The sequence below is a fragment of the Lethenteron reissneri genome, chromosome 55 (genome assembly GCF_015708825.2).
Source record: "Lethenteron reissneri isolate LAM-NWPU_2019-01 chromosome 55, ASM1570882v1, whole genome shotgun sequence".
Lineage (NCBI taxonomy): Eukaryota > Metazoa > Chordata > Hyperoartia > Petromyzontiformes > Petromyzontidae > Lethenteron > Lethenteron reissneri.
The window spans coordinates 8,048,340-8,190,246 of record NC_083833.1 but is presented as its reverse complement, the minus strand read 5'-3'; the positions used below and the strand labels follow the sequence as shown (position 1 = coordinate 8,190,246).

At 53.8% G+C, this 141,907-nt stretch overlaps 5 protein-coding genes across 5 annotated transcripts; 3 read left to right on the top strand and 2 right to left on the bottom strand.

The window, feature by feature from the left end:
* Positions 1 to 3,204: 3,204 nt before the first annotated feature.
* Positions 3,205 to 18,264, top strand: ORC5 (origin recognition complex subunit 5). Its single transcript, XM_061574345.1, has 15 exons — positions 3,205 to 3,385; positions 6,277 to 6,453; positions 6,929 to 7,021; positions 7,707 to 7,910; positions 8,306 to 8,380; positions 9,840 to 9,951; positions 10,163 to 10,293; positions 10,763 to 10,811; positions 11,676 to 11,766; positions 12,984 to 13,036; positions 13,343 to 13,455; positions 14,798 to 14,839; positions 15,535 to 15,645; positions 17,099 to 17,211; positions 17,732 to 18,264. The coding sequence occupies exons 2-15, from the start codon at positions 6,361 to 6,363 to the stop codon at positions 17,775 to 17,777; spliced, it is 1,326 nt and encodes a 441-aa protein (XP_061430329.1). The 5' UTR covers positions 3,205 to 3,385; positions 6,277 to 6,360; the 3' UTR covers positions 17,778 to 18,264.
* A 974-nt stretch (positions 18,265 to 19,238) lies between these two features.
* On the bottom strand, positions 19,239 to 33,508 carry LOC133356735 (T-kininogen 1-like). Its single transcript, XM_061574391.1, has 10 exons — positions 33,135 to 33,508; positions 31,727 to 31,843; positions 30,106 to 30,205; positions 27,672 to 27,832; positions 25,584 to 25,697; positions 25,281 to 25,386; positions 22,637 to 22,803; positions 21,626 to 21,736; positions 20,556 to 20,669; positions 19,239 to 19,594 (listed from the first exon to the last, which is right to left on the bottom strand). Exons 1-10 carry the CDS (start codon positions 33,393 to 33,395, stop codon positions 19,385 to 19,387), a joined length of 1,461 nt encoding a protein of 486 aa, XP_061430375.1. The 5' UTR covers positions 33,396 to 33,508; the 3' UTR covers positions 19,239 to 19,384.
* A 3,284-nt stretch (positions 33,509 to 36,792) lies between these two features.
* LOC133356810 (uncharacterized) lies at positions 36,793 to 54,455 on the bottom strand. Its single transcript, XM_061574506.1, has 7 exons — positions 54,401 to 54,455; positions 49,487 to 49,580; positions 46,618 to 46,796; positions 43,563 to 43,761; positions 41,809 to 42,170; positions 41,186 to 41,365; positions 36,793 to 38,467 (listed from the first exon to the last, which is right to left on the bottom strand). Exons 3-7 carry the CDS (start codon positions 46,753 to 46,755, stop codon positions 38,369 to 38,371), a joined length of 978 nt encoding a protein of 325 aa, XP_061430490.1. The 5' UTR covers positions 46,756 to 46,796; positions 49,487 to 49,580; positions 54,401 to 54,455; the 3' UTR covers positions 36,793 to 38,368.
* On the top strand, positions 47,572 to 110,476 carry LOC133356809 (voltage-dependent L-type calcium channel subunit alpha-1D-like). The gene is made up of 42 exons (XM_061574505.1): positions 47,572 to 48,146; positions 58,400 to 58,616; positions 61,548 to 61,653; positions 64,878 to 65,017; positions 65,406 to 65,548; positions 66,547 to 66,699; positions 67,012 to 67,214; positions 67,322 to 67,425; positions 68,898 to 69,049; positions 69,399 to 69,483; positions 69,693 to 69,719; positions 70,125 to 70,285; positions 71,466 to 71,691; positions 72,505 to 72,712; positions 74,310 to 74,430; positions 75,138 to 75,252; positions 76,404 to 76,491; positions 77,856 to 77,925; positions 78,394 to 78,550; positions 79,086 to 79,215; positions 80,390 to 80,449; positions 82,362 to 82,468; positions 82,742 to 82,829; positions 83,846 to 83,953; positions 85,046 to 85,098; positions 87,285 to 87,425; positions 88,011 to 88,212; positions 88,864 to 89,022; positions 89,352 to 89,462; positions 90,180 to 90,263; positions 91,234 to 91,284; positions 95,498 to 95,644; positions 96,533 to 96,598; positions 97,070 to 97,161; positions 97,880 to 98,039; positions 100,195 to 100,322; positions 101,704 to 101,800; positions 102,695 to 102,797; positions 103,862 to 103,963; positions 106,213 to 106,325; positions 107,798 to 107,941; positions 108,954 to 110,476. The coding sequence occupies exons 1-42, from the start codon at positions 47,999 to 48,001 to the stop codon at positions 109,341 to 109,343; spliced, it is 5,460 nt and encodes a 1,819-aa protein (XP_061430489.1). The 5' UTR covers positions 47,572 to 47,998; the 3' UTR covers positions 109,344 to 110,476.
* Positions 110,477 to 115,513: 5,037 nt separating this feature from the next.
* LOC133356727 (uncharacterized) lies at positions 115,514 to 137,025 on the top strand. The gene is made up of 15 exons (XM_061574372.1): positions 115,514 to 115,949; positions 117,902 to 117,926; positions 119,025 to 119,150; positions 120,283 to 120,401; positions 121,823 to 121,931; positions 122,474 to 122,515; positions 124,253 to 124,392; positions 126,169 to 126,243; positions 127,308 to 127,362; positions 128,112 to 128,275; positions 129,454 to 129,525; positions 130,081 to 130,123; positions 131,131 to 131,232; positions 133,344 to 133,376; positions 134,799 to 137,025. The coding sequence occupies exons 1-15, from the start codon at positions 115,812 to 115,814 to the stop codon at positions 135,704 to 135,706; spliced, it is 2,151 nt and encodes a 716-aa protein (XP_061430356.1). The 5' UTR covers positions 115,514 to 115,811; the 3' UTR covers positions 135,707 to 137,025.
* Positions 137,026 to 141,907: the final 4,882 nt, after the last annotated feature.

Genomic DNA, 141,907 nt, shown 5'->3' with positions numbered 1-141,907 from the left:
ATCACAGTCAGTTAAGACTTTACCTGGTTAATAACATCCTTACAATGATTGCTCAGTTTGTACCCATCTTCTCGGTTGAAGTTGTGTCTGTGTTTATATATCTGGATGGCTTCATGAACAAATCTCTGAAGGTAGCCAGTAGGTTTGCAGATTATCTCCATCTTGGAAAAATCAATTTCCTGTGAGCCCACAGCGTTAAAACAATGATCAGCAACGGCAGAGGTATTGGTCCTACCGTGTTTCAATCTGCCTTGTGTTCACGAACGCGGTCTGAGACATGTCGTTTCGTTTCCCCAATGTAACTGCTGCCGCATCCACAACTCAGTTTGTAGACACCAGGGTATTGCATTTCAGGAATCACATCCTTTAAATCACGGATTTTGTGTACTGTGTTGAAACTAACCTGGATCTTGTGTTTGTTTAAGGTTTTGGAAATATTTTTGGTAACCCCTGCTATGTATGGTAAAGTGATTGTTTTGGTTGGATCCTCAAAAAGTTGTCTCCATGGCTGGTGAGACAGCTTTGTGGATTGTACGGTCCGAGTATCTGTTCATCCTAAGGGCTTGGTGTACATGCTCCAACTCACTGGCTAGGTGGTGCTGGTCGGAGATGCAACAGGCCCTATGGTGTAGTGTTTTGATGAGGGAATTCTTCTGGGCTGGATGGTAGTGGGAGTTAGGCTTTAGATAGGTATCCGTGTGGGTGGCTTTCCTGTAGACCGAGTGTCCCAACAAGCCATCAAGTCTCTTCTCGATCAAAACATCCAGGAATGGTAGCTTGCCATCCTTTTCCACTTCCATGGTGAATTTGATAGACGGGTGTCTGGAATTGATGTGGTTGAGAAATTGGTTCAGTGCTGGCAGGCCATGTGGCCAGATGGCGACCCTGTCATCTATGTATCTCTTCCACAAGGAAGGATGTAGGGTGGATGTCTGGATGGCATTTGTCTCAAATTTCTCCATGCAAACATTCGCTACCACTGGCGATAAGAGAGAACCCATTGGGGTACCCTCATTTTGTTTGTAGATGTACCATTCTAGGTGAAGTATGTGTGGATAAGGCAGTGCCTTACCAAAGTTGGTACATCAGTCCTTGTTGGACCTAGTCTTCAATGATTGCAATGGTGTCCGGTACAGGTACATTGGTGAACAGAGAGACTACATCGAAACCGACAAGCAAATCATCTGGAGAAAGTGAGATGTCCTTGATTAGAGAAACCAAGTGAGCTGAGTTAAGTACAGCTGAGGTGGACTTGCCCGTGAAAGGAAGCAGGGCCTCAGACAGAAATCGGGCCAGTTTGTAGATGGGTGAGTTAATGGTGGAGACGATAGGACGGTGGTGTACTATCGACGAATTGGCACGTTCTGTTTACGTGACAACCCTTACTAGTAGTTGGCTGTGTCGGGTGGTGGCGGGTTTTAACGACACACCATTTATATATTTACACGATCTAACCCAACAAAACCTCTATTATGAACCTATGTCACTGTTAACCGAAGGACGACTCTGTGCGTTGAACTTCTATCACGCTGTACGTAGCCCACCGTGCTAATCGGAGGTGCGGGCGAAGGACGAGAAACACAAAACACTCAGATGTCGCTGTGAGACTTCCTTCCCGCGGGGTGGGCACCACGGAGTAGCCGTACACCAGAGGTCGCAAACGGGTTTTGATTCCTTACCCGTACCCAGCCGCACCAGGGTCGCAAACGGGTACCCGTACCCAGCTGGGTACGGGTACGCTACCCGTACCCGTACCCAATGAGTGACAAACGGTTACTCACCGGTGACTCACGGCCTACCCGTACCCGTACCCGGCCACACCAGGGTCGCAAACAGGTACCCGTACTCGTACCCGGCCGGGTACAGGTAGCCGGGTATCGGGTAGGGTACGGGTATCGGGTACCCGGTTGCGACCTCTGCCGTACACCTCGGCTCGCCAGTAAAAGGCAGTGTAGCAAGCCGAGAGTGCAGGCAGATCTCCATCTGTTGCATCTCCCTTCCCATGGCTTTGAGGAGGGTGCCATCCTGTAACCTTGGCTCGTCAGGGGGGTGGTCGAGTGAACTCATCTCCATCTGTTGACATCTTTACGGGGATCGAGTGTTGCCCCCTCGCACGCGTGAGTTTTCTCCGGGTGCTCCGGTTAACCACCCCCCCCTCCCACCTCCCACATCCACACACCTCGAAGCAATGATTCGTTGGCCGATAATACCTCGACACCAGGGACGTGCGGTCAGGGGAGGCAGGGGAGGCAGAGCCTCACCTGTCATATACTCCAATGAAAATAGCTGTTACGAAAAGTAAAAAAAAAGAATAATCAATTAAAATAAATATTACGATTTTTCCCCTGATGTGTGTTATAAATGTCATTTCTATACGATTTATATCGTCAAAATCGCCAAATTTGCGGCGCTCCACTGCAAATACAGGAAGAGACGAGAGGTGAGGCAGCGACGAGCTCAGCCTCCCCTCTGACTGCGCAACCCCTCAGTAACTGGATGGATCGCGGGCAATAAGCGCGTGCCTGTTACTATCTCAGTATGTCACCAATGTAATGTTTGTAGACCCCTTCATTTCATGTCCTCGCCTTCCACACTCCAGGTAACTTATTTCACGTATGTGTATAAATATATTTAGGCTCGCTGGTCTCGTCATGAAACTGCAATGAAAAAGCACCAGGGGAGGCAGCCATCACATCTGCCTCACTGAGGGGGGCGTGTCTAACACGCCGAAGCCTAAGAATCCCACCGGCGCGATGACGTCACGCCTGGGAACGTCCCTCTTTCCCCTCGCGATGACGTCACGACGTCCGGTTTTACGTGATGACGTCACGACATCCGGTTTTACGCGATGACATCACGACGTCCGGTTTACGCGATGACGTCACGCCTGGGAACGTCCTTCTTTTCCCGCGTACCGTGACGTCACGACGTCCGGTTTTACGCGATGACGTCACGACGTCCGGTTTTACGCGATGACATCATGACGTCCGGTTTTACGCGAAGACATCACGACGACCGGTTTTACGCGATGACATCACGACGTCCGGTTTACGCGATGACATCACGACGTCCGGTTTACGCGATGACGTCACGACGTCCGGTTTTACGCGATGACGTCACGACGTCCGGTTTTACGCGATGACATCACGACGTCCGGTTTTACGCGATGACGTCACGACGTCCGGTTTTACGCGATGACGTCACCCCCCACCAGTTTGTCGGCGGTATCGTTGCAGAAATGTGACCGTGCCGTAGCGTCACAGCTAATTTACTTTCGGTAAGAATAATAAACGTGAGTGATATTAACGTTATCGCGATAATAGCAACTCTGACCACCACCCACCCCCCACGGCGAGAAAGGCTGCGGGGAGAGGCGACCGCCGTGGTAAGTTTTGTTCAAACAAAGTTTTGGGCGACTTCTGCAGCCGCGCACATGGTGTTACGAGGGTTCGCTCCCGCCATAGGAACGTGGAATGCACACTCCTGCGGTGTGTTGGTTGTCGGGCACGGGGGTAGGAAATGCGAAGAGGTCCTCGCGAGCATCACCCGGGGCGCAGCGGTTTCATTGATATCGACCCTCGGCCACCCGAGGCCTGGTCCGTATCCGAGACTTTGATCCCCGTGTGAGTCCCTTGGTGTCGATACGAGTCTGTAGGGTTCTGTGCGAGTCTATGGGTCCCTCTGTGAGTCTATGGGTCCCTCTGTGAGTCTATGGGTCCCTTTGTGAGTCTATGGGTCCCTCTGTGAGTCTATGGGTCCCTTTGTGAGTCTATGGGTCCCTTTGTGAGTCTATGGGTCCCTCTGTGAGTCTATGGGTCACTTTGTGAGTCTATGGGTCCCTATGTGAGTCTAGGGGTCCTCTGTGAGTCTATGGGTCCCTCTGTGAGTCTATGGGTCACTTTGTGAGTCTATGGGTCCCTCTGTGAGTCTATGGGTCCCTCTGTGAGTCTATGGGTCCCTCTGTGAGTCTATGGGTCCCTCTGTGAGTCTATGGGTCCCTCTGTGGGTCTATGGGTTCCTCTGTGAGTCTATGGGTTCCTCTGTGAGTCTATGGGTCCCTCTGTGAGTCTATGGGTTCCTCTGTGAGTCTATGTGTCCCTTTGTGAGTCTATGGGTCCCTCTGTGAGTCTATGGGTCCCTCTGTGAGTCTATGGGTTCCTCTGTGAGTCTATGGGTCCTTCTGTGAGTCTATGGGTCCCTTTGTGAGTCTATGGGTCCTTCTGTGAGTCTATGGGTCCCTTTGTGAGTCTATGGGTCCCTCTGTGAGTCTGGGTCCCTATGTGAGTCTATGGGTCCCTGTGTGAGTCTATGGGTCCCTCTGTGAGTCTATGGGTCCCTTTGTGAGTCTATGGGTCCCTATGTGAGTCTAGGGGTCCTCTGTGAGTCTATGGGTCCCTCTGTGAGTCTATGTGTCCCTTTGTGAGTCTATGGGTCCCTCAGTGAGTCTATGGGTCCCTCTGTGAGTCTATGGGTTCCTCTGTGAGTCTATGGGTCCCTCTGTGAGTCTATGGGTTCCTCTGTGAGTTTATGTGTCCCTTTGTGAGTCTATGGGTCCCTTTGTGAGTCTATGTGTCCCTCTGTGAGTCTATGGGTCCCTCTGTGAGTCTGGGTTCTTCTGTGAGTCTATGGGTCCCTTTGTGAGTCTATGGGTCCCAATTTGAATCGGGATCCATGTGATTCTGTTGGTCGGAATTTGAGTCTATGGGTCCCTCTGTGAGTCTGGTTCCCTATGTGAGTCTGTGGGTCTCTATGTGAGTCTATGGAACCCAATGTGAGACTATGGGTCTTTATGCGAGTCTGTGAGTCCCAATGTGAGTCTATGGAACCCAATGTGAGTATGGAACCCAATGTGCCTGGCCCACCAAGCCCTATTTCAATGCCCTATTTGGCCCTCTGTAACGGAATAACTTCAACAGATGAATACATAATATCGTGGCCTTCAAGGAAACAATAGGAGACGTTTCAGGCAACGGCCCTTCATGGAACATGTTAGGCCATACAGCGAAATGGAAAGATGTATGCATCCCTGGTTTCGGGGGTTACGGTGTTAGGTTTGGGGGTACGCGTTTGGCGTTAAGGGGTGTAAGGTGTCAGGGATAGGGAGTTAGAATTAGGGGTCAGATGTTGTGATTGGGTCTTTGGGTTACGGTGTGGGATTGGAAGTTGGGGTTGGGGGGTTAAGGGTTTAAGTTGTCAGGGATAGGGATTTTGGGGTAATGGGTTCGACATCAGAGGTAGGGGTCTGATGTGCATGGTCAACTCATACGGTTTACCATATACTTGTACAGGGAAATTGAGTTTTCAGGTCCATACGGTGTACAGCCGTTTCAATACGGGCAAAATATTTTTTAAACAATTTCTATTTTTTTTGTGTTTCTCCCTTGTGATGGGAATTTGCTGGATGAACGTTATCGCTTTATAAGGGTTACAAGGTGATAAATAAGGTCTGAATTGGTCTGTAATAAGGTAGGCACTGATAAGGGGTTGACAGATATGTAAATTACTCAATTGGACATTGTGAACAAGAGCTGCATAGCTCATCGGATTGCTCCAGTCTAAGTAAAGATTCTGATTCTGAATAGTATCACCGGAACTCACATAATAATGATGAATTCCACAGACTTCGACTAAAACTCCACAGGTTGCCATCGACTAAGACTGACTAAAATATAAAACGCTGACCAAATGAAAACTGAATGGGTGAGCCGGTGAGTGGGTGTGTTGAGTGATTGGATGAGTGTGTGAGTGAATGTGCGAGCGAGTTATTCAGTGGGCAAGTGGGAATTTTAGTGAAGGAGAGAGTGAGTGAGATGGTGAGTGACTAAGTGGGTGGGTGTGTGAGTGATTGAGTGGGTGAGTGGTTGCGCAAGTGAATAGGTGTTTTAGTGAGGGAGAGAATAGGTTAGTGGATGGGTGAAGAATAACAATAATGAAAATGTATAATGCTCATTCCACCATAGGATCCCAATGCGCATGAAAGCAGGAAACAGAACCAGGGGCAACCGACCAAACTAAATAGGGAAGGCCACTTTAAAGAGATGGGTTTTCAAATATCTACCGACTCTTGATTTTCTAATTTCAAGTGGCAAAGCGTTCCATAGTTTGGGTGCCACACTAAATGAGTGATTAAGTTGGGCGAGTGAGTGGACGGATTCATGAGAAGAGGGGGGCGGGCGAGTGAGTGGGTAAAATTTGCGCAGGTTGTCATCAGCCCCACAAACACTTTCGCCGACCCTAAAGCACGCCGGCTCTATTAACGCCGCTCACTGTCTTGAGGCTCAGGAGCCGGCGCCCAGCCTGCGCTTGCGGTTTTGGCGGGCGGACACTGCCCTCGAGTGGCTGGTGCTGCCACGTGCGAGGATGGAGGAGGAGGAGGAGACGCTGGCGCGGCTTGGAGCGCTTGTGCCGGGCCGGGAGGCGGTGCTACGCACCCTGCTGCAGCTCTTCGGACAGGTGTCTCTGCGTCCCGTCGCTCACCCCGCTCGCGATCCGCTGAGCAGATCACTGGGGGGAACTGGCGTCTGTGCCGCGCGCCTGTAATCCTGCACTGGAGGTAGCGAGGATTGGTGGATCGCGCAAATCGCGGAACTCCCCCATCCCTGGGCTTGCGTGGCCAGGACGGCAAGTGGGTTAATATCCACCTGTACGGGGAGCGAGTGTTGCACGCGTGGATTTTCACCGTGCAGTCTGGTGTCTTCTCATGTGTATGAACACTCGTTCGTGGAGTTGGCCAAGATATCTCGGTGTAGGACCCACAGAGCTTGGGCAATAGACGGTGTCAGTTCTGACTGACTTCCACGTTTGGCAACGATTAAATCAAAACGGGGGCTTAAGATGCAAATTGTATGAAATTATGTTGCATAAAAAAAATGCTTCTATTATTATTATTATTGCTGTTTGATGCTCATAATTTTTTCTATAATTGCAGCCTGAACACTACTCATACCCCTCCATATTTATTTATGGCAACACGTCGACCGGGAAGACCCATGTCATGCAGACGCTTTTGAGAGAACTTCAGGTATGGTTCCGACTGATCACGGCAGAAGCCGGCTCGGTTTATCGACTCGTGATCTGAAGGACCGCGAGTTCGAATCCCCGGTCAGGGTTTCGACTTTATGATTCTGCACAGAAACGTCCTTCTGCTACCTTGGTGTTCCTTAGTGATTCTACCACATCTATAAACTAAAACTATTTTAAATTTCACCAGGTAAGGCCCACTGAGCTATGTAGTTCTTTTTCAAAGGCGACCTGGCCACAAATGATAGCTCAACGAAGTGGCTTATCATGTGGACATTTATAGCAGCCAAATACTCTAAACGCATTTTGATTCTAAATGTGGAGGGAAAATCCGAAGGACCCAGAGAAAAATCCACGCGACCTCGGGGAGAGAGAGACACGCAAACTCCAAATATACAGCAAGTGTAAGGGTCGGTATCAAACCCACAACATCCTGTATACCAGGCGAGTTAGTTAACATCTCGTCATCATGGTGCGTTTTTCCCTTTTGGTAATCTGGCTGAACCATGGCCGCATGACTTCATATTTCCTGACTAAAATGCAGACGAATTCCACATTACCACATCAAAAGCAATATGTATGATTCCACTGCTCCACAACCACAGGTACGGTACAAATTCCGGTCTGCGTTCCGTGTTTAACCGAACGCCGCTGCCACCGCTCTATTTCTCTCTCTGTGCCGCCAGCTGCCGCACGCGTGGGTGAGCTGCGTGGAGTGCGTGTCGCCGCGCCTGCTTTTCGAGCACGTGCTGGACCAGCTGGTGGGGCTGTGCCCCGACAGAGCCAACTCCGCCCACCAGCGCTGCGACAACCTCAGCATCTTCACCAGGGCCTTCCGCACCGCCGCCACGGCCGCCCAGCACCGCCTGCGCGGGCGCACGGTCTACGTGGTGCGTGGACGAAGCTCGCATCTCATGATGGCGTGTGTTCGGTGTCATGTTCGTCGTCATAAGCATCGTCAGCAGCAGCAGCCTCACTGTCGGCAGCAGTACCGAACACAGGGGCAGTTGGTCTTTGTCGTACGTGGCCATAGTTTGCTTCTTACCCGCACTTGCCAGCAATGTCTATCATGGTCATCATCATTGTCTATCATTGTCGTCATCATCACTACCAATGTATATCATGGTCATCATCATCACCAATGTCTATCACGGTCACCATCATCATCGTCATCATCAATATCATCATCATCATCATCGCCAATGTCAGCTGCAGCAGCTCGTGCTGCCGCTATGAAAAAGGGACGACGCACGTTGACTCGCCGGCGCGATTCCTTCCTGTGCAGGTGCTGGACAAGGCTGAGTACGTACGGGACATGGACTACAGTCTGCTTGGTGCGTTCCTCAGGCTGCAGGAGCTGGTGAGTCCGCCGCACTCGTCACCGCCGACGTCATCGCCGCCGCGTTGGTACGCTCCGCACGTCGCCAACCCTTGTGAATTGTGCGCGAGGGCACGGGGTCGGAAACCTGCGGCTACGGAACCGCACGCGGCTCTTTAAGGACTGCTGGTTTCGTGACGTCATTTAACGAGGACGCCACCGTCTCTCGTATTCACCGCACGGTGCATTGCGGCTCTTTGATATATTGAGTTTCTTTACGAATTGGGAAAAAAATGGCTCTCCTCGTTTATTTTTGTTGCCAACCCCAGCGCTCTGTTATGGCCAAGTATCTAAACCCTTTTACAGCTCGCGACGGTGGCTAGGAGATGTTACCTACCTCGCCTGGTATGTATACAGGAGAACGTGGGTTCGATCCCAACGCTGTTCGTCTGCTGTATATTTGGAGTTTGCGTGTCTCTCTCCCCGTGGTCGCATGCATGGAGTTTTCTCCGAGACCTCCGGTTTTCCCCTCCAAATTTCGGTCTCGAGGGCAGTGCACACATCTTCCAAGCATGTTGGCATTTGTTTTCCACAAGTGTGTGTGTGGTTACTGTAAACTGTCATCCTCTACGATACCAGAGAGGGTGCTTTTTAAAAAAATCGCACCTCTGATTGGCACGGTTGGCTACGTGCGGTTAGAAAGAAGTTTAACATACAGTCATGGGGCATACATCAAAAGCCTAGCGCTTACATCGGTAGCGTTGGCAAAGGCGATGCTAATGGAGCGCTTTCAGGCTTCTAAACTAAACTATAAACTATTTAACATTTTTTTTATTCTACCAGGTAAGACCCCACTGAGCTATGTAGCTCTTTTTCCGAAGCGACCTGGCCACAAATAACTCAAAGAAGTGGCTTATCACGTGGAGATTTATAGCAGCAAAATCCTCTTAAATGTGTGATGTTGATTCTAAATGTGGAGGGACCCGGAGAAAAGTCCATGCAACCACGGGGAGAGAGAGAGACACCCAAACAGCAAGCATCAGGGTCGGGGGATTGAACCCAAGACCTCCTGTATACCAGGTGAGGTAGTTAACATCTTGCCACCACAACCCCCCAATGACTGCACAGGGCTTCTAGCCAACCATGGCAATAGGAGGTGCGGGCCTCTAGCCCTGCGCAGTCACAGGGCTTCTGTGCGGTCAGAGGTCACCAGGCTGTGCGGTCAGAGGTCACAGCGCTGCTGTGTGGTCATAGGTCGCCAGGCTGTGCGGTCAGAGGTCACGGCTTCTGTGCGGTGAGAGGTCACAGGGCTTCTGTGTGGTCAGAGGTCACAGGGCTTGTGCGGTCACAGGTCACGGCTTCTGTGCGGTGAGAGGTCACAGGACCTCTGTGCGGTCAGAGGTCACAGGGCTTCTAGCTTCTAGCTCTGTGCCGACGTGCCACGACCAGGACGGCGTAACCACGTCACCCCTCCACCGTCCCGCCGATCCGTGCCGCGCAGACCGAGTGCAACGTGACGGTGGTGCTGCTCAGCGAGCTCGTGTGGGAGAATTTCCGCGGGGATACTGGTTTCTACGAGCCCATCACCCTGCACTTCCCCGTCTACACCAAAGGTGTCGCCCCACCAATAGACGTCTTCACGATTGCCGTGCCGCAGTACGTTTGTCTCGTTTGTGCAGTGCCTCGGTCGCACCGTCTGATTTGTACCGTCCCGTTTGTAGCGTGTCGTCGTGTCTCACCCCACACTTGTATCTCACCACGCGATCGTCGTGTCTCACCTCGCGATCGTCGTGTATCGCCCCACGCTCATCTCCTTGCCTTCAGGGGAGCTGCAGCAGATCCTGTGCAGAGACCAGCCCCCGGAGGTGACCTCTGACCTGTACACCACCTACGTGAACATCCTGCTGGGCGTGTTCCACACAGTGTGCCGCGACCTGCGCGAGCTGAAGCACCTCGTGAGCAATGCATCTCCTGCACACAGCCAAACGCCAAACACCAGCGGCAAACACCACCAAACAACGGCAAACACCACCAAACTACGGCAAACACCACCAAACAACGGCAAACACCACAAAACAACGGCAAACACCACCAAACAACGGCAAACACCACCAAACAACGGCAAACACCACCAAACAACGGCAAACACCACCAAACAACGGCAAACACCACCAAACAACGGCAAACACCACCAAACAACGGCAAACACCACCAAACAACGGCAAACACCGCCACTGTCGTCGTCGTCATCATCGTCATTGTCGTCATCGTCGTCGTTGTCGTCATCATTGTCATCGTCGTCATCGTCGTCATTGTCGTCATTGTCGTCATCGTCGTCATTGTCGTCATTGTCGTCATCGTCATCATCATCGTTATCGTAGTAATAGTCACGAGCGTAACAACTACTCTCTATCCTTGCCACAGGCCGCCTTAAACTTCCAGAAGTTCTGCGAGCCCCTGCAGAAGGGTGAAGGTGAGAGAGCCCCGAGTGCACGAGAGCCAGGTGCATGAGCCCTGCCCCCCCACCCCACCCCCCACCCACTCTTCCCGCACCGGGGTACGGTAGGTACCAACGCCGGTCTGCTCCTCCGTTCTGCGGTTAACCGGACACCACGGCCGCTGACGCATGCTCCCATTGGCGGGCGAGTGGGCTGGCGAGCGGGTGAGCGGGCAAGCTGCTCACGTGACGGAACGTTTTATGTAACGCTCGCCGTTTGTGAAATGCTGGAGGATTTGGAAGGAAGGAAATAGTGAGGCGATATCTGCGGCCGCCTGGAACGCCCTTCCGATATTAGGAAGCCACTGGGAGCTATGCACTTTTAAATCATACAGATTGAAAAGCGATTTATTTAGAACTGATTTTTGTGTTTAGTTTGTTGTTATCCTTCCCGTGCACCTCCGATTAGCGTGGTTGGCTACGTACTGTGCGAAAGAAGTTTGACATATGTACGTACCTAACCAGCCCCCCCAAACCCCCCTGGGGATAAGTGGATGGATTTGCCGCACGCCTCTTTCGCGGATAACGGGGATGCCGTTCCGCAAAAGACTTATCTGAAGTCACCAATAATAATAATAATGGGTTTTCCCGGAGCCCTCCAGCTGCCGCCAATAGGAGTCGCGGATAATGTGGCGCGGTGGATAAGAGGGGGGAAAGCCGTGGCGATCATCGCATGTCAGCGTCGCACGTGCCGGCCATTGTCGTCACCGAATTGCGTCCGCCCCCCCTCGCCCCCCCCCCCCCCCGCGCCACCCGCCCCCCCCCCCGCGCCACCCGCCCCCCCCGCCCCCCCTCGCCCCCCCCCCCCCCCCCCCCCGCCTCCCCCGGGCGTCGTTGCAGCCACGGCGACGGACGTGCACAAGCTGTGGCGGAACATCGAGCCGCACCTCAAGAAAGCCATGCAGACCGTGCACCTGCGGGAGGTCTCCAGGTGCGGCAGCCAACGCAGGGGAGGGGGGGGGGGTCCCGGCTGTGGGCTGGCCCACAGCCGGGACCCCCCCCCCCTCCCCCGCACGCAGGCGGGCAGCAACCGACTGCCTACCTGTGGATGTGAAACGCTCGTTGACTGGCTGAAAACATCTTGATATGTGGGGCACCGCAGAGCTTGGGCAGTTGTTGGCAGCGCCGGCTCGCCCCCACCGCCACGGCGGGCGCGGAGTTACGAGCTGAGAGATTGCCTTCACTTTTCGCAACTTCCCGTGCCCGTCCAACGCTCTCGCTCATCGTTAACCACCCACCGCCGCTTTCGCCGTCGTTTATTTGACCCATCGTCATATTGGTGAAGGCGCTGAACACGTTTTTTGTTGTTGTTACGGCGGAATAGCTGTGATGAGACGAGTTGATGAGAAGCACGGCCCGTGCTATGTACGAATTAAAATAAGATCAGAAGGTGATTGCTTTGCAGCTCGAAATGAGCATCGAGACATCCGGAGCTCCTCTCCTGTTGTACAGCCCTGCAGAGGCAGCGGTGGAAATTCCACATTCCTGCGGTTGAGTCTCGTCTCTCCACAGGAGAACTGCTGTTGACTTTCCCCACAAAGTGGTGCGCTCTGTTTTATTGACCCCGGAGGCACGATGGGTTTGGTGGAGTCAGCCTCCAGCCACAATTTGAACTCCCGACCTTCCCATGAGCTTCGCGTGTCGAGTTTTACCGAACCAATGATAATTGCCGCGTCAAACCCTCGCACACACGTGGCTATGTAATTTAGTTTGGCTGTGTTGGGTGGTGGAGGCTCTTGCGAGAGTTAGCCGCGTCATTTCTTGTCCTTAACCCAAATATCATGAAGCTTCCTATCGTGAGCCTTCCTATCGTAAACCTTACTCACTCGTGCGAGCCTACCGATTGTGACCCTTACTATGGGTGAGCCCGCTCTAGGGACCCCTTGACTTGTCTACAAACCCACACAGGGTTCCCTGGATAGACCTCTTTCCGTGAGCCCATGGCCTAACTACACTCACCTAAGAGGCCTTTATATTTGCCCACACACATATATATATAAACACAACACACACACACTCGTGGACCCAACCTCTGAATTGTCAGAGGGCTGGTGAACCTAGCATGAGATGCTGCATGCTCAATTTCTCGTGTGATTGCTCGCTAACGCTGTCGCTTGCACGCCGCCGTGTGTACCCTGTTGTGATCAGCGCACAGTGGGAGAAGATACAGCAGCAGCAGGAGGATGCGACGCAGATCAAGGGTACGTATTGCGCTCGCACCTCCCGGCTACCACGCGGTTGGCTACGTACGGCGCGAAAGACGTTCAACGTACACGCATGCACACGCGCATCCCCTGGCGACGCCGGTCGTTTGCAATCGCCAGCGAAACGTCAAACTCAAATCGTGCAACGGCGCGGCTTGGCTCTCTTAAACGCCTCCGGCGTGCTGAAGCGGCAACCCGTTTGGCACGTTCTGCTCGCGTGACAAACCTTTGCCAGTTGGCGGGGGGGAGGAGGAGGTGGGTTTAATGGCGGCGGCGGTGGCGGTGGTTGCTCTCCGCGCTCAGGCCCGTCGGCGCACGCTCACGTGGAGCTGCCGTTCTACTCCAAGTTCCTGCTGATCGCCGCGTACCTGGCCTCCTACAACCCGGCCCGGACAGACCGACGGTTCTTCGTGAAGGTGCGGCTCACAATCAGAGTCTTTATTTATCGTGGAGAAATCCGGTGAGCTGCGAGGGTGCCACGGTGGCTAGGAGATGTCAGCTACCTCGCCCGGTATGCAGGAGGTCGTGGGTTCGATCCCAACCCTGACCCCGGTATATTTGGAGTTTGCGTGTCTCTCTCCCCGTGGTCGAGTGGATGTTTCTCCGTGTCCTCCGGTTTTTCCCCTCCACATTTATATTCAACATCGCGTGTTTAGAGTATTGCCTGCTATATATTACCACGTGATAAGCCACTTCGTTGAGCTATCATTTGTGGCCAGGTCGCCTCTGATAAAGAGCCATGTAGCTCAGTATGCCTTTCCTGGTAAAATAGAAATAGGAAATAGCAGGTAGGGCTCACTGGGCTATGTAGCCCTTTTTCAAAAGTGACCTGGCTATCGCAAATTATAGTTAAATTAAGTGGCTTACCATTGTGGAAATTTCTAGCAGCCAAATACTCTAAATGCACGTCGATTCTAAATGTGGAGGGAAAAGCCGGAACACCCGGAGAAAAATCCTCGCGAGAACAGGAAGAGAGACACGCAAACTCCAAATATACAGCAGGCGTCAGGGTGGTGATCGAACCCACGACTTCTCGCACACGAGGCGAGGTAGTTAACATCTCCTAGCCACCGCGGGGTGTGGATGCGTCACAGGAGACCTGATATCCACGACCGCACCTCACGGCTGTCGAGCCGCTATGTCCCATCATCAAGCCGGTGCTGTCCGATTGCCCTGCCACGAGAATTTACCGTAAATTTACCGTGAAGGTTGGTGAAGCGGTGGAGAGGGAGGAGTGGACATTCCCAGTTTTGATATCAAACTCGGATCGCCGGGTTCGGGTGCTTAGTGCGGCGCTTTAACCACTTGATCACGTTGACGATGTTGACGATGTTGACTGTTGACTACTTTGACGATGCCTTCTTTTAGCCCCGCCCCCCTCCCTCCCGATACGTTCCATTCATTGGCTACCACATTCTGATAAGCTCTCCCCCCCCACTCTCCTCCCCCCCCCCAACTTGTATTTAAGGGCTTGCATCTTGAATCCTTGCCTCACTTGATGCAGCAAATCTGGCTGTGACGGTCCCACCTGATGACGGAGACTTGTGTTGCCTCCAAAAAGTCGTGATTTTATTGTTTTATTTTTATTAATTTTAATTTCATTTTTTACCTACGTGACTTTACCGAAAGAACTAAGAGTATGAATCCTTGCAGTCACGAAAGCTTCAAATCTAGAATTGATGTTGACTACGTTGACGATGTTGACGATGTTGACTGTTGACTACGTTGACGATGTTGCTGCTGCTGCTGCTGTTTCAGTTCTCCGAGAAGAAGAAGAAGACGTTTGTGAGGCGTGAGAAGGTGAGGGCTCTTCGTGTCGTCCCGTACCCTCCTCGCCTCCTCCGCACATCACACGTTGCAGCCCGGGAAGTTCAAGCGTCGGGGAGACGATGAGCCGGCACCTGGGTTCGAAATAGCGGGTTTCAGCCGCCCGTCATTGAACCGGGTTTTCGGGGTTTATAGCGGCGAGTCCATGCTCTCCACGGATCGCTCGCCCAAGTGACTGCTGCGCAAAATAAAAAAGAACCCGCGAGCACGTTCAGTTTGGTCGCGCGCTTATTTGGCTGAAGTGCTGAATCGTCGGATTGGCACCGCACGTATCTCCCGAAAATCTCTCCCATCGCACGGTGGCATGTCGCTTGCACGTAGTGCCAGGTCGCGCCGACGACGTCACGCCTACGTCACGCCTACGTCACGCCTACGTCACGCCTCCCCCCACCCCCCCACCCAGGACTTGTACCCCGCGCGGGGAAGTGCTCGCGAAGCCAAAATAGAGTGTGCAACGTTAACTGGCATTAGCCAACACATCCCAATGCTGCACGTCGTGGCAACGTCACCCCTCCCACCCGTCCCACCCGCCCCCGAATAACTTGGCAGGACCCTCCTGAAAACTAGGTTTTGAAACTCGCAAAACAAACGCGACGTGGACTATCGCCGCCCCAACCGCTAACCGCCCTACCACCACCACCAACCATGTCCTCCTTCCTACCTCCCAGACCAGCAACCACCTCATTGGGCCCAAGGCCTTCCCGATGGACCGCATGATGGCCATCTTCTACAGCATCGTGGACGGACGTGTGGCGCCCACCGCCAGCATCTTCTCCCAGGTACGGCGTCCCTGCGGTTCCGTACCGGGGGGTGCGTACGGCACAGCTGGCAGGCCAGTCCACTCAGGGAGCCTTCCATTTAGACGGTGGGGAGATGGGGAGGGGGATTCCTCAGAAATCATCGTCGTTTTCATCGTCATCACCTGTCAGATTAAGGTATCCCAAAGCGGTCGCCCCCCCCCCATATCTCTGATTAGCACAGTTTGCTACGTTTGGTGCGAAAGAAGTTCCAAAGACAAAGATCCCCCATATAAAGCTTTCGTGACTGCAGGAATTCATATTCTTTGGGTCTTTCGGTAAAGTGACGTAGAACAAAAATAATTAACAAATTAATAAAAATCCAATAAAATAAACTACGGCGTTTCTGATGACGATTGCTTGTGTTGCGATGATCAAAACGTCGTAGTTGTTAATTTTTTTGTTCTACGTGACTTTACCGAAAGACCCAAAGAATATGAATCCCCCATATACCTTGAACACACTGTTGGGGCAAGTGCTGTTAGCGAGCACCTATGAAGGCCGACACGGTACACGAGGGGTTGGTTGGACAGCACCACGCCCGACCGCATTTGTCTCCCCAGTGGCGATGTTTACACACCGCACCAGGTACTCATTTGAGGCTCAGTCGACCTTGGGGAGGAGGCCCAGGACCGGTTCAGATAATCGTCACTGGTGTTGGCCGTGAGAATCGAACTTGGCTTGCCGGGTTCGTAGCGCAGCGCGCTAATCACTGCTGCACCCCTCCCCACATACACACATATACAGAGTGCTGATGGGACTATCGTTTTTAATGGAAAAAGAACGGATAATATACCGTAACATGATAACAAATGCAATGTTAATAGCTTAAAAAAGTCAGTGTCCACTTGTTCGCCATCATTGTCAACGTGTGGTCTGGAATCTTCTCCAGGTGGTCTCCAGAGCCCGGAGGCACATTTCTTGTGGCATTGTTGCAAATTCTTAGAAGTGTTCGCATTTTTTGCTAGCATCCTGTACATACATTTCTCGGGGTCTCGAGATGCAGTGATCCCGTCTAGCTCCCGCGTACGGGCCGAGTTAATCGCTCCATCTCTGTGGCGGACGTCGCCCCACGGGCGTCTCGTCTCCTTTGGCTGACGCTCTGTCCTCATCCGTTGTCGTGAAGTGGGCGGGGTGGGCAGGACAAAGGGGCAGTTGCTCTACGCTCCGAATGGATGTCCTCACCCCGTGGCGCGACACCGATAGCACAAATCGGCGTACAAACAACTTCTCGCGCTCACGATGGACGCGTCGGTTTTTATTTTAAGAATTGCCACTTTTGGACCGTCGCCTCTGCGGGAGGGCTCGTGCGAGTGAGAGCGCCGCTTGAGGGGTTCTCGGGAGTAGTTCTGCGACGTCCAGTTCTGCGGGCGGCTCGTTCTCTGCGAGAGAGTTTTTTTTTTCCGTCCGTGCGCGCCCCTCCCTCCTCCCCCAGATCTCGTCGCTGGTGAGCCTGCAGCTGCTGACGCTCGTGCGTCACAGCGACCAGATCGACAGCCCCAAGTACAAGTGCACCGCGTCGCTCGACTTCATCCGCGCCATTGCCAGGTACAGCGCCCGCCGGCGACCGCGACGGACGCAGCTCTCTCGCGCCCACGCACGTGCGCAGCCGTTCCCCCGCGCTTTGTCGGGCGCGCATAGCATTCGTCAACGAGCCATTGGTCGTCGTTATTTGGACGGCAGGGTGGCGCGGCGGCATCACTTGTCGCCCCCAGCAGGAAGGAGGCCTGGGTTTGATCCCGGGCTCGGGCGCCTCTCTGCGTGGAGTGTTTGTCTTCTCCCCCTGTTTTGCATGTGTTTCCTCCGGGTTGTCCCGGATTCCTCCCGTAGCTAAAAAAGAAAGGCGCACATCGTTGTAACTGGTATTGGGCCAAAACATCGCAATGCTAAACCATGTACCTCCAAAATATTCGATTGGGATTTCACACGGCAGCAGCAGCAGCAGCAGCAGCAGCGTCGCCCCCCTACTGTGAAAGCTTGGCAAGTAGAATCATAACGGTAATAATAATGAGTTTGAGGGAGATGTCTTGATGGCACGCACGTTTGTCAAATTGTTCCCCCTTTCCAGGACGGTGAACTTCGACGTGGTGCGGTACCTCTTCGACTTCGTGTGAGGACGACGGCGGGCGGGGCGAAGGGGAGCCGCCGTCGGACACAGCACGGTGGGGGGGGCGGGGGCGGAGAAGTCAAGCTCGACCGATCTCGCTCACTCGCTCCGGGGAGTCCGCCGACAGACCGACCACAATGCGGCATCTCTCCCTCGCCGCGTCCGTCCGTCCTGACGGTGTTGCAGCGCGCGGTCGCAATGTGTGCGTGCGTGCGAATGCATCCGCTCTATAAACTGTTTGGGGGGGACGAGAACCTCCGGTCGCGCTGCGTCGACGCCGCGGTGCTGGCTCGCCTCGCACGGCCGTCGTGCGGGTCGGGTGTAAAGGAGCGGGAGCTGGAGGACGAGGAGGGTGCAGACCAAACAATAGGAGGCTCTTATCTTGTTGCCGTGTACACCTGGGCCCTGTGCTCCAGGCTCGTCCGACGCCAGTTTGAAGTCATACTCTTAGTTCTTTGGGTAAAGTCACGTAGGTAAAAAATGAAATTAAAATTAATAAAAATAAAATAATAAATCACGACGTTTCGGAGGCAACACAAGTCTCCGTCATCAGATGGTACCGTCACAGCCAGATTTGCTGCCGCTTGATGCAGCAAATCTGGCTATGACGGTTCCACCTGATGATGGAGACTTGTGTTGCCTCCGAAACGTCGTGATTTTTTATTTTATTAATTTTAATTTCATTTTTTACCTACGTGACTTTACCCAAAGAACTAAGAGTATGAATCTTTGCAGTCACGAAAGCTTCAAATCTAGAATTAAGTTTGAAGTCACTTTGGCGGAGAGGTCTCGCGACGCACCTGACCGCAACGTCACGCGCTTGGTCTCGCGTCGGAAGCTTCCGACTTGCGCCTGGCAGCCATGGGACATAGCATGAGTGTAGCGACAAGATGCGAGCTGGGGGGGGGTCTCTTTTTTGTTTGGTTTTACTGCGCCGTTTTTTTTAACAATCGCCTGCGCGTTGGTATCGCATTTCGTAATAAACGACCATTTTGCAGAATTTTTCTCCACGAGCCGCTTTTATTTCAGACGGTGATGTACGTTCAGAAATTCCACATTTTTTTAATGTTATTTTGATATCGGTTTTTTTTATTACCATCATCGGCCGGGGCGTGATGACAGCTGCATCCTCTGGCCACCGCACCCACTTCAAGCGGTCAGCTGCCGGGAAAACGATTTCAACCGTGGGCGGCTTACCCCTGGAGTCTGTACGGTCGGCGGGTATTGCAGTTGGGGGGAGGTGTGTGGGGGGGGGGGAGGTGCGTGGGGGGGGGAGGTGCGTGGGGGGGGGAGGTGCGTGGGGGGGGGAGGTGCGTGGGGGGGGGAGGTGCGTGGGGGGGAGGTGCGTGGGGGGCGGTGCGTGGGGGGGAGGTGCGTGGGGGGGGGGAGGTCCGTGGGGGGGGGGGGGGAGGTGCGTGGGGGGGGAGATGCGTGGAGGGGGGGGGAGGTCCGTGGGGGGGGGGGAGATGCGTGGGAGGGGGAGGTGCGTGGGGGGAGAGGTGCGTGGGGGGGGGGGGATGTGCGTGGGAGGGGAGGTGCGTGGAGGGGGAATGTGCGTGGGAGGGGTGACCGCCGCTCGTTTTTCTCGTAACTTCTCGGCCGCCCCCGCCGCTCTTATCCCAGAGCGTCCAGGAGGTCGAAGTCCGTGAGCGTGGGGTCAGAGGGCGCGGGAGACAGCACGTGCGAAATGTCCGTCACGTCCAGCCCCAGGTGCTCGGTGATTTTGCCGTTCCGGTCGGCGGCCGCCGCGGCGTCCCCACCGCCGGGGCTTGAGACGGAACCGCCCGTTGAGGCGCCCTCGGTGCTGGCGGTGGAGACCGCCTCCTGCCGACAGCGCCACCGGTTAGCGCGGTGGGCTACGCGCGGTGCGAAAGAAGTTCTACGTACGTACGGCGGCGGTGGCGGCATCTCATGGTCACGCCCTGCGACAGCCGCCATCCACCCAACCCTCCCCCTGCCGCCTCAAGGATCGCAGGTGAAAGGTCAGGTTAAAGGGGGAGGGGGGGGTCATCACGAGGATGCAGGGTGGCTCGGAGGTCACAGTGCTGAGCCCGCACTGCCGAGAGCCTGGGATCAAATACGGGTTTTGCCCGCCGCCCACGACTGAACCGAGGTTTATCAAGCGCAGTGAGTTGATGATGGGCTTAACCAGGTCACCAATGACTTAAACTAAACTATTTTTATTTTACCAGGCAAGGGCCCACTCTTTTTCAGAAGCAACCTGGCTATCACAAATGATAGCTCAATGAAGTACATTTATTGCAGCCAAATACTCTAAAAGCACATCGATTTTAAATGTGGAGGGGAAAAACCGCAGGACCTGGAGAAAAATCCACACGACGACCACAGGGAGAACTTACAAACTCCAAATATGCAGCAGGCGTCCAGATCGGGATCGAGCCCACGACCTCCTGTATATCAGGCGAGGTAGTTAACATCCCGCCACGAGCATCCAAAATAGAGAACCCATTGATTTTGTACTGAGTTGTGACTCATATAGAGACCCATAGACTCACACAGAGACCCATAGATTCGCACAGAGATCCATCGACTCAGGCAGATCCAAAGACTCACACAGAGACCCACACAGAGACCCATAGACTTACGACGAGACCCAGAGAACTGCATGGAAACCGAGAGACTCGCACGCGCACTGTGTCGTGGTCAAACTTTGTTCCCGAGTGCGCTATAAGAATGGCGCCGATGTGTATTCAATTAGGGTTATTGTCCTAAAGCCCCCACCGGCTGTGCTGAACGACCGTGTGAACACTGGCTGCGCTCGTACCGATCTGCTGATGAGCTGCGTCTCGTTGTCTCTTGACACGTTGCAGGCGATGGCGATCTGAGACAGCCGACGCTGAGCGTTGCGCTTCTGTTGCACCGTGCAGATTCCGGAAGTCTGGAACACAATGTGCCCTGTTTTACTGGATCCACAACCCCCAGGTTGGCCACTCGGGGGGGGAGGGGGGGGGAAGCACAATGACCCGGCCAGCACACTTCTACACTGACACCCACATCGAGAGTTCGGAACCGGCTCTGTGATATCCGGTTCCACGACACTGCAGCGTCTCGGCGGCGATCCCCGCTGCGCGAGGGTTCCGAGCGGATCCTTCGTATCGTCAACGCCGACGCCGTCGGCTGTGGCAAAACGCCGCGGTCAAATTCGTGGCGGAGCTGTTAGCTCGTTGCTCGCGGTACTCGCAGTCCGACATTTGGGCTATGCTGCGAGATCGCATCTGGAACTCTACGCGACTGCTGCGTCGAGAGAGAAGGAGAGCGATGAGATAAAGCGGCGAGGGGGAATGCGATGCGAGAAGGTGATGAGATAAAGGGATGAGATATTTTCATATTTATTTCTATTCTGTAATATTTTCTATTTACCAATAAAAAAACATGCGCGTGTTATAATGTTCACGTATTTAATATCTTATTTCCGTATTTAGTTTAGGTAATTCATTTAATGAGAGGTTTTTTTTCGTAGGACGATTATTATCCGCAAAATTTGCTCTCCACGAGTATCTCCGGCACGAGGGAACGCTGCAAAAAAAACCATCCCAACAAAAAAAAACATCCCAACAAAAAATAAACATCCCAACAAAAAAAAACATCCCAACACAAAAAAACATCCCAACAAAAAAAAAAACATCCCAACAAAAAAAAAACATCCCAAAAAAAAAAAACATCCCAACAAAAAAAAACATCCCAACAAAAAAAAACCATCCCAACTACAAAAAACAAAAAACATCCCAATAAAAAAAACATCCCAACAAAAAAAAAAACATCCCAACAAAAAAAAAAAACATCCCAACAATTTTTTTTTTTTATAAAAAGTCCCAGCCAGAGAGACCTCCTTACCAGGTGTTCTCCCGTGCTGAACTCGCACGCGGGCTTCACGCTGTCCTGCGGCGTCTCGCACCTCCCCTGCAGCACCGTGAACCTCACGTGTGTCACGTCTCCCACGGCCGTCTAGACGCGCACGCAACAAGCAAGCAACAAAAATCCTCCTCCGACCGCGTGGTCTTCGCAGGCTGCTGGGGGCAAGTGCCGTTAGCGCGCAGCACCGCCTACGAAGGCCGCCATGGCATCTTCTTGGTTCTTTCGGTAAAGTCACGTAAAAGGGAAATAATAAAATAATAAAAATTTTTACATAATAAAATTATTCTCACGACGTTTCGGCCACAACGCAAGCAGCCGTCCTCAGGTGAAGAACAGGTCTGTCGGGAAGACAGCGTCTGAATGGGCACCACCAGGCTTGGCAGCGTATATTTAAAATAGAGAGCCATTGATTTTATACTGAGTTGTGACTCATATAGAGACCCATAGATTCGCACAGAGACCCATCGACTCAGGCAATCACCTTTGAATCGTCACGCGTACAGGTGTCTGACGTGCCACTTGTACAAACAACAACTAACAATAAGTGAAACGATGACAATTGGCACGTCATAAACGCTCGTACAAGCGACGGTATAATTTGTTGCACTAATGACTTAAGTGGTGGGTTTCACGACGTAAATTTTGGAAATTTGTTTGACGTCACCGCTGCTTTGCCAGTGGTGCGCAAGCACAAATAACTACACTGTGCGTGGGAGTGGGGGTGACGTTTCGGGCAATGGGCCTTCTTCATAGCACACAATTTTTAGTTGGGTCATAACGACATCTAACCCCAAAAAATCTCGTCAGTCGCCTTGTGCAAACGGTTAAAAAAATTCAGAAAAACGATGTCAAATCGTCTTTGAAGATCCCGGCATCCCAAACATTTTCTATCCGGATCTCATCCCTGAATCGTAGCGCCGTACTCCGCCTGGTCCACGTCCTACCCCCCCCCACTTGTGCCCTTTGTTCGCGGGCGGCCGCGTGTCGTACATGCCGCTCGGCTGACAGGACGACCGCGGGCGCCAGCGGAGGGAGGCTGGCGTTGGCGGCGGTGGCGTTGAGGACGGGCAGCGCGGTGCGGATGACGAGCCACGCGGCCGGGTCGTCGTGGTGGATCGGCACGGGGCAGCCCGTGCACGGGGCGCTCGCTGCGGGCACTGCGCAAGAGCGGAACACGCGGGCGGGAGGGGTGCGGTGAGACGCACTCGTCAGCCGGTCGCCTCCGCGTCACTCCGCTACGGCCGCTGTGATGGTTGCTGTCCGCGTGAACTTCACTCGCTCGCCCATCGTCCTACTGTGTACGCAAAGGTTAATTTCTTTCACGCCGTACATAAGCAAACCGTGTTGCCATCCACTCGTCCATCCGTCCAACCGAATCGCCCAACTTATATTCTGGTCGCTGCTCCCGTAGCAACCGTTCGTGTGAACTCCACATGCACGCACGCCCACTCTCTCGCCCGATCGCTCACCCACTCACCCGTCCATCCAGTCACTCACTAACCCATTCACCTACTCACTCACCCACCCACCCGTCCATCCAGTCACTCACTAACCCACTCACCTACTCACTCACCCACCCACCCCTCCATCCAGTCACTCGCTAACCCACTCACCTACTCACTCACCCATCCATCCAGTCAATCACTAACCCACTCACCTACTCACTCACCCATCCATCCAGTCAATCACTAACCCACTGACCTACTAACTCACCCACCCACCCGTCCATCCAGTCACTCACTAACCCACTCACCTACTCACTCACTCACCCACCGGTCCATCCAGTCACTCATTAACCCACTCACCTACTCACCCACCCACCCGTCCATCCAGTCACTAACCCACTCACCTACTCACTCGCCCACCCGTCCATCCAGTCACTCACTAACCCACTCACCTACTCACTCACCCACCCACCGGTCCATCCAGTCACTCATTAACCCACTCACCTACTCACTCACCCACCCACCCACCCGTCCATCCAGTCACTCACTATCCCACTCACCTACTCACTCACCCACCCAGTCACTTACCCACCCATCCACTCGTCACCTGCGGGGACCAGTGGTCATGATTGGGTGGGTGGGGGTGGTCTCCATTCCACTGCACGAACTGAAACTCGCTCAACCCCACCTGGAACCCTCACCAAGCCCCAACCAGACCTGACCCTCACTCCATCCCTCCACCTTCGCCCCAATGCAACGCTGACTGCCCCCTCATCCACCGGTTCCCTACCTCCGCCAACCACCGCTGGTCTACGCACGGCCGTGGGACATTGTGCCGTTGCAGATTTAGTTCCTTTCATAATCCCCCCATATTTTCCACTGCGTTGCAGTCCGAGAATCCAGGCGCTCCTCGCTTTTACTTCACGCCAAAGCGTTTCCGAGAAACCCAGTCGTACGCGGGATCCCGGCGTTCTCACCCTCGACGGTGGAAGCATCGCTCGCCGATGTGTTTGTGTGCGTGTCTTTTTTTACACGATTTTATTTAACTCACTTCGTCTGTTGTATCCTCAAAAAATAAATCTTGTAACTCAATTTTTACACACTTCCCAATGTGCTATCGACTGCAAACTTCGTATAGGTTTGTCATACTGATGACAACACGATATTCTATCATAAACAATCCAAAACATATATTTTAAAACTTTTTACACGCTTGTATTTAACTTGCTGTATGTGTCGTATCCAAAAATATTGTAACTCTATTTCAACCGTATTCCCAATGTCGTATCGACTGCAAACTTGGTATAGGTATGTCATACTGATGACAATACTATGTTTTATCATTGAAAATAAAAAAATATATATTTTTACGGCTCGAATTTTCCACGCTCAACTCACGTTGCCTGTAAATCACCACGGCCCCTTATGTCACGGCAAGCCTCGGGGAGCCACGCCCAGGGGCGGGGGATGTGGAAGGAGGGGAGGGGCGATGGGGGAAGGGGGCAGGGGGAGAGGTAGCTCGTACAGTACATTTCATTAAAGCATGTTTTAAAAAAAAGTATTTTTACATATTTTTTATTATTATCTACCTTCCATCAGCGCCATTGAACGGGGTTTATAATAGGTCGACATCGTCCATGACAGAAGGGGGCAAATGGCCACATCGCGCAAACCAGACGGGCTCTGTTCGAGCGCGTTCGGAGTCGTGCCGGAAGATGCGCCGCGAGTCAGGTTTTCTGCGCCGTATCATCATCGACCCGTGGCGGCGTCAGAGAGACGTCGTGAACGTGGACCGGCGTAGATCGGACCGCCGTAAACCAGAGATCGCCAGGAATGTGGCGAGGGTTGGCGTAGGGGTCTGTGGACCTCCGAGAGGCTGGGAATCCCTGTCTCACTTTGCCCGTCGCAACGTAGGCTGTCGTCTCTGGCGCAGGCCAATGGGCCTCAAAGACGATGCGTACGTTATCAGAAGCGCGTTTAGTTTGCATGTTTTTGCGCAAAGTACGTGTGGTTAATGCAGGCCTGATGCCTTGCAAAAAGTTATCCATTTGGTGTTTGAACATGCGAACGCTTCCTTGTTTTTTTTGCCGGTGAGGGTTAAAAGCTCTTCTTCATTTCATCGGCGTAACCGCTAACCCCCCCACCGCGTCGTGCGGAGCGTCGAGCGCGTCGCCGTGTGGAGGAGTTACCGCTCTCCTGGACGGGCGAGGTGAGCTGGCACGCGGGGAAGCCCCTCACTCGCCCCTCCGACTCCCCGACCCCAAACGCGACCTCCGCTCGGCACTTCCCCAGGGTCTGCGCTCGCGACGGTGCGGACGGGAGAGGACGGGGAAGAGCATCGTGACCGCTCAGGGCGGGGAATTGTGGCCGGAGTGTTGTGGGTGTGGCCAGAGTGTTGTGGAAGTGGTCAGAGTGTTGTGGGTGTGGCCAGAGTGTGGGGAGTGCAGGTCGTGTGTGTGAATATGCAGGCAAGCGGGGCGGGGGAGACTCACGGCCACGCCCAGGGCCTCTAGGGAACAGCGCCCCCGCTGGCCGGAGCTGCCGTTGTTGGAGCACGACGTCTCCTGCACCGAGAACTCCACGTGGAACCTCAGCCCCACCACCACCTGGGGGAGGGGGGGGGGGGACAGGAGGCGAGCGGCATCGCAACCCGTGACACAGCACGCTTTGGGCACCACGCGGCCACAACATCCATCGGCAGGTTAGGAAAATTTGGTCTTGCACACTCTCATGCGTCCGGTCCACCACCAATGCGCACCGATCACACGCTGAAGTAGGCTCTCTGAAACAACAACAACAGCAGCAATGCTTTTCAGTCCGTTGCGGGACTGGCTGAGGACTCGGGGATGGATCACGAACGTCAGCTTGGTAGCCGTGTTCCAGGTCTTTGGGCCATGGTGGCTAGGAGATGTTAACTAGCTCGCCTGGTATACAGGAGGTCGTGGGTTTTATCCCGACCTTGGCGCCTGCTGTATATTTGGAGTTTGTGTGTGTCTCTCTTAGTACCACGATGGCTAGGAGATGTTAACTACCTCGCCTGGTATACAGGAGGTCGTGGATATCTATTCCGACCCTGGCGCCTGCTGTATATTTGAAGTTTTCGTGTCTCTCTCTTATTACCACGGTGGCTAGGAGATGTTAACTACCTCGCCTGGTATACAGGAGGTCGTGGATGCTATCCCGACCCTGGCGCCTGCTGTATATGTGGAGTTTGCATGTCTCTCTCTTATTACCACGGTGGCTAGGAGATGTTAACTACCTCGCCTGGTATACAGGAGGTCGTGGATGCTATCCCGACCCTGGCGCCTGCTGTATATTTGGAGTTTGCGTGTCTCTTTTTCCCCGTGGTCGTGTGGATTTTTCTCCAGGTCCTCCGGTTTTTACCCTCAACATTTAGAATCGACGCGCGTTACTTAAAGAGTATTTGGCCGCTATAAATTTCCGGCTGATGATAAGCCGCTTCGTTGAGCTCTCATTGTGATAGCCAGGCCGCCTCTGCGAAACATAACTGATGACGTAATAAAATATTAAAAAATACTTTTTTTAAACACGCTTTAATGAAATGTACTGTCCGAGCTGCCCCTGCCCCCTTCCCCCATCGCCCCTCCCCTCCTTCCACATCCCCCACCCCTGGGCGTGGCTCCCCGAGGTTTGCCGTGACGTAAGGGACCGTGGTGATTTACAGGCAACGCGAGTTGAGTGTGAACAATTAGAGCCGTAAAAAATATTGTTTCAAAATATTTATTTTTAATTTTCAATGATAGAATATAGTATTATCATCAGCATGGCCTACCTATACAAAGTTTGCAGTCGATACGACATTGGGAATACGGTTGAAATTGAGTTACAAGATTTTTGGATACAACAACACATACTGTAAGTTAAATAAAAGCGTGTAAAAAGTTTGAAAATACATGTTTTGGATTTTTTTATAATAGAATATCGTGTTGTCATCAGTATCACATACCTATACGAAGTTTGCAGTCGATAGCACATTGGGAAAGTGTGTAAAAATTGAGTTACAAGATTTCTCTTTTGAGGCTACAACAGACGAAGTGAGTTAAATAAAAGCGTGTCAAAAAAAAAATTACATGAAGACGGTCAACGCATCCCCTGAAGATGCCCTGGACCAAGCCAAACGGAGAAGACAATGCCGAAAAGCGGACCCTGTGCCACAGCGGGAACAACGCTAGGAAGAAAAAGTGTAACAAGTATAACCTGTAAAAACAAAGTTTTTCACTATAAACCATTTATATGCGTGGCGGCTAGAGTCCTCTCGTCCTCTGGCTTGAGATGGCTGCCACCTATGGGTCAGATGATTGTCTGCCACCATTAAGCAATTGGTAATTAAATTAAAAAATTTCGGAAAAAATTTTTCACGAACATTAATTGTCATGCACAACGAGTCTGTGTGCAAAATGTCTGCTCGATTGGATCACGGGAAGTGGGTTAAAAAACGACTGAAAGATTTGCACGGTCGTAAGCGCGCAAGCAAGCAAGCAAGTGAACTTAATATAAAGGATTTAAAAAAGAAAATAGTTCAGACAGTTTTTTTGTCTCGACACCGCGCTGCATGTTACCTCCTTGGTCGCCCTGTCGACGCTCTTCAGCGCGAACTGCTTGTGCTGCGCGTTTGCCGAGTTGAAGACTCTGAGCGCCGCATCGACCGCGGTTTGGGCCTCCTCCCTGGAAACCGGCACGGCACATCCGGAGCAGCCGGATCCCCAGGTGACCAGCGTCTCTGCGCGGTGGAGTCGAGAGCACGGTGAGACTGGCACGGTGAGACTGGCACGGTGAGACTGCTAAGTTGACACGGGCAAAGTGATACAGGAATTCTAGATTTGAAGCTTTCGTGACTGCAAGGATGCATACTCTTAGTTCTTTCGGTAAAGTCACGTAGGTAAAAAATGAAATTAAAATAAAAAATAAAAAAACAATAAAATCACGACGTTTCGGAGGCAACACAAGCTTCCGTCTTCAGGTGAAACTGTCACAGCAAAATATTTGTATCAAGTGAAGAGAAGTCCCAAGGTCGTACCTCTTGGGAGGCAACACAAGCTTCCGTCTTCAGGTGAAACTGTCACAGCAAAATATCTGTATCAAGTGAAGAGAAGTCCCAAGGTCGTACCAAGGTCGTACCTCTTGGGACTTCTCTTCACTTGATACAGATATTTTGCTGTGAGTTTCACCTGAAGACGGAAGCTTGTGTTGCCTCCGAAACGTCGTGATTTTATTGTTTTTGCTTTTTATTTTTATTAATTTTTATTTCATTTTTTACCTTCGTGACTTTACCGAAAGAACTAAGAGTATGATACAGGAATGTTGAGACGAAGATCCCCCCCCCGTGTAGCCTCAACAGACTGTTGGGGCAAGTGCTGTTAGCGAGCACCTGTGAAGGCCGACACGGCACGCGAGGGGGTGGGTGGCCAGCACTGTGCCCTGCCCGTCCGCCTTTGTCTCTCCAGTGGTGATGTTTACACACCGCTACGTACGGTACGAAAGAAGTTCTACATACATACATATCTGACTACGTACATATATCCCTATAGGTGATGAGTGGATGGGTGGGTAAGTTATTAGTGAGTGAGTGGGTGGGTAAGTGACTGGGTGGATGGGTGAGTGATTGGGTGGGTGAGTGAGTGGGTTAGTGAGTGACTGGATGGATGGGTGAGTGATTGGGTGGGTGAGTGAGTGGGTTAGTGAGTGACTGGATGGATGGGTGGGTGAGTGAGTGGGTTAGTGAATGACTGGATGGATGGGTGAGTGAGTGAGTGAGTGATTGGGTGGGTGAGTGAGTGGGTGGGTGAGTGAGTGGGTTAGTGAATGACTGGATGGATGGGTGAGTGAGTGATTGGGTGGGTGAGTGAGTGGGTTAGTGAGTGACTGGATGGATGGGTGAGTGAGTGATTGGGTGGGTGAGTGAGTGGGTTAGTGAGTGACTGGGTGGATGGGTGAGTGATTGGGTGGGTGAGTGAGTGGGTTAGCGAGTGACTGGATGGATGGGTGAGTGATTGGGTGGGTGAGTGAGTGGGTTAGTGAGTGACTGGGTGGATGGGTGAGTGATTGGGTGGGTGAGTGAGTGGGTTAGCGAGTGACTGGATGGGTGAGTGATTGGGTGGGTGAGTGAGTGGGTTAGCAAGTGACTGGATGGATGGGTGAGTGATTGGGTGGGTGAGTGAGTGGGTTAGTGAGTGACTGGATGGATGGGTGAGTGATTGGGTGGGTGAGTGAGTGGGTTAGTGAGTGACTGGATGGATGGGTGAGTGATTGGGCGAGTGAGAGAGTGGGCGTGCGAGTGAAGTTCACGCAAACGCTTACCACGGTAGCAGCGACAGAACATAAATTGGGTGATTTAAGGTGGGCAGATGGGCGAGCGAGTGGCACGGTTGGCTACGTACAGTGCGAAAGAAGTTTAACATACATGCATACATCCAGCGCGCTTGGAACTCGGTGTAACGCGACATGGCCTTCACCCCCGGGGGTGGGCGGCACGCCGTGGCCCCCGGCTTTCGCAAACAGCCGCTGTGCCACGGTGCAGAGGACCGCGGGGTCCTCTCTCTTGTTGTCATGTCCACATGCGCTTATCGGACGGGCGAGCGCTCGGCTCTTTGATGTTACGGCGGCCGCCCCCCCCCCCTTCCGCCATCGCACGGCAAATCATTACCCAGGCCTCGTCTGGCAACTGGGTTTGAGTTGGTGCAGGTGCAGGTGCGCTGGCCAGCCCGAGTCCAATGAGGAGTCACTGACACGGTGGCGATGGAATAATCAAATCGTCGTGGTCGTGCGGGATGGCGTGGGGTCCGTGCCGTTCTTGGAAGCACGACATCCAACAGGAAGGCACACGCCGCGTTGCGCAGACGCAGCCTGCGCGAGTTTCGCAGCTGGGTTGCGATGCTGCGGCGCGCTTTCCCGGCCACTGCGATGACGACAACTAGAATGCGCGCGATGGATTTCGACGATGTTGACGACGACGGCGATGACGGCGGCGTGCGAGTAAGGGAGCGAGCGAGTTACCTTCGAGGATTGGCTTCTTCATCTGGCACGTGGGGTGTCCCACAGCCATGGCCTCCTTGCCCGGAAGGAAGTCAACGTCCCCGTAACAGACACCCAGCATCTGCACGTGGGGACACGGGGGGGGGGCACGTGGAGACACGGGGTGACACGGGGGGGGGGGGGGGGGACATGGGGGGGGACACGGGGGGACACGGGGGGAGACACGACACATGGGAACAAGGGGACAAATAGAGATGAGGTGACTTAAGGATATAGAGACATGGCGACACATGGAAAGTGGGGATAGAAATTTAGCCAAATTAAGTGCACAACCAAATGTGTATGTGGCGGTTCCCAATTGAGTCGTACGCGAGTTAATGGGTTTTCTACATAAGTCCTCTGGGGTCTCGTCAGCGACTGGGCTCGGAGTATGAACTCGTGGCTTAATCAAAGATCTCAGCGGCGCCGGCTCCCGTGCCGCTGAGTGCAGCTACCCTCATGCCGATTGCCGATTCTTCTTACCTGTGTCGAGGACTTGGTCTCACCAAACCGACCATTTTGTTTCATTCACCCCCCCCCCCCCCCATAGCCTGAAACAACTGTTGGGGTAAGTGCTGTGAAGCGAGTAGCACCTCTGAAGGCCGCCACGGCACACGAGACGGCGGGTGGCCAGCACCACGCCCGGCCGCCTTTGCCTCCCTTAGTGGCGACGTTTACACACCGCACCAGGTACTCATTCGAAGGCCGAGTCGGCCTAGGATAGGCCCAGGACCGGGGCAGAAAATCGTCACCCGTGTTGGCCCGTGAGCGGGAATGGAACTCGGGACCGCCGGGTTCGTAGCGCAGCGCGCGCTGAACCCCATGCGCGACCGCTTTCCCAGCGCCACCGCCACACTGCAGGTTCCGTTTCTGTTCTCGCGCACGGTGGCAGTCCGGGAGCTAGATGCCACCGTCGAGGTCTATTGCTGCTGGTCACGACGAGAGGGCTTCAGCAGAGAGAGAGAGAGAGTTCGTGTCGTTTTGCTTTTTTCCTTCATTGGGCCATACTAGTTTGGGTTGCACGGCCACAGTCGCGCTGCCACCACTGTGGATCGCGTCTTTAATTTCCCATTCACGAAGGGGAAGTTGCGCATCGGCCTGCTGTTGGTGTTCTGACGCGGTCGTCGATGGTTCCACCACCAGGGCCTTCGAGCGGGAGAAATGTCACAGCCAGGAGGTGTGCTATGATTGGGTCTCGAAAGAGGCGGTGTTTATTCTGGATACTGCAGGTCACAACAACACACTAACTCGATCGGTCAATCATGCACTCACCCACTTACTCACCCACTGACTCGCTTACCCCACCCACCCACTCACTGCACCGCAGGTCACCTCACTGCTCTCTCTGCTTCTCCCCTCCTCCTCCTCCCATCATCATCGTCGTCGTCATCGCTTTTCTCCGAAAGCTTTTACAACAACAACAACCTTGCCCCAATGCGAGGAACGTGTTACACTCTCACTATATATTCCAGCTTTAACAGTGCTGCTTGTGGCTGGCTGCTTGACATTTTGAAGCCTTTAGGCACCGTGCTCAACAAAAGTGATTCAAAAAAAAAATGTGTTTTTGTGTTGTTGTTGTGGCAATGCCGGTGCCAGCGCTCACTGCAGTGTTGTCGGACTTGAAGAGACACTCGGACAGCCTGGAGCCGCTCTTCTGCTCGCACTCCGTCTCCTTGATGTCGAACACCAGGTGGTAGCGCTTCAGCTCCCCAGGGAGGTCCTGGTAGGGAGACGCGGACGCGCACGCCGGCACACGCAGACACACACGCACACAAACGTAGACACACAAACGTAGACACGCACACGCACACAAACGTAGACACGTAGTGCAAAGACAATGATAACCCCCCCCCCCCCATGTAGCCTGTAACAGACTGTTTGGGGCAAGCGCTGTTAGCGAGTAGCACCTATGAGAGAGTGGGGTGGCCGGCACCACGCCCCGCCGCCTTTGTCTCCCCGGTGGCGATGTTTACTACACACCGCACCAGGTACTCATTTGAGGCTGAGTCAACATAGGAGAAGTCCACGACCGGTTCGGACAATCATCACCGGTGTTGGCCGCGAGCGGGATTCGAACTCGGGCCGTCGGAGGGTTCCGAGCGCAGCGCGCTAACCGCGACCACGCGACCGCTCCCCACACACACAGTGACACACACAGTGAGACAGGCATGGACACACGCGGACGGATGCACAAGCACGTGCAGACACGTGCGCAGACGCACAAGCACACGCGCAGATACCGCATTTGCGTAGAGCGATACGAGAAGAAGATTGAGAAACCCGCCTTCAAGTTTCCTCCCATCCTGCTCCCTCTTTATCCAGCGTCACTGCCGCTACCATCGCTGCTGCTGCTGCTGCCGCCAACGCCGTAACGAAATCGGGTCACGTTTGTTCGTCACGTGACAACTTTATTAAATCGGCCGTGTCGGGTGGAGGAGGCTGCACGACACAACATATTACTTACGCGGCCATCTGGCCGAAAAAAACGTGTCAATTACGGAGGATTCTGGGCTATGTTGAGCAATAAGTTGATACAAATGCCAATATCACCATCGTCATAATCATCACGATCCATGGGCAGGTAGCCCATAGGTGTCCACTGCACATTTCGTCATTTGTTGTTTCCACTTTCCTCTGGTCTTGTGCCAATGTGCTCAAGTAGTGGCCACATCTTTCTGGCAGCGATCTCTTATGATGTCGTCGTCAAGCCGTTCTCTTTGAGGTCTTCCTCTCTTTACTGTTCCTTCTATTTTCCCCAAACAATACACTTTTAATTTGTCTGTTGTCCATCGTGCATAGCTACTTAAAATAAGATTAATGGGTAAATTGCACCTTAATAAAAGACAAATCGCCAAATTGGTACCGCCGGTTAGTTACATTGTACGTGTGCGTTGAACTTCTTTAGTACCGTACGTAGCCGACCGCGCTAATCTGAGATGCGACCGCGCCGTCGGCGGCACTCGCGTCGCCCGGACGCACACTCCCCGCTCGGCAAAAAAGCCTCGCCGCACCTTGCGCCAGGCCATCTTGACTCGCGCCAGTCGGTAGAGGTGCCCTCCGGACGCGCCGTTGAAGCTCCCCACTGCCGTCTCGGCTGCCAGCCGCACCTGCGCGTCCGTCACGGGCAAGCGGCTCCCCAGCTCCTCCTGCGCCTGCGGTGCCGTCGGTGCCCCCATCCCGCCGCGGCCGAAGAAGAACAAGCAGCAGCAGCAGAGCAGCAGCAGCGGTGACGGCGACGACGGCCGGGGACGACGGGGCGGCGGCGGCAGCATGGTGGCGAGCGCCGGGCGTAGAGAGACGACGGGAGAGAGGAGTGGAAACGATGCCGCCAGCGGGATGTGGTGCCGCGCGGAGGCGACCGCCACCCCGCCCGCTTATTCCCCCCCCCCCCCCCGACCACTCCGCCGTCCGGTGCCATGTGTTTGACCCCGGGTCGGCCGTTGGGGCTGATGTCCAAAAAGCAGGGGGGGGAGAGGGGAGATGTGGAGGCGCGATAGCAGGCGCGGGCTGCGGCGACTGTGCAGTAAACACGCGGCGCCACTCGGTAAACACGGGGAGGTGGGCGACGCACGGAGGCGGGTTGCGGCGATGGGCAGCCTGCGCGGCGAGGGGTCCCGCGGGGGTCTCTTGCCACAGGCCGCCACGTCGACCGATTGAGCGGCGATCCATCGGGGTGCTTCGAGTTTATTTCATTCGTTACACGGACCCGTTTTAGCCGGGTGCTTGGGTTATTTTACGCGGGAGATCGTTGGTGCCACTCGCCACCTCAACCCTCCACGTGGTACGGAGGGTTGATGTGCAACATTTGCGCGCTCTAGCGAGCTGGCCGGTGGATGTCTTCAGGAGTAGCCTCGTGGTGAATATGTACGTTGGACTTCCTTCGCACCGTTCGTAGCCAACCGTGCTATTCAGAGGTGCGGGGGGGGGGACAACAAACTAAACACAAAAAATCAGTTCATAAGAAATGAGTTTTTAATCTGCATTTAAAAGTGCCAAGCTCCAGTGGCTTCCTAATATCGGAAGAGTGTTCCAGACGGCCGCAGAAAGCGCGCGACGCAAGTGTCCGTCTTTGTTTGACGGCTAGCCGAAAGCCGCTGCGAAGATGGCCGGTGTTTGCGCGACGGTTTGTGCTCCCATTCCGCAATTCAGGCCGGCGAATGAAGTAATTGGCGCTGGGAGATTACAACACGGTGCGAGGCGTCGACTCGCGGAGAGGAAACTTCATTAGACTCGCACGAGAGACCCACGGACTCGCATAGACGCCGCCGCAGAGTCACGTGGGAGATTCGCAGACCCATGGACGTTTAAGCGGCGACGGTGATAATAATGCAATTCATAACGCGCGCAAATTTGCGGACGTAACGGCCGCAACTCAGAGGCGTGGAGCCAAGCTCAGAGTCACTCGAAAGCACGTGGTTGTAGAGGTGAGTTTTTAAGTGTCTCTTGAAGGAGACGATTGAGATGATGCTGCGAATGTGCAGAGGGATTGCGTTCCAGACTGTTGTTTGTGGGTTTTTTTGTGCGAAAGTCGCGGCTCGATGTTCTCGGCCGCGGGGCCGCCCTTAAGCATCCGTCGGTGCTCAGGAGCAACTTGGCCCCCAACATCCACCGTGCGATGTTCCCGACGCAAGTCTCCGTACGGAATCGTCGCATTTGGCTCGGCGAATCGAAACCCCGGGGGTTACAAGCTGGTCGCGACACGAGAAGAGGATGGAAGAAGGGCAAATCGGAGAGAATTGGATACGGGAGGGGTGGCGGGGAGGAATTGCCGAGAGATCTGGATGAGAGGCAAGGTGGCGGCGTTCATATGGGGCCTCATGGCAGCACAAGATTGCACACGAAACCCAACCATCTGGCATTTTTTTTGTAACCTCGAGGACGGAAAAAAAAAGCGATGGCCTTGACAGGCTTTTACATTAACCAAGCAGCATTCGCTTTCAACACACAACCTCTGCAACGGTTTCGCCCCCCCCTAGGACTCATCAGCAAGAGCCGGGCACGCTCCACAAATACCGCTGCTCTCTCTGCGAATCTACACGCTGGTATTCTTCGTTTTGTAAAACAGTTGCCGAGCACAGTGTGTCCAACTACCCCCACTGGCAACCAAACAGCGGCCCGTCAGTGTCGTAGTGGAAAAGAGTGTGGCGCGTTCCTTGAACAGAGTGGGGTTACTGTCGTTGTTGTTGTTGTAAGAGCTTGGAGAGGAAGAGACGGTGATGGTGGTGGTGATGATGATGGGAGTAGGGAATTCCAGAGCAGTGCAAGAGAAGAACCAGGAAGAGAAGCGAGGTGACCTGCAGTGTGGCGAGTGGGCGAGCGAGTGCGTTATAAGTGTGTGGGTGGAAGGATGGCTGAGTGGGTAAGTGTGGTGTTCTAACCCGCAGTGTGGTGAATGGGTTGTCGAGTAAGTGGGTAGGGGTGGTGCTGTGAGCCGCACTGTGGTGGATGGGTGGGTGAGTGTGGCACATTAGTAATGGACCACTATTTTAATTATTTCCTTGTGCAGCAAGGGAGTAAAGTGTGGTTTTGTGAAAGTCCTTATGTGCTGTGCTGTTCATGAATGCACGTGTGCACACCAGCATGCAGTAACGGAGTTGGGCCTGTGGGTGGCTGTCAGGGTTATTGATTAACCAGACTAGTACACCAGTCACGTGGTTAATGGCGGCTCGGTTGAGGATTGCTGTGTGACACCACGTGCTGTTCCATTTTGTTTTTTATCGTTATAGAATGTTCTAGACTTGTTCAAGACTTCAAGCTTGGCTTCGAATTGTTAGTTTGTGATGTATTCAATAGGAGGGATTTTATCACTGTGACCTGTAAAAGATGACATACTGTAGTTAATGCTTGTATTTCTCTAACCATAATACTATAACCTAATACTATAACCGTCATTATACATTACACTCGAGCACAGATGGACTCGTCTGTCTGAACAACGCTCGCCGCTTTCCGTGGTGCTAACGTTAAGAAAAAAAGGCCCACACAATGCACGAGCTTGATACGCGGTGGTTTGGCTGCTGCAGCTCTTTACTATAAAAATGTCCCTCCCTTTATTACTGCTAATCCTACATAATACACTAGCATAATGACTTTGAGATCCCCCACCACCGACACATTCCACAAGTAGTGACTAATCCCATATCTGCATTTGTCATCAATATGCTAAATTCCTCTGTTGATATGTAAACTCCTTTGTCAAGGCTCTCTCCTCCTCTGACCCAGCTTAAAAATACGCTGCCAAGCTTAGCAGTGTTCATTAGGACGCTGTCTTTCCGACAGCCCTGTTCTTCAGCTGAGGACAGCTGCTTGCGTTGTGGCCGAAACGTCGTGAGAATTTTATCTTATTATGTTAATTTTTATTATTTTATTATTTCCCTTCTATGTGACTTTACCGAAGGAACCAAGAATATTAACCGGACTTGTACACCAGTCACGTGGTTAATGGCGGCTCGGTTCTGGATTGCTGTGTGACACGTGCTGTTCCATTTTACAGATTAACCACAATAAATGTGTTTGCCCTCGATTTGGAGCACCTGCCCACGTCCTTCATTTCGAGTATGCAAACATGAGTGAGTGGGTAAGTGTGGTAGCTACAGAAACGTTACAAGGAGGCGACTGACCGCTGGTGAGCGAGCGGGCGAGCAAGCAGGAGCTGAAAGTGTGGATTTTTCCAAAATTCTTTATTCGTTTACGTCCAGCGCAGGCAAACGAACGTCAACTACAAATACATCACCAAAGTGCAACTCCCAAACCAGCGACACCTTATACTTTGCCACGAAGCACTCCGTTCCGTCTCCACAAACAAAATATGCACTGCGTTTTAAGGTCGACTGGGCCCGGCGCCGCTCCAGGCCAATCCCGCAAGTGCTTTCCGTGCGAGCGTTTGCCTAAGCGAGCAAAATCCGGGCTGATTTCGACCTTGCGCATTTCATCGGCCGACTCGGGGCTTGTTAAACAAACGCGAGACGTCCAAGGCAAGGGCACTCCAACGATGAATTAGGGGGTGCCGATCGACACGGAAAGAAACTGCTAAGTAACTGCCGTGTACAAACACACACACAACGGCACACACACACAACGGCGCACACACAACAGCCGACCGGCCTCTACCTTTGCAAGCGTCTAAACAGATATCTGGCCAAACATTACCAACGCAGAAAATAATTACCTGTATATATATATTTTTTACTCAATTTTGATGAAGCACAGTAAGTAGCATCATCGCCCTCCCACCCACCAAACCCCCAACCCCGTGACAGTGAAAGCTTGGGCCGGAACCCTCTCCTAAAAAACGAAACCCGGATAGACGCGCATAATCGCCGCTAGACAAAGTGGGAAGAGGGGTCTAAAGAAATCCAAATCGGCCAGGTCTCTCTTTATCCGCTCATGATGGGGCCACATTTTTTTTTTTTACTTACACAGACCTTGCCAAAAAAAAAAAGTCCCAAAAAATCCTTACGTTTTCAAGTCTCTCAAGCGGCTGGGCTGAGCCCCACGTAAAAAAAATGGGTGGACGCAATTTAACGCGAGAAGGATTTTTCGCGTAGTCTTTGGTGACCGCGCTGAAGACAGTCAACTCACCCACTGCACTTGAGAATTCCGGTCGAATCACCGGCTGAAACCCGGATTCAAACCCAGGATTGTCAGCGGTGCCGGCTCGGCGTTTCCCCCCGACGTTTCCTCCCGACGCCGCCAGAACCCGAACGTGGCTGTGATGGTTATTTCGCTCAAACTTTGGCACACAACAAATAACATAAACCATCCCTGGACACCCAATCAACAACGCGGCTGGACCCAGGTGAGCCGGCACAGGTGAAGGGTGCATGCCCCCCCCCCCCCCGTGCCCCCCCCTGCATTCAAGGCACTTTGGATCCCGCCTGGGGACTCTTTGGCGAGTGGGTGGGTGCCAGCGAAGCCTGGGGCGCGTAGGTGCTGCCCTGGCTACCCTGGCTGCCCTGACGGTCACTTTGGCTCATTGTCGTTGGTGCTTGGGGCCGTGTTTGTATCGTCCTGGGCTGGTGCCCCGTGTTCCCCTGGCCTGACCTCGCTGCCGCTTCTACCGCAACGTAGTCCTGTGGCACGCAGCTGCGTTGAGATGCTATTCAAATTGAAAATCGCCGCCCCCGCTGCTGCTGGTGGTGGTAAGGCCGCACGGTTCGGTCGTTGCGCAACGCTGGAGCCGTCACGACCACCACCTCCGGGTTGGTTTTGCGTTGTCGTCGCCGTGGAGCCTCGAGGGTGCTGCTCAACGTGGACGGCACTGGGGGTGGGCGGCTCGCGACTCGGCGCCAGAGGAGCGGTGCAGGTAAGCGCGGTGGATTCTGTCCACAAATTCGTCGTCGTTCTGCAACACAGCGCGAGCACGCGTCATCTCTACCGCAGCGGTCTTCATTGCAGGGCCCCCCGCGGGCCACTGGCGGCCCCTAGAGGCCTTTAGTGCGGCCCCCGACAATACACAAATGTTCTAGATTTGAAGTTATGACTGCGAGGATCCATACTCTTGGTTCTTTCGGTAAAGTCACGTAGGTAAAGAAAATAATAAATAAAATAAAAGATAAAAATAAAAATGGTGAAAACACCCCCACCCATCGTCGTGCTGCTGTCAAACCCCAATGGTTTAAAATGTGTGGCGGCCCTCACAATGGTGAGGTCTCATCGGCAAAAGTGGGGCCCCCCCCCCCTCCCCCCCCCCCCCCCCCCCCCACCCCCCCTCTGAAAATGAGTGAAGATGACCGCTCTACCGGCTCCAAACCTCTCACGGCCAGTCTCGTCCATTTCTTATGACCTGGTGGATCCCCTTCTCCTCCTTCTCTGGCCGTCCCGATGTTTCACGTGAGCAAATGTAGAGTTCATTTACGAGACACACACAAAGGCACAGGCAAAGATCCCCCCCCCCCCCCCCCGTATAATCTTCACCGACTGTTGGGGCAAGTGCTGTAACAGAACATCTATGAAGGCCGGCACGGCACAACGGTTGGTGGGTGGCCAGCACCACGCCCGGCCGCCTTTGTCTCCTTAGTAGTGTTTACACACTACACCAGGTGCTCATTTGAGGCCGAGTCGACCTAGGGGAGGCCCAGGACCGGTTCAGATAATCGTCACTGGTGTTGACCGTGAGCAGGAATCAAGGCCGGGTGGCCGGGTTCGTAGCGCAGCGCTAACCGCCGCTGCACTGTCGCTTCCCATCGAAGGAAGAGGTCGCAATCGGGTACCCGGCCGGGTACGGGTACCCGTTTGCGATCCTGGTGCGGCCGGGTACGGGTACGGGTAGGCCGTGAGTCACTGGTGAGTAACCGTTTGTCACTCATTTCCCAACGTCTTGTCTCTTCCTTAATTTTGAAGCTTTCGTGACTGCAGGAATTATTCTTTGGTTCTTTCGGTTAAGTCACGTCTAAAGATAAAATAATAAATTAAAATAATAGCATATTACGACGTTTCGATTGCAACACAAGCAATCATCATCAGGTATAAAAGAAATAGCAACAAAAATCTAACTAGAAAACTATAGACAGACATACAAGCAGACAGACATCACAAGGACACACAGAGAAAGGACACATATCGGCACAAAGAGAGGGGTCGTTTCTGTGACGGTCCCTTAAATATAGAGAGCCTGCAACATGGCTTCATCCCAGAGGTCGCAATCGGGTACCCGTACCCTACCCGATACCCGGCCGGGTACGGGTAGCCGGGTATCGGGTAGGGTACGGGTACCCGTTTGCGACCCTGGTGCGGCCGGGTACGGGTACGGGTAAGGAATCAAAACCCGTTTGCGACCTCTGATCGAAGGCCAACGCACACGCACGCCTACGGTGTCTGCTGCCATCTGGTGGCAACATCTATAAAAAATAAAGATTGTGCGAGGACCCCAGGGTCATGCCCACTCCCCTCCCCGCCCCGGTTCATTCTATTTTGCAGATTTTACCCAGGGAAGCCTCGCCGAGTCTCAAGATTCTTTCTTCAGGGAGGGTCCTGCCAAGGTTTCTGAGCGAGGGAAGCGATGTTGTTGTCGCCGCCACGTGGAAATCCCAGCCGAGTGATTCGCGTGTTTTTATTGTTGCAGCATTGTGGCACGTTTCGCCAATACCCTGGCATTTGGCGAAGCGTGCCAATTTGTCCGTATTGTTTTTAGCTACGGGAGGAAAGCAGAGAAGCCAAAGGAAAACCCCACGCACAACAGGGGGAGGGGAGATACAAATGCCACACAGAGAGGTGCCCGAGTCGTGAATCTAATCCAGGCCCTTCTTGCTCCGGAGCCACGAGTGTTACCAATTTGCTTAAGGTTTCTTATTTAACCAAAAATAAAATAAGGAGTTTGCCGATGAGATGCGGAGTTTGCTCGCTTAGACAAACGCTCGCACGGAAAGCACTTACGTGATTGGCCTGGGGAGGCGCCGGGCCCAGTCGACCTAAAAACGCAGTGTTTATTTTGTCTATGGAGACGGAACGGAGTGCTCCAAGGCAAGGTGTAAGGTGTCGCTGGTTTGGGAGTTGCACTTTGGTGATGTATTTGTGGTCGGCGTTCTGTATACGGTGTTAAAAAATGCACGGCTGTGAAACGATCGAAGCTATGACCGCATCTTCTTGGTTCTTTCGGTAAAGTCACGTAGAAGGGAAGTAATAAAATAATAAAAATAAAACATAATAAAATAATTCTCACGACGTTTCGGCCACAACGCAAGCAGCCGTCAGCCGTCCTCAGGTCTGTCGGGGAGACAGCGTCTGAATGATGCTGTCTCCCCGACAGACCTGGTCTTCACCTGAGGACGGCTGCTTGCGTTGTGGCCGAAACGTCGTGAGAATTATTTTATTTTATTATGTTTTATTTTTATTATTTTATTACTTCCCTTCTACGTGACTTTACCGAAATAACCAAGAAGATGAATCCCTGCAGTCACGAAAGCTTTAAATCTAAATATGACCGCATGTACGGGAAGTTCGGCTGCCAGATTGTGCGTGTAACGGCGAGAGAGTGGAGTGGTGGGGAGGAGAGTGGAGTGGTGGGGAGGAGAGGGGAGGGGAGGAGAGGGGAGCGGTGTAGAATCGGAGGGGCCCCGTGCACCTGCAGCAGGTAGAGCAGTGTGTCCTGCAGCTGGGATTGAGTCAACACAGACGGCAGTGGCGGCGGGGTGGGCGGGATGACGGGTCGAGTGGGCGCGCGTGGCCCCAGCTCAAAATCCCACGGCGTGAGGAGGGTCGGCGGGGTCACCGGCCTCGGCTCGCAAGGCACGGCGGGGCGCAGCTGCGGCAAAGTACAGTCGATGGCGTCGTCGTTAGCGTCGGCAGCGAGAGCAACGTCGTCATTACCACCACCATCGTTGACGTCCGAAGCAAGAGTGATAATTCGCCATCGTTATCATAGGTGCCAGCACCGTCAGGAGCGTCGTCATTATCATCTGCACCATCGTTATCGTCCACAGCAAAAGCATTACGGTCGTCAGCAGCGCCAGCAAAGAGTATCGTTAGCGTTAACGCATCATTGGCATTGACAAGAGCGTCAAAATCGGCCACAACGGAGCCGTGAACGTTATTGGATGGCAGCCGTGGCAGCCGCACCGGGATCTTTGTCGGCATCGCCAAAAAATCTGAATGGTGGCGGCCCGTCTAGTTGCCGTAGGCCGCTCGTTGGGCCGGGGATGGCCGTCAGTCAACGAGGAGAGAGTCGCTCGCTGCCCATCGGTTTACCTCCTCCCGGCTCATGTCGCGGCTCATGTCCCGGCCCATATCCCCCGTGCCTCCACCCAGCGCCGACGGCCGTCGCGGCAGACGACAAAAACCCCCAACGGTCGACCACGAGGAGCAGGAAGAAGAAGAGAACTCGACGAAGGGCGGCGTCGGCAGCTCCACCGTCAGCTGATGCGGCATCAGCAGCAGCGGCGGCGTCTCGCGGTCACGGCTCGAGTCCGACGCCGATGCGCCGCTCGCCCTCCGTGGGTCGGCTGCCTGGAAAACGGTTGTCAGCGCCGCAGGAGGCTGGGGCCCGAGCCGGGCCTCACCGCGGCATGACGCCGAGGTGGCGGCTCTGGACAGCCCCGCCTCGTTTGGTTCTGCCGGGGGACGGCGCGGCGGCCACGGGGAAGAAATATTTTTTTATCAAAACTTAAATTGGAAAAGTGGACGGACAATCACGGCAGCATCGCGGAAACCCCAAGGTTGTACGCATACGGTGCAGTCACAGTGCAGACACACGATATACACAGTACAAACAGTATAAACATACACATTACAGGGCCGAGATCATCAACTCGCGACACTTGAGAAGCCGGTTTAAATCACAACTCGGCGTATGTCGAATCTATGGGTTGCTATGTCAGTCTCGGGGGCTCTGTGCACGACTCGGGGCCGCGGTGTAAGTCACCGAGGACTGGACTGACACCATCATCTTCGCCACACTTGAGAAACCGGATTCGAACCCAGGCTCTCAGCGAAGCTGGCTCAGCGCTCAGAGCCACCCGGTTTCCTCCTCTTGGCTCTGTTGGTGAACACCGTAAGCTACACAACCAACCGAACTAAATTGTACACCGCAGTGCCCGGCGCTTGCTCAGTTCCCGCTGGCTCTGCCTGCCCCCCCGCCTGCCCCCCCGCCTGCCCCCCCGCCTGCCCCCCCGCCTGCCCCCCCGCCTGCCCCCCCGCCTGCCCCCCCGCCTGCCCCCCCCGTCTGCCCCCCCCGCCTGCCCACCCGCCCCTAGGAGCTCTCATCCTGACCCCCAATCGCCGAGGCCGGAGGCGGAGGAGGAGCAAGAAGAGGAGAGAAAGTCCGGCGAGCGCCGGGATCCTGCTGCGGACCGGCACCAGCGTGCGGCCGGGCACCGGCAATCCACGCGGGGACGGGCCGGCCAGTGGGCGCGGGCTCCAGCTGCGGGCCGATCAGCGCCGCCAGGCTCAGCCACTCGGCGGCGCCACCGCCGCGCCGGACGTGTGGCGCGCTCATTTGTACGGCAAACTTTTTTCAAATTTTCTTGCTGTGGTTTTCACACATAATGATGACGATTGCTTGTTGTGCAATCGAAACATCGTGAGAATTTTATTGTTTTATTTTTATTATTTTATTATTTCCCTTCTACGTGACTTTACCGAAAGAACCAAGAATATGAATCCCTGCAGTCACGAAAGCTTTAAATCAAAATCTTTACACCTGTTTTAGTGGCGGAAAGGGTAAACCCTATTCTTATGAAGCTCTTTTTTTTTTTTACAAATGTCCAGTCAGGGCGGGTAAGAACGTTACAACAAACAGTACAAAAACACGACAGCAGTGCAAAGTACAAGAAAATCAGGCAAATCACCGAAACAATACACAACGCAAACTAAACCATCCCCATCCTTACCAGACAAAGCCCACCTCAGACATCAACTTATTTTTTCAAAAGCGACCTGGCCACGAAACGAAAGCTCAACACAAAGCGGCGCCATCATTTGACGAGCAGGGAGACAACTTTGACCTTGAGCTTTGGAGCGCGTCGACTGCCGCGGAGAGGCGATCGGCCTGGCGCCGGACGCGAGGTGCTCGTCGCCGGGCCTGTCGTCGCAATCGGGGTGGGAGGGCCATGACAGCTTGATGGCCACAGGCCTTGCCAAGTCCGGCTTGTTGTGCGTGGTCAAAGAGCTCACCATCGGCTTGGGCTCGGAGACGTGGAACCCCTGGGAAACGGTCGGTGGGGGGGGTAGACAGGGGATTCCGAAACACTTACACAAAGATCCCCCGTATAGCCTCAACAGACTGTTGGGGCAAGTGCTGTTAGCGAGCACCCGTGAAGGCCAGCACGGCGTACGACGGGGTGGGTGGCCAACACCACGCCCGGCCGCCTTTGTCTCCCCAGTGGCAATGTTTCCGCACCGTACCGGGTACTCATTTGGAGGCCGAGTAGACCTAGGGGAGGCCCAGGACCGGTTTGGATAATCGTCACTGGTGTCGTCTGTCAGCGGGAATTGGACTCGCGTTGCCAGGTTCGTAGTGCAGCGTAGCGCTCACCGCTATTACACTACCGCTCACCCCGGGTATGGGGACACGCGGGAGACAGAGGGACAACCGCTTTAATATAAATCACTCTGTTGTCGTATCCTCAAATCTTGTAACTCAATTTTAACCCACTTTCCAATGTGGTATCGACTGCAAACTTTCTATCAAAAAAAAAATATTTGTAAACATTCTTTTTATATGTTATGTTTTCGGCTTGGGTCTAATTGTCCACGCTCAACTCACATTGGCTGTAAATCACTACGGCCCCTTACGTTATGGCAAGCTTTGCGGCCACATCCTGGAGTCGTGGAGTTCTGCTATTACGAGTATGGTACATTTCATTAAAGCGTGTTTTAAAAAAAGTATTTTTAAATATTACTTATTTGTTGTTTTAATTTGCATTCTTCCACGATGTCACCTCGATCGTTAGCTATCCGCCGGTTGTCTCACGGGACGAAGGTGCAGCGCAATGCTTCGTGTTGGGCAGAGAATGGCTCGCGGAAGCAGAGGTCACTCGGAGCTGCCTCTTGAGATGTCTGCGAGCGACCCCTGGCCCACACGGTGGGTGGGGGGGGTGTCAAGCACTCGCCCACCCGCACTGTTACGGAAAGTGCTGTTCGTCACATCACAGTCAAACCGATCATATTTCTAATTCTCAGAGACGGAAGTTTGCGATATTAAGTGCCGTGACCCCAATGGGTTCCCGCTTTCACCCCCCCCCCTTAAAGTTCTCCTCTTCTCCTTAGCCCACCCTGCTACTGCTACTCCAGAGGTCGCAACCGGGTACCCGATACCCGTACCCTACCCGATACCCGTACCCGGTTGGGTATGGGTACCCGTTTGCGACCCTGGTGCGGCCGGGTACAGGTAAGGAATCAAAACTCGTTTGCGACCTCTGTGCTACTCCCTACCCCCAACCCACCAGCTACGACCAGGCCTACCTCAACACCTATTCACCACCTCAACCCCCATCACTATCCCTAGCCCTATCACTACCCCTACTCCCATCACTAGCCCTATCACTACCCCTACCCTCACCACTGTCCCTGCTACTCCCTGCCCCCGTCCACTAGCTACGACAAGGCCTACCCCCAACCCCTATCACTACCCCTATCACAACCCCTCCCACTACCCCTACCTTAACCACCCCCCACCTCTTCTCGCAAAAGTCACCGTAACTACACCGCCGCTCTATTTCATCCACCATTACCTTATGCACAAAAGTGTATAATAATTGTGTTGAAAAGGCACCTCGTATTAATGTGCTACTATTTAAATCTACACAAGATAAGGAGACCGGGCACCTTTGTGCGAATGTGCGACCCGACCGGAGGCGACCGAGTGCCTTAAACAGGGCGGGGAACTGACGGGCGCCTGGCAGTCGGCAGGAGCACAGCAATCTAATTGGGGCACGGTGGGAATATCCGTGACCGAGTATGGAATTGGAATCCCACCAACTCGATAAGAGCTCCCGCGCAAAGCCGTTCTTGCCTTGACAACCACAGCCGCCTTCACTCCTTCAGCAAGCCACTCTCCTCCCTCCCGACAAGGAGAGGTAGAGGGGAAAGTGAATTACAAACTCCCGTCGCGGGGAACTTTCAAGGAGGTACGCTCGATGACACCGAAGCCAGCTTGTCAATGAGAAGAGCGAGTGGCTCAGAGGTCAGAGTGCTGAGAGCCGAGTTCGAATCCAGGTGTCCACTGCCCTCAATTAAACCGGATTCACGAGTGAAGCGAGTTCATGGTTTCAGCCAAGTGAATGACTTGCATAGACACCCACAGATTTACATTAAGAACCACAGGCTCACATAGAGACTCGTAGACTCGCATCATAATGACAAGAGTTGTGATGAAGCCGGGTTCTCAAGTGCAGCGAGTTTTGATTGCGATGACGGTGGTGATAATTTTATGGATAAGATTATAATTGTGATGGTGGCAAAAGTGGTATTTATTTATGGGGAGCGGTTAGCTTTGTGGTTAGCGCGCTGCGCTACGAACCCAGCGACCAACAACAGTGCCGAATATTTTAACTGCTTGGCTCAGCCTCAAATGGGGTACCTGGTAGTGTAAACATCAGCACGGAGGAGACAAAAGGTGGTCGGGTGTGGTGCTGACCACCCACCCCCTCTCGTGTACCGTGCCAGCCTTCATTAGGTGCTCGCTAACTGCGCTTACCCCAGAAGTCTGTTAAGGCCACACGGGGCGATCTTTGTGCCTTCGCAGTGTGAAACACCAGACAGCAATGATGTCAATCGCTAGCCACAGCCAAACGATAGAGTGTTCGCCACTTGTTTTGCGCTTCGAACCCGGTGGGCGCCCTGGTTAATACTGCGGTTGTGTTGACCAACACGCAATGGTGCTGTCTTGCTTCCCAGCGGGCGTTTTGAGATCTTGCGACGTCGTTGGCAGACAAATGTTGTGGCCTGCAGCGGTTTTAGCACACTGCGTGCCAGCTTCGAAAATGATGATGAAAATGACAACCGTGAAGACAACAGCAGTGACAGGTGCCCCCAACGAGCACGGCTACCCTCGCTCACCTGGCCATACTCGGGCCGAGCGGCGGTGGCGACGATCTGTACGGTGCCCGTGGCCCTGTACTCCGAAGGGGCCCTCAGCGACACGGTGGCATCGGCGAGGACCCACGGCGGGGCCCGCGGGAAGCGCACGGAGCTCATGCACGGAGCGCGTCGCCGCCTCCTCCTCCGCCGGTGCCGGCCTGGGCGCCCGCACAGACGGGAGACGCCGCCGTCCGACGATTTCAAGCGAGAGTAGAGGCTTGTGGGTACGCGGGGAGACCCGTGTGACCCCGAGCACGTGCGCATCACCCCAACACGACCTCGGCCATGCACGTTCGTTGAACTTATTTCGAAATTGTACATAGCCAAACCGTGGCTAACCAAGGGGCCCATGTTGGGAGTACAGTAATGTACAAGCACCAACCAAGGCCCGTAAACCTACAGAGATCCGTAGACTCTCACTGAGATTCATCAACTTACACCGAGGGTGGGGGGGGGGGTATCCATTGAGTGTGTACTGGGGCCCACGGGCCAGAGGGGCCCCAAGTGCCAGGCTATGAAGAGGGGGAGGGCCCCCCCCCCCATTTCATTAGTTGCACCAGAGCTCATGCCAACCGTTTGTGAGCAGCACCCAATAAATGCCAACCCGAAGCCACGCTCCCGCTACGCCGCCGCCCACAGCGAGACTTCACGCACCTCTGAACGCCGCCCTGCACCCCGTGCGAATCCTCAACTAAAAACGGGCCCAATACTTCCACGCTATCTCGAGCAGACGGGCGCCACGTGCCCTTCAAGCGAGCGCCAACGCCACATTCCCGTCGGCCGTTTGCCGCCCCGGTCTGGAACACATCTCCGGCCACCGCCGAGTCCGTCCCGCGGGCGTGAGTGACGGGCCCTCCTTGGCCCCCCCCCACACCCCCCCACACCCCCCCCCACCACCCGCCCACCGCCCTCGAGCAGCAGCTACGGCGCCAATCGGCGAGCCTCCCTCGACACGACGGCAGCCCGCGCTCCGGTCTCCTGTCGGTAAAGCGGCTCGATCGAAGCGCACGCGCGGTTCGAGAGCTGGAACGGCGAAGTGGTCTCCATGTCCGCCGGCGCATTCGGATGACGCTTCTGGACAAGAAGAGAGTGGAAGAGTAGGCCAAAGCAACACTCTCGAGAGTGTGGAGACCCTTCCCGCCGGGCAGTGGCGCGAGCGAGCAATTGCAGGGCTGCGCCTTTACCTCTTAACTGGACAAGAGCAACCACCAAGGAAAGGAAGGAATTGACTGTTGAAAGCTGACGACAACAACAAAGACGACAACACACAGCACCGACCAAGAGCACACGCAAGGCAGACACCGCACGCACGAGCGCGGCTTCGCGTTGCACCACGGGGAGTGCGTTCCGCTAGCTGGCCATGGCCAACAAGCTCCTGGGCTTCGTCCAGCGAATGAGGGGGAAGAAGGTGGCGTCGGCGGCGAAGGAGGACGACTCGGACGCCGCCTTCCACGGGAAGGTGGTCAGCATTGGGCTCCTAAAGAGCAAGTACCTGCAGAGCTCCCCACGTGAGTTACCCATGCGCAGCACATGCAGTGCAGAGACGGCGGCCGGTTAACGAGAGTTCAAGTTACGTGTGCGCCGTGCCCAGATTCTGGGAGGATTCGGGAGTTACCCATGCGCAGCACACGCAGTGCAGAGACGGCTGGTTAAGGCGAGTTCAAGTTACGTGTGCGCCATGCCCAGATTCTGGGAGGATTCGGGAGGCGCGGGAAACCGGTCGATAAAACTAAGACTAAAAAAATGTACCCGTAAAAACAAAGTTTTTCACTATAAATCCTTTATATGCGTGGCGGCTAGAGTCCTCTTGTCCTCTGGCTTGAGATGGCTGCCACCTATGGGTCAGATGATTGTCTGCCAGCATTACGCAATTGGTAATTAAATATAATTTTTTTTTTCCCTAAACAGTGTAACATTTTGGAAAAAAAATTTCACGAAAATTAATTGTCACGCACAACGAGTCTGTGTGGAAAATGTCAGCTCGATTGGATCACGGGAAGTGGGTTAAAAACGACCGAAAGATTTGCACGGTCGTAAGCAAGCAAGCAAGCACGCAAGCACGCAAGCACGCAAGCAAGCGAACTTAATATAAAGAATTTAAAACGGTAGCAGAAACTGGCTCCAGCATCGGGCCCTGTTTGGGGAAGTTTGACAAACTCGGTTACTGAGTACTCTTAGGTTTTTCGGTAAAGTCACGTAGGTAAAAATAAATAATAAATAATAGAAATAATAATAGAAATAAAATAATAAATCACGACGTTTCGGAGGCAACACAAGTCTCCATCATCAGGGGGACCGTCACAGCCAGATTTACTGTCTCAAGTGAGGCAAAATTCCAAGAGACAAGCTCTTAAATACAAGTGTTGCCTCTGAAACGCCAAGCTCTTAAATACAAGTTTAAGAGCTTGACTCTTGGAATTTTGCCTCACTTGATACAGTAAATCTGGCTGTGACGGTCCCCCTGATGATGGAGACTTGTGTTGCCTCCGAAACGTCGTGATTTATTATTTTATTTCTATTATTATTTCTATTATTTATTATTTATTTTACCTACGTGACCTAAGAGTATGAATCCTTGCAGTCACGAAAACTTCTAATCTAGAATCGGTAACTGAGTGTTCATGGGAGTAGCCGGAGAGGGGTGGGGGGGGGGGGGCAACGCTCAATCTCCGCACAGATGGAAATGGGAGATTAATCCACTTGCTGTACTGCCATCTCCTGGCGAGCAAGGGTATGTCAACTCAACCACTCACAGGAAGGGAGCACCGCTAAACATTTGTGCGATACACCAAGCCTCGCTGCCCCCTCCGCAGTGCTGGATAACGGGCACGGGGCATCAAAAACGTACCAACGTAGGACCACAGAGCTTGGGCAACTGTTGGTGCCGGTTCCGGCTGCCTTCCCGCTCGCTCGTGGTTTCTGGCGCCTCCTTGTGCGAAAATCTGCGCGCGTTACAAATTCTGTAGCGTTGAGAGAGATACAATTTGCGAGACTGACGCCCCCATCACCACCACATACAAATAAGACATTGCAACGGCCTCGGGCAACACCAGGCACGAATTAAAAAAGTAATAAGTTTGTGTCGTAATCCCTCCTCCACCCGACACAACGAATTAACGAAGTTGTCACGTGAACATCAAACGTGCTGCCGAATCGGTAATTACATTGGCCGCGCTTGTTCAATCACGTGACAACTTAATTAAGTGGCTGTGTCGGGTGGAGGAGGGATTTACGGCACACACATTTTACTTACGCGCTCCGACTCGAAAATAATAAAATGTGAAAATCAGAACATTGCGACGCAAAAGCGTACACAATCACATCCACAGTACAAAGTACAGATACGCAGCACGCACACACAGTACAGTTAACACAGTACACGCAGTACAGATACACAAAGACAAAGATCCCCAAGTATAGCCTTAACAGACTGTAGGGGCAAGTGCTGTTAGCAAGCACCTATGTGGGCCGACACGGCACACAAGGGGGTAGGTGGCCAACACCACGCCCGACCACCTTTGTCGCCCTAGTGGCGATGTTTACACATCACACCAGGTACTCATTTGAGGCCGAGTCGACCTAGGGGAGGCCCAGGACCGGTTCAGATAATCGTCACCGGTGTTGGCCGTGAGCGGGAATCGAACTCGGGTTCGTAGCGCAGCGCGCTAACCGCTACACTATGTGGTACATAGCACATATACACAAGTACACATAGTGCGTGCATACACACAAAGTACCTCCGATTAGCACGGTTGGCTACATCTGGTGCAAAAGAAGTTCAACATACCGTACATACATACACGCAGTACACACGGCTATAGTATTCGCTCGTGAATGTTGTTACCTAGATTCTCCATAACGACGCGAACGATAATGATTGTAAATGTTGTGGCTTGGCACGTTCTGTTTACGTGACAACCCTTACCGATTGGCTGTGTCGGGTGGTGGCGGGTTTAACGACACATTCATATTAACGTGATCAAACCCAAAAAAAACTACTATGGATCAAAGATGGAATTTGTGCAACGGAGGTTAGTTAGTAAGTGCATACCATCAAGACAATTACAGAAAGTAAGCAGCCCAAATATATGCACGACCAATCAAGGCGTTTCTGAAGTTCACCAAGGTTTTAACCCTTTTATGGCAATAAAACAGGAGGTGAAGATGTTCATACTCCGCATTGAAACCTTTTTGCAAGGCCTCAAGACTGAATTGACCACACCTACTTGTGGAAAAACATGCAACACCCTCTGATAATATATGTACAGTGGTACCCCGGAGATCGAACTTAATTCGTTCCAGAAGGCCATTCGAACACCGATTTGTTCGAACACCGAATTAATTTTCCCCGTAAGAATTAATGTAAATGACATTAATTGGTTCCAGACACAAGAAATCTGTCATTATAAAGCATTTTTACACGAAGTTTACAGTAATTACATGCATAAAATCATGCAAAAAACAAGAAACACAATAGATAAATGAATAAATATATGGAATAAATGAAATAAATGAACATAGAACTTCACTTTAGCTGTAGTAAGGAGAGTTGATGGCTTGAGTGGAAGGTGGTGAGGAGGAGGAGGAGGAGGTGATGGTGTTATTGTTTGGAAGGGAAGCCCCCTTTGTCTGGGCAAGAGTCACACACGCTGGCCATACGCGTCTCAGCCGTACAGGTTCTTTCAAGTCGCGATTGGCCGTTCGACCTCCGAATTTCGTTCGGTTTCCGGGGCAAAAAATGTTCGGAAACATCGATTGAACACCGATTTGTTCGAGTTCTGGTGCGTTCGATCTCCGAGGTTCTACTGTATTGTCTTTGAAACTGCTTGGCCTACACCAGAGACATCCTTCTTTAAGTTCTACCCGAGCTATACGCGTTTCCATAGTTGCATTGCCTTTGTAGTGTTCGCCTCTTGGTGTTCTCTGGTCTAACACTGGTGGGGACAAGGCCACAAAAGAAGGCCGTCTCTGGCGTGCAGGCCAATCTTAGGTCCCAGCGAGATATGGTGCCTGCTTGTTTATATAAAACAGGAGGGAACTAAGGCAGGGTGAGTTGGGGCAGAGGAAGAAGAGAAATGTGCAGATTTGGAGTTTCCATGTCTCTCTCTCTCCATGGCCGTGTGGATTGTTCTCAAGCTCCTTCGTTTTTTCCCCCCCCTCCACATGAAGAATCAACATCACGCGTTTAGAGTATTTGGCTACTATAAATTTCCACAGATGATAAGCCACTTCGTTGGGCTATCACATGCGGCCAGGTCGCTTCTGAAAAAAAACATTCCTGCGGAGGGAGCTGGTAGGAACGTTGGGTTGCTCGGTCAATGGCCAGGGTCAACGGCGGCGTGGTCTATTCCGCAAATATGGCAGACTGAGGGCGGGCACAAGCCAGCATGAGTATGTTAAACGTTGAGTTTTATAAGGGCACCACGGGGTGACCAGCGCCTCCCCACCCAGCCCCACCCACCCCCCACCCAGCCCCCACCCAGCCCCCAACCAGCCCCCAACCAGCCCCTCCCCAACCAGCCCCTCCCCGCACGACGGACGGACACAATAATCCCCTGTGGGCTGGTGTAACCAGAGGTTCCTACCAGTAACTCTGGCTGGTGGGTCTCATGGGCAGTTGCACCGCCTGCATACTTGATAGCTACGCCACTTGCTGGAGTCTCTGGTGAAGCAGCTACTGTGTGAGATAGAGAATGAATCCCCTACATAATGTAATCGTGTCTGTATCGGGTAAAAGTAGAAAGGAGATGCCGATTATTTTATGTACTGTACGTTGAACTTCTTTCGCACCGTGCATAGCCAACTGTGCTAATTGTAGGTGGGTGGGGAAAATTTTTTATCGGGAGGTGCGCGATTCTTACAGCGATTAAAAGATGAATTCCAAAACTCGGGGTCACTTGCGTGAAATCGTCGTATGGAAGAATGTAACCGTGCGATGTATTCAAGTTGGATGACATTTGATATGCTAACGTTACATTTAGGCCAAAGGAAACTCCAAATTCTCGGGAACAAACCCCCAGAAAACAAGACAAAGGAAAAGAGAGACAATGGGATTCTTGAATTGTGACCCCCCCCCCACCCCCGAATCGTGCCCATTCATAGAATCGCCGGCCGCAAATTGCCAACGATGGAAGTACGTTGAAACTTACTCTTAGGTTTTTTCGGTAAAGTCACGTAGGTAAAAAATAAAATTAAAAGTTAATAATAGTAATAATGGAAATAAAATTAAATAATAAATCACGACGTTTCGGAGGCAACACAAGTCTCCGTCATCAGGTGGGACCGTCACAGCTAAAATTATTGCATCACCTGATGACGGAGACTTGTGTTGCCTCCGAAACGTCGTGATTTATTGTTTTATTTTATTTCCATTATTACTTTTATTAACTTTAAATTTTATTTTTTACCTACGTGACTTTACCGAAAAAACCTAGGAGTATGAATCCTTGCAGTCACGAAAGCTTCAAATCTAGAATTAATACGTTGAAACTCTTCCGACTTGAGAGGAGGACTTCATCCAGCAGAAGTGGGGGATGTTTACCAATGGGAAGACGACACACACCGTTGTTTTCATTCACACCTCGTTGAGAACAAGGGGGCGGTCGTTCTTTCCTTGAAGAGAGTTGGATGTCTGTTGAGTCAGATCAGTGCCGGATTATCCCAGTAGCACAAGTAGCTACACATGTAGTAGCTACGGGCCCCGCACTTTCAAGGGCCCCGCGCTAAATGCTTTCAAGCTATCAATTCCGGTTCAGTGATTCTGCACTTGCTCTATTACTATAGTACTATACCGCCTTCAACTTTTATGAACGACCGGGTGTATAAGGTTAGCGATTTGTCGTATTATCTGGCTGGAAAGCAAATGAAAAATACAATTACTTTACTATGAAAGTTAAAAATGTGTTTTAATATTAACGGTTTTTTTTTTATTTTAGGGCCCCTTTGTAACATATTCTACAGGCCACCGAACCGGAATTGACAGCTTGAAAGCATTTAACGCGTGGCCCTTGAAAGTGTCGGGGCCCTTAGCTACATCCGTAGCTACTTGTGCTACTGGGATAATCCGGCACTGGAGACAAGGCAGTAAAGCAAGCAGGCGGCTCCTGACTAATTGTCACAGACGGATCTGTGAGCTGTACGCGGCGGGTGTTGCCGGGGTGCAATTCGATTGCCAGAATTGCCCATGCGATGATCATTAAGAGCCACCTCGTCGTTTGTGATAGCCAGGTCGTGTCTGAAAAAAACGAAATGAAGATCTGCGCAGCTTAGAGGGGGGAGGGGGGGGTGCTTACCTGGTGGAAATTAAACAATCAGTTTAAGTAACTACAGGCCCGGCTGTAATGAAGCCTTGCACGGGAGGCAAGGCGGAGGAAGAAACGGGAGGTCGGGCAGACGAGGGGACACGGGGCACGCACGATGCACTGCAAGAGAGAGAGAGCGAGACACCGGCAGAGACACGGAAGGGGAGACAGAGGGAGACACACCGCAAGGTAGAGAGAGAGTGACACAAGGAGACGAGGCACAGGGAGACGAGGGTTTTAGAGGCGTTACACAAGACAGGACAGGTGGGTGGGCACGTGAAGACACGGCAGGCATAGCTGTAAGACGAGGCAGGAGGATAAACGGGGAGACACTGCGGGGAGAACTTAAAAGGCAAGGCAGAGGGATACGGGGTGACACGGACACACAGCAGGAAGAACTGAAGGACAAGGCAGGGGGTAGACGGGTAATGGCGAGACGCGAGAGACGAGGCGAATCTCACCGGGGCAGCTGGAGGTGTCTCTGCGGTTCGTGTGGCCGCCACGAAGAGAACTGCCAAGTCCACGTGGACTGGAGCCCCGCCCCCCGGCACCCCGAGCCCCGCCTCTTAACCCCACCCCACAGACAAACCACGCCCCCTCCCCCAAACCACGCCCCCTCCCCCAAACCACGCCCCCTCCCCCAAACCACGCCCCCCTCCCCCAAACCACGCCCCCCTTCCCCAAACCACGCCCCCTCCCCCAAACCACGCCCCCTACACCCAAACCACGCCCCCCCCCCCAAACCACGCCCCTCCCCCAAACCACGCCCTCCTCCCCCAAACCACGCCCCCTCCCCAAACCACGCCCCCTCCCCCAAACCACGCCCCCTCCCCCAAACCACTCCCCCCTCCCCCAAACCACGCCCCCCTCCCCCAAACCACGCCCCCCTCCCCCAAACCACGCCCCCTCCCCCAAACCACGCCCCCTCCCCCAAACCACGCCCCCTCCCCCAAACCACGCCCTCTTAACCCAAACCACTCCCTCTTCACCCAAACCACTCCCTCTTCACCCAAACCACTCCCTCTTCACCCATACCACACCAATTCTAGATTTGAAGCTTTCGTGACTGCAAGGATTCATATTCTTAAGTTTTTTCGGTAAAGTCACGTAGGTAAAATATTAAAATGAATAAAAGTAAAATAAAATAAAAATAAAAATCACGACGTTTCGGAGGCAACACAAGCTTCCGTCTTCAGGTGGAACCGTCACAGCACGATTGCTGTATCAAGTAATTTTATTTTATTTTACTTTTATTAATTTTAATTTTTTACCTACGTGACTTTACCGAAAAAACCTAAGAATACCATACCACACCCCCTGTCCTCGAACCCCGCCTTTCTCCACAAATCCAGCCGCTCCCCGCAGTCAGAACACGCGCACGTGCATCGAAGCTCCGCCCCTTATATGCTAATTGTCGCCCTTCAGATTGCTTGTGTTGTGGTTATTGCAAACATGATGCCTTGAATAAAGGTGTCAGTTTTGTACCAGTTTAAAGGGTAAAACCCTACACCTATATTTTGCCACTGGTAAAGGAGGTCTCATAGTGTAAGTGCTTGCCCCGAGCTCTCAGTACTCTGATGGTGCGCTGTCTTTGAGTTGTGCGCCTTTTGGCAGTCGTCTGGTCCAACACCAATGGAGACTAGGCTCTAGGGAAAGCTGTCTCGGGTGTGGACCAATCAACTTCAAGGACAGTGCATATCATTATCATCATCAGAGTTGTTTCTTTTTGTTTGCATTTTGACTGCTTGTGTTGTGGTTATTGCAAACATGATGCCTTGTATAAAGGTGTCAGTTTTGTACCAGTTGAAAGGGTAAAAACCTACTACTACTGCCCACTATTGTATATTGTCACTACACCGGCATGGCTCACAACTGTGGCCATGTCCAGTGGCATGGCTCACCACTGTGACCAATTATCTCTGGTATATCAGATTCATTTCAAAAGCCATCACCGTTTGTTTTGTTTTATTTGGTGTCACCAATATGAGAACTCAAGGAGACCAGGTTGGTCTCATTGTGTGTAGGTTTGTTGTCCTTTTCCCCGCACCTCCGATCAGGTACGGTTGGCTACGTACGGTGCGAAAGAAGTTCAACAAAGTACATCGTCAAGAGTGTGACGTGGGCCACCAAAATAACAAAAAGTAAAACAAATAAAACTAAATCGGAGCAGGGCAAGTATGTTAAAAAATACCTGCACAAATAAACATATCAACATTACATAAAAAAACACAATTTCACGTGCCATAAAGTTTTTTTCTCGGTGAGATTTTGTTTGTTGGACCAGTCGAGTTAGCTACATCAGTCTTGTGGGGGGTCGGGGCGGAGGGGGTGGGTGGCATAGATGCCGGTATTCAGCCCTGCCAGGGGCGCAACGATGACTGGTGGGTACGTAGCATTCTAGATTTGAAGCTTTCGTGACTGCAAGGATTCATACTCTTAGTTGTTTTGGTAAAGTCACGTAGCAGCCGCATGTGACGCATAGGGGCCCAGTCGGTCACAAGGGGGCACCGAATGAAAAGATAAAGAAGTAACAAAAATTTCGATTTAAAGCTTTCGTGACTGCAGGGATTCATATTCTTGGTTCTTTCGGTAAAGTCACGTAGAAGTGAAGTAATAAAAGAATAATGAAATAATAAAGTTAAATTTATTTGATTATTTCCCTTCTTCGTGACTTTTACCGAAAGAACCAAGAATATGAATCCCTGCAGTCACGAAAGTTTAACATTTTTAATTCTCTTCTACGTGACTTTACCGAAAGAACCAAGAATAAGTAACAAAAATGTTAAGATTTTTTTTTTAAAGAATTCCAACAATTCACCACAAATGCAAAAAAATAAACCATTGTTACAAATGAGGAAAATAATATTTTCTAAAAAATACCTGGCGTAAAGTATCGTATCCGCTACTGCTGGTGTTTGTGGGTATTGTACTTGTATTAATAACTGTCACTGTGAGACTGTCTTCCTCTAATCCCAAAACACGGTGCAACTAAAACAATATATTCTAGATTTGAAGCTTTCGTGACTGCAAGGATTCATATTCTTAGGTTTTTTCGGTAAAGTCACGTAGGTAAAAAATTAAAATTAATAAAAGTAAAATAACAAAATTAAAAAATCACGACGTTTCGGAGGCAACACCTGAAGACGGAAGCTTGTGTTGCCTCCGAAACGTCGTGATTTTTATTTAAATTTTACTTTTATTAATTTAAATTTAATTTATTTACCTACGTGACTTTACCGAAAAAAACCTAAGAATATAAAACAATATATCTAGAGTTCTAGACATAGCCCTACATATCGTTGTATCCGAGTTACAAAATATCCGCAGCTATTTCAGTAAAAGTGAGTCGGGAGAAAGGAGGTGGGACCGCAATCGTGTCCTGCATAGCCCTGTTTGAAATACAATCACTCCTCTACTTACGAACGTTTGACTTACGAACTTTCAGAGTTACGAACAAACCTCGTCCCTCTTCTTGGTTCTTTCGGTAAAGTCACGTAGAAGGGAAATAATAAAATAATAAAAAATAAAACACAAGGACGGCTGCTTGCGTTGTGGCCGAAACGTCGTGAGAATTATTTTATTATGTTGTATTTTTATTATTTTATTATTTCCCTTCTACGTGACTTTACCGAAAGAACCAAGAAGATGAATCTCTGCAGTCACGAAAGCATTAAATCGAAAATTAAACCTCGTCCCGTATGGCCCGTTGCCTGTTCGCACCGAGAGTCGTAAGTTCAACCACCGCGCAATAGATGGCGGTGGTGGCATCTACATCTGCAGAACTCGAAGAACCAGTAGCCATCTACATCTACAGGAGAGTATACAACTGGTAAAGCAATTCCCCTTGTTTTTAGTCTACACGCCGTACAACGTGTTTGCAATCGGCAAGGAGTAAAGTTGGACTTACGAACAAATCGACTTACGAACAGTAACCTCTGGAACCGAACTCGTTCGTAAGTAGACCAGTCCCTTTAACACGTGTAGGCTTTCGCGACCAATACTATTCATAATCAACGTTTTTGGGTTTAGATCGCGTCATTTATAAATGTGTCGTAACCCTCCACCACCCGACACGGCCAATCAGTAAAAAAGTGTCACGTTGACACCTGACGAATTAATGAGTTAATGATGACGTCACCCTGCTGCTGCTCTATATAAGAACGAGAGACACAGCAGAGCCTCACCATTCTGGCGAATTGCCCGATGATGCTGGATGCAATTACCAGCGAAACGTCGTGCTACTCAAATTGTAAATGTTGTGGTTTCACGCTTCAACACACCGGTGGGCTAAAGCAGTGAACTAATTTGTCTTTTGTCAACGTGACACTTTTTAATGATTGACCGTGTCGGGTGGTGGAGGGTTACGACACATTTATAAATAACGCGATCTAGACCAGTCCCTTGCAAGTGGACGCGCCCCTGAGTCGCTTGCACGAACCCCTCGTCCGACTGGCACGCAGCGTCGCAGGGTGGCACATCAAAGGCCACGCCGCTCACGTGGCAAGCTGCCATCCGCATCGCCCGCGAGGAGGAGGAGCGCATGGGGCGGGCGCGCAAGGCCGCCGGTCCTACCGGCGACGGCGGCGCGGCCGGGAGCACGCGGGCGGCTCGATCGCTCTTCTGCCTCTCCCTGCAAAACCCGATGCGCAGGGCGTGCATCAGCATCGTGGAGTGGCGGTAAGGGGCCGTTCATAAATGATGTCACGCACCTAGGGGGGGCGGGGGGGCGGTCAGATATTTGTGACGATGTGTGACGAGGGGGGGGGGGTTTGAGAAATATGGCGTCACATCAAAATGCAGAACTTTAAATAAATGTAGACAACACGTTCTACTTAATGAAATCGACTGTATTTTTATAAATGTTTTCTCCTACAACATCAGGGTGCAGCGCCACGTTAAATACGCACTACGATGACAATAGTTTAAAGCGATTTGAAGCATGTTTGACATTTTTGGGGGGGGGGGGGCAGAGCTTTGTGACGTCATATTTGAGGGTGGGGGGGGGCTGACTTTTTGTGACGCCGTGTGACGATGGGGGGGGGGGGGGGTGTCAGAAATCGTCCGAAATCGCTTGACGTCATTTATGGACGGCCCCTAATACGGAATAGGGTTCCTCTCGCGCCGTCGCGTCTGTCCGCCGGTGTCACGGAACCATGATGCTGCGCTGGAATGACGATCAGAACCTTTGCTTCCGCTGGAGGAATCCGATGAGCTGTGAAGCTTTTTTTTATACACAAATCAGACGTCCAGTAGTAGGCCGCGGGGTCAGAAAGTTACAGCAGCAGATGGAATTCAATAACACGATAGGAGTTGCAAAGGTAAACAAATCGCAAGTATCTTCTTGGTTCTTTCGGTAAAGTTACGTAGAAGGGAAGTAATAAAATAATAAAAATAATTCTCTATCAGAATTATTTTATTATGTTTTATTTTTATTATTTAATTACTTCCCTTCTAATTCTGAGTGAGAATTATTTTATTATGTTTTATTTTTATTATGTTATTACTTCCCTTCTACGTGACTTTACCGAAAGAACCAAGAAGATGAATCCCTGCAGTCACGAAAGCTTTAAATCGAAAAATTAAATCGCAAGTATATATTTATGTCTATTTTGTACTTTACCGAGTAAAGCCCGACTGAGCTTTTAGCTTATTTTTCAGAAGCGACGTGACCACAAATGATAGCTCAACGAAGTGGCTTATCGTGTGGAATGCAATTACTCCGTTGTACCCCACAGCCCTGCTACATCTGGTTGTTTTTTCATGTTTTCAGCCAAATTATGAGTTGTTTATGCATTCGGGGGAGGAAACCGGAGTACCCTGAGAAAACCCACGCGCGGGTGAGGGAGCAACGCTCTATCCCCGCCCCACCCACGGGAAAAGAGTTGTTTCACAGCAACGTTCGTGTGATCTACCAGCTCTCACTGCGTCCACAGTGCTGGCTTACAGGTCGCGTGCAGCGTAGCCACCATCACTAAATATGTCTCTTACCTGCCTTGCCTCAGTCGTCACCCTGTGGCTGATTAGACTAGCGGCTGGCTGAAATATTCCACTCTTGCTCCGCTCATGGCGATCGCTTCTTGTAGACGAGGTCATCCGGAGGGCTTCGAAGGCAAACGGGGAAATTTGCACAGCAGGGCCGCCCCCCAAACTCCAGGCCAGTTTATTTTGTCGCTACTGAATAACGGAGGCCCACGTGGCAGTCGGCCGTGCGCCACCAGCTCCTGTGCCTTGGGAAATATCTGCGTACTCACGTGTCTGTCTCCTAAGGCGAGATGTTAACTACCTCGCCTGGTATGCAGGAGGTGGTGGGGTTTATCCCGACCCTTGCTTGTATATTTGGAGTGTGCATGTCTCTTTCCCCGTAGGTCGCGTGGATTTTTCTCCCAGTTCCTCTGATTTTTCCCTTCACATTTAGAATCGACGCACGTTACTTTAGAGTATTTGGCTGCTATAAATGTCCACGTGGATGATAAGCCACTTCGTTTGGCTATCACATGCGGCCGGGTCGCTTCTGAAAAAAAGAGCTGTATAGCTCAAATTTCGAGTTAAAGCTTTCGTGACTGCAGGGATTCATCTTCTTGGTTTTTTCGGTAAAGTCACGTAGAATGGAAATAATAAAATATTAAAAATAAAACATAATAAAATAATTCTCACGACGTTTCGGCCACAACGCAAGCAGCCGTCCTCAGGTGAAGAACATGTCTGTCTGTATAGCTCAGTTGGGCCTCACCAGCTCAGTGGGGCCTCATCTGTTAAAATAAAATAAAAATAGTTAATGTCAGTCAATCCACCTCTCGCGTTGGTGGCCGCGACTTTCTCTCTCCTCCCGCATGGCACCACGAGGTCACTCGTGGCAATCTGTTGGCCTCCAATTAATTGCTCACTCGGCACCCTCCCAACCAAACGCATTTAGCTTGCCCCTTGGTTCTTTCGCAAATCTCTCCTCCAAAAGGGGCCCTCCAGCCCCTTTGATCTGCGCCGTATTTCCTCCTTGCCCGACTCGGGCAAGCGTCCGCGAGCAGCGATCGGTGACGTTAAAGGCCACCTCGACGAAGTTCGACTGCCAACAAATGTTTGCGGACAGCCGAGTCGCGATGATGTGACGGGAGGTGAGGGCGAGGCGCGGGTGACCCTCAGTGTCGGTCGACTAGTGCGGAGGTGGGGGAGGGGGTGGGTCGACTGCTGGACCCTCTCTTCTTCTTCTTGTTCGTCCATCAAAGTTGATGATGACCATGGCACGTTTGTCATTTTGTTGGGTTTTGATGAGTGCGCAGATGGCTGAAGAGGCCACTCTGAGCCCGGAGTTCTCTGTGGCACACTGGACAGGTCAGGGAGGATGTAGAGCTCTGAGGTGCAGCCACAGGTCCTTCCTTGGTAGATTTGCGCTGCTGCCTCTTCAAGATAGCACAGGAGCTTCTCCTACTGTCACAGAGGACTGCACCGTCCTGTACAATTTTCTTCTCCAGGCAGGTCGGCCCTGTGCTAGGGATTCCCAGCTTTTCAGGTCGAATCCAAAGCTCTTCAAGGAAGCTTTCAGGGTGTCCACTGTCTGTACCTTCGCACCACGCTGCCCCCCCCCCTCCCTCCCACCTCTCTCCCGTCTCGCAGGCCGTTCGACGTTCTCATCCTGCTCACCATCTTCAGCAACTGCGTGGCGCTCGCCGTGTACGTGCCCTTCCCCGACGACGACACGAGCTCGGCAAACCTGAGCCTGGTGAGCAGCCGTGCGCCAAGGGGACACACCGGGCGGCACACGGCGGAGGGCCTCGGCTCGCGCAGCGGGCCCAGCGAGGACGCTCGGTGGTGGTGGTGGCTGTGGTCCGAGGAGCGGTGGCTCCGTTGATGGTGGTTGGGGGGGGGTTCTCTTTCAGACGGGGGCTGTTCAAGATCGGAATGCGGTGCCCCCCCCCCACCCACCCAACCTCTCCTTTCTCCCAGAGGTCGCAAACGGGTTTTGATTCCTTACCCGTACCCGTACCCGGCCACACCAGGGTCGCAAACGGGTACCCGTACCCGGCCGTACCCGTACCCTACCCGTACCCAGCCGGGTACGGGTAGGGTACGGGTATTGGGTACCTGATTGCGACCTCTGGGATGAAGCCATGTTGCAGGCGCGGGTGGGTTGATTCTAGGAACTTGAATTGTGAGAAGAGACAAGATGTTGGGAAATGAGTGACAAACAGTTACTCACCAGTGACCCACGGCCTACCCGTACTCATACCCGGCCGCACCAGGGTTGCAAACGGGTACCCGTACCCGGCCTAGCCGGGTATCGGGTAGCCGGGTATCGGGTAGGGTACGGGTATCGGGTACCCGGTTGCGACCTCTGCTTTCTCCCGACTCACTTTTACTGAAATAGCTTCGCACGTTTTGTAACCCGTATACAATTGTATGCAGGGCTATAAGGGGCCGTTCATAAATGACGTCACGAACGTAGGGGGGAGGGGGTCAGGCATTTGTGACGATGTGTGACGAGAGGGGGTTTGAGAAATGTGGCGTCATATCAAAATGCGCAACTTTAAAGAAATATAGAATTGTTATAACAACACTAATTGTTATAACAACACTCCTACAACATCAGAGTGCAGCCTCCCATTAAGTACGCACTACAATGACAATAGTTTAAAGCGATTTGAAGCATGTTTTATTTAAAAAATGGAAATATGGTTTTGGGGGGGAGGGGCGGAGCTTTGTGACGTCATATTTGAGGGGGGGTCTGACTTTTGTGACGCCGTGTGATGAGGGGGGGGGGGTAAAAAATCGCCCAAAATCGAGTGACGTCATTTATGGACGGCCCCTAACTACGTATGCTATTTCAGTTGCACCGTGCGTTGGGGTTAGAGGACGACAGCCTCACAGTGGCAGTTATTAATAATCAAGATTTGAAGGTACAAATGCACACAATTGAGTTATCATCTCAGTCAATCCGCCCATTGCGCCTGGAGTCTCGTCCCGTGACCTTCCTGGACCAGCCGAGCCTTCGACACTGCACGTGGCCTTCAAAGTGCACCTGGCCTGGCACCAGCCCGATGGTGACGTCGCCGCCACTTAGTTGGCGAAAGTTGTTGTTCATCTTGCGACCGGGTCTGCGCACATCGGGTAAAAACGATGTCAAGTTCACAGTGGCCGTGATATGTTTGGCCTCGCTTCGTGGTTTTGTGTCTCGCGGTTGACCCTCGGATTGGAGTGAGTGAGAGAGACAGTCCAGGTATTTCGATTTAAAGCTTTCGTGACTGCAGGGATTCATTTTCTTGGTTCTTTCGGTAAAGTCACGTTAGAATGGAAACAATAAAATAATAAAATAAAACATAATAAAATAATTCTCACGACGTTTCGGCCACAACGCAAGCAGCCGTCCTCAGGTGAAGACCAGGTCTGTCGGGGAGACGGCTGCTTGCGTTGTGGCCGAAACGTCGTGAGAATTATTTTATTATGTTTTATTTTTATTATTTCAATGTTTCCATTCTACGTGACCCAGGTATTGCCGCGTTGGGGGTAAAAGTGATCTCGCTGTGGATGCGGGCGATGGGTGGGGCGGTGGCATTTTGTCGCCTGCAGTTGTGCGCGCGGTGAGGCATTTGGAGAGGACGTTGAGGAACGAGGTGCAACCGTGGGAGAGAGATCATGGGACCTTTCTTGACACTATAAAAATATAATAATTGGTTTTACCCTTTCTGACAATAAAACAGTTGTGTTAAGATGTTAAAATACCGAATATAAACCTTTTGTAAGGAATCCATTCTGCATTGATGACACGTACTTGTGGTGAACATGCAAAGAAATATCATGCTCCGGTAGTAAATGATGATGATGCATTGTATTTGAAACTGATTGGTCGACACCAGAGACAGCTTTCTTTAGAGCCGAGTCTCAAACAGTGTTAGACCATCTTCTTGGTTCTTTCGGTAAAGTCACGTAGAAGGGAAATAATAAAATAAGATTTCCCTTCTACGTGACTTTACCGAAAGAACCACGTAGAAGGGAAATAATAAAATAATATTTCCCTTCTACGTGACTTTACCGAAAGAACCAAGAAGATGAATCCCTGCAGTCACGAAAGCTTTAAATCGAAGTGTTAGACCAGAGGATGCAAAAGACGAACAGCACAAAGACAATGCCACTATCAGGGCATTCATAGCTAGGGGTGAGCAGCTATAAAATGTGGCCTTTCTTGCCAGTATCACAATATAAGAATTGGTGGCAAGAGAGAGTTTCAGTGGCTGAGTTGAACCGTGGTGGAGTGCACGGATCGCGGTCTCGCCGGCAGCTGGGACAAGGCAATGGTTGGCGGGGCAAATGTCGTGCAGATGGAACGGAGACGATGCCATCTGCCGTCGACTTATAATCTCGCTCCGTCGATTACACTGGTCAACACACTTTTTCTGGCATAAGGTATTCCAACGGTTGTAATGTAATTTTGGGGTGCTGATTCCAAATCTGGCATCAGTTTTTGTTTATCCCATCAGGTTTTTGAGATATCAAATCTGGCATCAGTTTTTGTTTATCCCATCAGGTTTTTGAGATATCAAATCTGGCATCAGTTTTTGTCTATCACATCAGGTTTTTGAGATATCAAATATTGCATTTTCAATAAAAACTGCGGAAGAAAAATATTAAATAAACGTGGATATCTATATAAAATGATATTATAAACACACTATCCTAAAAATACAGCACCATATTTTAACACTAAAGCAGTCACTGACTGGCAACAACTTGCAATCATAAGTGACGGAGTTAATTTCGGGTAAAATCAATGAAAAGGGGGTATGCCGATAGCATAAAAATGAGATGTGATAGAGCAAATCTGAGAACAGATTTGGAATCAGCACCCTGCAATTAGTCTAAAACAGCTGCAAAAGTCCAGGCCAGAATTATTTTTCTTTTGTGTTGACCAGTGTTATCCGTCTCTTCATATTCCGTCCTGTGCGGGCGCAGGAGAAGTTGGAGTTTGTCTTCCTGATCATCTTCACGGTAGAGGCCGTGTTGAAGGTGGTGGCCGATGGCCTGGTGTTTCACCCGAAAGCGTATCTGCGAAACTGCTGGAACCTCCTGGACTTTGTCATTGTGCTTGTCGGGTGAGCTTGCGTCGGTCCGGCGATCGTCAAACACATCATGGTTGTTGAAACGAGAGCGTAGTGGTGCCACTTACATCACCCCATGCAGAGTCTTCGAGATTGGAATGGTAACTACGGTGCAGTAAATAGAGCAACTTTTTCAGTTATGTTTGTTTATGCCAATTTCATAAATGAAACAAATTTAAAACATTATAGAACATATACGCAACACCTAAAAACATAACGCATGCCCCCTCCCTCCCCCCCCCGCGTGCCCCTTCCCCCCCACCCCGCGTGCCCTTTCCCCCCCCGCGTGTCCCTTCCCCCCCACCCCGCGTGTCTCCTTCCCCCCCCGCGTGTCCCTTCCCCCCCACCCCGCGTGCCCTCCACGTGTGCCCCCCACCCCCAGGCTGTTCAGCGCCGTGCTGGAGCAGGTGTCGCGTGCCGGGGTGGTGCCGGGCTCGCACGCCGGGAAGAGCGGCGGCTTCGATGTGAAGGCGCTGCGAGCGTTCCGCGTGCTGCGCCCCCTGCGTCTCGTGTCCGGCGTGCCCAGTGAGCCGATCCCGGGTCACGTGAGCCGATCCCGGGTCACGTGAGCCGATCTCAGATCCAGTGAGCCGATCCCGGGTCACGTGAGCCGATCCCGGGTCACGTGAGCCGATCCCGGGTCACGTGAGCCGATCCCGGGTCACGTGAGCCGATCTTGGGCCACGTGAGCCGATCACGGGTCACGTGAGCCGATCCCGGGTCACGTGAGCCGATCTCAGATCCAGTGAGCCGATCCCGGGTCACGTGAGCCGATCCCGGGTCACGTGAGCCGATCCCGGGTCACGTGAGCCGATCCCGGGTCACGTGAGCCGATCCCGGGTCACGTGAGCCGATCCCGGGTCACGTGAGCCGATCTTGGGCCACGTGAGCCGATCACGGGTCACGTGAGCCGACCCCGGGCTGCAGCGTTGTGTGCAGATTCCAGGAGACGCTCTGAGTCTGGGTTTTATCTTATAAATCCGAATCCCTGATCTAATCCAAACCCTAGCCTTCTCCGAAACCCTAACCTTCAATCCTTAACACCAGCACCAAACTTTAATTCAAACACGAATGCAAAACTTAACTCCAACCATAATCGTAACATTATCGCCCATCATCACAGTATCTTCAGCGATATTCCCAAATAGCAGCCTTGATCAGTGCCGTATTATCCCAGTAGCACAAGTAGCTACACGTGTAGTAGCTACACGTGTAGTAGCTACGGGCCCCACTCTTTCAATGGGCCCGCGCTAAATGCTTTCAAGCTATCAATTCCGGTTCAGTGATTTTGCACTTGCTCTATTACTATAGTACTATACTGCCTTCAACTTTTACGAACGACTGGGTGTTTAAGGTTAGCGATTTGTCGCATTATCCGGCTGTATAGCAAATGAAAAATACAATTACTTTACTATGCAAGTTATACATTTGTGTGTTTCATATTTACGTGGTTTTTTATTTCGGGCCTCTTTATAACAGATGCTACAGGCCCTGCACTGAGCTTAATCCTCTACTGCCTGCAGGCCTCCAGGTGGTGCTCAACTCCATCATCAAGGCCATGGTGCCGCTGCTGCACATCGGCCTCCTCGTGCTCTTCTTCATCATCATCTACGCCATCATCGGCTTGGAGCTCTTCATGGGCAAGATGCACAAGACGTGCTACTACACGGGCACAGGTGCCCGCCAGCTCCGACACACACTGACGCGCCGTGCTGCTGTCATCGTCGTCCTCATCATCATCCGCACCATCCGATGAGCACGGTCGGCTGCGTACGGGCGCGAAAGAAGTTCAGCAAACGTAGGACGGGGTGGGGGGGAAGGGGCACGCGGGGGGGGGGGAGGGGGCATGCGGGGTGGGGGGGAAGGGGCACGCGGGGTGAGGGGGAAAGGGCACGCAGCTTTGCGCGGAGCGTTCGCGACCACCTCGCCTTCTCCTGCCGCCCCAACCCCGCTCGCGTCTCGCCCCCCGGTCCGCCCGCGGCCGGCAGGGCTGCTGGCCGACGACGAGGAGGTCGTGGCGCCCTGCGCGTTCGCCGGCAGCGGACGGCAGTGCGCGAGGAACGGCACCGAGTGCCGGTCGGACTGGGCGGGCCCCAACGACGGGGTCACCAACTTCGACAGCTTCGGCTTCGCCATGCTCACCGTGTTCCAGTGCATCACGCTCGAGGGCTGGACCGACGTGCTCTACTGGGTGAGCCCCCACCCCTCGCCCCCCATGGTCCCCCCCCTGCCCCTGTGCATGTGCCAGGCAGGTGAATGTGCGTGTGCCAGGCAGGTGACTGTGCGTGTGCCCTGCAGGTGAACGACGCGGTGGGGAACGATTGGCCGTGGATTTACTTCGTGAACCTCATCATCGTGGGGTCGTTCTTCGTGCTGAACCTGGTGCTGGGGGTACTGAGCGGGTGAGTGACTCCACCCATCCCACACATCACCCCCCCCCCCGCCCCCACCCCGAACTCCCCCCCACGTAGTCGATCTCATCGCTGCCTGTGGCAGACAACGCTCAGCCGGGTCTCTTAAAAGCTGCTCAAGGGATTTTGAAACCGAGCTTTAATTGAAATAAAAAACGCTGTAAATATTTTTCTGCACTCTTGGCAATAACTCCCTACGTGTGTGGCCTTAAAAATAAAATAATATATAAAACAGACGACGTTTCGGGCGATGGCCCTTCTTCATATCCCATAAAGCATTCCCCCTCCTTGACCTCCTTTGGTTCCTCTCTCAAAGCCTCTTCTCCACTGCCCATTCCCTGCCTCGTCCCTTCACCTCCCCCTCCACTCCTCACCATCCCTCCCGCAGAGCCCTGGGGTGGGGGGGTGGGGGGCGGGTGGGGGGGGGGGTGTGGCGCGGGTGGAGGGGGGGTGGAGGGGGGCGGGTGGAGGGGGTGGGGCGCGGGTGGAGGGTGGAGGGGGGCGGGTGGAGGGTAGAGGGGGGGTGAAAGGGGGGCGGGTGGAGGTGGAGTGGGAGGAGGGGGAGCGGGTGGAGGGGGAGCGGGTGAAGGGGGGGGCGGGTGGAGGAGGTGGGGCGCGGGTGGAGGGGAGGTGGAGGGTGGGCGATTGGAGGGGGGATGGAGGTGGGGGGTGGAGGAGGGGCGTGGAGGGTGGAGGGGAGGTGGAGTGGGGGTGGAGGGAGGGCGGTTGGAGGGGGGATGGAGGTGGGGGGCGGGTGGAGGGGGTGAGCTTGTGGAGGGGCGGGGACCGCGGGTGGAGGAGGAGCGGGGCAGTTGGATAGGGGGGTGGATGGGGGGGTGAAGGTGGGGGGTAGAGGGGGCAGGTAACCGCGTTAAACCGGGCTGGTAGCGAGCGATCGGGTTGAGTTTGTGACTTTTTCATTTTTATGCGAACGGAGCCTGGAGGATGGACGTCGACTTTGCCGCAGCTTGCACCACCACGCACGCAATCTGGCAAAGAGGAAGGACGCATTGGCCGAGGCGTGGCGGCCACCAATTGGCGGCGCCATTGGCCACGGTGACCTCTTGACATTGACCCGAGCAACGCGATGGTGGCAGCACGGATTTGACCTTTGACTCTCGTTGGTGGGGGTGCTGATGGCAGTGATGCGGTGGTGCAGCGGTTAGCGCCCGGCGACCCGAGTTCAATTCCCGCTCAATGCCAACGCCGGTGACGACTATCTGAACCGGTCCCTGGGCCTCCCTTAAGTCGACTCAGCCTCAAATAAGTACCCGGTGCGGTGTGTAAAATCATCGCCACGAGGGATACAAAGGCGGCCGGGCGTGGTACTGGCCACCCACCCCCTCGCGTGCCGTTCCGGACTTCATAGTTGCTACTCGCTAACAGCACTTGCCCCCAACACAGTTAATGCTACACGGGGGACCTTTGTCTTTGATGGTGATGCGACCTTTCCGCACGCTCAGTGAGTTCTCCAAGGAGCGCGAGAAGGCGAAGGCGCGCGGCGACTTCCAGAAACTCCGAGAGAAGCAGAAACTGGATGGCGACCTGCGCGGTTACCTGGACTGGATCCGGCAAGCGGAGGACATCGAGATGGAGCGCGACGGCACCTCAAGCGGTAAGTGGCACAACGGGGGGCGGGGGGCCGGAGAGGGGGCAGGGGGTGGAGAGGGGGCGGGGGGTGGCGGAGAGGGGGTGGAGAGGGGGAGGGGAGACGAGGTTTGAGACCCGGGTGTTGTTCGTGAATTTCTTCGCGGTACCGTTTACGGGAGAACTTGAAGTGCGGGCAGCAGAGGGGAGCGCAGAAAAATCCAACTGCTACCCATAACACACACTCATCAACCAGGCCCTAACCACACCAGGGTGTCGCGTCTCCACGTCTTTGTGTGTGTGCACCGAGTGTGCGCATGTGTGTGTGCACCGTTAACCGCGAGCTTCTTGCTCGCCCCCCCCCTCGCCGCGTGTAGGAAGCAAGTGTTCGAGCGAAGCCTCGGTCCATTCGGACACCGCCGGGAGCTCTGGAGAGAGGGCGCCCCTGTGGGTCCGTCTCGGGTACGATGGGGGGGGGGCACCTGGCACACCACATCCACCGTGCCTCGCGCAACGGTTGGTGGCTGCTTTCCGAGCTACCGGCGAGCCGGAATAACATCGAGTGTTTCTCTCGGTGGGAGAGCTCACACGTATGGCATGGACGATTGAGTTATCTAAATTTCATGTCCAGTGTTTAGTAACCCGCTCTGATGGATTTCTTTGCTTTGCAGGGACATCATTTTGAAGTCGCAAATCAGGTGAGGTGTGAAAACCATTTCATTTTATTTGAAAGCTTAAAATAAAAAAATCTAATCGCGAATTTACCCACAAACACCAGTGAAGCGTCACCGCGGTCCGCGTCGGTACTAGCCCGCGGAGCGATATGATTCAACAATCGATTTTTACTTCATAACGGCAGTGAAAGGTAGCGGACCTCTAAGTGGCTGCAGCGACCGCGTGAACCTATTACGCGCGGCATTTACGAATCAAGAAGTTACATATCGATCCGTACACGCACGGTCCGACGCCGCGTATCGCGAGCTCAAAAATCAAAATTAATCTACGAACGCAATGCGCCGGTCGACCCCATAGCGATGGGCGACCGATGACCCCGCACGCGACCCCTGACCCTCTCGGGCGCGACCTCTGACCCCCTTCCGCAGCCGCTGGTGGCGCCGGTGGAACCGGCTGGGCCGCCGCCGGTGCCGTGCGGTGGTGAGGTCGCCGTCCTTCTTCTGGCTCGTCATCGTCCTCGTGTTCATCAACACGCTCTCCATCGCCTCCGAGCATCACCAGCAGGCCGCGTGGCTCTCCCACATGCAGGGTGAGCGGCGCAGGGGTCAGCCGCGTTTGTGTAACGGCACGGCCGGAGGTCGGGCAGAGGTCGCAAACGGGTTTTAATTCCTTACCCGTACCCGGCCGCACCAGGGTCGCAAACGGGTACCCGTAACCATACCCGGCCGTACCCGTACCCTACCCGTACCCGGCCAGGTACGAGTAGGGTACGGGTATCGGGTACCTGATTGCGACCTCTGGGATGAAGCCATGTTGCAGGCGCGGGTGGGTTGATTCTAGGAACTTAAATTGTGAGAAGAGACAAGACGTTGGGAAATGAGTGACAAACAGTTACTCACCAGTGACTCACGGTCTACCCGTACCCGTACCCGGCCGCACCAGCGTCGCAAACGGTTACCCGTACCCGTGCCCGGCCGGGTATGGAGAAAACCCACCACCCATGCGAGGGGGCAACGCTCTATCCCAGGGGCCGGCAACCAACATCACAAGACGATTCATAATAAAGATTATTGGGTTAGATCGCGAAAGTATACATGTGTCGTGACCCTCCACCACCCGACACAGCCAGTAAGGTTTGTCGCGTAACCAAAACGTGCCAATTAGTTACTGCCCACCGTGTGTGTTGGAGAGTAAATCCACAGCATCTACAAGTTGAGTCCTGTCACGTTTCGCCGGTAATTACATCAACCGGCATCATCGGCAGTTTTTTCGAATTCGGTAACCGCCCCCACCCCCCCCCCCGGAATATTCCAAGAGCCGCAATGCAGCATGGACGACGTCACAAAGCGTCCCTTAAAGAGCCGCAGGTTGATGACCGCCTGCTCGAGGCCACCGCACACAAGGCACAGACGCTACCACTCCACACTTTGCCCTGCTGCATTATGATGGCGAGCCGAGCGCATTGCAACCTCCTCGACGCCCACGGGAATGGGAGTTCTCGCGACACTTTGTCGTCGTACGCGCGGTGATCCAACAACCCTCGCCGCTGCTACCGCTGCCTCCACAGCGCTGAATCACTGCAGGCAGCCACGTGCAACAGCAGCAGCTACGCTGTTTTTAGAATCCATCCATCCTCATGGCGATGAGGCCTTTCCGCCCGTATGTCTGTACGTACATCAGTCCATCTGAACGTCCGTCCGTTTGTACCTACGTCCGTCCATACATACGTCCGTCTGTACGTCCGTCCGTGTGTCTCCGCACGCGCGCAGACCTGGCGAACAAGGTGTTGCTCACGCTCTTCTCGCTGGAGATGCTCGTGAAGATGTACGGCCTGGGCCTGCACGTCTACTTCACGTCGCTCTTCAACCGCTTCGACTGCTTCGTGGTGTGCGGCGGCATCGCGGAGGCCGTGCTCGTCGGCCAGGGTTTTGTCGCGCCGCTCGGCGTCTCCGTGCTGCGCTGCGTGCGTCTGCTGCGCATCTTCAAGGTCACCAGGTGCCCAGTGGGAGTACGGCAGTGTGATGGATGGGGGTGAGGGTGGGTGGAGTTGCAAGGTGCAGTGCGATTGTTACCGACCCATTGCTTTGACCGACCCGCTGATGTCACGTCCTTGCCCGCCCGGCTCCGTGTGTGTGCCTTGGTGCGTTTGTTCATGTGGAGCGCGGCTCGCGACACCGTTTACGGGAGAGCTTGAAGTGTGGGCAGTAGAGGGGAGTGCAAGAAAATCCAACTGCTACCCATAACCCTAACCCACACTCACCAACCAGACGATAACCACACCAGCCAACCAGGCCCTGACCACACCAGCCAACCAGGCCCTAACTATACCAGCCAACCAGACACGAACCACATCAGTCAAACAGACATTAACCATTCCAGCCAACCAGACACTAACCACATCAACCAGACACTAACCATACCAGCCAACCAGACACTAACCACATCAACCAGACACTAATCATAACCAGCCAACCAGACACTAACCACATCAACCAGACACTAACCACACCAGCCAACCAGACACTAACCACACCAGCCAACCAGACACTAACTATATCAGCCAACCAGACACTAATCATAACCAGCCAACCAGACACTAACCACATCAGCCAAACAGACACTAATCATAACCAGCCAACCAGACACTAACCATACCAGCCAACCAAGCCTTAACCACACTCAACAACCAGACACTAACCACACTAGACAACCAGATCCTAGCCCCTCATAACGCCGGAACAATGTATCCGTGGCGATCAAGGAGTGGACAGATCTTCATGGTCATCATCGGCGCTTGCTCCGCCACAGGTACTGGAACGCCCTCAGCAACCTCGTGGTGTCGCTGCTCAACTCGATGCGCTCCATCGCCTCGCTGCTGCTGCTCCTCTTCCTCTTCATCATCATCTTCTCGCTGCTCGGCATGCAGCTGTTCGGAGGAAAGTTCAACTTCGACTCGACGCAACTCCACCGCAGCTCCTTCGACTCGTTCCCCATCGCGCTGCTCACCGTCTTCCAGGTGGGCGAGCCCCTCCCCCCCCCCGCCCACTTCCCCCCTCCCGGGCCCTGATTGGTCGGTCGTCACAGGGACTCCTCTGCTTACAAAACGAGTGAGGTTCCAGAGGTCTGTTCGTAAGTCGATTCCAAACTTGTTGTACGGTATGTACACTAAACACGGGGAATGGCTTTAAAAGTTGTATAATCTCCTGGAGATGCCACTGGTTCTTCACATTCTGTAGATGTAGATGCCACTGGTTCTTCATGTTCTGCAGATGTAGATGCCACTGGTTCTTCGCGTTCTGCAGATGTAGATGCCACTGGTTCTTCACATTCTGCAGATGTAGATGCCACTGGTTCTTCACGTTCTGCAGATGTAGATGCCACTGGTTATTCACGTTCTACAGATGTAGATGCCACTGGCTCTTCACGTTCTGCAGATGTAGATACCACTGGTTCTTCACGTTCTGCACATATAGATGCCACTGGTTCTTCACGTTCTGCAGATGTAGATGCCACTGGTTCTTCATGTTCTGCAGATGTAGGTCTGATTGGTTCTTCACATTCTGCAGATGTAGATGCCACTGGTTCTTCACGTTCTGCAGATGTAGATGCCACTGGTTCTTCACATTCTGCAAATGTAGATGCCACTGGTTCTTCACGTTCTGCAGATGTAGATGCCACTGGTTATTCACGTTCTACAGATGTAGATGCCACTGGCTCTTCACGTTCTGCAGATGTAGATACCACTGGTTCTTCACGTTCTGCACATATAGATGCCACTGGTTCTTCACGTTCTGCAGATGTAGATGCCACTGGTTCTTCATGTTCTGCAGATGTAGGTCTGATTGGTTCTTCACATTCTGCAGATGTAGATGCCACTGGTTCTTCACGTTCTGCAGATGTAGATGCCACTGGTTCTTCACGTTCTGCAAATGTAGATGCCACCACCGCCATCTATTGCACGGCAGTTGAACTTACGACTCTCAATCCGAACAGGCAACTGGACGCACGGACAGGTTTGTTCGTATCTCTGAAAGTTCGTAACTCGAATGTCCGTATATAGAGGAGACCCTGTAGACCGGGTGGTTGGCCAGCCTCCGCCTGGATTGATTGGCGGACGAAAGTACCGTGTGGCTAAGGTTCCCCGAGTGCAAGCGGCAAGATGGGAGTTGCCGATCATGCGCGTGGGTGGCAGGGGGGAGAGATGTTGAATTCTCGACGAATGGCTTTGTGTTTTTGTTTTGAATTTCAAACGTTCACAACGGTGAGAATTCGGGCCACGACATCTCCTGTGGATCATGCACGTGTCCTGTGCCTACCTTACCATCTGTCCCATGGGCACTGTCAGTGTCTCGTTTGTACTATCTTGTCTGTACTCCCTGTACTGACTCATCTGTGCTTTACGTATACTCATTCCATCTTGCCTGTAGTTATTTTTCTTGTCTGTACTGTCTGTGTCGTACCCTCTTTTTTCGTCCGTACACTATCTGTCCGATCTTTACCAATTGTAACCGTTCGTCTCGTCCGTACTCCGTCTCTCCTGTGCCGCTCGCGTCTCGTCCGCACCGTCTGTAGCCTCTGTACCGTCTCATCTCTACTCCCTCCTGTGTCTGCAGATCCTCACTGGGGAAGACTGGAACACGGTGATGTACAACGGGATCCGTGCCTACGGGGGCCCCTCCTTCCCCGGCATCCTCGTCTGCGTGTTCTTCATCATCCTCTTCATCTGCGGGAACTGTATCCTCCGCTGGCGGTGGAGATGGCGTTTGGGGTTGGGCGGGGGCGAGTCGGTCCCAGCCATGGCCCCATTAATCTTCTCGATTGTTCCGTCACTTGATTGGTTCCGTTAGGCCAGGACACGGCAACCTGTGGCTCCTGAGCCCCCCCCCCCCCTGCGGGCAGCCGTTATTTTTTTACGTTTAATATAATTTGTCGTCAAAATCAGATATGAAATAGCAGGAAATGGGTCACTATGGAATGTCTTGGTGATGACAAAATGTACAGCAGGGGGGGAGGGGTGGGTGTGGACTAAATCGATGCAGCTTCGTCCATCTGCGTCTGTGTTTATGTACAAGGAGCTCTGCTTGTGATGCGGTTCATCAAACTATTTTGGACAAAAACAAAGGCTGCTCTTCTTTGAAAGGTTCCCGACCCCTAGGATAGGTTGATGGGAACATCCCCAGCCCGCTTTGGCCACGACATTCGGCTGTCGCCGGTGTCTCCCCCAAAGCATTCGCGAGTAGCGGGATCTCGTCCCGGTTCAAACCATCGCCCGTCCCCGCGCCCGACTCCCGGTGCGGGAACAGGGCGGTCGCTACCCGAGCGGCACCTTCCGTCTTCGTCGTTTTTCGTTCATCGGCCGGCGGTCGGCGGAAAACCTCCCCCCCCCCGTTCCTTTTTTAAACCCGCGGCGATCGGGGTCCTGAGCAGCAACTCCGCGGCAGACATTCTGCTCAACGTGTTCCTGGCCATCGCCGTGGACAACCTGGCGGACGCCGAGAGCCTCACGTCGGCTCAGAAGGAGGCCGAGGAGGAGCGGGAGAGGAAGAAGACGGCGAGGTGAAGCGGCGCGGTCGGCACGGGCACCCGGTGCAGGGATCGAAACATGCCCCCCACCCCCCCCCCCATTCAATTTCCCCCACACCCCCTCCCCCAACCACCTTTTCGTCCGTTGCAGTTGCACCGTCTGCACTCCCGTAGCCCCGGTGCCACAATCGCTCAAGTAAACAGGATGTCCACATCTTCTTGGTTCTTTCGGGAAAGTCACGTCGAATGGAAATAATAAAAAATAAATAAAACATAATAAAATACAATTCTCACGACGTTTCGGCCACAACGCAAGCAGCCGTCCTCAGGTGAAGAACAGGTCTGTCAAGAAGACAGAGTATGTTCTTCACCTGAGGACGGCTGCTTGCGTTGTGGCCGAAACGTCGTGAGAATAATTTTATGTTTTATTTTTATTATTTTATTATTTCCATTCTACGTGACTTTACCGAAAGAACCAAGAAGATGAATCCCTGCAGTCACGAAAGCTTTAAATCAAAGGATGTCCACAATATAGGTTTTTTTTTGGGTTAGATCGCGTCAATATAAATGTGTCATTAAACTCACCACCACCCGACAGAGCCAATTAGTAAGGTTTGTCACGGAAACAAAACGTGCCAATTCGTTATTAGTACAGCACACCGGTGTGTTGGAGAGTAAACCCACAACATTTAAAATTCAAGTACTGGGTTTACTCTCCAACGTTTTGTTTACGTAACAAACCTTACTCATTGGCTGTGTTATGGATAATATCGGTCGCGAAAGCCTACGTTTTAAACTGAACAGGATGTGCTTGGCATTGTGGGAGGATTGCTCGCTGATAATCGGGCATACATACCACAGTAGCCAAGCAGAATCTAATTGCACTCTTAGCCCTATGTATGTATGTTGAACGTCTTTTGCACCGTGCCAATCGGAGGTGCCCTAACCCGAACCACATCAGCCAATCGGAGCCTCGTCGCATTGCTAAACCCTGGCGATAGCTACACAGGCCGACCGGACCCTGACAAACCATGGCTGCATCCGCACGCGCGCAATTCGTGGCGTCCCTCGTGAATGAGTCAGTCTTCGGCGACGAATTCATGTGTCCGCACTCGCCTCGTCGCCTGGGTAAGCAGAGCGACGTGGTCACGTGACGCTGTGCCGCCACCGTTTACGCCAAGCAGGGCGGCGAACGCGGAGAAGCCGAAGAACGAGCTCGCGGACGCGGCGGAGACGGAGACACAGGGCGGTGCACTGGATGCTGCAGCTAAGGTCAGCCAGGCTGGGGTGGGGGGTGGGGGGTTAGAGTGGACCTGGGCTGGGGTGGTTGTGGGCACCGGGAGGCTCTCAATACTTCTTTTCCATTGCACAACCGAGCCGTGCCGGGGCCGCGTCGAGCCAGCCCAGCATGGGTCAGGAGGCACCAGGTTGTTGTTTTTTCCACTGGGCTGCTGACATCGGACGCGATGATGAACGGGTCGAGTCCGTGTGTAGATGACGCGGTGACTTCGCATCCTCGCAGTGACCTGGCTGACCTCGCGCGTAACGAACGTGTCGTTATCCCTGGCCCTGCTTGGGCCCTGAGCCAGATTCAGACGTCCACTTGCAATGGGGAGATGTTAACTACCTCGCCTGGTATACAGGAGGTCGTGGGTTTGATGCCGACCCTGACGCCTGCTGCTGTATATTTGGAGTTTGCATATATCTCTCCCCGTGGTTGCGTGGAATTGTCTCTGGGTCCTCCGGTTTTTCTCTCCACGTTTAGAATTAACATGCATTTGGAATATTCGGCGGCTATACATTTCCACGGGATGATAACCCACTTCTTTGAGCTATGATTTGTGAGAGCCAGGTCGCCTTCTGAAAAATATCTACGTAGCTTAGTGGGTGGGGCCTTATCTGGTAAACAAACAAAACGTTTTTTATTTATAGGCCAGCAAGCGTGGCACGGTATGATTCTGGATCGGCACGGCAAACAACCAGTGGAATGCCAGTTTAACCCTTAGTAGTCATAGTAGTAGTAGGGCTTTTATGACCCATATTATCCACAATACAGGCGTTTTTTTTGTTTAGATTGTGTAATTATATATATATAATTATAAATGTGCGTCGTTAACCCACCACCGCCCGACACAGCTAATCAGCAATGGTTAGTCACGTGAACAAAACGTGTCAATTAGTTACTACTTCAGCACTAACTGTTTGTGTGTTGGAGAGTAAACCCTCTACGACGTTTACATGTTGAGTTCTGTGACGTTTCGCTGGTGAGTACAAGCAGCTTTATCAGGTGATTTTGCCCGATGTGCCGGTGGGACTCCATGAGTCCGTGAGGGTCCCAGCCACGAGATCGGCTCGGATTTACCGGTGGGAGTCCATGAGTCGGTGAGAGTCCCAGCAATGGACTTGGCTCAGGTGAGCTGGTGGCACTCCATAAGTGCATGAGGGTCCCAGCAATGGACTTGGCTCGGGTTTGCCGGTGGGACTCCATGAGGGGTGGCAAGGATTTGTCTATCGCCTTTGAAGTGCGCCGGCCGCTCTCTCGTGCGATCCCATGTCGATGTTTTGTGCAAAAAAAAAATTGCCATTTGTGGTAACGGACTCTTGCTTGGGGGTGGCGTTTCACCCTGCCGCTTCAGGCTGTTGGAGCGAGAGTGGATCCCAGAGGACACGTGCAAGGACCCTCACATTCTGCTACACACCCCCCAGGTTGGTTATAAATCATGGGACCCCTCAACCCTGCCCCCCCACTCCTTTCCGAGAGAGGATCGATTGGCCAGGTGACGATGCAGCGTCTGCCGCTGTTAAACGATTTAAAAAGATTTTTTATTTCACCAGATAAGGCCCACTGAGCTGTGTGGAACTTTGTCAGAAGCGAAAATTCTAGTGGCCAAACACTCAATGCGTGACGTTGATTCTTAACGTGGAGGGAAAAACCGGGAGGACCCGGAGAAAAATCGTTGTGGCTGCGACGGGGAAAGAGACACGCAAACTCCAAATATACAGCAGGCGTCACGGTCGGAATCGAACCCACCACCTTCTGTGTACCAGGCGAGGTAGTTCCCATCTCTCCACCGCCTGGAGATGCGGTCACGTTTACCCTCCGCCGTGTAAACCCTCAACGGATTGTTAACGGCGCAGCCCCCAGGACATCTCAAGCTGTGGATCCCTCGCCAGGCAACGGGACGGACGACGATGGCGACGGTGGCGTGGTGGAGGAAGAGGGGTCGGCTGCGCGACCGCGACCCCTCCGGCTGTCCGAACTCCGCTTGCCCGAGAGGCAGCAGAGCGTGCCGCGCAGCTCCTCCTTCTTCATCTTCGGCAGCGCGAACCCGTGAGCCCTTCCCGTCGGAGCCGAGCGTCGACGCACCACCGCATCCCTCGACCTGCCCAAATGAGCGCCGATTCGGGGGCCTCGCCTCCCATTCGCAGCCCGGAGGCAAATCGGTGCAATTTTCCTCGTTCACGTGGCGGGGACGAGTTTGCCCGAGGGACGATCACTGCTGATTACTGCCCCCCTCCCCCACACCCCCCACAAAAGTGGTACTGATTTTATCGACCCTCTCCCCCACCCTGAGGGATCGCCCCCCCTCACCACCCCACCCCTCGCCACCCCCACCCCCCTTGCCATCCGCCCCTCGCCATCCCTCCCCCTCGCCAGCCCCCCTCGCCCCCCCCCCCCCCTCTTGGAGATGGCACACTCTCGTTTGCAAGCTCGTGCACTTTTTGCGCAATCTGACAAGGGGGGTGGGGGGGGGGCTTTTCCGGTCAAGATTTTGAGTGCGCGGCCTCAAAGAGAACGTGGCGGACAACCCACCTCACCCCCACCTCACCCCCCACCCCACCGCTCCTTCTTTCTGTCTCCCCAGCGTCCGCGTGTTCTGTTTTCGGGTCGTGAACCGCCTGACCTTCGCCAACTTCATCCTGGCCGTCATCATCCTGAGCAGCCTCGCGCTGGGTGCCGAGGATCCCATCCAGCCACACTCGCTGCGCAACCAGGTTCACACACGCCTCCAGTTTGACACGTGCAAGCGGGCGTAGCCGTTCGGCTTTCACGGCCAATATTATTCGCGATAATGGGTATGGTGGGGTTTGGGGTTAGATCGCCTCAAAATGTAAATGCGTCGTTCTCCCACCACCACCACCGCCGCCGCCGCCACCCGACGCAGCCAATTGGGTGAGGTTTGTCACGTGAAAGAAACGTGCCGATTAGTTACTAGTTCAGCACACTGGCTGTGTGTTGGAGAGCAAACCCACGACGTTTACAATTCGAGTACGACGTTTCGAGTGGCTTGCAGATGGCGCGTTGACGCTGTGTGTTCACTTGCAGCGCGTGGCGTGACGCGGTACCGAGCTGCATTGGCTTCCGGTTGCCGAACGAATTCGTTACGAGGTCGCACTCGTTACGCACACAAAGCGCTTGCCACAAATGAACCACAATCACCTCGCTGATCTCGTCAAGGGGCTATAAACCATCACGCGAACTCCGGTCATCTTCGCAACTGCTTTTGACGAACCATCGAACAAAGACGGTTACCGCATCACGCGCTTTCAAATGCGCTGCGGTGGCCGTCTGGAATGCTCTCCCTTCCGATATTAGGGAGCCACTGGGAGCTACGCACTTTTAAATCATCCAGATTAAAAACTCATTTGTTTAAAACTGCTTTTTGTGATTAGTTTGTTGTCCTTCCTCCGAAACTTTGATTAGCACGGTTGGCTGCGTACGGTGCGAAAGAAGTTCAACGTACACACGTACATAGACTCACACAGTCACTCACCCACTCACATAGTCACTCATCCACACACTCACCCACCCTCCGATTAGCACGGTTGACTACGTACGGTGCGAAAGAAGTTCAACGTGCACACGTACATAGACTCACACAGTGACTCAACCGCTCACACAGTCACTCATCCACACACTCACCCACCTTCCGATTAGCACGGTTGACTACGTACGGTGCGAAAGAAGTTCAACATACGTACGCACAAGGAAGGCCTCACTATCCCCGACCGTGGCCCTGCTTGGCCCCGAGCCAGGCGACGCCGCACAACGAGCGAGCCACGGCGCGTGAAGCTGACCCAGCGGACCACGAGGTTCGGGTCGCGCCGCGACGGCCCCGGGTCTCGGCGCGCCTTGCCTTGCGTCTCACGCCGCGATTTTGGTTTTCAGATCCTGGGATACGCCGATTACCTCTTCACCGGCATCTTCACGCTGGAGATCCTCATGAAGGTGACCGCCACGTGTCCCGCCTCCCGCGCCTTCACGGACCGTCGCGATGAGACGTGTCGCGCCGAGGGCGTGTTGAGCAATCATCAGGCGCGCGTGGTGTATCGTGACCTAATGTCAATGGCGTGGTGATGACATCATCAGCTCAGGGGGTGCGGCGATCGGTCAGCGTGGGGGGCCCCCAACATCTGATTTGTCTCGCACGGTCGCACCCAGGCTATTATTGTATATCGCGGGCTCCTCTTGCCTAATCACGCCATTATGTGTGTGTCGGGAGTGGTAGTGTAGCGGTTAGCGCACTGCGCTATGAACCTGGCGACCCGATCAGCACCAGTGGCAAATGTTTTAACCAGTCCTGGGCCTCCCCTAGGTCCACTCAGCCTCAAATTAGTACCCGGTGCTGCACATAAACATCAGCACTGGGAGACAAAGGCGGCCGGGCGTGGTGCTGGCCACCCACCCACCCCCTCGCCTCCTGTATTCTTGTCAGAAAGGGTAAACGCCTATTATTTTTTCCATCAAGAAAAGTACATTTACAATGGCCGACGTTTCGGGCACTGGGTCCTTCACAGCACACAGAGAGGCCAGCGGAGAGGTAGAGTGGATAAGGGGTTGGAGACGGAACTTCATATACAACCATGGGGCCCGAAAAATAATTCGATTACGCAATTGTTTCCTGACGGAACAGTTTTTTTTCACGCAGTTCACTTTGTGGTCCATTCCTGGGTTCAATTATCGTCTTTATGGACGTGGTTTTGGGGCCAGCCACACCATCCCCTCCTCCAGCGTGCCGGCCGCAAACAGGTGCTCGCTAACAGCACTTGCCCTCAAACAGTGCAGTGAAGAATTCCCCGGGAGATCTTTATGTAATGACGACTTGACAATAGGTTTTGCCCCTTTTTTTCTGACAACAAAACAGGTGTTACGATGTTCAAACACCAAACTGAAACCTTTTACAAGGAATCATGTGTGCATTAACCACACTACTTGTGGTCAGAATGAAAAAAAAAACATACTCTGATAATATATTCATTGTCCTTGAAACTGATTGGTCCACACCAGAAACATCTTTTTTTTGAGCCTCGTTTCAAGACCAGAGGACGCCAAAACGCCTTTTGTAGAAGGTTTCAGTTTGGTGTTTTAACATCTTAACACCTGTTTTGTTGCCAGAAAAAAAGGGGGAAAACCTATTATCATATTTTGGTACTGGCAAAGATGACCCCATGATAATGACGACTTGACACACTTATCTTGAAGGCGCGTTCACTTGACATCAGGCGGAGACCCCCACTGCAACAGCCCCGAGTCTCCCGCGTATCTCTCTCTTATATACCAACACGAGACCACGCCCCCATTCCCGGACCTTCTCGCTCACTCTGGACGCTCGCTCCACCGGCAGACTCTACCGCCACCTGGCCGTGCTCCCTTCTCGATCATTCCCAAAGCCACTAGTGCATTCGCACTGCAGGCTGACTCCCCTGTTATTACCTCCCGTGGCCACTAGTGCATTCGCACTGCAGGCTGACTCCCCTGTCATTATCTCCCGTGGCGACTAGTGCATTCGCACTGCAGGCTGACTCCCCTGTCATTACCTCCCGTGGCCACTAGTCCATTCACACTGCACGCTGACTCCCCTGTCATTACCTCCCGTGGCCACTAGTGCATTCGCACTGCAGGCTGACTCCCCTGTCATTATCTCCAGTGGCGACGAGTGCGTTCGCACTACAGGCTGACTACCCTGTGATTACCTCCCTTGGCCACTAGTCCACTCACACTGCACGCTGACTCCCCTGTCATTATCTCCCGTGCCCACTAGTGCTTTTGCACTGCAGGCTGACTCCCCTGTCATTACCTCCCGTGGCCACTAGTCCACTCACACTGCATGTTGACTCCACATTTGTGTCCGTGCGTGCAGCTCACAGCGTACGGAGCGTTTCTGCACAAGGGTTCCTTCTGCCGGAGCTGCTTCAACTTGCTGGACCTGCTGGTGGTGGGGGTCTCCCTCCTGTCCTTCGGCATGCAGTACGCAGAGCAGCACGCACCGTGCCGTAGACACGCAGCGTGCGGTACACACGGTGAAGTACACAGAGCCGCACGCAGCGTGCGGTACACAGGCAGCGTGGAGTACGCACAGCGGCACGCAACTTGCAGTACACACCTTGCAGTGCACATTGCAGTACGCACCGTACTGTCGCGGCGGAGACCCCACGTGTGTCGCGTGCCGCTGCCCCCCCCCCCCGCTGTCCCCCCCCCCCCCCCCCGCTGCCCCCCCCCCCCCCCGCTGTCCCCCGGCAGGTCGAGCGCCATCTCCGTGGTGAAGATCCTACGCGTGCTGCGCGTGCTGCGTCCACTCCGCGCCATCAACCGCGCCAAGGGCCTCAAGGTACGCCACCTCCGGCCCCCGAGGAGCCGCTCGGCCCGCCCGTGACAATCCGTGGGACGCGCTCGGTGATGATGGGACGGTGGGGGGGGGCCTCGACCGGACTCGAAGGTGGAGTCAGTGCCCCTCTCCCGCGCCGCTGTGCGCCTGCCTCGGCAAGGCGAGCGTGTCGATAATAATGACGACGAACGACGTTTGATGTTTACGAAGAACGGTAAAAGTGCAGGCGGTGGGCTAAATGTTACGCTTGAGCTCACGGAGCGAACGAGATGGAGAAACGGAGAAACGATCCGCATGAGACGAATAAGGGAAACGGGCGCGGCACGCGGACTTAGAGGAGAGATGGGGCTGATGTGGCACGGGAGGACGTGGAGCTGAGCGGCGGTGTCAAGGCCGGCCTCTGTGGAGGAGGCTCGTGAAGGACGCTGCTGCTGCTGCTACTGGGCAGTGGGAGGCAGTCGCCCTGCAGCCACAACGGATGGCAGAGGAGCGACACTCACAACAACGAGCGGAGCGCCGGGCGGCTAAAACGCAGCGAGTTGGCACAGTAGGGCGCGCAGGTGATGCGTCGGCCCGTCGTCTCAAGTCAGTCGACCCGTGGCACCTGAAGGGTCTGTCCCGTGACCTGGCAGCAGCGAGCCTTCGACACTTTACGTGACAGTCTCGACGTGCACCTAGCCTGGCACGAACGCAGTGGCGACGTCACCGCCACTTGGCTGCCATTGACGTCGTTGATCGTCTTTCGTGCGCGCGCGTTTGAGATGGTGCGCGAGAGTGACGCGCGTGCGTGTGCGCAAATGCGCCGTGTGAATTTGTGTGCGTGCGTGTGTGTGCGCGTGCGCACGTGTGCGCTCACGCGTGTGCTCGCCCGTACGCGCGTCTCTACATGCCTGTCCGTGCATGTATGTGCACTTGTGTGTGTGCGTACGCACGTGCACAAGTGTGTGTGTGTGTGTGCGCACGCGTGCGTCTGCGCGTGTGCGTGCGCGTGCGTCTGCGCGTGTCTGCGGACGACGCAGCACGTGGTGCAGTGCGTGTTCGTGGCGTTGCGAACCATCGGGAACATCCTCCTGGTCACCACGCTGCTCCAGTTCATCTTCGCATGCGTCGGCGTGCAGCTCTTCAAGGTTTGAGACCGTGCGGTGGCATCATTATCATCAGTGTCGTCATCATCATCATCATCGTCGTCATCATCATCATCATTCTCGTCATCATCATCGTCATCATCGTTGTCGTCGTCGTCATCATCATCGTCATCATCATCATCGTCGTCGTCATCATCCTCGTCATCATCATTGTCGTCATCATCGTCGTCGTCATCATCATCGTCGGCCGCGGTCACCTCCCTTGCCATTCCAAGCCAGTGCCGTAGACGTCGCGCAGACGAGCGCAGTGCCCCTGAACCCCACCCGTAGCCTTTGACAGGCTGTCGGCGAGCACCTATTAAGGCCGCCACGGTGGTGTGGCCGGGGTTCCGTGCCCGGCTGCACCCCCCCGCCCCCCCCGCCTGCGAGAGGTACCCGTTTAAGGCTGAGTCGACCTAGGGGAAGCCCATATTAGAGGTGATGATGGGTACCTGTAACCCAGCGACCCCCCTCCCCACCTCCTTTGCGTAACTGATCACTGATGACGGCCGTGAGTGGGAATCGAACTCGGGTGGGGATGCCCGGTTCACGGCGCAGTGCCGCTACCCACGGTGCCAGCGCTCATTGAACCGCTCATGTCAGGCTTGTTGTACGCGTGTCTCATGTGCTACACGTGCTATGCGTCTTGTATGTTGTATGCATGTTCCGTGTCACGTGTGCTGTGTGTCGTGCGTTTTCACGCGCGCTGTGCACCGTGCATGTCGCATGCGTGTCTCACATGTGACGCGTGCTATGTGGTTCAATTACGATCTGTGGCTCACGTGTCATGTCAAAAGCGTCAGGCGTGTTGCATGCTCGTCTCGCATCTCACGTGTTATGCGTCACGCGTGTTGCACGCTCGTCACACGTGTTGCACGCGTCACGTGTGTTGCACGCCTGCCTCACTTGTCACATCTGATGCGTCACGCGTGTTGCATGCTCGTCTCGCATCTCACGTGTTATGCGTCACGCGTGTTGCACGCTCGTCACACGTGTTGCACGCGTCACGTGTGTTGCACGCCTGCCTCACTTGTCACATCTGATGCGTCACGCGTGTTGCACGCTCGTCTCGCGTGCCGTGTGTGCCGTGAGCAGGGGAAGCTGTTCAGCTGCACCGATCAGTCAAAGCACAACCCAAGCGAGTGCAGGTCCGTGCCCTCCCAAGTCCGCATCCAACGAGTTTGAGTAACGGTGAACCGATTGATTAATGGGCGCCGCGGTGGCGAGGAGATGTTACCTACCTCGCCTGGTACACAGGAGGTCGTGGGTTCGACCCCGGCCCTGACGCCTGCTGCTGTATATTTGGAGTTTGCGTGTCTCTCTCCCCCTTGCTGCTCTTTGGCTGCCCACTTGCAGGCAGCCGTTTTAAAAAAAAAACGTAAAGCTTAAACGTAATTTAACGTTACATATTTGATTAAATATAGCAAGGAATGGAGTCCATATGGATTGTTTTGGGAAAGACAATCTACAAGAATAACTGTCAGAATTTGTTTGTCATCATCACGGTGGCTAGGGGATGTTAACTACCTCGCCTGGTATACAGGAGGTCGTGGGTTCGATCCTGGCCCTGACGCCTGCTGTTACATTTGGAGTTTGCGTGTCTCTCTCTCCCTGTGGTCGCATTTTTCCCTCCACATTTAGAATCGGCGTCACGCGTTTAGAGTATTCGGCTACTGCTATAAAATTGCACACGATGATGATGATGATGCTGCTGAGCCACTTGGTTGCGCTATCGCTTGTGATGGACAGGGCGCTTCTGAAAAATAGCTACACAGCTCAGTGAGCCCTACCCGCTGAAATAAAAAATAGTTTAGTTCAGTGTCAGAGATTAAACTTGGCTGTTGGACAGGGGCTGAACTGGGGGCACAGAATTGCTGTCAGAGACACTGAACCTGCCACCTCGATGAGACCCCTGGGTTTGAATCTGGGCATCAGCTGCCCATGTAAGGCATAGACTCGCATAGCGACCCATAGACTCACATAGAGATCCATAGACTGCCATTGAGACCCGTAGACTCACATAGAGACCCATAAACCCCCATAGAGACCCATAGACTCGCATAGAGACCCATAAACTCCGATAGAGACCCATAAACTTTCATAGAGACCCATATACTCGCATAGAGACCCATAGACTCGCATGGAGACCCATAGACTCACGTAGAGACCCATACACTCCCATAGAGACCCATAGACTCACATAGAGAACCATAGACTCACATAGAGACCCATAAACTCCCATAGAGACCCATATACTCAAATAGAGACCCATATACTCGCATAGAAACCCATAGACTCGCATGGAGACCCATAGACTCACGTAGAGACGCATACACTCCCATAGAGACCCATAGACTCACATAGAGAACCATAGACTCACATAGAGACCCATAGACTCGCATAGTGACTCATAGACCCATAGACGTACATAGAGACCCATAGACTTGCATAGAGACCCATAGACTCACATAGGGACCCATAGACTAGCATATAGACCCATAGACTAGCATAGAAACTCATAGACTCGCATAGAGACTCATAGACTTACATAGAGACCCATAAACTCCCATAGAGACCCATCGACTCGCATAGAGACCCATAGACTCACATAGAGACCAATAGACTCACAGAGATACCCATAGACTCACATAAAGACCCATAGACGTAGACTGAGCGTTGGTCAAACCGGGTTCCCAAGCGTAGCGGGGTTGATGGTCTCAACCCGGTCACCAATGACTGCACGAGAGAGAGAGAGAGAGAGAAAACCCCGGTCACATCCACGAGGCTGGCCGAAGGGTTGTCGTCCCCGCTGACGAGTTCCTTCGTTACGGTCTCGTTAACCCCTCTCCCGTTCCGAGACGTCTGCAAGTCGCGGGGTGGGGGAGGGGGGTCCCCGTTCACCGCCGCATCTCGGAACGCGCGAGCGGCTGGCGTTAATTTTATTGAGGGAGACGTAGTAGTAGCGCCGCTGTTTTTTTAAGACGTTGTTACTCACCGCACAGAACCGTAGCGACACAACCGCCGCCACTCTACGATAGCCGGCGCCAAAACTGCCGCACGCCCTCCCCGCATGGCCTTGTGGAAGTCTCGGTGCAGCGATAAAGTTATTTTAATTTTAGTCTTTTTTCGGTCCCGTTCCGATGACGTACACTATCGGTACACGTACGTCATCAGTACACGTACGTCATTGGTACACGTACGTCATCGGAACGGGAAAGGTTTTAGCTGAGCTGAGCCATGTTTGGACCGTAGGTCGGCGAGCGCACATTGTTGTTGTTGTCGTTGTTATTGTTGTTGTTGTTGTTTTGTGAGCATGGCGTCATCCTCCGTACAGGGGATACTTCGTCGTCGTGCGGGAGCACGGGCCTCCCGTGGCCGTGAGGCGCGAGTGGCAGAACAGCGAGTACAACTTCGACGACGTCCTCTCCGGCATGCTCACCCTCTTCACCGTGTCCACCTTCGAGGGCTGGCCCGGGTGAGTGTCAGCGCTCACCCTTCTTCACCGTGTCCACCTTCGAAGGCTGGCCCGGGTGAGTGTCAGCGCTCACCCTTCTTCACCGTGTCCACCTTCGAAGGCTGGCACGAGTGATTGTCAGCGCTCACCCTCTTCACCGTGTCCACCTTCGAGGGCTGGCACGGGTGAGTGGCACTGCCCATAGCGATCCGCGTGCCACGTACCGCCGGTGAGTCTCACTGTCCAGAGTGAGTGTCACTTCTATAGTGCGCTGTGAGTTTGACCTCCGGTGGCCGTGATGCTGATGAGAGTGATGATGACGCTGCTACCGCTCGTGATAATAATGCGCGTGTTCATGACGATGACGATTCTGAAGATGCTGGTGATCGTACTGACGATGATGTTGGTGATCCTGCCGATGATGATGCTGCTGATGATGATAGTGATAGCGATGTCGACGTTGATGATAACGGTGTTGACGGTGATCCTGGCGATGCCACCGACAATCACGAAGGCGACAGCGATGTTGACGCCGCTGGCGGCGGCGGCGATGACGCTACCGACAGAAGACGACGTCGACGCTGATTTTCCCGTCGTCCCCCGCAGGCTACTGTACAAGGCCATCGACTCTCGTGCCGAGGACTTGGGCCCGGCACACAACCACCGCCTGGCCGTGTCCATCTTCTTCATCGTCTACATCATCATCATCGCCTTCTTCATGATGAACATCTTCGTGGGCTTCGTCATCATCACGTTCCAGGCGCAGGGCGAGCAGGAATTCGAGAACTGCGAGCTGGACAAGAACCAGGTGAGGTGACGTGCGCACGCTTCCCCTCCGCCATGATCTATCCACTGCTGGATTAAGGTCTGTGTGACTCATTGGAACCGATATTTAAATTCTCAGACCTGGACTGTATCCAAATTAAGTGCAGCAGAACCCGAAATCTACGTGACCAGGGCGGAGTCCATCAACCTCACCACTCGCAAGAACCCAGTTCAGTGGCAACTCAGTCTATTCGAGTGTACGGCTATCATTGTGCCTCTCTGGGTCTCTTGAGGTTGTGGGTCTCTATGAGGTTATGAGTCTCTGTGTAAATCTATGGGTGTCTGTGTAAACCGGTAGGTGACCAGGGCAGGGTCCATCGGCCCGCGAGTCTTGAGATCCACGTTGTTTTTGTCTTTAGCCTATTGTCCTCCCCCCCCCCCCCCCCCACCTCCGATTAACACGGTCGGCGCGAAAGGAGTTCAACATGTGCACACGTGACGTCGTCCACAATTATTCGCAGGCGGCTGAAACCCGGATTCGGATCCGGCCAGTTCCTTGTCTCTTGACCCCTCTGGGCCGCTCGGCCACCTCACCCTGAATGTGAACCTCTCCCGCGCACATCGCTCTGTCCCTCCGCCTCTCCCGCCGACTGCCGCCGCCCGCCCGCCCGCCTGCCCGACCGACCGCGGCCAGCGCAAGTGCGTGGAGTACGCGCTGAAGGCCCGCCCGCTCAAGAGGCAGATGCCCGCGGGAGCCAGGCAGCGGTGGGTGTGGAGCATCGTCACCTCCACGCCCTTCGAGTACCTCATGTTCGTCCTCATCCTCCTCAACACGCTGTGCCTCGCCTCGCAGGTGCGTGGCCGCCCGACGGCGAGTGGACATCGAGTCACGGGCGAGCGAGGGGCGTGGGGGTTGGAGGGTGGAGGGGGTGGGCGGCTCTGCCGCTCGTCCGTCGTTCCTCGTGCATCTTGAATCGTTCGCGCTCTCTTGGAGAGCGAATGTAAAGCGCGCGCGTGCCGGCGACGCGTCACAAGTTACCGTCGCGTGACATCGACACGAGCGACCTTCTCGCGTGCCCGCCTCTACCTCGCTCCCCGCGGTGGCCGGGGAAGGCCGAGTCGTCGTACCGGAGTCGTTAATTTCGTTCTGCTTATTGTTGTCTTGTTGTTGTTGTCGCACAGCACCACGGACAGAGCAAGGGATTCAGCCGCTTCATGGACATTTGCAACGTGATCTTCACCGTGCTGTTCGCGCTCGAGATGCTGCTCAAGCTCATCGCCTTCCAGCTGAAGGTGAGGCGAGCGCCGCAAACGCCCGGCGCGGACCCACGGACTCGTGGAGTCAGACTCGGTGGAACGCATCTCCCCCCCCCACCACCGCCCCCCCCCCACCACCACCCCCAGTCCGATCCACTTGGCTGAGCCGTCGCTCACCCACCGCCGTGCCGGTCCGCCGATGGCGCTTGCGGGCGATTACTTTAGGAGCGTTCGCCCCGCACTGCAGTCGCTGTGGCCAACCTCTCACGAGCAGGGGTTGGCAAACCTTTCTGTGGCCGAAATAGTTCAAGAGGCTCATATCACACGCAGAGCTACTCGTACACAAACAAATTCTGACGGTTATTCTTGTACATTGTCTTCCCCAAAACACTCCATAGTGACTCCATTCCTTGCCATATTTAATCAAAATGTTTTACGTTAAATTACGTTTAAGATTTAAGGGGGAGAGAGACACACAAACTCCAAATATACAGCAGGTGTCGTCAGGGTCGGGATCGAACCCATGACCTCCAGCATACCAGGCGAGGTCGTTAATCTCTTCTAGCCACCGTGATGAAGAATGAGAGACACTCACGGACGTGTCCCGCCCTCGGCCACCATCCCTTCTATTGACCTGCGCCAGTCCAATCTTTGTACAAACTTCTTTATTAATGACGGCCTTCCACCCCTATGTTCCCTCCTTCTCCCCTCCCCCCTCCTCCCCCCTTCTCTTCCTTCCCTCCCCCTGCGTAGGGCTACTTCAGCGACCCGTGGAACACGTTCGACTTCCTCATCGTCGTGGGCAGCGTCATCGACGTCGTCGTCAACGAGCAGGAGGTGAGGGGGCACGGGCGCCGCGGTTACAGTGAAATCGGATTCCCGAAGAAATCGCCGATCAATATATGGAAGACAGTAGGCTTTCTTGATCGTATCAATTCGCCGCCCAGTCGATCCGGCAGCCGGCTCGGCGTCGACCGTAATTTGGATGTTAATCGCCGTGTCCCATTGGGTCGGTTGAGCGTCGTGTGACATGCCCGCACCTCTCTCTTTGTTTTTTGATTGGACAAAATATCCGCACCGTCGTTGATTCCGCCGCGGCCCGTTTTTTTTTGCGCTGACCCCGCCACGGTGACCTCTCTGCAGTTACCCTCCACGGTGACCCCCCGCGGTGACCCCCCACCTCCGACGAGTTTCCTTGCCGCGCCACCCCGGCACCCCCACGATTGGCTTCCGCCGCTCCCCCAAAACCGTAGGAGCAAACGCCGCGGAGTTCCCGAGGGAAGCTCCCCCGGCACGCGGAGAGGGGGGGGGGGGGGGTGCGGGGCGGCCGGACCGATCGTCGGGGCATCCACCACGCACCGACGGCCAAGCGGCGCAGGCCGGCCGGGAAACACGTCGGAGAGCCGCACAGCCCCACCGCGGGGCAAAACTACGCCCCCCGCCCACCCGCCCACCCGCCCTCCCGTCCCCCGCCGCCCCTCGCCGCCCTCCCGAGTAGAAAATTCTGGATTTTCGAGCAAAGCAAAACGCGACCCGAATTGGCGCAGTTGGCGGGCAACTCGCGGGCACTTGCCCGGGGTCATCGTCTCTCGTTGAGGCAGCTGCCATCCCGGGACGTCTACTTCACGTGATCATGTATGCCCCGGGTTTTTATGCATCTCGGAGGTAGGCAAACCCCTGAGCGTACTGCGTCATTGCTGGCACTGGCCTGGGTCGTACGCAAGAGCTCTGGAAGTGATGGGTCGGTCAGGTGGTTAAGGTGTTTCGTGGGTCGCGCTAACCGCTGCTTGGCTCTGTTTTCTAACAGCTGTTGTTGCTTTGCTGCAAGTTCCCCTCCACCACCGCTGGTGCGCTTCTGGTAAGAACTCCCACGGGCTGCACGGTGCCAGATCAGAGGTTTTCTCGGCTAAGCCGTTCTGGCACCTCCGCCCGCTTCTCCTGGCCCCTGTCGCCGTATCGTAGCAAAACCCCGGTCTGTCGCGGCACGGCGATACCAGGATATGCGCAGTACACACGCAGGTCGAACGGCCGGTCGCGTGCGGTTGGGTAAAGTGCGGGTGACTCCCGCCCTCTTCCAAGACATCTGGCCAGCGTGGAAGAGTAGGCCAAATTATCCTCGAGAGCGGCGCGGTTCCAGATCTCTCTCCCCGTGACCGCGTGGATTTTTCTCCGGGTCCTCCGGAAAAATAAAATATCTAGATGTCATATATATTTTTTTCTTCTTCTTGGTTCTTTCGGTAAAGTCACGTAGAAGGGAAATAATAAAATAATAAAAATAAAACATTATAAAATAATTCTCACGACGTTTCGGCCACAACGCAAGCAGCCGTCCTCAGGTGAAGAACAGGTCTGTCGGGAAGACAGCGTCTGAATGAAACACCTCAGGCTTGGAGCGTATATTTAAGCTGGGTTGAAGGGGGAAGAGCGCCTTGACAAAAGAATTTGCATATCAAGAGGAATTTAGCATATTTATGGGAAATGCAGATATGGGATTAGTCACTACTTGTGAAATGGTGGTTTCAAAGTCATATTATGCCCGTGCATTATGCAGGATTAGCAGCATCAAAGGGAGGGGATAGGGGTAGCATTAATAAAGGGGAAGGAATGTTAATAGTATGTAGCTGCAGTAACTAAACCACCACGCAAAAAACTAAAAAAAATGTCACCATAAATGAAGAATCTGGCAGGGCGATTAGCTCCCGCTCACCATCGAGCGATGGGCGCCCTGCGACAGATCCGCAGGTCGCGGTCACTTCCCACGGCGGCTCTCCTAGCGGTGGGTGGCGGCTCGCTCTCTCTGACCCCGTGCCCCCTACTGGACGTCCGTGGGGGAAAAAGAAGAGCTTCGTAGCTCATCAGATTTTTGAGAGCGGCTGTCTGTGGCTCCCTCTGGCGGAGGCCCTCTCCCAAGCGCAGCGGTGGCACCGTGAGCAAACCACTCGCGGGGGGGCCACGTATTTACCTCCACCCCTGCCCCCGGCCGCGCCCCTCCAACCTTTAATAACCGTGCGACACCGTGAACGACCGTGCGTGCCGCGTCAACTCCGCGGTCGCGTTTGCCGCCGCGACAAAAAATGTGGCACCGCTGCAGGCCACCGCGCCGGTGTCGACGGTGTCGACGGGAGAAAGGAAACCTCTGATCATGGCCTCCTCCACGTGGTGCCCTGTTGGGTGCTGGCCAGGAGCCATGTGGGCAGCTCGGGTCAGCAGGCCCCGTGTGCTTTCATTTCTTGTCCAGAGTTTTTGGGGGAGGGGGTTGCTTTGACATGTGGCCCCCCCTCCCTTCCACCCCCCCGCACCGCCCCCTCCCCTCCCCCCCCCGCTCACGAACAATGCACGCTCGCACTCGCAAAGGATTGCGTGTCGTTTGGTTAAGGTGAAATAAACTTTTTTATTTTTCTAAGGGATCCTTTCGGAAAAGAGTTTCGTGAATGCTGAGCCGGCCGCCGCTGAGATCCTGGGTTTTCGGATCCACGTTGCCGCCATCCCCGCGATTTAAGCCGGGTTCCCAAGTGCGGTTTTAGTCAATGGTCCCGGGTCTCGTCGCGGATGACTCGCAGAGTGAGAGACCCCTAGACGTTCACGAAGGCCCATAGGCCCAAATAGAAACCCATGAGCTCACATAGAGACTCGAAGGCACTCGCATAGACTTGCTTGTTATTAAACCTGGTTCCTAAGCGTGTGTGTCAGTCCGGTCACCAGTGACTTACACAAAGTTCAGTTCAGTTCATGTATTAGGTATAGCCCTGTGAGCCATTCGGCTCTTGAATCGGGTGCAACCGCAACAAACAAAAACCTGAACAAGAAACATCTTAAAGTGACTACACGCAACAGAATAATCCAGGAAAAAACAGCAAAAGTCTTCCAGAATAAGCACCGTATATCAAGGCTGTGTGTGCAAAAATCCCAGTGGGATGCAAGTCAAACAATAACAACCATAAGACAATTTAGATTAAAGTTATCAGAATAACTCTGTACTACAACAAACAAATATGTCTAAACCAGAACGTTTTCGAAATCACCAAAATAAAGCTATAAAAACAATGTAACAGTGATCATAGGAACTGTGATACAAATGTAACAATACACGATATACATAACATGTACGACCAAACTCCATAACAGCAGGAGTATCAGTAGGAGTATCAAAAATTTTCAATGCACCTTTAAAGACCCAGAGACTCGCACTCAAATTCATAGACTTACACAGAGGCCCATAAACTCACATCGACTGCGATTAAATAAACCGCGTTCATAAGTACCGTGAGTTTATGGGTTTCAGCCTGCTCACCGATGACTGCACAAACTAAAAATCACTTAAAACGAATAAAAGGCTCACCGCCTTTCCAATGTGCATCTGTGCAAGGGCATACCCACAATTGATCACGTGATACTTCTCCCATTTTTTGACGAAATCTGAACAACAACAACAACAGGAGAGACACCAGGGTGATTTTCGTGGACAAATTAAAAATACCCGACGCGGATGACGCTTAGCGAGGCGAAAATCTTCCGTCTTTGTTTGCGAGGGGGTGTCCGTTCTCGGTGTGAGGCCTTTTGCGACCGGGGCCCTTCGCTCGCCTGGCTCCTGCGATTGTGGAACTCGCTGCCAATGGCTGTCCAGACAGTCCGGGTCGCCGGCATGGAACCTTCAAGTACTTCCGCCCCCCGTTCGGAAGGAGTTTCCTTGTTGAGCGAAGTCGCTTCTTCACTCTTGCGATTTTTATGAAAGGTTGCTGCTGCTGTACGATCCGTAATTATTACACTGGTCAACAAAAAAAAACATTTTCTGGCCTGGACTTTTTCAGCTGTTTTAGACTAATTTCAGGGTGCTGATTCCAAATCTGATCTCAGATTTGCTCTATCACATCTAATTTTTATGCTATCGGCATACCCCATTTTCATTGGTTTTACCCGAAATTAACTCTGTCACTTATGATTGCAAGTTGTTGCGAGTCAGCGACTGCTTTAGTATTAAAATATGTATTTTTAGGATAGTGTGTTTATAATATCATTTTATGTAGATATCCACATTTATTTAATATTTTTCTTCCGCAGTTTTAATTGAAAATGCAATATTTCAAACCTGATGTGATAGACAAAAACTGATGCCAGATTTGGAATCAGCACCCAAAAATTACATTAAACCCGTTGGAATACCTTATGTCAGAAAAAGTGTGTTGACCAGTGTTATCATAAGAACACGTGGTTACTGCACAAGAACTCAGCTGGGGCTGCGCTGGCGAGAAATGGAACTGATATCGGTTGCAGAACGTTTCCTGAACGTCTAGGGACTTAACCAAACGTGCTGTTGTGCTGATCCGGCGTTGTTTGCAAGTTGGAATTTGTTTTACAACCCCCAAAAAGAGTGTGGTGGTGGTGTGTGTTTGACTGTTTTGTCTTCAATGGCAGATGTTTGATTTGTGCGTCAATAAATGCCATTTATGTTGGCGAATCAAACATTGTGATGTTTTCCAGTGTCACGGGCACAGCAAAACATGGTGCTAACTTGATGTGTTGTTTATAAAAGCGTGGGCTTGGTGAACACCACTATAGTGATTCATGATTGGTATCTGTTGGGTTGAAATCTCAGCTTGATTCCTAACTATGCACACCTTCGCACAGTTATTGTTCGCCTCATTTCACCAATCGCTAAATGGAAGAAACTTTATTAAACTAGCCCAGGGGTCGGCAACTACTTTTTGAGCTTCGGGATCGTGAATTTTAATTCTTAAATGTTTCTCTTCGGTGCTCCCCATTCCCAAACCCCCGCCCTCCCACCGTGTTACACGCAGGACACGGTACAGTGCTGTATATCCACCCTCATTATTTCAAGGACACACCTTAATTTGTACCCGTCACCTTCCCCATCGCTTGCTGACCCGTCGCCCCCAACCGTTGTGACGTCGTTGTTGCGTCATAGTGACGCCTCAGTGACGTCGTTACGTCATCGTAACGTCGCCGCGACTGTCGTTGTTACGTCGCCGTGACGTCACCGTGACGTCGCCGCGACACCGTCGGTGACGCCGTGGTGACGTCGCTGTGACGCCGCGATGCGCTGCTCCCGCCAGCGCGACCCCCACGCCGGGGTGGAAGAGGAGCGCCACCGCTTCTCCATCACGTTCTTCCGCCTCTTCCGGGTGCTGCGGCTCGTCAAGCTGCTGAGCCGCGGGGAGGGAATCCGCACGCTGCTCTGGACGTTCCTCAAGTCGTTCCAGGTGCGGCGATGGGCCGGCCGACGCGGGTGGTGGCAGGAGGAGGAGGGGTTGATGGTCACATTTCAACTCGTTACACTGCCGCCACCACCTCTCGAAGAGAGAGAGGACGACTCATGATAACTGGGGATTGTCATCATGTACATCGTCATAAATCCAAATCATCTTCATAACCTGCACCACCATCATCATTACCACTTGCACAACATACATTATCATTAAAATTATCACCAATTCAATCTTTCTTATTTCCTGGACCATCATAACCTGCGTCATCACCACGTGCAGCATCACCTGAATAATCATCAACATCATAGACTTCATCCTCCACATTTACCATCACCTTAATACTCATCATGACCTCCGTTATCATTTCCCATTTATATGTACGTATGTTGAACTTCTTTTGCACCGTATGTAGCCATCCGCACTAATCGGAGGTGCAGGGGAAGGACAATAAACTAAACACCAAAAAGCATCTCTAAAGAAATAACTTTTCAATCTTAAAAAATGCGTAGCTCCAGTGGCTTCCTAATATCGGAAAGGAAGAGCGTACCAGACGGCCGCAGAAGCGCATCTGAAAGCGCGCGATGCAAGTGACCGTCTTTGTTCAATGGCAATAGCCAGAATTCGCCGCTGCTGCAAGGATGAAGGGAGGGGAAGGCAGTAGCAAGACGGTGTTCCGGAGCCAATGATTCCCCAAGCTCTGCACTCCTCTGTATACTGAGGTGGTATCAGCCAATTAATGAGGTATCAGCCAATTAACACGTGGGAGGAAACCGGAGGACGCGGAGGAACATCACCGCCATTTTGTTGCAAATGGCGGCCGTTGTTGTTGTTGTGTTCTCGTTGCTCCTGCCAGAATGCCGCAGTGTCTCCGTGTCCCCACAGGCGCTTCCTTACGTCTCACTCCTCATCGCGATGCTCTTCTTCATCTACGCCGTCATCGGCATGCAGGCGAGTTGGTCCCGCATGGCTCTACACACGAGGCCTTGATTACGGCTAAATGATTAATCAATTGTCCGATTCGTCATCTGTTAGATTATTAAAGCTGTACAATTCACCGACTGTCCGATTATTTAAGCAATCTATTACTCTACAGATGATCGTTTCCATCCTTCAACGAATCTGATCGCACAAAAAATAGTTCCGGAATAAAATGCCGCCTCCGTTCCCGTGTGTGCCACTGGACGGGAGGTTAAGGGGCGGGGCTTGGTCACATCATCTGCACCATCAGCCCGGCCGCGGTGGGCCGTACGGGGGTTTCCCACAATCACGACGCGCAACGGTGTGGAAGGCGGCGCTCCGCTTTTAAATAATTGATGACGAAAAAGAGAAATGTGTGGATTGCGACCTCATTTGCCGACCGATCGACGTGATCGACTTGATCGCCCCCCCCCCCCGCGTTCCCGCCGTGTCTGTGGACAGCTGTTCGGCAGGATCGCGCTGCAAGACGGAACGCACATCAACAGGAACAACCACTTCCAGACGTTCCTGCAGTCCATCCTCCTCCTCTTCAGGTGACTCCCGACTGCCAAACTCTTCCGTCCCTCACTGGCCTCCGCGACCCGCCCTGGGTCGCACTGCCGCTCGAGGTGTTTTTTTTATGTTTTAAGAGGAGCTGATTCGTCTTGAGGGCGGGGAGGGTTGCCATGGCTCGTCGAGCCTCACCGGCAATGTGGCAGCGTACAGCGGCAACGGCGATGCCTCCGCGCCCTGCCGAACCCTCGCGCGTCAGCGCTCTGCCGCTGTCAATGAGAGCCAAGCCATGCGCAGACGCAATCGCGGACCAACGCAACGGACCATCAGCTGTCCAAGCGAACCAACCGACCGACTGTCTGACTGACCGACTGACCGGGAGGCACGGTAGCGAGATGTTAACTAGCTCGCCTGGTATACAGGAGATAGACTCACATAGACCCATAGACTCACCACACAGACCCACAGGACTCATCACATAGAGACACACAGACTCATTACTCAGAAACCCACAGACTCACGCAGAGACCCACAGGCGCACACAAAGGCCTATAGACTCATCACACAAAGAATCCACAGACTCACACATATCCATAGACTCACGCTTAGACCCATAGACTCACGCATAGACCCATAGACTAACATATCGACCCAAAGACTCACACATACCTATCACCACACCCCAGGTTTCAGAAGAAGAACCCACTGATGTTAGACCGACCGACCGTCCTACCGACCGTGGTTGTGCCCCTGGTGCAGGTGTGCCACGGGCGAGGCGTGGCAGGAGATCATGCTCGCCTGCATGCCCGGCCAGCGCTGCCACCCGGGGCTCGGTCTCCCGCGCCACGAAGCCTTCTCCTGCGGCTCCTCCTTCTCCGTCCTCTACTTCGTCAGCTTCTTCATGCTCTGCGCTTTCCTGGTGAGGAGCGAGCGCGGGCGGGAGGGGAAGGGAAGGGCAAAGCTCGGGCTGTAGGCGGCGGGTGGAATATGCACATTGAATGTGTCACTGAACGTGCTGAGAGTTTTGCCAGGAAACTGGATTAGGTGTCACGCGACTCTGAGCCACAGCCACTGCGAGCGGTATATGACTAAACTACTATTATATTTCGATTTAAAGCTTTCGTGACTGCAGGGATTTATCTTCTTGGTTCTTTCGATAAAGTCACGTAGAAGGGAAATAATAATAAAAATAAACATATTAAAATAATTCTCACGACGTTTCGGCCACAACGACCTGTCTGTCTGTCGGAAAGACACTGCGTTGTGGCCGAAACGTCGTCAGAATTATTTTATTATGTTTTATTTTTATTATTTTGTTATTTCCCTTCTACGTGACTTTACCGAAAGAACCAAGAAGATAAACTACTACTATTTTTATTTTACCAGGCAAAGCCCACTGAGCTACGTAGCTCTTTTTCAGAAGTGACCCGGCTGTCACAAATGATAACTCAACGGCGTGGCTTATCCACGTGGAAATGTATAGCAGCCAAATACTCTAAGACGCGTGGTGACGTTGATTCTAAATGCGGAGGGAAAGACCGGAGTACCCGGAGAAAAATCCACACGACCACAGAGAGAGAGACAGACACGCAAACTCCAAATATACGACAGGCGTCATCAGGGTCAGGATTGAACTCACGGCCTCCTGCATACCAGGCGAGGGAGTTAACATCTCCCAACCACCGCGGTGCCCTACTGGATGTGGTGTGCCGGGTGCAAAAATATTTTCAAAGTCGCCTACCCAGACATGCCAAGGTAAGGCAGCCGTGCTTTTGGCAAAGGTGAAAGACGAATTTCGGAGAAAGTTGATATCACTTTTTGTAACGAATCAACTCTATTTTTTTTTTGGGATGGTGGTGGGGGGGAGAAACGAATGGACAAAAACAAGAGAAGCCCGCGAGAGGTCGCCACGAGCGAGAGCGCCACGGTGCCAGACGGACGCGCCCAGCAGGCCTAGGACCGGCCATAGGGCAGCAGTCCGGTGGGCCGGTCCATTTCGAGGGCTGGTGGGCCGGTCCGTTTAGCAAATTGCAATTTTTTTTATCAGAGTCAAAAAGAAAGTAAAATATATTTTTGTTAATCAAACTATTTAACTCCCTCTAATGTGTACGCTTCATTGCTTACCAACGCTCTCAGTTGGCATTAAGTCCCCCAAGATATTCGGCAGCCCCAAAGATTATTTTTCGCCGGCGGCTCCCACCACCCCGTTTCCTTTTTTGGACCCAACTCTCTCTCCGCCGAAGCCCTCTCGTCGCGGCCAGCGGCAGCAGCGGTAGCAGCGGCGGCAGCAGACCTCGACATTGGCGTCGAGCTCCGGGCGCATCTTGCCGCCATCGTACGCCAGAGGTCGCTTTTGATTCCTTACCCGTACCCGGCCGCACCAGGGTCGCAAACGGGTACCCGTACCCTACCCGTACCCGTACCTGATTGCGACCTCTGGGATGAAGCCATGTTGCAGGCGCGGGTGGGTTGATTCTAGGAACTTAAATTGTGAGAAGAGACAAGACGTTGGGAAATGAGTGACAAACAGTTACTCACCAATGACTCACGGTCTACCCGTGCCCGGCCGCACCAGGGTCGCAAACGGGTACCCGTACCCGGCCGGGTACGGGTAGCCGGGTATCGGGTAGGGTACGGGTATCGGGTACCCGGTTGCGACCTCTGTCGTACGCAGCAATAGAAGCGGCGCGGCAAAGTCTCCAATTGCTCGCCGCTGCAGAGTCTGCCTCTGGGAACCATGGCGCACTGGAGTTTGGCTTTTGCGCAGGTCTTCACCACCGCGTGGGGGGACCGCGTGTTCACTTGCAGAACGGGTGGCCAGGTTTTGAGCGGAGGGGGGGGGGGCTTAGAAAATGATGGGAGAGAGAGGCAAGCAGGACAGAGTCACCGCACAAGCGACTGCCTTGCTCATCCGTTCACTCGCTCACAAAAAAACACCTCTGTTGGATGAGATTGGTCGCGAAAGCACACGTGTTAAACTGCTGAGGATCACCCGGGCCGGCTGCGTCCGACGGAAGAAAGTCAACGTTGCTCCGGTAACGGGAAATGCGTTTTGTGCGTCACGTCGCCGCCAGATCATCAACCTGTTCGTGGCGGTGATCATGGACAACTTTGACTATCTGACGAGGGACTGGTCCATCCTGGGGCCTCACCACCTGGACGAGTTCAAGCGGTGCTGGGCCGAGTACGACCCCGAGGCCACGTGAGGCGAATCACGAGTGAATCATTAGTGGATCGCGATTGGATCATGAGTGGATCATGAGTGAAACATGAGTTGATCATGAGTGAATCATGAGTAAATGATGAGTGGATCATGAGTGGAACACGAGTGAATCACGAGTGAATCACGGGTGAATCACGGGTGAATCACGGGTGATTCTCTAGTGAAACACGGGTGATTCACGAGTGAAACACGGGTGAATCACCAGTGAAAAACAGGTGAATCACGGGTGAATCACGGATGAATCACGGGTGATACACGGGTGAATCACGAGTGAATCACGGCTAATCTCGCACCTCTGATTAGCACGGTTGGATACGTACGGTGCGCAAGAAGTTAAACGTAAATACACGCGCAACCACTCACTTTACCAGCTCGATCACTAAACATCTCCCTCAACTAACTACCCGCTCGACCATTCCTAAACAAACTCGCTCGCTCCCTCATGCTCTCATTCGTACCGACGCGCACGCTCACACACACTGATCTCCGTGTTCCTTAATTCACTCGATCATTCATTCACTCAATCGCTCACTCAATACCACTCACGACCTCGCTCACTTAAAACCATTCGCTCAATCTTCATTCACACTGCAAGCTGACTCCCCTGTCATTACCTCCCGTGGCCACTAGTCCATTCACACTACAAGCTGACTCCCCTGTCATTACCTCCTGTGGCCACCAGTCCATTCGCACTGCAGGTTGACGGCTGTCATTAAATTCAGGTAATGTACAAATTCGAATTTTGGCAAATTTGGACCGAGACTCCAGTGTGCGCGCACACACACACCACACACTGGCCTGCTACTATTCTTGCCGAACGACTCCACCGGGGAACCGTAAGGTCCCCCTACGGGTGGAGGAAACTGCGGGGGGCTATCGCGTGATCACGCCGTAGTGCCGTCATTCGGTGGGGGCCGCCCTGCCAGATTCGAAAGACGCTGAACCTCTGCGGCGAGCGGGGCGAACTGCTGCTGTGCTACGGTCTGCCACGTATGGTGCGAAAGAAGTTCCAACACGGAAGGCATAGATCCCCCTCTATAGCCTTACAAGACTGTTGGAGCAAGTGCTGTTAGCGAGCACCTATGAAGGCCGGCACGGCACACGAGGGGGTGGGTGGCCAGCACCACGCCCGACCGCCTTTATCTCTCTAGTGGCGATGTTTACACACCGCACTAGGCACTAACTTGAGGCTGAGTCGACCTAGAGGAAGCGGTTAAAATAATCTTCACTGGTGTTGACCGTGATCGGGGAATGGAACTCGGGTCGCCGGGTTCGTAGCGCAGGGCGATAACCACTACACTACCGCTCCCCGTACGGTACGCACACCTACACACGTGTGCTCACCCTGTGAGGATCGCAGGGGCCGCATCAAGCACGTGGACCTGGTGATGCTGCTGCGTCACATCCAACCCCCGCTGGGATTCGGGAAACTCTGTCCCCAACGTGTCGCCTGTAAGGTGAGGGCCGCTCACGCGTGCACACACACACGCGCGCACACACGCGCACGCACACACGCGCGCACACACATCCATGCACACACGTGCACACACACGCACACACGTGCACACACGCACATGCACACACATACACGCACACACGTGCACACACGCACGCACACACGTGCACACACGCACATGCACACACATACACGCACACACGTGCACACACACATGCACGCACACACGTGCACACACACACATGCACACACATACACGCACACACGCGCGCACACGCACGCACACACGTGCACACACGCACATGCACACACATACACGCACACACATGCGCACACGTGCACACACGCACGCGCACATGCTCACATGCACAAAGACAAAGATCCCCCGTATAGCCTTAACAGACTGTAGGGGCAAGCGCTGTTAGCGAGTAGCACCTGTGAAGACCTGCACGGCACACGAGGGGGTGGGTGGCCAGCACCACGCCCGGCCGTCTTTGTCTCCCGAATGGCGGTGTTTACACACCGCACCAGGTACTCATTTGAGGCTGAGGTCAGGCCCACTGCGCTACTCAGCTCTCTTTTCAGAAGCGACCCGGCCACAAACGATAGCTCAACAAAAGTGGCTTATCATCACGTGGACATTTATAGCAGCAAAAGGCTCTGAACGCGCGACGTCGATTCTAAATGCGGAGGGTGAAACCCGCTGGACCCGGAGAAAAATCCACGCGACTACGGGGAGAACGCGCAAATATAGAGCCGCCAGGGTCGGCATCGAATCGAACGCACGACCTCCTGCCTATACCAGGCGAGGGAGTTAACATCTCGTCACCACCACCACCACCAGCGGTGGTGACTCGGCTCGGTGTGGACCTGTGCGCGTCTCCTCGCGTGTCAGAGGCTCGTGATGATGAACATGCCCCTGGGCGGCGACGGCACCGTCAGGTTCAACGCGACGCTGTTCGCGCTCGTTCGGACCTCGCTAAAAATCAAGACGGAGGGTGAGTGAGTGTGTGTGCGTGTGTCTCTCTCTCTGTGTGTGTGTGGTGTGTCATGTCATGTCGCTGGGTCATGTATCTCGCATGCTCAGCCACCGCATGCCTAAACAGCTTCTGTTTGGCCAGATAGAGGGGGCTTAACGGACGTGGCACATACTAGAGATGAGATGGAGTGATGTGGCACAAGATGATGTGGAGCTGAGTGGACTAGCTGATGGCCGTTACCAGCGGTGTCAAGATCGGCCTCTGTGGAGGAGGCTCGTGAAGGACGCTACTGGGCAGTTGGAGGCAGTCGCCCTCCAACAACAACGGAAGGCATAGGAGCGTGTGGTGTGCGTGTGGTGTATGTGTGGTGTGTGTGTGGTGTATGTGTGGTGTGTGTGTGGTGTATGTGTGGTGTGTGCGTGTGGTGTATGTGTGGTGTGTGTGGTGTGTGTGTGGTGTATGTGTGGTGTGCGTCTGGTGTATGTGTGGTGTGTGGTGTGTGTGGGTTCTTGCTAACGGCACTTGCCCCGACAGTCTGTTAAAGGCTATACAGGGGCATCTTTGTCACCGCACTCAGCCTCAAATGAGCACCTGGTGCGGTGCGGAAACATCGCCAGTAATGAAGACAAAGGCAGCCTGGCGTGGTGTTGACCACCCATCCCCTCGTGTGCCGTTCCGGCCTTCATAGGTGCTACTCGCTAACAGCACTTTCCCCAACAGTCTGTTATGGCTATACAGGGGGATTTTAAGCGTTGTGTGTCACTGCACTGTCAGTCATGGGACACCGCACTGACCGCCTGACGCCATCCTTCTGTTAAAGGCCAGCGTCATATTATGAAACGTCGACTCCATCCGTAACTCGTGCAGAGCAGAGCGGCCGCGTGGCCCTTAGGGGTGGGCAGTTGGGGTGGTCAACGAGGATGTGAAGCTGCGAGTGCTGCTGACAGACAAAGTCCGAGCGTGGAAAACGTTTCCCTCTATCTCGCAGCCTTTGCAGGAATGTCTCTCTCTCTCGGTCTCCTCTCTGCGTCCCTTCTCTGCGTCGTCTCTCCCCTCGCCGTCCACTCTCGTCCACGCGTCAGGCAACGTGGACCAGGCCAACGAGGAGATGAGGGCCATCGTGAAGAAGCTCTGGAAGAGAACCAACGTGGCGCTGCTGGACCAGGTCGTGCCGCCGGCCGGAGGTGAGCGTTCCACCGCGTGGCACCGCGGTGCCACCGCGCTACACCACGTGGCCCCGCGCTACACCACGTGACACCACGTGGCACCACGTGACACCACGTGCCACCGCGTGGCACCGCGCCACCACGTGGAGGGATTGTCACGGTGCGTGGCGCAGCGTCCGTTAATTCGAACGCCTTCGTTTCTGTGACCGTTGTGAACTGGGCCCTCTGCGGACACAGAACCGGCATTGCCACTGACCCAGGATGGGCACCACGGCACACGAGTGACCTGGACGTGCGTTGTGAGTGCGCGTGTGTTGGGGAGCGGTTCGCGCTACGCTGCGCTACGAACCCGGCGACCCAAGTTCGATCTCCCGCTCACGGCCACCAACACCGGTGACGATTATCTGAACCGGTCCTGGACCTCCCTTAGGTCGACTCAGCCTCAAATGAGTACCTGGTGCGATGTGTAAACATCGCCACTGGGGAAACAGAGGCGGTAAGGGCGTGGTGCTGGCCACCACACCCCTTCGTGTGCCGTGACGGCCTTCATAGGTGCTCGCTAACAACACTTGCCCCTACAGTCTGTTAAGGCTACATGGGGGGATCTTTGTCTTTCATAATCGAGGTTTTTTTGGGTTAGATTACGTAAATATATAAATGTTGTGTTGTTAAACCCGTCACCACCCGACACAGCCAATTAGTAAGATTTAGTGTCGCGTAAACAGAACATGCCAATTGGTTACGAGTACAGTAACGAATTGGCATGTTCAGATTTGTCAAATCTGGCTGTCGCCTCATGCAGCTGGTTGTAATTACTAGCGAAACGTCGTACTCAGATTGTAAATGTTGTGGCTTGGCTCTCCAACACACCGGTGTGCTGTACTAGTATACTCCACTATGCACTGCACTATACAATATACTACTATACACTACATGCTACACTATACAATATATTACACTATACACTACACTACTATACACAATACACTACATTATACACTAGTGCTGTCCTAGTATACTACAATACACTACACTATACACTACACTACAATACACTACACTATACACTAGTGCTGTACTAGTTACGAATTGGCACGTTCTGTTCACGTGACAACCCTCACTAGTTGGCTGTGTCGGGTGGTGGCGGGTTTAACGACACGTTCATATATTTACAAGATTGAACCCCAAAAGAAAACCTTTATTATGGATGACATTGGTCGCGGAAGCCCGACTACTACGTATTAAACTTTGTTTTGGTTTTTGTGCAACCCGGATGAGGTGAATGGAGACTCACGCTTACTGACCGGTTTTATGTTTTTGTTGACAACTTTATCCCGACCGTGCTATTGGCGTCACGTTACGAGACGGGAGAATCCGTTGAGGGCCACCCCCCCTCGTGTCTGGAGACCGGCCGCCACAGAAGCGGATATCGCAGAACTGCCTCCGAGACCCATTCCGGCGGCCTCTTGATTCGCGCTGCAGAGGGCAGCACTCCCCCGCCCGCCCAGCCCGCCCACGATGGTGACACTCAAAACAGTCCCTCGAAGTTTCGCGGGCTCAAATTTAGCCTCCCGCTCTGCCGCTAATGTCCATCACATGGCGGTCAAACGTCGCGCCCGAACATGCTGGGTCGGCGACGACGTCCCCACGTGACCCAGAAGACGAGGTTGACGGTTTACTTGCTCGCATTTTGTAAATTACTACTCGTAATCGCTTCGTTCTTTTGTGTGTTGGGTCAGATCGCCGTGCAAAGTAAACCGTTAGCGTGTCGTAAAACCCCTCCGCCACCCGGCGCAGTTGTCACGTGGTGAACAGAACAATGAGAAATCGCGCCGCTTTACCCCTGCCCCGGCCGCTCCGGGGCGTTGCTGGAGAGCGATCCACACGCATTGAATCGGAATCTTTATCGAGGCTGGAGGAATCCGAGGGGCTCTGAGGCTCTCCTTTCTTCAGAGACGTCCGGTTTCAGAGGTGGCCGAGCGATGGACGTGTCGCCCGTAGCTACAACCAGCATCGTCAGGCAGTGTGCCACACATTCCTTGTACTGTCTGGTGCTGCCGAAGCCGTAAATTAATCGGTCACGCGTTTGTTCGTCACGTCACAACTTTATTGATGGGCCGTGTCGGGTGGAGGAGGATGTAACGACAAAAGCGTTTTACTCACGGTGGCCGTCTGACCCCAAAAAAAAGTTTCACAAATCACAACGCCGGTCGCGAGAGGCCACATGCGCGTCTTCAATTAACGGTGTCGTTGCACGTGCGAGACAGATGACGAGGTGACGGTGGGCATGTTCTACGCCTCCTTCCTCATCCAGGACTACTTCCGAAAGTTCAGGCAGCGCAAGGAGCAGGGGACCTTCAGCAACGCCGTCATGCTGCGCGTAAACATGCTCCCACCTCCTCCTCCTCCTCCCCTACCACCACCTCCTCCTCCTCCCACACCTCCACCTCACACGGATGTTGTCGTGAAGCTCCCCCCTTTCCCCTGGGCGTCGAGGAGGAGCCGTGCGTGCCCTGGTTCGCCAGGAGACGGTGGTGATAGGCAGTGGACTAATCGTGTACGGGGATCGAGTGTTGCCCCCTCGCACGTGCCGGTTTTCTCCGGGTGTTTCTTTTTTTTGCCCACACGCACAAAACAACTCGTATATTGGCTGAAAACGTCCTAAAGTAAAAGCCCAATGCAGCAGCAGGACCCTCCTGAAAAAAGAGTCCGATGACTCTCGTGATTAATAAGTACATTTTTGGTTCTCTCTGATGGTTGCTGGGTAAACCCTGATGGTCGCTGGGTCCTGGCGGTTGCTGGGTAAACTCTGATGGTTTCTGGGCCCTGGTGGTTGCTGGGTAAACCCTGATGGTTTCTGGGCCCTGGTGGTTGCTGGGTAAACCCTGATGGTTTCTGGGCCCTGGTGGTTGCTGGGTAAACTCTGATGGTTTCTGGGCCCTGATGATTGCTGGGTAAACTCGGATGGTTTCTGGGCCCTGGTGGTTGCTGGGTAAACCCTGATGGTCGCTGGGTAAACCCTGATGGCCGCTGGGTTCTAACGGTTGCTGGGTAAACTCTGATGGTTTCTGCGCCCTGGTGGTTGCTGGGCAAACCCTGGTGGTTGCTGGGTAAACTCTGATGGTTTCTGGGCCCTGGTGGTTGCTGGGTAAACCCTGATGGTCGCTGGGTCCTGATGGTCGCTGGGTAAACTCTGATGGTCGCTGGTTCCTGATGGTCGCTGGGTAAACTCTGATGGTTTCTGGGCCCTGGTGGTTGCTGGGTAAACCCTGATGGTCGCTGGGTAAACCCTGATGGCCGCTGGGTTCTGACGGTTGCTGGGTAAACTCTGATGGTTTCTGCGCCCTGGTGGTTGCTGGGCAAACCTTGGTGGTTGCTGGGTAAACTCTGATGGTTTCTGGGCCCTGGTGGTTGCTGGGTAAACCCTGATGGTTTCTGGGCCCTGGTGGTTGCTGGGTAAACTCTGATGGTTTCTGGGCCCTGATGGTCGCTGGGTAAACTCTGATGGTCGCTGGGTCCTGATGGTCGCTGGGTAAACTCTGATGGTTTCTGGGCCCTGGTGGTTGCTGGGTAAACCCTGATGGTTTCTGGGCCCTGGTGGTTGCTGGGTAAACCCTGATGGTCGCTGGGTCCTGATGGTCGCTGGGTAAACTCTGATGGTCGCTGGGTCCTGATGGTCGCTGGGTAAACTCTGATGGTTTCTGGGCCCTGGTGGTTGCTGGGTAAACTCTGATGGTTTCTGGGCCCTGGTGGTTGCTGGGTAAACCCTGATGGTTTCTGGGCCCTGGTGGTTGAGAGTACCTGCTGGTGACCAGTCCGGGTCTCCTCCTCCTTCCTGCCGGCTGCTCCCAGGCCGGGCTGAGGAGCCGTCAGGAGTTGACCCCCACGGTGAAGCGAGCCATTTCAGGGACGATCCCGGGAGAAGATGACCAAGACAGCGCGGACGAGGAGATGGAGGAGGTGGGGGATGAGGAGGAAGGCCAGGCTCTAATGAGGGTAAGAGCAGCAGAACCGGCGTGGCCACCAAAGTGGCCTACAGAGGCTGTTGGGGAAGGTGCTGTTGGCAAGCACTCTACATACACAAGACAAAAATGCCCTGGATAGCCTATTACAGGCTGTACAAGAAGGGTGGGTGTAATAGGTGTGGGGAGTACAGGGCAGTCCAGAACAATCCATTGTGATCCTGCGGGCAAAGGCCCCCTGTAATCTTAACAGAGCGTCGCGGCAAGCGCTCTTTGCGAGCGCTCGTGAATGCCGGAATGGCGCACGGTGGGACGGGTGGCCATTACCACGCCTGGCCCCCATTGTCTCCCCAATGCTGATGTTTCGCCACCACACCAGTTACTCATTCAAGGCTGAGTCGAGCGAGGGGAGGGCCATGACCGATGTTGGCTGTGAGCAGGAATCAAACTCGGGTCGGTGGGTTCGTAGCGCAGTGTGCGCTGACCGCAACACTGACGCTCCCCGCATTGTTTTTCTGCGCGCACATACACACATCCCCTCCCCTTCACCGAGTCGCAATGACCAGCGTGGTGAAGTATGGTAAAAATAACTCTCACTGCACGCACGGCATGGGGAGGCCCTCCATCCGGCAGTGGATTGACCGTCGGGCTTTTGTTGATCTGCACCGAACACACACTAAATCGAAACTTAAAACTATTTTTTTTATTTAGGTAAGGCCCACTGGAGTGTATAGCTCTTTTTCAGGGGCGACCTGGCCATAAATGATAGCTCAACAAAGTGGCTTGTCATCACGTGAAAATTTATAGCAGTCAAATATTCTAAAAGCGTAATGTCGATTCTAAATGTGGAGGACCCGGAGAAAAATTCACGCCACCGCAGGGAGAGAGGCACATAAACTCCAAATATGCAGCAGGTGTCAGGATCGGGATCGAACCAATGATCTCCTGTACACCAGGCGAGGTAGTCAACATCTCGCCACCGCCCTGACGCGCGTGGCTAGTCACGAGACCATTGGCCTCCCGGTTCACTTCACCCTTTGTCGCAGGTCACGGCCGGCGGGGATCCGGAGGCGCGCCGGTCTGGCGATTCCGTGCCTCCAGCCCAGCGGAGGCCGCTGCTGCTGCCGCCGCCACCGCTGGCGCGGGGCCGGGTGCGCTCGCGGCCTCGCGACGGAGTCCTTCCACGCGGCCCCCGCAGGTCCCGGGCCCGGCGACCCAGGGCCGCCGCCGACGCCGCCGACGCCGCGGTCGTGGGGGGCGGCGGTGCCCCCGGCGAATCCACCGCGCGCGCCGGCGGCGGCGGAGAGAGCCGCGGGGCGGCAGGGACGCGAGCGGTGCCGCCGAGCGACGGAGATGAAGCGGAGATGACGTACCACCCCTCCTGGTCGCTCCGGGTCGCAGCGGCGCCGGGCGACCCGTGTCCTGGTCACGTGTAAGGGAGATGAGTCAGCTGATGAGTCGAGTTACTGGTGACGTTATAGGTGTGTGTTGGACTTCTTTCGCGCCGTACGTAGCCGACCACGCTAATCGGAGGTGCGGGGGAAGGACGACAAACTACACACAAAAAGCAGTTCTAAAGAAATGAGTTTTCAATTTAGATGATTTAGCTTCCAGTAGTTTTCTAATACCTGAAGGAAGAGCGTTCCAGACGGCCGCAGAAGCGCATCCTAAAGCGCCACGCGATGCGGTGCCCACCGCCGTCTTTGTTCGATGGCGAGCAGCCAAAAGCCGCCGCTGCAAAGATGAGGGCCGGAGTTCGCGTGGAGGGTCACGCGATACGATGGCCGACGGGCAAAGCCGACGGCGCCTCCCCGCCTGGACACTTTCCCGTCGCGTGCTTTTCCCCTGGGCCAGGTGCAGCGATATCCACGAGCCTGGCAGCGCATCCGGCGGGGGAGTGGTGGCGCAGGGGTTAGCACGCTGGGCTGTTGTGCGACCCCGCGGTCTGAGTGCGATTACCGGGCCGCGGCTAACACCGTTGCCGAGTAGCCCCTCGCCGACCCCGCGCCCGGCTCATCTCCGGCGCGCACCGTTCTGTGTCCTGGCCAGGCGTCTGCCAATTTAACAAAACAATCGCAGGAGTTTGCACCAGTTCCACAGTTTTGTTTTTCCACGGCAGACCACAATTCTTCACAACCGATGCGTCACGTGAACAAGTATTCGTTTGTTAGTTGCTATAAAGTGCTTCTGGAAATGTCGCACACCCACGGACTCCCAATTGTACCTTGACGGATGGAGCTCTTTGAATTACTAAACTATTTTTTTTATTTTACCAGGCATAGTTATTTTTCAGAAGCGACCTGGCTATCACAAATGATAGCTCAACCAAGTAGCTTATCATCATCATCATCATCACGTGTGAGTCTATGTATCTGTGTGAATTTATGTGTCTGTGTGTGAGTCTATGCGTCTCTGTGTGAGTTTATGGGTATCTGTGTGAGTTTATGGGTCTCTGTGTGGGACTATGGGTCTATGTGTGAGTCTAAGTGTGTCTGTGTGAGTTTATGGGTTTCAGTTTTAAAGTTTTCAGTTTATTGCTGTTTTTTTCTGGATTTTTGCGCATAGTCACTTTAAGATGTTTCTTGTTGATGTTGTTGATTGTTGCGATTGCACCCGATTCAAGAGCCGAATGGCTCACAGGGCTATACCTAATAAATGAAACTAAAAAAAAACTGAAAATGTGGAAATTCACGGCAGCCAAATACTCCAAACGCGTGATGTTGATTCTTAATGTGGAGGGAAAAACCGGAGGACCTGGAGAAAAATCCACGCGACCACGGGGAAAGAGAGAGACACGCAAACTCCACACATACAGCAGGCGTCAGGGTGGGGACCGAACCCACGACCTCGTGCATACCCGGCGAGGGAGATAACATCTCCTGGCCACCGTGGTGCCCCATCTGTTCTCGAGTCCGTCACGGGGAAGACAGGGAGATGAATGGGGGGGGGGGGGGGATGGCAGATACTGCATTAGCCTGAGCCACAGAACTCAAGTTGTGTGTCCCACCGCCCCATCACCAGCACCCCCCCCCCCCCCCCATTAAAAAACAAAGATCCCCCGTATAGCCTTAGCACCTAAGAAGACCGGAACGGTACACGAGGAGTGGGTGGCCAGGACCACGCCCGACCGCCTTTTTCTTCCCAGTGGCGATGTTTACGCACCACACCAGGTACTCATTTGAGGCCGAGTCGACCTACGGGAGACCCAGGGACCGGATCAGATAATCATCACCGGCGTTGGCCGTGAGCGGGAATCGAACTCGGGTCGCCGGGTTCGTAGCGCTAACCGCTGCACCACCGCTCCCCACGACACCCCCACCCACCCGCACGAGGCAGCACCGCGTGCCCGCGTTTGTCGTGAACTCGAAGTTTTCTGCCACCCCATGGAGGACGACGGCAGCCGCTGCGTGGTGCTGATCACACCCCCCCCCCCCTCCGCTCCCCTAGTGCGCCGCGCCGGCCTTAATAGGTGCTCGCTAACAGAATTTTGCCACCACCCCCCCCCCTTCTCCCCCGCGCCAGAAGTCTGTGTCAGCGATTGTGTGTTTTTTTTCTGATTGTCAGATAGAGTTGGCTGCCAGGTTGACCCGGAGCTTGCTGCGTTCCCGTTTGTCAGAATTCCCCTTAGGGGGGGGCCCGAGTGACAGTGGACACGCACATCGACCCGGGGCGTGCCAACCCGCCGACAGCGTTTGCGGGCGCGGCACGAATCGTTTTTAAATGTCACCTACAATTTGCACAATTTCATTTGTCGCCGAGCGCGGCCTCTTGACCTTTCCGCCGCAGGTATTCGACGCATCCTCGGGCTCGAGTTGACGTCGCTTTAAGCGGAGGCCGAGTGAAGTGGAGTCAACTCGAGTTGGTCGTCCTACGGACCCAAAGCACTGGCAGCTTGACAATTGTGCCACACACACCCCTGCCCCCTCCTGCCCCTTGCCTGTAAACAACAACAACAACAACGGCCATCGTTTTTTGACACTTAAGCGGCGGTGTGATGCCACGTCGGCGCTTGTGCCAGGCTAGGTGCACTTTTGAGGCCACGTGGAGTGTTGACAACTGGCTGCTGGCAGGAGGTCACGGGACAGGGTCACGTGGTATGGCTTGACTGACTGGGACGAATCGCAGGGGCGCCACCTGTGCTCCCCACTGTGACAGCTCGCCGTGTTTTAGCCGCACCTGCCTCTCCGCTCGTTGTTGTGAGCGTCGCTCCTCCTCCCGTTGTTTGTAGGAGGGCGACTGCCATCAGCTGCCCGGGAGCCTCAGCGTGCACCTAGCCTGGCACTGCCCAGTTGCATCCTCTGTTGAGCCTCCTCCCGCCGAGGTCAAGGTCCGTTCGAGTTGACTTTGTTGAACCGGGTGAGAAGAATCTCATTCGCAAGAGTCACCCAAAGTGAGGGCGATCTTGACACCGCTGGTACCGGCCGTCGGAGAGTCTTCTCAAGTCCACAATACGCACCGAGTCACACCGAGACGCTCGCCCATCTACCAACAACAACAACACCGACAACACAAACTCGCACGTTAAGAAGGTGGTTGTTTTTTTGCCGAACGGCCAGTGCCGGATTAAGCTAGTGCGGGGCCCTAAATAAAAAAAAACGTAAATATTAAAACACATAAATGTTTTACTTGCATAGTAAAGTAATTGTATTTTTTCATTTGCTGTTCAGCCAGATACTACGACGAATCGCTAACCCTAAACACCCAGCCGTTCATAAAAGTTGAAGGCGGTATAGTACTATAGTAATAGAGCAAGTGCAGAATCACTGAACCGGAATTGATAGCTTGAAAGCATTTAGCGCGGGGCCCTTGAAAGTGCGGGGCCCATAGCTACTAAATGTGTAGCTACTTGTGCTACTACATATGTAGCTATTTGTGCTACTACATAGCTACTACACGTGTTGTAGCTACTACACGTGTTGTAGCTACTACACGTGTTGTAGTTGTAGTAGCTACAACACGTGTAGTAGCTCCTACACATGTAGCTACTTGTGCTCCTGGGATAATCCGACACTGCGAACGGCCACAACAACGTGTTTGGTTTGATGTGCGGCGAAACGCTATTTGTGTAAAGGTGTCCTATTTCAGAATTTGCGTGGGAGAGAGGGGGTGGAACAACAACGGGGGGAGTCGTCGCGAACGATTCTGGCGAATCGAAGGGGGTGGGGGGGGAGGTTTGTATCGGCGCAGCGCGTTCGATCGCGATGGGAGACAAAAAACAATTGGCATTTGTAGGCGACATTTTTGTGTGTCTCACTCACGTGTTGTCCCCCCGCTGACGAGCTGTCCTCCGGACACAGCGTTGGATTTATATTTGTCCAGGGGTGGGGTGAGGGTGGAGAGAGAGGTGGGTGGGTGGGGGCGAAGCGGGGGAGGGGTAGGCAAGGTAAGGGGGGGGTCGGGAGTTTAGTGGCGTGACACATGGACTGGTGATGTGTGGGAGTTCCGAGTTGGTGTTGTGGCACCACCGCGTGAGAGCCCCGATGAGAGCCCAGGGATGCCTCTCATCCATGGGGGACATGAGGGACCCCCCTCTCTCATCCATGGGGGACCCCCCCCCTCTCTCATCCATGGGGGACACACAGAGACACACAACACAGACACACACAGAGAGACACACAACATCGACACACAGAGACACACAACATAGACACACAGAGAGAGACACACAACACAGAGACACACACAGAGAGACACACAACATCGACACACAGAGACACACAACATAGACACACAGAGAGAGAGACACACAACACAGAGACACACAGAGAGAGAGACAACACAGAGACACACAGAGAGAGACACACAACATAGACACACAGAGACACACTATTCACAGAGCTCCGAGAGCGCGCGCTGTATGTAGCCTTCGAAACCCCGACGGGGCCTTCGCACGACCCAGCGGCTCTTCTCCCCGGGGGTGTCTCTGCTGCACCAGCGTCAGAGCCAGACGACACTCGTGTCAGAAGGGGCTCGAGAGGTAACGAAGAGGCGATGGACGAGTCTCGATTGGGGGGGGGGTAGCCTCAGGGCGTATGATCGACCGGAGCGACGCAGGCACAAAGGACGAGAAGGCGACCGCGGGGTGTTCGCACGGTGAGGAATTCGAGCGCGGGGCGAATGTGAAACTCGCGAGCTGTAGGAAACATTAAACAGCATGTCGGGTGAGCATTGCTCCAAATAATGTACTTGCTTCATCGGTTAGATCGCGTAAATATAAATGTGTCGTTAAACCCGCCACCACCCGACACAGCCAATTAGGTAAGGGTTGTCACGTAGACGGAACGTGCCAATTCGTTACTAGTACAGCACCACACCGGTGTGTTGGAGAGCAAAGCCACAACGTTTACAAGCAGTGATTACAACATCAGGCGCACAGCAGGATCTGTTGAGACATCCTCCTCCTGTTTCGTTCCTTAAATAGAGGGGGTAGATGTGATGACATCACTTGTGAGCCCTTCTTGAGCGAAGTGGTGGGGTGTGTGTGGGTGGGAGATGAATAAATGCATATCAATGACAGTGGCTTTCCAGGATGAAAATGAACAAAAAATCATCTGAGAAGTGGTCAGTGAAGCACAGAGGAGAGAGGCCCTGTACGGAATTACACCGAGGGAGAGACACAACAACCACAACACAACAACAACAACACAACCACGGGGGTTTGGATAACAACACGGAACGCTGGGAACGCCGATGACGAAGACTCGTGGAAGTCTTTGTGGTTTTTTAAAATCCTTTATATTAAGTTCGCTTGCTTGCTTGCGTGCTTGCTTGCTTGCTTACGACTGTGCAAATTTTTCGGTCGTTTTTTAACCCACTTCCCGTGATCCAATCGAGCTGACATTTTCCACACAGACTCGTTGTGCGTGACAATACATTTTCGTGAAAAAAAAAATTCCCAAAATTTAAAAATATTTAATTACCAATTGCTTAATGCTGGCAGACAATCATCTGACCCATAGGTGGCAGCCATCTCAAGCCAGAGGACGAAAGTACTCTAGCCGCCACGCATATAAAGGATTTATAGTGAAAAACTTTGTTTTTACGGGTTATATTTGTTTCTCTTTCTGAAGGCTTCTGGGTTGCCCGAGCTCACAAACCGCCCCCTCTGCCCCCGTCACGTTTGAGGAATGAGGAGGCCTGCCCGGCTTTGATGCCTCTGGGCAGGGCTGTGCGCCCAGAGATCTGCGACTGCATTCGTCCAACCGGTTCCCGGTAATTATCCCCAAATCAACAACTTGCCATTCGCGTCTCTAGTACGTTGACGCATCATTCCTAACCATGACACGGATGTGTTGTTTTTGTTCTCGCGCACATCCCCCTCGTTCCCCTCTCTCGTTTTTTTACGATCAGTGGATACAAGAAGATGCTCGGTGTAGTCGGCACTTTGCTTCGTTCATAATTTCGTATTTTTTTTTTTACATTTTTAAACTTTGCTTTATGTAAAACCCCCACCTCTCGCTCACTCTCTCCCCTCTCATCCTTATCGGCCATGATCAATTTACTGCTTGATGACGACCCCCCCCCCAACCCTCCTGCACATCCCCTCGCTCCTTTGTCATCCTCATCGGCCATGATAAATCTTCTGCTTGATCAAGACCTCCCCAACCCTCCCCCTCGCTCTCCCCGCCTCCTCCTCGCTCTCCCCGCCTCTCACGAGCCAGCAGCGACTGCCTGAGCGGAGCGCGCTCATTGCGACGTTCGGCGCCCCATTCAACGCCCACTTCTGTTACAGCCCTTGCAGATCCGGTGGGTGGAAATTACACATTCCTATGGCGAGCCCGGAGAGTCCGCGGCCAGCAACAGCGATTTCGACGACTTCTTCCCGCACGGCCGTGGATTTATAATTCATCGACACCAAGACCATCACCGCCCCACCACGCAAGGCGAAGGGATTTTAACGTCAAATGATGATGGAGATGAAAAGGTTGGGACCGTGGTCGACGATGGGGATGGTGATGGTGGCGACGACGATGATGATGATGGTGATCCCGTCGCTGGCGACTCGGACACGCGACACGTGCAGCGGGAATTGCTCGCAACAGGTGAGTGCGCGTTAACAACGCAACAGGGGGCCATCAAAGACCAACGTTACCTTAGAGTCCAGGGGTCTGGCCCTGCCAAGGCAACCGCAGGCGGGACTAGAATTTCAACAAATCTAGGAGCAAACCTGGAAAAGCAGTTGGGAGTAGCAACATCATCAATACCAGCTAACATCACACGCCTCGCCAAAGAGAAGCAGTTCCAGCCATCGCATTAGGGGTGGGTTAATGAAATGTTTGACCAAATATAATGGGCTAATTTTTAAGTTGAATTAAATATTGTATGGCCCGCGAATGATGTTGTAAATATCCAAATGGCCCTTGGCAGAAATAAGGTTCCTCACCCCTGAGAGCTTAGAGCCTTAGACTCTCCGTGCTTGTTAGCGAACACCTCTATGAATGCCGCCACGGCCGCCCCCGTTGCCTTCCGAGTTGGCGACGTTTTTGTTTGTGTTTTACACATCGCACCAGGCACTCGAGGCTGAGTCGACCTAGGGGCTGAGTTCGCGAGCGGGAATTTGAACTCGGGTGGCGCCGGGTACGTAGCGCAGCACGCAAGCCGCCGCACCACCGCTCCGATTAGTTACAAAGACAAAGATCCCCCGTGTAGCCTTAACAGACTGCAGGGGCAAGTGCTGTTAGCGAGCACTTATGAAGGCCGGGACGGTACACGAGGGGGGGGGGGGTGGCCAGCACCACGCCCGACCGCCTTTGTCTCCCCAGTGGCGATGTTTACGCACCGCACCGGGTACTCATTTGACGCCGAGTCGACCTAGGGGAGGCCCAGGACCGGGGCAGATAATCGTCACCGGTGTTGGCCGTGAGCGGGAGTCGAACTCGGGTCGCCGGGTTCATAGCGCATCGTAGCGCAGCGTAGCGCAGCGTAGCGCTAACCGCTACACTACTGCTCCCCAATGAGGGACACACACACGTCCATACAAAGACGTGAACACACAACATGGTTTAGCCTGTTCTGTTCGCGCGCACCTATGAAGGTCGCAACGGCACACGAGATAGTCGGGTAGCCAACGAGACCACGCCCGGCCGCCTTTGTCTCCCCCAGTTCTCATGTTCCGTGTGTGTGTTCAAATCCAGCGGTCGGCGACAAAAATAACTAGAACAGTCATTTCCTTCGTCGGATTCGGTGAAACGCTCGCGATGTTTCAAGAGTTGCTGTACACCGCGTGGCGGGTCCTTAATAGATGACGCCACGAAGCAGTTCCTTAATGAGGCGCCCATGGTAAACAGGACTCCCATGGTAAACTGGACTCCCATAGTAAGATATATTTCCATGGTAAACTGGACTCTCATGGTAAACTGGACTCTCCATGGTAAACTTGACTCCCATGGTAAATGGTCCCATTTCCATGGTAAACTGGACTCTCATGGTAAACTTGACTCCCATGGTAAACTGGACACCCATGGTAAATGGTCCCATTTCCATGGTAAACTGGACTCTCATGGTAAACTGGACTCTCCATGGTAAACTTGACTTCCATGGTAAACTGGACTCCCATAGTAAGATATATTTCCATGGTAAACTGGACTCTCATGGTAAACTGGACTCTCATGGTAAACTGGACTCTCATAGTAAACCGGACTCCAATGGTAAACTGGACACCCATGGTAAATGGTCGGCAACCAAAACAACAAGAAGAGCCATTTTCTTTCGAATTCGGTAACCCCCCCCCCCCCCGACAACATGTCAAGAGCCAGTTCCGCAACGAGCCACCGCATGCGGCTCCCGGAGCCGCAGGTTGCTGACCCCTGACCCCCCCGTGACTGATATCACCTGCAACTAACGCGAGCCGTGGCAGGGGCTCGAACTCGGGTCCGCCGTGGTTCAGCAGGGCACCCTGCCTCACCTCCTCTGCGGGTATTGTTGGGAATTACAACGGACGTGTTTGCGTTGCCCAATAATCACCGTTGTTTCTTCTCTCTGCCTTCTGTCTCAGGGTCTCGCCTGCACTGTGGTCAAAGGTGAGTTGATCCAAGGCCACATCGTTTGGGAGTCTTGAATGCGTTGACAATAAAAGTAACTTGGACATTGTAATTGGATTGGCGGACGAAGGCAGGTCACGGGTAATCCCTGGTAACCACTCTGAAGATCGCCACGGTGGCTAGGAGATGTTAACTACCTCGCCTAGTATACAGTAGGTCGTGGGTTCGATCCCGACCCTGACGCCTGCTGTATATTTGGAGTTTGCGTGTCCAACTCTCTTATCATCATCACGGTGGCTAGGAGATGTTAACTACCTCGTCTGGTATATGGGAGGTTGTGGGTTCGATCCCGACCCTGACGCCTGCTGCTGTATATTTGGAGTTTGCGTGTGTCTCTCTCATCATCATCATCAAGGTGGCTAGGAGATGTTAACTACCTCGCCTGGTATACAGGAGGTTGTGGGTTCGATCTCGACCCTGACGCCTTCTGTGTATTTGGAGTTTGCGTGTCTTTCTCTCTCCACGTGGTCGCGTGGTTTTTCTCCACATTTATAAGCATATTCCAGGTGGTGATAATGATGATAAGCCACCTCATTCAGCAATCATTCAACCGTGTTTCTGGTTGCTTCACGTTTGGCACTGAAGGGTTGCTTGCTGTTGCGGCTTGCTCACTGATGTTGTGACTCGCTCACCCGCCTCTACTGCACATCTGTGTGAAAAACAGAGCTTCATAGCTCATCGGATTCCTCCTGCAGCCTAAATAAAGATTCTGATTCTGATGGGCCCTGGTGGCTCAGACGAGCTCTGAAGAATTACGATGGATTCTGGTCAGTCCCGGTCGGACCGCATGGTTCCGGGCAGGACTGTGTGGGTTCGGGATTGCGATGGATCGGCCCAGATGTCCCTCACGTGTCCCCACGCGTGTCCCCCACGTCTCCCTCCCGTGTATCTCTCCCACGTGCCCCCCACGTGTCCCCCTGTTTGTTTCCCACGTGTCCCCCCCGCGTGTCCCCCCCCCCCCCCACGTATCCCCCGTGTGTCTCCCCCACGTGTCCTCTACCACGTGTCTCCCCCACGTGCCCTCCACCACGTGTCCCCCCCCCCCTCCCGCATGCCCCTCGTGTGTCCCTCATGCAGGCTGCGAGTCTCTTCTGGGAGGCGACTTTCTGCCCTCGGGCCCACAGAATCTGCGCTTTGCCACCGTGCCCTCGGCCAACGGGACGGCGTTGGTGCTGAGGGTCGCGTGGAGCCTGCCCGTGGATGGTGAAGCCACGTCGTCATCATCATCGTCGTCGTCATCGTCATCATCATCGTCGTCGTCGTCGTCGTCATCATCGTCGTCGTCATCGTCATCATCATCGTCGTCGTCATCGTCATCATCGTCGTCTTCATCATCATCGTCGTCGTCGTCATCATCATTGTCGTCATCGTCATCGTCGTCATGATTGTTGTCATCATCGTCATTATTGTCGTCATCGTCGTCACCGTCATCATCGTCGTCATCATTATCGTCGTCTTCGTCATCATCGTCGTCATCATCATCGTTGTCATTGTCGTCATTGTCGTCATCGTCGTCGTCGTCATTGTCGTCATCGTCGTCGTCGTCATCATCATCATCGTCATCATAATTGTCATCATCATCGTCATCATTGTCGTCGTCATCATCATTGTCATCATCATCGTCATCATTGTCGTCATCATCATCATTGTCATCGTTCGCATCATCAGTAGCAGCAGCGTTATCAGCGCCATTATCATCAGCATCATTGCCATTTTAATTTTCAGCATCAGTGTCATCAAAGTCCTCATCATCATCGGTGTCGTAATCGTGATTAGAGTCATCATCAGGGTTGTCATCATCAGCAGCAGCGGCATTAACGTCATAATCATCAGTCATTGGCGTCACCATCTTCATTCGTATCATCATCAGCATCGTCAGTCATCACCATAATCATCGTCAGCGTCCTAACTGCTCCCTGTTCCTCATGGCATCGCCACACAGGTTACTAACTCGTGTGTCTCCTGTCCCCGTGTCTCCCATGTCCCCGTGTCTCCCACCCATGTCCCCCACCCATGTCCCTGTGTCTCCCATTCTCGTGTCTCCCACTCCTTTGTCTCACTATTCCATCCCCACGTCTCCTGGCCCCGTGTCTCTTGTCCTTGCTTCCTGCCCATGTCCCCGTGTGTCTCCTGCTCCCGTGTGTATCCTGCCCCCGTGTGTCTCCTGTCACTGCATGTCCTCCTGCGTCCCTGTGTTTCCCCGCATGTCCCGGTATGTCCTCTTGTGTCCGGTGTGTTCCCGGGTCCCCACGTGTCTCCGTGTGCCCCTCCGTGTCTCCGTGTGTCCCCGTGTGTCTCTGTGTGTCCCCACATGTCCCCCGTGCGTGCCGAGCAGCGAGTGTGCGCAGCGTGACGGGGTTCTGCGTGAAGGTGAAGATCCGCGACCGGCACGAGGAGGTCTCCCTGCGCTTCCCGAGACCCCCCGCGGAGCAGCGCGACCCGCAGGGGCGGCCGGTGAGCACGGAGGGGGGGGGGGTGTGGGAAGGGGGAAGGGGGGGCGGGGGAAGGGGGGGGGGCAAGTGACGCGCGTAGTCTTGCAAGCTCTAGGGCAGGGGCTGCACGCTGCACTCCCAGGGGGTGAGAGATGCCCTTTATGGAGGTGCGAGACATGGCCACATTTTTTTCGAAAGTAAATCATCGACAACACAAATTAAGCACGGGCACGTAAGTTACAATTAACTTTTTTTTCATCAAACCCTCTATGTATTTGTTAACATTGTAACACATTTTTTTTTACGATTGAGAACCAAAGGGTCGCAAGGCTGCAGTAAAGGTTAAGAACCGCTAAGAGCTGTAAGTGAGCTCCTATTTAGGCCAAACCAATTCACGACGGGGTAGTGAAGCCAGCACCATGCCTGGCCATCTTTCTCTCCGCCAGTGTGGTTTTAGGTAGGGGCGGTCCTGCACGGGCTCCATACTCTGTCCGTCTGCTACAGCAGAGGTGTAGAGAATTTCAACAGGATCTAGGATACGATCAACAGGCCAGTGCTGTGGGTTGTTATTCGTGCTTTCTGGGTCCCTGATTCTGATCACAATCATTAAGGACCTTCACCATGGTGGGCAGGCCTGGGTAAATCTGCGTAGTCGGGAGTCGGAGTCACTCCCTGTTCACGGTGGAGTGCGACAGGGACGTTCTCTGGCTCCTCCACTATTTAACATCATCTTTGAAATAGGTTCAGCAACTGTCCATGGCTTTACTGGAGGAATTTCTGTCTGCTAAGGATACAATGGGAGGCTGATAGATGCCCGGGTGCAATCCAGGGATGGCTTCCTACTGTTCTTCCACGTTATGTGATGTGGATGACCTGGTAACTATTGCTCACTCTGAGAAGGAGCTGGAGATGCCACCCTCACAGTAATCCCTTGGATGACAGAAACAGTGCCGACTGCCGACCCCAAAGCCAAAGATCTCCCGTGTAGCCTTCGTAGACTGTGGGGGAAAATGCTGCTAATGAGCACCTATGAAGGCCGGCATGGCACGCAAGGGCACGCGTGGCCAACACCACGCCCGGCCGCCTTTGTCTCCTCCAGTGGCGATGTTAACTGCACACCGTACCAGGTACTCATTTAATGCTGAGTCGATCTCGGGGAGGCCCAGGACCGGTTCAGTTAATCGTCACCGGTGTTGGCCATGAGCGAGCATTGAACTCGGGTCGCCGGGTTCGTAGCACCTCGGATTAGCACAGTCGGCTACGTACGGTGCGAAAGAAGTTCAACATACACACGCACATACGCAGCGCAGCACGCTAACCGCTACACTACCGCTATCCATACACACGCACATGCGCACACACACGCACGCTGTCTGTGACGGGACGGTCTCCGTTGAGTTGCCCGCGTCTCCGTGCCCCCTCGTGTTGCCCGTCGTGTCACAGTGGAGCTTCACGTACTCGTGTTTCTCCGTGAGGCCCGGGGACTTTGTGTACGCGAGAGTCCACAGCCAGCCGTACGTGGAGAGCGCCAGCGCCAACTACACCGTGCCAGGTACGCTCGCCACCACACAGCCTCGCCAGCGCACCCCCCTCCCTCCCCCCATCGTGCTGGGAACATGCGTGGGCAGAGATTGTACACGGAATCAGACTCACGGCTGGGTCAGACTCACGGCTGGGTCAGACTCACGGCTGGGTCAGACTCACGGCTGGGTCAGACTCACGGCTGGGTCAGACTCAAGGCTGGGTCAGACTCAAGTCTGGGTCAGACTCAAGGCTGGGTGAGACTCACAGTTGGATCAGACTCACGGCTGGGTCAGACTCAAGGCTGGGTGAGACTCAAGGCTGGGTGAGACTCAAGGCTGGGTGAGACTCAAGGTTGGGTCAGACTCACGGCTGGGTGAGACTCAAGGCTGGGTGAGACTCAAGGCTGGGTGAGACTCAAGGTTGGGTCATACTCACGGCTGGGTCAGACTCACTGCTGGGTGAGACTCACGGCTGAGCTACACGAGGTACAATCCCGGGGTTTTAACGCGATACCTGTGCTAGATCAAGGCAGGCAGCATTGATCGTACCTCTGTCTTTCTCTCTTCACAGTTTGTACTGACCCGAAACTTAGGAAGTTACCAGTCTGCAATAGTACGTACAGCACACACCACTCACTGTACATACACATGTACACACTTGCGTGTGTGTCTGTATACGTGTGCCAGCATGTCAGCGGTGGGGAGCGCTGGCGCAGTGGTTAGCGGACAGCACTACGAACCCGGCGGCCCGAGTTCGATTCCCGCTCATGCCCGATGAGTGTGAATATTTCAACCGATCCTGGGCCTCCCCTAGGTCGACTCGGCCTTAAGTGAGTGCCTGGCACTGCGTGTAGACTTCAGCACAGGTCAGAGACGAAGGCGGCCGGGCGTGGTGCTGGCCACTGACCCTCTCACAGGTGCCACTCGCCAAGAGCACTTGCCCCAATAGTCTGTGCTGATAACCCGTAACACCTGGGTCTGTCCCCATGACCTACCAGCGAGCCTTCATGCGATGGCCACACGTGCACCTCGCCTCGCACAAGCACCGAAGGGGTGAGGAGGGAAGGGCCATGGTCGGCAGTTGCACCCCCCCCCCCCCCCCCTTGAGAACCCAACATTTGGGATGTTTTTGATATTTACCGGAGACTATACATTGAACGTTTTTGATGTAGGTTAAACTTCTTTCACATCGTACGTAGCCAACCATGCTAATCAGAGGTGCGCGGGGGGTGGGGGAAGAACAACAAAAGAAACGCAACAACAAGCAGTTCTAAAAGGAATGAGTTTTCAATAAAAAAATTAGTTTTTAATCGAAAATTAGTGTTCAATCTAGGGCAATGTTTAGAAAGCCTTGAAATATCAGGGCCGTCGCAGAGACGAGGATATGTTATCCCCCGTGCCTGGCGCGCAGGAGGTCGTGGGTTCGATCCTGGACCCTGACAGCGCCTGTTGTTGTATATAGGGTGCTTCAAAAAAATCTGAACACTTCGGAGAATTTGTGCCTCCGGGCTCTGGAGACCACCTGGAGAAGATTCCAGGCCACGCATAGACAATGATGGCGAACGAGTGGAGAGACTCTTTGACTATTTGAAACTGTTAACATACATTTGCTATCATGTTACAGTGTATATTATCCGTTCTTTTCCATTAAAAACGAAAGTCCCATATAAGTGTTAACATTGTTTTGAAGCACCCTGTACTTGGAGTCCACGTGTTCTCTCTATCTCCCCATGGTGGTTTTGTCCCCCCCCAACTCCACATTCAGAATTAACGTCACGTCGCCCTTAAGTTTATTGGCTGCTACTGTAAATCCCCAGGCGTGATGGTCACATAAGCCGAGCTGTCATTACGTGTGGCCAGGTCGCCTCTGAAAAAGAGCCAGTTCATTTGGCGGGCTTAACCCGGTGAACAGTCGGACTGCCTTCACCGCATGTATAACTTTCTAGATTTGACTCTTGAGTCGCGGCGGCTTTTGGCTATCCATAGCAACAAAGACGGTGGTCACCGCACCGCACCGCGCGGCGCTTTCAGATGCGCTGCTTCAGCGGCCGTCTGGAACGCTCCTCCTTCCGATGTTAGGAAGCCACCGGGAGCTATGCACCATTAAATCATCCAGATTGAAAACGAATTAAATCAGAACTACTTTTTGTGTTTAGTTTGTTGTCCTTCCCCCGCGCGCACCTCCGATTAGCGTGGTTGTCTACGCGCGGTGCGAAACAAGTTCAACGGACATACGTACGTTCGTCCCGTGCACCGCACCGGCCTTCATAGGTGCTCACTAACGGCGAGCCTGCGTAGGCCCACAACGGGTGGCGGTTTGATTTCTGTCTTCGTGTGCGGTTTGGGGCAGAGTGGACGGCACTCGTCAGCCTGGCCGTCAACGCGTCACCGGGACGCTTGCTGGTGTCCTACCAAAGCTTGGACCCTCGCCCGGAATACAACGTGCGGCTGTGCCACCTCACGTTCGCCAACTGTGCCGACTTGGCACCCGTGAGCACCACCTCCCCTCATCACAAATGATAGCTCAATGGGGAAGTGGCGGCTTTGCATCGCGTGGAAATTTATAACAGCCGTATACTCTTAAACGCGTGATGTTGATTCTAAATGTGGAGGGGAAAAAACCGGAAGACCCAGAGAAAAATCTACGTGACCACGGGGACAGACAGAGACACGCACACTCCAAGTATATACAGCAGGCGTCAGGGTTGGGATCGAACCCACGACCTCCTGTATACCAGGTGGGGGAGTTAACATCTCGCCGATAAGCCCACTCGTCAGAACGTTCCATCTTCGTTGTCTTCGTAGTCTGAGTCACACTTTGCATGGCGTCAGAGGGGAGGTGGCTGCGCAGATTTCCTTTCCTGCGTGAGCTCTTCTCGAGTCACAGGCCACGGTGCTTTCACATACAGCCCAGAGGCTTGGAAGCTAGGCCATGATCACCTAACGTAGAGCCCAGAGGCTTGGGGACTGGGCCGTGGTTACTTAACGTAGAGCCCCAGAGGTTTAGAGACTAGGCCATGATCACTTAACGTAGAGCCCCAGAGGCTTGGGGACTCGGCCATGGTCACTTAACGTAGAGCCCAGAGGCTTGGGGACTAGGCCATGATCACTTAATGTAGAGCCCAGAGGCTTGGAAGCTAGGCCATGATCACCTAACGTAGAGCCCAGATGCTTGGGGACTGGGCCGTGGTTACTTAACGTAGAGCCCCAGAGGTTTAGAGACTAGGCCATAATCACTTAACGTAGAGCCCCAGAGGCTTGGGGACTGGGCCTTGATCACTTAACGTAGAGCCCAGAGGCTTAGAGACTAGGCCATGATCACTTAACGTAGAGCCCCAGAGGCTTGGGGACTAGGCCCTGGTCACTTAATGTAGAGCCCCAGAGGCTTGGGGACTAGGCCGTGGTCACTTAATGTAGAGCCCAGAGGCTTGGGGACTAGGCCATGATCACTTAACATAGAGCCCCAGAGGCTTGGGGACTCGGCCATGGTCACTTAACGTAGAGCCCCAGAGGCTTGGGGACTAGGCCGTGGTCACTTAACGTAGAGCCCCAGAGGTTTAGAGACTAGCCCATGATCACTTAACGTAGAGCCCAGAAGCTTGGGGACTGGGCCTTGATCACTTAACATAGAGCCCAGAGGCTTAGAGACTAGGCCGTGGTCACTTAACATAGAGCCCCAGAGGCTTGGGGACTTGGCCATGGTCACTTAACGTAGAGCCCAGAGGCTTGGGGACTAGGCCATGATCACTTAACGTAGAGCCCAGAGGCTTGGGGACTGGGCCTTGATCACTTAACATAGAGCCCAGAGGCTTAGAGACTAGGCCGTGGTCACTTAACGTAGAGCCCCAGATGCTTGGGGTCTCGGCCGTGGTTACTTCACGTAGCGCCCAGAGGCTTGGGGACTAGACCGTGGTCACTTAACGTAGAGCTCCAGATGCTTGGGGACTGGGCCGTGGTTACTTCACGTAGCGCCCAGAGGCTTGGGGACTAGGCCGTGGTTACTTAACGTAGAGCTCCGAAGGCTTGAAGACTGGGCCGTGGTCACTTAACGTAGAACCCAGAGGCTTGGGGACTAGGCCATGGTCACTTAACGTAGAACCCAGAGGCTTGGGGACTGGGCCGTGGTCACTTAACATAGAGCTCCTAAGGCTCGAAGACTGGGCTCTATTCACGCGCTGGCATTTCAGAATCAGAATCTTTATTAAGACTGCAGGGGCAATCCAAACGGAGGGGTGAAAACGCTCGCACGGTCGTTGCCTCCCGCAGATTCGGACCCTGACAGGGAGCAGCAATTCGAGCGAGTTCATCATAGAGCAAGCCATGCCCTGCCTCTGCGTCGAGGTGAGACGATGGTGGGGGTAGTGGGGGTGGTGGTGGTGGCGGCGGTGGTGGTGGTGGCGGCGGCGGTGGCGGTGGTGGTGGTGGTGACCGCTCCCGCTGCGTTCCCACGGCCCTTCGGATGCCAGACCCGTGCCGTGCCGGCCCTATTCACGGCCTGGCCCGGCTCTCATTGCTTCAAGAGCCACGTGGCACTGTGCTAAAACCGATGAGCTATCAAGCTCTTTTTCATAAATGTCCAGAAGGGACCGGGGTCAGAACGTTACGACAACAAACAGTACAAAAACACGATAGGAGTGAAGTATAGGAAAGATAAACAAATCACTTAAACATATATATACACAAGAAAAACGCAACTATTTTTATTTTACCAGGTAAGGCCCCACTGAGCTACGTAGCTCTTTTTCAGAAGCGACCTGACCACAAATGACAGCTCAACGAAGTGGCTCATTGCGTGGAAATTTATAGCCGCCAAATACTCTAAACGCACGTTAATTCTAAATGTGGAGGGAGGACCCCGGAGGGCAATCCACGCAATCACCACGGGGAGGGAGAGAGAACCCACGCTCCCCACCTGTTCCATAGGCGGCGGAGTGAGTGGGCACTTGCGGGGCTGCGCCTTTGCCTTTAGACGCATTTCGTGGCCGTGGACGAGGTTGTGTTTTACTCCTCGCGGTTTCAACTCCGGCTCTCTGTGCGTGTGACTGCGTGCGCGTGTAAGTGCGTGTGAGTGTGTGCGTGTGAGTGTGTGGCGGTAGTGTAGCGGTTAGCGCGCTGCGCTACGAGCCTGCCGATCCGGGTTCGATTCCCGCTCATGGCCAACACCAGTGACGATTTTCTGAAGCGGTCCCGGGCCTCCCCAAGGTAGACTCAGTCTCAAATGAGTACCTGTTGCGGTGTGTAGTAAACATTGCCACTGGGGAGACAAAGGCGGCCAGGCGTGGTGTTGGCCACCCACCCCATCGTGTGACATTCTGGCCTTCATAGGTGCTCGCTAACAGAACTTGCCCCAACAGTCTTTTAAGGCTATACGGGGGATATTTATCTTTGTGTGTGTGTGTGCCCAGGTCTACGCTACCAAGGAGAGCTCGTTGCGAGTCCGGAAATGTCCCTTTGAGAATGGTGAACGCGCATGCACATGCACGCACGCGCATGCACATGCACACACGCACGCGCATGCACGGTCATTCTCTTTCCACTGCTCGTGTTGTAAACCACCCTGAATTGAGGAAATCTATTCGCAAGAGGAGAGGGAATGGGAAACTTCGCAGGAAATAGGTTCATAGTAACCCGCTTGCTGTATTGATATGACTTTTTTTATTTTAAGGCCACTGTTGTTGATGAGAGCTTTGAGCTTTCAATGTATGTACAGCATGTTGGAACTTCTTTCGCACCGTACGTAGCATGCCAATCGGAGGTGCGGGGGAAGGACAACAAACTAAACACAAAAAGCAGCTCTAAAGAAATGACTTCGTCAATCTAAATGACGATTTAACAATGCCGTAGCTCCAATGGCTTCCGAATATCGGAAGGAAGAGCGTTCCGGACGGCCGCCGGAGCGCATCTGAAAGAGCGTGACGCGGTGACGACCACCGTCTTTGTTCGCTGGCTGAGCCAAAAGCCTCCGCTGCTGCTGCAAGGATGACGAGCGGAGTTGGTGTGGCGATGGCTTATAGCCCCTTGGCTACTCATTTGTGGCGCGCGCGTATCATGAGCGCGACCTTGTAACGTGTCCGTTCGGCAACACGGAAGCCAAAAGAGCTCAGCGAGCACCGGACGGACACGACGGATGATGACAACGACGGCGACGACAACGACGACGACGATGACAATAACCGTGGGGTTGTCCTTGCGGTGTCGGCTTGCCGCAGTCACGGCGGAGTGGGGGGCGTTGCGTCTGAGCCGGGCGCCGGGCGGCGTGATTCTGCGCGCCGACGGGCTGCTGCGCAGGTGCATGTACGAGGTGCGCGCCACGTTGCTGGTGCGACGGGGAGGGCGCGACACGGCCATGGACAGCGCCACCTTCAAGGAACTGGTGAGGGGATCGTTTCGTCACCGCTGGCGGCGGCGGCGGCGTGGTCGCGATCGTCGATCGTCGTAATGATCGCGATCATCGTCGCCGTTGCCATCGTCATCATCATGAATGTCATCGTCACTCGTAGTACCGGTTTGTCTGGGTTAGATCGCGTAAATATAAATGGGTCGTTAAACCCACCACCACCCGACACAGCCAATTGGTTAAGGTTTGTCACGTAAACGGAACGTGCCAATTCGTTACTAGTACAGCACCACACCGGTGTGTTGGAGAGCAAAGCCACAACGTTTACAATCTGAGTACGACGTTTCACCAGTAATTACAACCAGCATCATCAGGCGACAGCCAGATCTGTGGATAAATGCTCCTTGTTCGTTCCTTAAATAGAGGGGTAGATGTGATGACATCACTTGTGAGCACTTCTTGAGTGACGTGAGGGGGGGGATTAATGAATGCTTATAAATGACAATGGGTGTACAATACCGGTTGGGTTATTTATATGGCAATCAACGTACAATATGCATGTGTATATTATACAAGCCGATTGTTCTTGTACCTCCTGTCGAGTGTGTGCACTAAAATAGCAGTACCTGTCATTGTTTGTTCAACGGTAATCACCATCGAAGTATGGTGACCGATGCAGGTCACCATGGACTTGTGTCGTGGTTCAATACGCGCCTGCGCAGGGACAGCTACCCAACAGGGGGTCCCCTGGGCAGCATAACAAAAACAGACGGGCATCGGAGTGGTTGGCACGAGTTGTGGAGATGCATCAGTGTGGTTGGCGTGAGTTGTGGGATGGCATCAGAATGATTGGCACGAGTTGTGGAATGGCATTGGAGTTGTTGGCATGAGTTGTGGAGGCTCATCAGAATGATTGGCACGAGTTGTGGAGGGGCATTGGAGTGGCTGGCATGAGTTGCCGTGGCATCTCAGCCAGCGCCCTGCAAGCGCACACGCTGCGTGCCCACGTGATGTCTTCTCTATCACCTCCTCGCCTCCCCCCCCCACCCCCGTGGCTCCTTGCGGCCCCGCTCTGTGCGCCCTCCCGCCGTCACCTCCCGTCTCGGCCCCCGGGGAACGCGGAGGAATGAGTTCGAGTCCCCGTCTGATGCGAGCGTCCTTCCCCCTCCCCCCTCCCTCCTCCTCCTGTTACCAACTTCTTCTGTCCTCACCAGGAGAGCGGCTCCATCACCCACGAGTTCCCGCTGAACCCCGGAGTCGGGGACCAGGGGGAGATATGCGTCATGGTGAGTGAGACGCGTCATCATCGTCATCGTCGTCGCTGTCATCGTTGTCGTCACCATTATCATCATCGAAGTTATGCAAGTGTATAGGTCTCTGTAAGTGTATAGGTCTCTGTAAGTGTATAGGTCTCTGTAAGTGTATGAGTCTCTGTAAGTGTATGGGTCTCTGTTAGTGTATGGGTCTCTGAAAGTATATGAGTCTCTGTAAGTGTATGGGTCTCTGTAAGTGTATGGGTCTCTGTAAGTGTATGGGTCTCTATTAGTGTATGGGTCTCTGTAAGTGTATGGGTCTCTGTAAGTGTATGGGTCTCTGTAAGTGTATGGGTCTCTGTAAGTGTATGAGTATCTGTGTAGAGTGACTAAGGGATGGTGTAGGAAAGGCGCTGTTGCCCAGGGCTGTTCCTGGCCCAGCAGCAGCCGTGAGAATGCGGCCTTGCCGTGGGAATGTTGCGTGGCCAGACTCTGGTTCAGTGGGTGTGAGCTCGCTCGCTCGCTCGCCTGCTCAACGTGATTTATCGTCTCTCCACCCCCCTCCTCCCACCACCGCTGCCACCTCAGCTCGAGGCGGACAAATTCTACGCGCCAAGCGAAGTCGTGTGCGGTGAGTCGGCGCTTTCTTTCGCAATCGGTCGCCGGTGGGCATGAGGAATTCTTTTGCACGTACGCACGTGCGCTGCGCGTTTCGTAGAACCGCACGTACGTACGCGCGGTTCTACGAAACGTAACTTCGCATCGGTGACATGGCTCACGTCGATGGCGAGTGAGATCGCGATATCGGTCCCGGGCTGCTGCCTTCCCCCCCCCCCCCCCCCCCCCGATGCCACCCGCCGCTTTCATCAACCGGCACTGACCAGCGTGGTGAAGTACGGTCAGTCGTCGGTCACGACTGACACGGGTCGGGAAGGCCTTCATCCAGCAGTGGCACGACAAAGGGTGTTGATGACCATAACGTATCGGTGAGGATCTAACGAAGATGTCGATGACGTTAAAGGTGATGGTGGTGATGATGAAGGTGGCAGTGAGGATGACGGTAGTGAAAACAATGATATTGATGATAACGTAGGCTTTCGCGACCAATATCATCCATAATAGAGTTTTTTTGGGTTAGATCGCGTAAATATACAAATGTGTCGTTAAACCCGCCACCACCCGACACAGCCAACTAGTAAGGGTTGTCACGTAAAAAGAACGTGCCAATTCGTCACTAGTACAGCGCACCGATTGTGTGTTGGAGAGCAAAGATTGTAAATGTTGTGGCTTTGCTCTCCAACACACCGGTGTGCTGGACTAGTAACGAATTGGCCACGTTCTATTTACGTGACAAACTTTACTGATTGGCTGTGTCGCGTGGTGGCGGGTTTAACGACACATTTACATATTTACGCGATCTAACCCAGACAACCTGTATTAGGATGATGCTAATTATGGGTTTATGACGGTGAAATTGAAGACGGCAATGATGATGATGATGAAGCTGATGAACACGGTGGCTTTGATGGCGATTATTACGCCAAAGATGAAAATGACGATGTCGTTCTTCCACATCTCCACCCCCCACCCCGACTCCCCCCACCACTCCCCCCACCACTCCTCTCTCCCTGTGCTCAGTGCCGCGCTGGCGTTGGGTTCCGCTGCTGGCGCTGGGTGCGGTCGTGCTCGTGGGCGCCCTGCTCACCGCACTGGGAGCCTCGCTGGGCCACGCACGAGGACGTAAGCCGCTCACTCACCCCGCCACTCACTCACCCTGCCACTCACCCACCTTGCCATTCACCCACCCTACCACTCACCCTGCCACTCACCCACCCTACCACTCACCCACCCTGCCACTCACCCACCCTACCACTCACCCACCCTACCACTCACCCACCCTACCACTCACCCACCCTGCCACTCACCCACCCTACCACTCACCCACCCTACCACTCACCCACCCTGCCACTCACCCACCCTACCACTCACCCACCCTGCCACTCACCAACCCTGCCACTCACCAACCCTGCCACTCACCCACCCTGCCACTCACCCACCCTACCACTCACCCACCCTGCCACTCACCCTGCCATTCACCCACCCTACCACTCACCCTGCCACTCACCCACCCTGCCACTCACCCACCCTGCCACTCACCCACCCTGCCACTCACTCACCCTGCCACTCACCCACCCTGCCACTCACCCACCCTACCACTCACCCACCCTGCCACTCACCCACCCTGCCACTCACCAACCCTGCCACTCACCCACCCTACCACTCACCCACCCTGCCACTCACCAACCCTGCCACTCACCCACCCTGCCACTCACCCACCCTACCACTCACCCACCCTGCCACTCACCCACCCTGCCACTCACCCACCCTGCCACTCACTCACCCTGCCATTCACCCACCCTACCACTCACCCACCCTGCCACTCACCCACCCTACCACTCACCCACCCTGCCACTCACCAACCCTGCCACTCACTCACCCTGCCACTCACCCACCCTACCACTCACACTGCCACTCACCCCGCCGCTCACTCACCCTGCCACTCACCAACCCTGCCACTCACCCACCCTGCCACTCACTCACCCTGCCACTCACTCACCCTGCCACTCACCCACCCTGCCACTCACCCACCCTACCACTCACCCACCCTGCCACTCACCCACCCTACCACTCACCCACCCTGCCACTCACCAACCCTGCCACTCACTCACCCTACCACTCACCCACCCTGCCACTCACCAACCCTGCCACTCACCAACCCTGCCACTCACCCACCCTGCCACTCACCCACCCTACCACTCACTCACCCTGCCACTCACCCACCCTACCACTCACACTGCCACTCACCCCGCCGCTCACTCACCCTGCCACTCACTTACCCTGCCACTCACCCACCCTGCCACTCACCCACCCCGCCGCTCACTCACCCTGCCACTCACTCACCTTGCCACCCACCCTGCCACTCACTCACCCCGCCTCTCACCCTGCCACTCACTCACCCTGCCACTCACCCTGCCACTCACCCTGCCACTCACCCTGCCACTCACCCTGCCACTCACTCTGCCACTCACCCACCCTGCCACTCACCCACCCTACCACTCACCCACCCTACGACTCACCCTGCCACTCACCCTGCCACTCACTCACCCCGCCTCTCACCCTGCCACTCACTTACCCTGCCACCCACCCTACCACTCACTCACCCTGCCACTCACCCTGCCACTCACTCACCCCGCCTCTCACCCTGCCACTCACTTACCCTGCCACCCACCCTACCACTCACTCACCCTGCCACTCACCCACCCTGCCACTCACTCACCCTACCACTCACTCACCCTACCACTCACTCACCCTGCCGCTCACCCACTCTGCCACTCACTCCACCTCTCACTCACCCTGCCGCTCACCCACTCTGCCGCTCACCCACCCCATCGCTCACCCACCCCGCTGCTCACCCGCCCCGCCGCTCACTCACTCAATCCCTAACTCTCCCTTCCACTCGCCCTGTGCGTGGGGGGGGGACGTCCAACCAACGTAGGGAGATGGAGCTACAACATGGCTACAACATGGTTACAACATGGCTACAACATGGCTACAACATGGGCTTGCGTGCCTTTGCCAGGAGGTGGATTGTAGCAGAGTCGCGAGAGGCAGGTGGTGGCGGTGGTGGTGGGGGCAGCTTGGGGAGACCTCATCCAGCAGTGGACTGATTATGGCTGCTGCTGATGGTGATGATGGTGATGGTGGTGATGATGATAATGGTGGTGATGATGGAGACACCTGCTAACCCGGTGCTACTTTCTCTCTGTCTCTCGCTTTTTTTTCCGTCGCAGGATTTTTTGGAGGCGCCAAAGAAAGCCGAATGGGTGAGTGTACATGTGTGTGTGTGTACGTGTGGGTATTTGTGTACGTGTGTGTGGGTATTTGTGTACGTGTGTTGTGCGTGTGCGTACGTGTGTGCGTACGTGTGGGTATTTGTGTACCTGTGTGTGCATACGTGGGGGTACATGTGCGTATGTGTGGGTACGTGTGTGCGTGTTAGTGTGTGTACTTGTGTGTACGTGTGCGTGTGTGTGTCTGTGTACGTACGTAAGTACGCTGAACGTCTTTCGCACCGCCGCGCGCGTAGCCAACCGCGCTCATCGAGGGGTGTGGAGCGAGCCACTTGAACGACGATTCCGTTACCCCCCCCAACCCCCCGGCGACGAGTCGTCACGACCGTGCGCACCGCCGCCATCGCCGTCGTCGTTCAAGGGAAGTACTACACCAACCCCTCGTTGTGAAAGGGCCGACGCCAGGAGATCCCCCCGGGGTTTTGATCTTCCACGAGGCCGATGCGTGTGCCTGACGCCGCGCAAGCAGAACTTTAAAAACCTGCCGGTAGCGTGCGACCGTAGTCGTCCAGAACGTGCGTTGTGAAGATCGGTCGAACCGGAGTAGCCCAGCTGACCAATAGATGCCACGGCTGCCCCATTGATAGCACGGGGGTAATCACACGCACGCACGCACGCACGCCGGAACGCTCTGTCTGGCCGCGTGTGCGTCTCTCTGTGTATCCGTGCATGTCTGTCTCTGTGTATCCGTGCCTCCGTGTGTCTGCCAGTCGCCATGTTGTCCGTCTGTGTGTCTGTACCATCGGCGATGACGAGGGGTTTGCGATGTTTGTGCCCCGCTTGCTTTGTGCCGAGAGATTACATTTTTTTTTATCCCAACTCATCACCTCAATACGTTGGAAAGGGCACCCCCCCCCCCCCCAGCAGCTGCTGTGTGTGCGATACCAATTGAGTAATTTGCGGTGTCATTTTTCGAATGCTGGGGATGACGTCGGGGTGGGACCACTGATAGTGAAGCAGACGGTGCCGTAGCATTGGCATGGTTCAAACTGCACCACCACCGCTGTGTTAACCAGGGTGGTTACCGGATTCGAACCGCGAACCTGCAACAAAACTAAATTTTTTTTTTATTTTACCAGGTAAGGCCCGCTGATATATATCACTCTTTTTCAGAAGCGACCTGGCCACAAAACTCAACGAAGTGGCTTATCACATGGAAATGTACAGCAGCCAAATACTCTAAACGCACGATGTCGATTCTAAATGTGGAGGGAAAAACCGGAGGACCCGGAGTAAAATCCACGCGACCACGGGGAGAGAGACACGCAAACTCCAAATATACAGCACCAGGCGTCAGGGTCGGGATCAAAACCACGACCCCGTGTATACCAGTCAACATCTCCTAGCCACCACGGCGACACCCACCCATCCCTCCGCGTCTCCCTCTCCCCGCAGTGCTGCTGCTCCACGCCCACGAGGACGGCGCCGAGCGCCCGCCATCCTCGCCGCTGGCGCTCGTCGCGGTGCTGGCGACGTTCCTGCGCCGTCGCTGCGGCGCCGACGTGGTGCTCGACGCGTGGGAGAAGCGGGAGGTGGCGCGCCTCGGCCCGGGGCCCTGGCTCGCCGGGCGGCTCGAGCGGTGCCGGCTGAGCGGCGGCGCCGTCGTGGTGCTGGCGTCCGGCGCCGCGCGGCGCCGCTGGGACGAGATGCGCGGCCTGCGTCTTCCCCCGGTCGGCCGCGGCGGCGCCGGCGATCCGGCGGGCTCGGACGACGCCGGCGGCGCCACCGAGCTGGGCGACCTCTTCACGCCGGCGCTGCGGTTGCTGTGCGAGCAGGACGCGGCGTGGCGGAGCGCGAACGTCATGGTGGCGGTGTGCGTCGACGGCGCGGACGTGCCCTCGTGCCTGCGCTCGGCGCGGATCTTCCGTCTGCCCGGCGACCTCGGGAAGCTGAGCGCGGCGATCGGGGGCGCCGGATCGGTCCGGGACGGCGCTGGCGGCGGCGGCGGGCGGCGCTTGCGGGAGACACCGGAGGGCGCGGCGCTTTTGGCCGAGATCTCCAAAGCGCGTGAGCGGGCGAGCGGACGAGGCGGAGGGACGACTCCGCCGCTCGCCACGGACGCAGCCGTCGAGAAGTCCGCGCCGGGCGCGGATTTCCCCGGGACGGCGATCACGGAGACGAAGCTGCAGATGTGGCCGTTCTTGCCGGATCCGGGCGGCGGCGATGGAGAAACGGACAGCGCCTACAGCAGCCTTGAGCCGGCCGCGCTGGAGGTGGGCGGATTCAGGCTGACCCGGGCTGAGCTCCTGCAGCTCGTCCAGCAGCGGAGCGAGAAAGGACGCGGTGGCCCCTGCCCCACGTGACGCAGAAAAACCGGGACTGAGTGAGCAGCGGCCGCCTTTGGCGGCCACCGCCCCCCCCCCCCCCCCAGGAAAGTCTGGCCACCGACGCAGCCGCGCCCCGCGCCAGCATGAGCCGTCGAGCAAACGGTCCGAACGGAACGGGTCGGGCTGGTACCTTCTTGGAACCGTCAACTCTGCTAGGGAATCACCAGCAGACTGGTGAAGCGTCCAAAAGCGTGGAAGTGGGCCCCCTCCTGCGGTGACTTTGACGTCACGCGGGCAAAACGCTTGGCACCGGGCTGCCTCGGCCGGCGATTGACGGCAGCCTCCTCCCTCCTCCTCCTCTCTCCTCCCTCCTCCTCCTTCCCGCCTCCCTCCTCCCGCCTCCCTGCGACCGATGCTTATTTTGGAAGTTTATTGAGGTTTGAAGCTATGCTTTAGTAGCTTGCCAGTGAAGTTGAAACACAGACATACCTCAACACCAAGAGACACCACTACCTCTTTTTTTCTTTCCCACTGCACAACCAAACCGTGCCGTGGGCTGTGCCAAGCCAGAATCCGAATATTTATTTATACTGGTTGTTTTTTTTTGTTTCACTCCCAAAGCCGAGCCGTTCCCCTGACGTCACGCGCGATGAACTCTGAACTCGTCGTTAGCCCCGCCCCCTGGCTCTGCTTGGCCCCCTCCCCTCCTCCCAGCAAGATTCAAGACGTCTGCCTTGTGGGTCTTGGCTCGGCTCGGTTGTGCCGGTGGAAAAGTGCTTCAGGATAATTACAGCATTGCCGTTATCAACACTGGACAATAATTATTACGGGAGTTATTATCACGGGAATCAACTCGGGGGGGTGGTGGAGTGAGAGGGGTGGGGGGTGCCCCAGTGTATAGCCGTTAACCGTTAACAAACTCCCCCGTTGTTGTCTCCGCGTGTAAGACCACGCGGAGCCTGTTTACAGGCCGAAATGTTACCGTGTATTGATTTATTGCGTAGCATATCACGGGCTGGCTTACGTACGGTGCGAAAGAAGTTCTACAAGAAGAAGAGAGAGGGTTTTCTCATTTATTTTAACTAATGTTCAAACAGACTTCCATAAACACGAATGCATGATTTATCTTTTAAAACTGATTGATAACTTTTATTATATATATTAAACATTACAGGTGTGTGATCTGTGAACATTTATCAATTGTGTTTTATCCCAATGCATTCAGGGTTCTTGGTCGAGTTAAGTAAATGTCGTCTGAGAAGTAAGAAAAAACATATAACAATTAATAATGATAATCAATCAATAAAAATAATGTACAGAATAAAGAATAAAAAAACGTGCGTTTTTTTTTTTAAAGCCAGTATGAAAATAAATCGAATAACCCAATGTGGTCCTGACTGTTGGGGGGTCACCCTTTAAATATTTGCCAGGGTTCATCCCAAACCAGCGATGCAAGCGACGGCTCATAACGCGCCTGGGATGGAGCGGTGAAATCAGCCGGCCTGCTCGGCAGCACGACGGATTTAGCAAATTTTCTCAGACTGCGAATTTCTCTCTCTAACATTTACCAGGCTCTCATAGGTCCATCCGCTCTTTCTCTCCCCCGGCCGCCACGGGGTGGATTTCCACACAACTCTCTCTAAAATTTACCAGGCTTGTTGGGTCTTTCTCTCCCCCAGCCGCTTCGGGTGGATTTCCACACAACTCTGTCTAAAATTTACCAGCCTTGCTGGATCTTTCTCTCCCCCGGCCGCCGCAGGGTGGATTTCCACACAGCTCTCTCATTGACATGCTAATTTCTCTGCTCCAGCAAACCCACCTCTGCCCCCTTCCCTCTCTCGCTATTGAAGGCCACGACACAGAGGCATTGGGTCTCTGTGTCTCTGTGTTGTCTCTCTCTGCTTGTGTGTCTTTCTGTGTGTCTCCGTGTCTGTGTTTTGTCTCTCAAATATAGTTCTACCTGATGACGGTTTGCTTTTGTTGCAATCGAAACGTCGTGCTCTATTATTTAATTTATTTTCTTTCTACGTGACTTTACCGAAAGAACCAAAGAGTAATTCCTGCGGTCACGAAAGCTTCAAATCAAATAAGAAAAAATTGTGTAATAGTTTTAATACAGGGTGCTTTAAAAACTAAATGTGAACACTTCTGAGAATTTGCAACAAAACCACGAGCAATGCGGCGCCTCCGGGCTATGGAGACCACCCAGAGAAGATTCCAGACGTAGCGTTGACAACGATGGCGAACGAGTCGAGATAATCTTTGACATTTTGAAGCTGTTAACGTTGCATTTGTTATCACGTTAGGGGCCGTCCATAAATGACGTCACGCACCTGGGGGGGGGGGTCAGACAATTGTGACGATGGGGGGGGGGGGTTGAGAAATGTGACGTCACATCAAAATGCGCAACTTTAAATAAATAAAGACAACACGTTCTACTTAATTAAACATACTTTTTAATAAATGTTTTCTCCTACAACATCAGAGTGCAGCGCCACATTAAATACGCACTACAATGACAATAGTTTAAAGCGATTTGAAGCATGTTTTATTTGGGGGGGGGGGTGTAGAGCTTTGTGACGTCATATTTGAGGGGGGTCTGACTTTGTGACGCCGTGTGACGAAGGGGGGGGTCAAAATCGTCCAAAATCGCGTGACGTCATTTATGGACGGCCCCTTATGGCGTATTATTATCCGTTCTATTTCCATTAAAAAGGATAGTCCCATATAAGTGTTATCATTGTTTTGAAGCACCCTGTATTGGCCGTGCGTAGTTAGTAATCGTAACAGTAGAAGAAGAATAGCGATGGAATGTTTGGCATTGGTTGTGGGTGCTGGTAAAACAATCAAAGGGAAGGAATTAAATATATAAATCAGGTTCCCCCCCACCAACCAAAACTCCACCAGCCCACGGGGCCTCTCCCCCCCCCCCCTCTCAAACGTAACCCCCTTTGCACGGGGGGCCCGTGCCGCCGGTCTGGGCGGTTGTTTGTGTCGCAGGAGGTGGAGGGGGAGGAGGAGGACATCGGTGTGGAGCCGCGACCCCTCGCCTCGGGGTGTGGGAGCTCGCTGGGCGATTGGCGCGCCCATTCATTTACACCACCAGCACCCACCCACCAGCACCCACCCACCACCTACCACCCAGCACCCACCCACCACCACCCACCCACCAGCACCCACCCACCACCTACCACCCAGCACCCACCTACCACCCAGCACCACCCACCAGCACCCACCCACCAGCACCCACCCACCTGCACCCACCCACCAGCACCACCCACCACCACCACCCACCAGCACCACCCACCACCCACCACCCAGCACCCACCAGCACCACCCACCCACTCACCACCCACCCACCACCACCCCCAAACCACCACCATCCCCCACTACCCACCACCACCCACCACCACCTGCAATACATCACCCCCAACCACCCCCATCACCCCCACCTACTACCCCCTCTACTCACCCACCTAGCACCACCCCCCCAAACACCACCCCCCACCACCCACCCACCCACCACCACCCCCCACTACCCACCACCACCCACTACCACCTGCAAAACATCACCCCCCCAACCACCCATCACCCCCCCACCTACCACCCCACCACCCACCACCACCTGCAAAACATCACCCCCCCAACCACCCATCACCCCCCCACCTACCACCCCACCACCCACCACCACCTGCAAAACATCACCCCCCCAACCACCCATCACCCCCCCACCTACCACCCCACCACCCACCACCACCTGCAAAACATCACCCCCCCAACCACCCATCACCCCCCCACCTACCACCCCACCACCCACCACCACCTGCAAAACATCACCCCCCCAACCACCCATCACCCCCCCACCTACCACCCCACCACCCACCACCACCTGCAAAACATCACCCCCCCAACCACCCCCACCCCCCGGGAGTGTGTGACGAGGTCGCGCAAACTCCTCGCATGAAAGCTCGCGACCTTTCGCTCACCGACCGCCGTCACGAAAACACACAAAAAAATGTGTTTTTTGTTCTAAACTAAAAACCCCAACCACGAGTTCGTTTTTTTACTAGACGTGGCCGCTCAAAATGCGACGGCGAAGCGCAAAGGGCACGGCGAGCTTGGAGCGTTCTGCCTGCCCTACGGCGTGAAAACAAATTACGCGTTGCTTATTTATTTTTGTTTAGTAAATTATGGTTAAACGAGTCGGGGGAGGGGCTATATATTGATTTAACACGTAGGCTTTCGCGACCAACCCTGACTAGTTGGCCGAGTCGGGTGGTGGCGGGTTTAACAACACATTTATATATTTACGCGATCTAACCCCCCTAAAAAAACCCCTCTGTTATGGAGGTATATTGACGTTGCCTTTTTCCACATCGACTTCAACACGATTCCGCTATCGGCGTCGCGGCGAGATGAAGAAGCCACTGTCGCACAGCGGGGTCCCATCGTCCCAGTAGTCATGCGAGAGGGAATGGGCCCGTGGAAGCGGATGTCACAGAACCACTCATTAACATGAGTTGTTCTGTGACAGCCGCACCACCTCTACATAACAAAAGGCTCAGTCCCATTAACACACACCTTTACATCATCCGCACTTAGTTTACACAACAAAGGCTCATTCCTAACAGCGTGCTTCAGCCGCACCGAACCTCACAAAAATAATATTTAGGGCCTACCTTGGCTCCTCCCACCCTCCACCAGTATATATACAATGACTGTTTTCTTGGTATTTATCTCACTTGATTCAGCTATCGTGCTGTAACGGTTCCACCTGAAGACGGAAGCTTGTGTTGCCTCCGAAACGTCGTGATTTTTATTTTATTTTTATTTTACTTTTATTAATTTAAATTTTTTTTACCTACGTGACTTTACCGAAAAAACCTAAGAATATCATTAACATTCCTTGGACGTGACCTCCGTGGTGTCAGCGCAGCGGAGGCGGTGTTTTCTCCACCCGTCGCACTGCGCCACGGAGAGCATGTGCTCCTTCTTGATTTCCCCGTGCAAGTTTCACATTTTTCCACTGCAAAAAAATGTTAAGTACTCTTTGGTTCCACCATTGGTACCTCATTTGCCAGTAAAAAAAAATGATAATTGTTTTTTTACCCCTTTATCTGGCAACAAAACTGACACCTTTTTTAGGAGTGATGTTTGTATAGACCACAATACCTGCAGTCATAATGCAAACAAAAAAACCATAACTCTGATAATGTATGCACTGTCCTTGAAGTTGATTGGTCCACACCCGAGACAGCTTTTCTTAGAGCCTAGTCTCACATGGTGTTGGACCAGATGACGCCAAAAGGCGCACAACTCAAAGACAATGCACCATCAGAAGTATGAGAGCTCGGGTAAGCATTTACACCATTGGTACCTCATTTGTCAGTAAAAAATATGATAATTAGGTTTTTTACCCTTTTATCTGGCAACAAAACGTGAAGAGAAATCCACTTGGTACAGTAAATTTGGCTGTGACGGTCCCACCTGAAGACGGAGACTTGTGTTGCCTCCGAAACGTCGTGATTTAATTTAGTTATTTTCATTTATTATTATTTTATTATTACAATTTTTCACCTACGTGACTTTACCGAAAAAACCTAAGAGTATGAATCCTTGCAGCCACGAAAGCTTCAAATATATCTTTTGGTAAAGTCACGTAGATGAAATTTTTTTTATATAACTAAATTAAATCACGACGTTTCGGAGGCAACACAAGCTTCCGTCATCAGGTGGAACAGCCACAGCAAAATGACTGTAGTGAGCAGAGAGAGAGCTATTTGTGACAAGCGATAATATAGGGTAAGAGAGGGGGGGGGGAGGAGCCAGGGAGGAGGGATGCAGGGGGGGGCGTGTGGAGTCGGGGGGGGGGGGTTAAGCTGAGTTAAGCTGATTCATAACATCCTTTTGGGCTGCAAATTGTCAGGTGCCTTCTGAGCTGTGTCGTGGCACACGACACTGATACTGTTAGGAACCTCCTGGTTACATCAGCCCACAGGGGATTATTGTGTCCGTCCGTCCGTCGTGGAGGGAGGGGCTGGGTGGGGAGGGAGGGGAGGGGCTGGGTGGGGAGGGTGGGGAGGGGCTGGTTGGGGAGGGGCTGGTTGGGGAGGGGCTGGTTGGGGAGGGAGGGGAGGGGCTGGGTGGGGAGGAGAGGGTGGGGAAGGGTGGGTGGGGGGTGGGAGGGGAGGGGCTGGGTGGGGAGGGGCTGGGTGGGGAGGGGAGGGTGGGGGCTGG

Bases quoted from the DNA above. Each gene is read 5' to 3' on its own strand.
- ORC5 (XM_061574345.1), top strand. From the start codon at position 6,361: ATGGAGGAGGAGGAGGAGACGCTGGCGCGGCTTGGAGCGCTTGTGCCG. The intron at 7,911-8,305 runs GTGCGTGGACGA...CTTCCTGTGCAG, and splicing joins GCGGGCGCACGGTCTACGTG to GTGCTGGACAAGGCTGAGTA. The intron at 14,840-15,534 runs GTGAGGGCTCTT...CCTACCTCCCAG, and splicing joins CGTTTGTGAGGCGTGAGAAG to ACCAGCAACCACCTCATTGG.
- LOC133356735 (XM_061574391.1), bottom strand. From the start codon at position 33,395: ATGCTGCCGCCGCCGCCCCGTCGTCCCCGGCCGTCGTCGCCGTCACCG. The intron at 31,844-33,134 runs GTGCGGCGAGGC...TCTCCCTACCAG, and splicing joins TCAAGATGGCCTGGCGCAAG to GACCTCCCTGGGGAGCTGAA. The intron at 22,804-25,280 runs GTAACTCCTCCA...GCTCTTGCGCAG, and splicing joins CTCGCCCGTCCAGGAGAGCG to TGCCCGCAGCGAGCGCCCCG.
- LOC133356810 (XM_061574506.1), bottom strand. From the start codon at position 46,755: ATGAGCTCCGTGCGCTTCCCGCGGGCCCCGCCGTGGGTCCTCGCCGAT. The intron at 43,762-46,617 runs GTGAGCGAGGGT...ACCGTTTCCCAG, and splicing joins CTCGGCCCGAGTATGGCCAG to GGGTTCCACGTCTCCGAGCC. The intron at 41,366-41,808 runs GTAAACCGATGG...ACTTTGCCGCAG, and splicing joins GCGACATGAGCCGGGAGGAG to CTGCGCCCCGCCGTGCCTTG.
- LOC133356809 (XM_061574505.1), top strand. From the start codon at position 47,999: ATGGCCAACAAGCTCCTGGGCTTCGTCCAGCGAATGAGGGGGAAGAAG. The intron at 61,654-64,877 runs GTGAGCAGCCGT...GTGCGGGCGCAG, and splicing joins GCTCGGCAAACCTGAGCCTG to GAGAAGTTGGAGTTTGTCTT. The intron at 77,926-78,393 runs GTTGGTTATAAA...ATCCCTCGCCAG, and splicing joins TTCTGCTACACACCCCCCAG to GCAACGGGACGGACGACGAT.
- LOC133356727 (XM_061574372.1), top strand. From the start codon at position 115,812: ATGATGATGGAGATGAAAAGGTTGGGACCGTGGTCGACGATGGGGATG. The intron at 115,950-117,901 runs GTGAGTGCGCGT...CTTCTGTCTCAG, and splicing joins GCGGGAATTGCTCGCAACAG to GGTCTCGCCTGCACTGTGGT. The intron at 119,151-120,282 runs GTGAAGCCACGT...CGTGCCGAGCAG, and splicing joins GTGGAGCCTGCCCGTGGATG to CGAGTGTGCGCAGCGTGACG.